This window comes from Podarcis bocagei, assembly GCF_964188305.1.
Source record: "Podarcis bocagei genome assembly, chromosome: 5".
Classification (NCBI taxonomy): Eukaryota; Metazoa; Chordata; class Lepidosauria; order Squamata; family Lacertidae; genus Podarcis; species Podarcis bocagei.
Window position 1 is genome coordinate 48,323,622 of NC_138129.1, and position 118,874 is coordinate 48,442,495.

At 42.6% G+C, this 118,874-nt stretch overlaps 6 protein-coding genes and 2 long non-coding RNA genes across 27 annotated transcripts; 4 read left to right on the top strand and 4 right to left on the bottom strand.

Moving 5' to 3' along the window:
* Positions 1 to 248: 248 nt before the first annotated feature.
* On the bottom strand, positions 249 to 11,091 carry LOC308587920 (uncharacterized protein). Its single transcript, XM_081195888.1, has 6 exons — positions 10,526 to 11,091; positions 8,971 to 9,083; positions 7,833 to 7,933; positions 4,062 to 4,171; positions 1,748 to 1,844; positions 249 to 569 (listed from the first exon to the last, which is right to left on the bottom strand). Exons 1-6 carry the CDS (start codon positions 10,999 to 11,001, stop codon positions 558 to 560), a joined length of 909 nt encoding a protein of 302 aa, XP_081052014.1. The 5' UTR covers positions 11,002 to 11,091; the 3' UTR covers positions 249 to 557.
* Positions 11,092 to 13,924: 2,833 nt separating this feature from the next.
* BAK1 (BCL2 antagonist/killer 1) lies at positions 13,925 to 53,544 on the top strand. 4 transcript variants are annotated; one of them, XR_014008563.1, is made up of 7 exons: positions 13,950 to 14,127; positions 30,528 to 30,642; positions 43,912 to 44,047; positions 44,145 to 44,288; positions 47,885 to 48,065; positions 48,441 to 51,456; positions 51,622 to 53,544. XR_014008563.1 is itself a non-coding variant. In XM_081195897.1 (6 exons), the coding sequence occupies exons 2-6, from the start codon at positions 30,561 to 30,563 to the stop codon at positions 48,546 to 48,548; spliced, it is 651 nt and encodes a 216-aa protein (XP_081052023.1). In that variant the 5' UTR covers positions 13,950 to 14,127; positions 30,528 to 30,560; the 3' UTR covers positions 48,549 to 53,544. The 4 variants fall into 4 exon arrangements, 3 of the variants coding, with proteins under 3 accessions (XP_081052025.1, XP_081052023.1, XP_081052024.1); XM_081195897.1 differs by having other exon boundaries at positions 48,441 to 53,544; XM_081195899.1 differs by lacking the exons at positions 47,885 to 48,065; positions 48,441 to 51,456; positions 51,622 to 53,544 and adding an exon at positions 45,378 to 46,517 and having other exon boundaries at positions 13,925 to 14,127.
* On the bottom strand, positions 22,397 to 33,834 carry LOC308587943. The gene is made up of 3 exons (XR_014008569.1): positions 33,190 to 33,834; positions 25,757 to 25,960; positions 22,397 to 24,235 (listed from the first exon to the last, which is right to left on the bottom strand). It is a non-coding gene; the product is annotated as an uncharacterized lncRNA (long non-coding RNA).
* LOC308587938 lies at positions 52,805 to 63,262 on the bottom strand. Its single transcript, XR_014008564.1, has 4 exons — positions 63,137 to 63,262; positions 56,035 to 56,131; positions 54,132 to 54,200; positions 52,805 to 52,899 (listed from the first exon to the last, which is right to left on the bottom strand). It is a non-coding gene; the product is annotated as an uncharacterized lncRNA (long non-coding RNA).
* Positions 63,197 to 68,563, top strand: LOC308587931 (translocator protein-like; the record flags this gene model as incomplete). Its single annotated transcript, XM_081195904.1, has 3 exons — positions 63,197 to 63,369; positions 65,030 to 65,168; positions 66,853 to 68,563. The coding sequence occupies 3 exons, from the start codon at positions 63,197 to 63,199 to the stop codon at positions 67,030 to 67,032; spliced, it is 492 nt and encodes a 163-aa protein (XP_081052030.1). The 3' UTR covers positions 67,033 to 68,563.
* OARD1 (O-acyl-ADP-ribose deacylase 1) lies at positions 63,930 to 97,842 on the bottom strand (the record flags this gene model as incomplete). Of its 9 annotated transcripts, none has more annotated exons than XM_081195918.1 (6): positions 63,930 to 64,004; positions 66,951 to 67,006; positions 92,721 to 92,833; positions 94,131 to 94,189; positions 94,535 to 94,679; positions 97,005 to 97,548. In XM_081195918.1, 5 exons carry the CDS (start codon positions 97,029 to 97,031, stop codon positions 66,967 to 66,969), a joined length of 384 nt encoding a protein of 127 aa, XP_081052044.1. In that variant the 3' UTR covers positions 63,930 to 64,004; positions 66,951 to 66,966. The 9 variants fall into 9 exon arrangements, with proteins under 9 accessions (XP_081052044.1, XP_081052040.1, XP_081052039.1 ...); XM_081195913.1 differs by lacking the exons at positions 63,930 to 64,004; positions 66,951 to 67,006 and adding exons at positions 90,891 to 91,427; positions 97,614 to 97,632 and having other exon boundaries at positions 97,005 to 97,065; XM_081195912.1 differs by lacking the exons at positions 63,930 to 64,004; positions 66,951 to 67,006 and adding an exon at positions 90,891 to 91,427 and having other exon boundaries at positions 97,005 to 97,065; positions 97,414 to 97,548.
* APOBEC2 (apolipoprotein B mRNA editing enzyme catalytic subunit 2) lies at positions 78,409 to 88,288 on the top strand. Its single transcript, XM_081195894.1, has 3 exons — positions 78,409 to 78,772; positions 85,849 to 86,396; positions 87,919 to 88,288. Exons 1-2 carry the CDS (start codon positions 78,627 to 78,629, stop codon positions 86,387 to 86,389), a joined length of 687 nt encoding a protein of 228 aa, XP_081052020.1. The 5' UTR covers positions 78,409 to 78,626; the 3' UTR covers positions 86,390 to 86,396; positions 87,919 to 88,288.
* NFYA (nuclear transcription factor Y subunit alpha) lies at positions 97,817 to 114,833 on the top strand. 9 transcript variants are annotated; one of them, XM_081195868.1, is made up of 10 exons: positions 97,817 to 97,936; positions 101,935 to 102,053; positions 103,021 to 103,107; positions 105,914 to 106,060; positions 107,366 to 107,497; positions 107,661 to 107,766; positions 108,940 to 109,106; positions 109,356 to 109,529; positions 110,378 to 110,479; positions 111,776 to 114,833. In XM_081195868.1, exons 2-10 carry the CDS (start codon positions 101,979 to 101,981, stop codon positions 111,827 to 111,829), a joined length of 1,044 nt encoding a protein of 347 aa, XP_081051994.1. In that variant the 5' UTR covers positions 97,817 to 97,936; positions 101,935 to 101,978; the 3' UTR covers positions 111,830 to 114,833. The 9 variants fall into 9 exon arrangements, with proteins under 9 accessions (XP_081051994.1, XP_081052001.1, XP_081052000.1 ...); XM_081195875.1 differs by having other exon boundaries at positions 113,092 to 114,833; XM_081195874.1 differs by having other exon boundaries at positions 108,958 to 109,106.
* Positions 114,834 to 118,874: the final 4,041 nt, after the last annotated feature.

The window sequence follows — 118,874 nt, forward strand, 5'->3', positions numbered from 1 at the left end:
TCCAATTGGTTTTCTGTTTGCCTCACTGATTTCCCTGGGAAAACCAGCTCTTTAACACTGTATCAGAGTAAACATCAGTCCACGGACAACCCGATTGACATTTGTTCTGATTCAGCAGTTAGTATTGGGTTTTCCAAGGGGAAAGTGGCGAGACAAGCAGAAGTCTGAATGAGCCTTCTGTGTTTCATGAAGCCTCAAGAGATGTCTTGCTTTGTCATGTGTGACATTAAAAGCACACAAAAAATATATGAATTCACAGGAAAACTTTAATGAGGTGGAAGAGCAGTTCATCAACCTGAAATATATACTACGAACACATCTGGTGGATTTGTAAGGGGAGCACAGGGGAAAGTGGGCAACAGCTATACAAAAGAAAGAAAGAAAGAAAGAAAGAAAGAAAGAAAGAAAGAAAGAAAGAAAGAAAGAAAGAAAGAAAGAAATTTTAAACAGTCCTGGTGGGTTACAAATAACAATCCTTAGTAGACCTTCTTCCTCCCAGCAAGCAAAGTGGAGAAGGGTGAAGTTGGCAGACTCAAAGCGACTCCGACAGTGTTTCCTCAGTTCACATTCTAACAAGGGTGGAAAGAAAGAAAAATGTTACAAAGGCATACCAGTGATCACTCTGAAGTTCCATTGTCACTGATATCCTACATTTGAATCCTGCGTTCTCCTTGTGAGCTCACAGTCATCCTGAAGAATATTTGAGAATACTTATCAAAAGCAGAGCCAGCTCTAAGCTTGAAAGACCCCTTGGTAAAGGGCTCCTTGGTGGTCCTTTCCTCTGTCAGTGGTAGGTCTCCTTCAATGTTGGTGAGCTCTGGAAACAACAGCCATGGTGGATAGCAGTAATAGCTTCAATCAGTGCTGTGCGGTTGGAAGCTGCCATTTTGATTTCCAAAATATACCCAATTGTTGTGGGGCATTGTGGGAAATATAAATGGTGGCTCTCAATCCCAGCCACCTGGTGTTGATCAGAGCATCAGACAAAAAGAGGGTGGGCATCAGTTGCTGGCCAGATGCCTGAGGATGCCATGTGCTAATGCCAGTCCATGTTCACCCAGACAGTTTTATAGCCTAGCAGTAATTTAAACTTGGGTTTTTTACACACTAGCCACTGCTCCACACTGGTCCTTTATCTTACCCTACCCTCTTCTCCCTGCTAATGCAGACATGTAAGATGATGCTCCATTAATTAATAGCCAAGAAAAAACTCAAGGAGCTCAGTCCATTGTCCTGACTGCTGATTGAAAGAAAACCCCAGTGAATTCAGCATCCATGAAGATCAAGGCATGACCCTTTCAGAGATTCAATTTACCATCTGCAAGTAAAGTTGTTGTCTACATTCACAGTTACAGTTGATGAGGTTGGGGTTGTGGACTTTCCCCCTCCCCGATAAAGTTTATTTGTCTGCAACAGCTGTATCGCATGCAGAAATTCAACAGGTGCCATCCTTGATGGCATGGCAATGAAGTAGTGCTCAGAAGCCGCAGCTGTTGAATTTCTGCCCATCATGTAGCAGTTAAAAGCTCAGAGCCTCTGTCAGGAGGGAAATGGAGGTGATTCCTGGTTCACCTGTGAGTACCATGATCCTGTCATTCTCACTAGAGAACTAGAAGAGGGGAGCCCTTTCTTTTGCTGGTTCAGCAAAAAAGACAATCCTATAGCACTTTAAAGACAAAAAGTTAGAAATGTTGGAAAGTGCTATGAGCCTCCATTCCCTCCCAGACTATATTAGCATCTACAACACCTTAGGCTGCTCCAGACTTCCAGCATCATTTCTTCCTGGACCTCTGAGTGCTGTCTCACAGTCACCAGCCCCTTCTCCATCTTCATTCTCAGGAAGCCTAGATTGCATTGGAGCAGGGAGAGACAAAGTTAGATTAGAAGCATTGCTAGCACTGATGGAACCTAGTAAAATCTTGACTGTTCTCATTTTAGCAGTTAGGCCTTAAGTAGAGAGAGCTGGGGAAACTCTACAAGCTACAGAATAGCCAATGGCAGTGGCCCCAAAATTGATATTGCAACCATCAGTTGCTTTAAATGTCTCATAAAGACATCTTCCTGCCTAGGTTTTCCTGGACCCTTAAAATTGGATCCTGTTTCTATTTGTAGAATCTCCAAAATTCCTGCTTTTACACATTTTGAATATCTGTTTTATTGGGTTTGTGTTGTATTTTTGTTTTCATGATATTGTTTATTGTTTTTATGTTGTACACCACTCAGGGATTTTTTAAAAAAATATTAAGTTGTTTATAAATGCTCTTATTTAAATAAACAAATGTGACTGCCCTAAGGTCATAGCTTGGGTCAATGTCAGAATCTGAATAGCCATTCTCATTCCTTTCTCTAAAATCTGAATGCTATAAATAAAATAGCTTCTACAAAGTATACCAAGCAAAAGTCAGTCTCAGGGCTCCAACTATCACTGGCTTTATTTTAAAAACAACAAGAAGTTTATAACAGATTAAACTTCATGTGCATCTTTCAAATTAATTTACTGCACTGCTCTCTAAAGGACAACTGTTATACTATTATGAATTGCCCTCAAAAGGATCCAGCACAGTACCTTATCAGTAGGCACTTCAATGCTCATTAAAACAGAGATGTAATGAGAGTTCAAGGTAATCATCTGTTCACCACATCTGTAGCACTTCTAGAGGCCAATTAAAGGCAGATTAAAGTTTATCTGGGTGATCAGTGATCAGTTGTTGTTCCTGTTCTTAAAGTTCTGTACCACTATTTATCCAACGATCACAGTGATCCAACCGTATTTTTTTAATTGCACAAAAGGTGGACCCCAAGTTTGTGAGAGGATCATCTGTTTGCTTTTTAACAGAAACAGAGCATTTATGAATTCTACTGTTGGTGTAGATCAATGTTATACTTAAAAGGAAATAGTTTTTAAAGATTTACAAAATGGTAAGTCATTGCTATGGGTAAGAGGAGAGTCGTGATGCCTTTAATTTCAATACACGTGGGATAGTTTTAATTTATATTATTGGGGGGGGGGAGCTGAATTCCCACAGCAGTGCTTTTGAATAGGTCAACTGGATCCTCAGCAATAACTGTGCATATTCTGTGTAAGAAAATAAATTTAGGAAGGCCTGAGGATGTCCTATTAAGTCCTTCACTTTTTCTGTAGTTCTATAATATATCATGGATAGCCAGCCTTTGGCACAAGTGTTATAGGCAGCACAAATAAGAGAGGCTTAGGGCTATAGCATATTAATTATGAGCCACATTTTTCCTCCCTGCCCCCTGCTACACAGCCAACTGCTCCCTGTTCCCCAGCTCAGCAGACTCACACAAAGGCACAGGATGATGAATATGGAATGTGTACATACTAGGGTGGCACTCTCTAAGACTTTGGACTTCACCTATGGCATATTTGTCAAAAAGATTTGCCACCACCACGGTTGGTTTTTACTAAGATTTCTTTCACGTTCATACACATTTACACTTATATATTCAACACCAACAAATTGCAGATTTAAAATGTACAATCGTATATATCTAATTATAATCCTTACAGCAGATTAAGAAAGAGAAAGTATTTTTAAATACTCCGTAAATTAAGGACTCTGTATCAGGGTGACTCACTATAAATTCTCCATTCCAAATTATTGCCCCTTAAACCAGGGTGTTTTCTTTTAATCCAAGTACTGTAATGCATTTTAATGCCTTTACAGCCACTATTGGATACAGTACACACTTTAGCCCGGTAAATTTGTTCTAAATTGGACAGTGACATCTAGTGGTCACATGTGGTACTATCCAAAGTTGTTCCCAGCACTCCACCTGACAATTCATTTTCATTTATCAACTCCAGTTGGCTTAGTGAAGAGCTGAAGAACCCTCTTTAGAATACAAATCTGGTGGTCCATCATTGTCCTAGCTGGAACCTCTGCTTAGGGGCCAGAGGCACCCCACAATCTTCTGTTGCTCATTCTCATTTGTTACATTCTACATTTCAACATCACATTGCACAAATTTTGGTATTTGGGGACCATCTACTCAATGTTTCAGAATTTGGGGGATGAAGAGCACCACAAAAAACTTACCCACAAGCACTGCAAACTGCAGAGGAATTTGATAGGGTGACATGAGGTCTGGGTGTTGCAATTCCATATACCATTAGATCATCTTCAACAACTGGTTGTACTGGAATATCCTGAAGATGGTGCATATATATTTATTTTTTTAAAAAAAAAACATATTCAGAAGATGTGGCCAGATGAAATGGAATTTAGTTTTAATATCCAATTATAGAAAGGTTTCTGAAATTGCATAAATACCTGTATTATATTATTTCACAAGTGGACCAAGAATGTAATTTTGATTTTGAACAATTATGGATGTTTGAAATCTGATTCTATTGGGACTGCATGAGTGCAGTTCAATTTTATTGATATTAGTCATGGACTGTTGCAAAAATGAAATGACCAAAAATTTACAAGATTAAAACGGAAAGAAACAAGCATCTGACAGAAAGACATGCCTGCATAAGAAGGAAATCCTTCTTGTGGGAAGAAGCTCCATCGAAATTGGTGAGAATTATTTCTGAATAAACATGCTTAGGACTGTTCTGCACGTTTCTGCGGAAGACCACTGTGTTTAGCATGTATGTTTAGGATTGCAGCCTAACACAGCAACCCTATGCACCTATTACAATGGTACCTCAGGTTAAGAACTTAATCTGGAGGTCCGTTCTCAACCTGAAACTGTTCTTAACCTGAGGTACCACTTTAGCTAATGGGGCCTCCCGCTGCCGCACGATTTCTGTTCTTATCTTAAAGCAAAGTTCTTAACCCAAGGTACTATTTCTGGGTTAGCAGAGTCTGTAACCTGAAGCGTCTGTAAACTGAAGTATCTGTAACCTAAGGTACCACTGTGTGCTAAGGAAGAAGATGTGCCACTGCTCTGCCAGAAGAATGGCCACCAATATATCCTACATGTGTTCAACCCAGAAGGGGAGGGGGAAGTAAACAGCCGGAAAATATAAAACAGGATAAAAAGAGCAGATAGACACCCTGTGTGGGTGCACTGGTGGGAGTACCAGATTGGCTCCACCAATGTGCTGGCATAACACAGCGCGCCCCCCCCCCCTTCACCTTGCCCCTCCCACTTCCAGTAAGTTTCAACAACTTCACTACCAGAAGGCCAGGTTTGTGGTGGGAATCTGAGGCAAGATACCCATGTACTGGAAGTTGTCCTCAGTTCCATTCACCCCACAGGGCCATGTTAAGATGCAAAAATAGTTTACTGCTCTAGAAGATTAGACTTCAGTAATACAGTCCTTGGTGGCGATACAGAGATACAGATACAGTGAACTTTGCTTCAGGATGAGAACAGAAACCGCGCAGTGGTGACGCAACTGCAGCAGGAGGCCCCATTAGCTAAAGTGGTGCTTCAAGTTAAGAACAGTTTCAGGTTAAGAACAGACCTCCAGAACGAATTACGGTAAGTTCGTAACCTGAGGTACCACTGTACAGATACAGAAACAGAAACAGATACAGATACAGATAAGGACAAAGTATCTCTGTTGCTCCAGCTTTAAGACATAACACAGACTCCAACTCACAGAAAGGCTCACTGACTGACTAATGAGCTGACTGCCTTGCTCACTTATATAGACAGCACTGGGTCACAGCCATAACAACCAGCTTTGCTGACCTTGCACCTGCTTGCAAGGTGCTTTGTGCCCATGAAGGAAATTAACCCTTTCCTCCATGCCCAGTTCCTCTGAGTAGACCTGGTTAGGCTTGTGCTAAGTCTTGTGGGCTGCTATATGAAACTTCCCCTTTCCCTCTGGTTGGAAAGCCAATGCACCAAGCAACAGAAGAATTAAAATTACAACTAATTATGGTAACTGACTACTACCTACTGTAATTCTGCTGCAATACCCAGCTATGTAAGCACTCCCAATCATTAGGCACTAACAGTGTTGAGGGCAATGTATATGGTGCAAAAAGATGCTTATGAAGCCATTTCCATGTGGCTGCAAAACATGTTACTAAAAATAGGCATGATTAAGCCCTTTCCACAAGCGCTTGCTTATCTGTGTGGTAAGGATTGAAAGAGAAACATGTGCAAAAGCCATTGCTTTGGCTGGAGCTACTTGCTGTTTTTATGGGCAGAGGCGTTGTGTTGGTACAGTGGTTAAGAAAACAGGCAGTTGGGAAATCCCCTGTCTTCACCTCAGCTCTGAGGTGGCCTTAGGCATGCTACTGTCTTTCAGATCTTGCCCTCCACACCCACAATATGAGGGCATAAAGGTTGCCCTACTTTTCAGCGTTATTGTAAGCTTACTGAGATAATGTATACAAAGCTATTTGAATGCTTAAAAGTGCTGTTTAGGTTTATTGTCATGTGATGCTGGCATGTAACAGCTGACTCACAGGCAGAAACTGACAGAACAGATTTTCCAAGCATGGTGATGGTAGCAATGAGAAATAGTTTCCACTCTTGATTTTTGCTTGCTTGGACTGAAACATGTCCAGGGCATTGTGGGAAAAGTAATATAAGGGATGTCACCAGTGACAGACTTTGGGCTTTCAAATTTCAGTGCCGCCCAGTGGAACACCAAAATTTGGCACATGCACCTCATTGCCTCTCACCTTCTGTTCTAAGTCATGGTTGTGGTGCCGCCTCCAGTGCCCTCTCAGTTCAGTGCCCAGTGTGGGCAAACCAGTTGTGCTCCTAAACCCGCCACTGATGGCAACCAAATTGCAGTTACCAGAGCAATGCTCTTGAGGGGGCCTAAGGAAGACAGACTTTAGCACGCAGCTACCCAAGGAAGTCAGATGCTGATGTTAAGTCTCTATCTTAGTTTTAGGACACTCAGCTGCTGATATGTCAACAACAACAACAACTTTAAAACGAGTCTCCAGTGTGAAACTAGAATTTAAATTAATGCGAAGCTAATCAGTGTATTTGATTGCATTTGTTTAGGACTCAGTCTGAATCAAGGTCTCCCTTCCAATATGGGTGTTAAATTAGCACTGCTAAAATGAGGTCGCTGGGATTACATCCATACATTTGAACTCTGCATAGAAATGTCACATGCTGTACATCTCTTGCATTTCATGGTCTTTTATTCCACTGTTAATCGGTTGTCATCCCCCCACACCCGGGTATATATCTGCCAACAAATAATAGCACTTAATGCAGCTGATGAAGTGGGCTATTGCTGAAGGGCTATGACTGCTGGCCCTGAATTATTTTGCCATACCCTATTTCAAGGGTTTCTTAAGTATCTCTAAGATGTCTGCTGTTATAATTTAACATTTATTGAGCACCACAAGATCACAGGCATGACAACTGTCCCTGTCTGGACACAGTTTCTTGATGGAGGAGCTACCACTTGTAATATCAAGATATATCCTTGATATTTTCCATTTGCAAGTCAAGTATTGTTGCTTGCCATTTTGCTGATTATTGTCTTGATTGCTACTAGATCTACTGATTCCTACTGCTGTGTTGTTCCTTTTTCATTCTTAACATTTTCACTGGATGATAATAGCTATTGTGAGCTAGCTTGTGGGCTGATAGATGAAAAGGTGGGGTGTTATATTTAAACAAATAATAAAAATAAATATGTGGCACTGGCAGCTAGCATAGATACTCTCAAATCCCATCTATCTTTTGATTTTTAAGCAAAGCAAATTCACATTGCGTTCTAGAGGGGATTCTAGAGGCCAGCTCACAATGCAATTTTGTTACCTTCACTCTTCTGATGGAAATCACATATTTATCCTTGCTTACGATATAAAAATGCCACTTTCAGAGAGGGAGGGGGAAACCCCCAAAACAACTCCCTGTCGCATATTTACCCCTTTAGAAGCAGGAAGCCACCGGCGCTGCTTGTACATATTGAGGAGTCTGTTCCATGGAGAGAGGTCTGCTTTTGGAGGTTCCCCTTCTTGTACATCTTCTGTTTAAAAGAAAAGCCACGTCACCAACTCATGAAGTCTCTCCATATAACCAGGGTGGGTTGTAATGCTCTCTAAATCCAGCAGCAACTCAGCCACAGAGTTTGAGGCTGCACAGGCACCAGCTAAGGAATCGGGTCAAGAAGCAGGGCTCTGAACTGGCTGCTGCAGATCAGGAGACCACTATGCTTGAGGCTGTGAGACAGGAGTCTCCAGAAGAATCTCTTAGTCTACTAAAGCCTGTAGGGTCAGGGCCCAAATCCTCACAGCCACCTTCCCCTGAGTCTGAGAAAACAAATGCCTCCCATAGTACCTCTCCAGATCAGTGGTGTAAGATAAGATACATTACACTGGGGTGGGGTTTTGTTATGCTTGTAGTTATTAACTTTTGATATGTTGTAAGCCACCTTGGGCATTGTTTTAACTTAGGAAAGGCGGCATACATATAGAATGATTGATTGATTGAATTTCCCCACAAGTGAGGAGAGCCTGGAGGAGGTAGTCTGGAAACATAAAACCAGGCATAGGCAAACTCAGACCGCCAGATATTTTGGGACTGCACTTCCCATCATCCCTGACCACTGGTCCTGTTAGCTAGGGTTCATGGGAGTCGTAGTCCCAAAACATCTGGAGGGCCGAGTTTGCCTATGCCTGCATAAAAGGCTTCAGCCTGCTCTCAACCTTTGTCAGTAAAATCTTCTCACTCAGAGCTATCTGGACACCTGCAATGTTTGACCCACTGGACCAGCATCTACTGGTGTGAATACAGTCTCTGCACAATATAATTCAATGGAATCACCTAATAAGAACTGCAGCTGTAGTTCTTACCCATCTTTAATGGGCCATCTGACATAATACTGGGTGTTCCTGATTGTAAGGTTGGCCTCCTGCTTGCTTGAAATACATGTCTCAAACCTCAGACATCTGGCATTGAATAGTATGAAAACAATCAAGTCATGACAGCTTGGGGGGTGGGGTAAAGGTACTGTTGGACAGCAGCTGCCATATGGGTGAGTGGGAATCTTCTTCCAGCCCTCACCTTTCAGTAGATGCTCTCTTTCCTCTTCAGCGCTACAGCCTTTAACATCAGTCATGGATCCAGCAGACATGGCAACTCCATCATCTGCACATAGGACCTGGGGAAATTCATCCCTAAAGTCAAACACAGAATTATTGCATAGAAGAAGGGGACATCCACATCGGTGCTTCATTCATCATTTTTTTTCTTCCCACCCTAATATCTACACCCAAACGCCACATCTTTATCAGCAATGATAATTGCTACATTGCCACAGACAGGTGGATTTACTGTAGTGAATAAAAGCAATGATGTTGAGGGGATTAAAATTTTAAGAGAGAATTTCCTGGGATGAGGCCTGTCTCTAAGTCAAGCCCTTTAGTTGACTGCATGAACAAAGCCTTCAGTCTGTATCTAAAAGACCCAGGTAGTTAGTCTCCATGATAATCTGTGGTTCGTAATAACAGATTATGGAAACCTCTTCACATGGAAATCTTACATTAAGAATTATTCATGGCAGCACTGCTTATGCAAATACCTCTACTTAAAATTGAATTATTAACCGTTAATGATTATTCATTATACACAGATGGGAGGTTTTAAGTGCAACTCTAGGATTGCAAATTTTGTTCTCAAAAATCCAGACACCTCCAGCCAAGCGCTTCTGAGCATGTCCAGATCTCCATTTTCCTCTTATGATGATGAAAGGGCTTTCCCCTCAAAAAACAACTTCAGAGTAAAATGTGTTGGAGGTGGAGCATGTGCAAAGTGGTTTGTTTTTTTGTAACAGAGATGTTCCTTTTTCTGTACAAAGGCCTTACTTTCAGCCTGTCTCCATAGGATTTGAACAACCTGGAAGAAGGTAGCAGACAATCGCTCAGCTGAGGGGAAGAGTATTGAGTTCATCTGCAAGGCAGCAAAAGCAGATCTCCATCTAACAACAGAGTTCACATGGATTCATATTATTGTGCCTGCAGACACACAGATGTGCTAAATCAAGCTCTGCTGCATTTTTTCTGACTTTGCATCCTCTGCTGTTGGCAGCCAGTCTAAATGATAACAAGTCAGGCTTGTGAAATTCTGGTTGGCTGCCAACTGTTGTAACCCTTCCTTTCACATGCATTTTTATGGTTAACATCTCATACAGTGAACTTCAGTTAGCAAGGCAAAGCCCCACGTATCTCAACTCAGTGTGTGATAATCAACCTCATGGAAAGTTTAGCACAAAATTAAGTGTTCGGCCTTTTGAAGCCAAGAACAGCCGGAACAGTCAATGAGCAATTCCATTCCTAATTAGTACCCATGTAATACAGCCAGAAGCCAATTAACACAAGTGGTTTTTGTGAAGGGCTTTGCAATATTTGCCCATATATTTTCACACATTCCTGTATGGGAAGCAATCTGAACGGATGTTAAATCCTATTAGAAATAACTGAGTTTTACTCGAAGAGGATTTTAGTCATGTTCATTAATTTCAATGGGTCTACTCCGAGAAAAACTTAGCTGAATGCCACCCTGAAAGTTTTAAACACTGTTCTGTGTGCTGAGACTTGGCCTCAACGTTGGTGACACTCACTTTCCCACCGTCTCCCTGTCATCAGATTCTTCTTCCTTCTCTCCCGTGACAGGAACTTTCTCACATGGGTCCTTGGCCAAGCCACTTATCATGGGGTTAGCAAAGCCATCTGAGTCTCCCATCTCCATCCTAGCCGAGTGAAATGAAGCGGGCAGTTTGTTCTCATTCGTAGGGGTAGTGTCTCCCAGACTTAATTCCTTCAGCAACGATAGCTCTTCAGGGCAGCTGCCCATCACCCCCCCACAGATCTCACTGGGAGAAGTCTTGGTGGCATCAGGCTCTTGGCCTGGCAAGGTTGCTTCAAGCCCATTTTCGGGCAGAGAAGAGTCCAGGAGTTCACTCTTGGCATTATCTTCGTCTTTTGCCTTGGGTCTTTGCCCCTCTTGAGTGCCATGCCTGCCGCTCCCAAAGAGGTTTCTGAAGAACTGGAGCACCCAGGGCCTGCTGGAAACAGAGGAAGCTGTGAGAGTATCCATCGGTTTTTGGTCTTCTGCAGGTTAACTCTGCTCTGGCACCCAAAGGTGGCTGCTCGTCTCAACAGACTGGAATCAGAGCTTCAAATTGAAAAGCCAACTGCTCAGAATCTTCTGAGGATTCTAGAATTCTTGGAAGGGGCGGAGCCACAAGAGAGATCACCCAGTGGTTTTGCAATCCAGAGTTCACCTTTTGCTCTCCTGGCTCAGCTAACAACAACAAATTAACAGATTAAAAGATGGCCAGGAATGGAATAAGAGCTCTTTGGGGATATCTGTGCAGGTCTACAGCTCCAAACATTTTTATTATCTGTAAAAAGTCTCAGGGCACTGGGCCCAAGTTATAACTCTCAGAGCAAACCAGTAACATTTGAACAATGCTACAATCAGGGAAAGGTGGTTCAATTAAAACAGAGGAACCTGCCTTATACCAGATGAGGCTCATCTAGCGCCAGGGGTCTGCAACCTTTAAGACAAAAAGAGCCACTTGGACCCGTTTCCGAAGGAAAAAAAACCTGGGAGCCACAAAACCATTGCGACATTTAAAACAAATATATCTCCGGAGCCGCGATCTGACAGCGGGCGGGAAGGTGACGTCGGGACGGTGCGTGACTAACGCACGCACCGCCCCCATGCGACGTCACAGCCAGTACAGCGCCCTCCACAGTGGGGAGTGTCGGGGCACACAATGCGCCTCCTCCCCTCGCTAGTATCCGCCCCGGAGCCGCGGCAAAGGTGTAAAAGAGCCACATGTGGCTCCGGAGCCGCGGGTTGCAGACCCCTGATCTAGCCTAATAGTGTCCGTTCTTACTGGCAGTGGCTCGCGCTAACTGCGAGTACAGATGCTATGCATGTTAAATTATGCTGAGCGTGTGCGTGTTTTGCAAAGATCAATGTGCTTCGATCCATTTCCAGCATTCAAACATGGTTAAAACAGAATTTCATTTTGTAGCCAAGACCAAACAGTGCTGGGTACAAAATATTTTGTCTCCTATGCAAAACAGTAACACGACTCACACTTTCAACTAGGACAGGAATAATTTATAATTGTGTTTTCTGGAAAACGTGCATTAGAACATAGAAAACTGCCCTATAACAAGTCAGACTATTGGTCCACCTGGATCAGTATTGTCTACACTGACTGACAGCAGTTCTCCAGAATTTCAGAGAGGAGTGTCTCCCAAACCTACTAGGAAATGTCAGGGATTGAACCCAGGACCTTCTGCTTACATCCTGCAGATGAAAAATGGCAGTTCTTTTTAACCTGTATATTTTGCTCTAGGAGGCTTAGTTTGGTCAGAACTTCCAGAGTTAATGCTACGCTAAATACATTACTACTGTTAAATTAGCCATCATAGCTGCTAGAGGGCTGTGAAAATTTGTGTCCCGGGCTTTTTAGATTCACCTATACAGTGGTACCTCATTTTTTGAACAGCTTAGTTCGCAAACAACATGGAATTTAAACGCTGCAAACCCGCAAGTAGGTGTTCCGGTTTGTGAACTTTGCCTCGGAAGTCGAACATGCTCCGTTTTGTGTCCTGAGCTTCCATTTTTACTGTTGTGCTGCTAATTTGCGTCCTCCCATTGTAATTGCAGTGTTCTGAGAAGAGCTCCGCAGCCTAGCTGGTTTGAGGAGAGAGCTGCTTGGGGGGGGGGGCAGAGAGAAAGGTCTGGCTTGGGGGGGGGGAGGAAAGAGAACTGTGCACCCGTCTGCCCTGCCCCCATCACTGCCCCCTCGGGGGAAGCAGCCTACTTGAAGTTGAACATGCCTGATCTACAATACTGTTTTATTTTATGGTACAGTGCAGTGGTACCTCTGGTTACGTACTTAATTCGTTCTGGAGATCCGTCCTTAACCTGAAACTGTTCTTAACCTGAAGCACCACTTTAGCTAATGGGGCCTCCTGCTGCCGCCACGCCACCAGAACACGATTTCTGTTCTTATCCTGAAGCAAAGTTCTTAACCCAAGGTAATATTTCTGGGTTAGCGGAGTCTGTAACCTGAAGCGTATGTAACCCGAGGTACCACTGTACATTGATTATTGCTTTCATTTTATCAGTCAGTGGTCTCATTAGGTAGTAAAATTCATGTTAAATTGCTGTTTTAGGGGTTTCAGGTGGTGAGTGTGCATAGGGTCCAAATCACAGGGTATCCATTTAGCTCACTGGGTGACCTTGGACCAGTCACTCCCTCTTAGCCTAACCTACCTCACAAGCTTGTTGTGAGGAGGGGGAGACTCACATGTGCAAGCTTCAGCTCTTTGAAGGAAAGGTAAAGGGACCCCTGACCATTAGGTCCAGTCATGGGGTTGCAGCGCTCATCTCGCTTTATTGGCCGAGGGAGCCGGCATACAGCTTCCAGATCATGTGGCCAGCATGACTAAGCCACTTCTGGCGAACCAGAGCAGCGCACAGAAACACCGTTTACCTTCCCTCCGGAGCGGTACCTATTTATCTACTTGCACTTTGACATGCTTTCAAACTGCTAGGTTGGCAGGAGCAGGGACCGAGCAACGGGAGCTCACCCCGTCACAGGGATTCGAACCGCCGACCTTCTGATCGGCAAGTCATAGGTTCTGTGGTTTAACCCACAGCGCCACCCGCATCCCTTTTTGAAGGAAAAGTGGACTATAAATGAAATGAATGAATGAATGCTAAACGGCATGATGAGGATGAGGATGTCAAGTACCAAATGTTGGAATCCTGTGTCAGATCACATTGCAACTCCCGTTGAGTAACATCTGACGCACCTATAACAAATATTTCACATCAACCTTCGCAGAGGTGGTTTTGCAGGAAATCTGGCGGAGGGGGTGGGTGGGAATAAACTCTTTCCGGACCTTTCTACCCCTCTCTCTTTTAATAATACTGTACAGTACATATTATATCTCGCGGCTACCAGGATGCAACCCTAGAGGGAGCTGCGTACCGGCCGCTTTGCCAGCTGCCTGCCGCCTTCCTTTCGCCTTCTCTCCTCTCGCCTCGCCCCTCCTCGCAGCGGAGGAAGCGGCCGAGAAGCAGCAGGAAGGCGGCCAGAGAAGGATGCGCTAGCAGCGGCGCCGCATCCCGAGCTCGCCGCGCAACCCCAGGAACAGCTCGCCGGAGGGAAGGGGCGCGGCGGGAAGGCGGGTGAGTGGAAGCAAGTCCGGGGCGGCGGGGGACATATCGGGGGCTGCAGGATGGACGGGGCGGCAAAAGGATCCGGCGGGTGCTGCTGGCGCTGGGCGTCTGCTCCTCCTCGGAGCCGGAGGCGTTTATTCGCCGCGCCTCAGCCCAGCGGAAGGACATAATTCTCCAAAGGTCCCCGAGAGGCGGGAGAGCGAGGGACGAGGCCGCCGCCGGGTCCCCTGGCTTGGCGGTGGAGGGGGGCCGCGAGGGGAAAGGGACCCCGCGCTCCCGGGCCAGGTCGCTTCTTGGGAGCCGCACTGCTGGGCGCGCCACGCCGACGCGAGGAAGCGACCGGCGGTCTCGGCTGCGGCCGGCTAGCGGGGCGCGCGTGCGCGCATGGAGCTGAGCGAAAAATGCGGAGTCAGCAGCGCCTCGGGGAGCTGCTGCTGCAACTGCAGGGAAATGGAGCTGGCTTCTCCGCCTGGCTTCCCCCCCCCCCTTTCCCCTAGACTGCCTTGAGATCTGGCAAGGTTTAAACATCCGGAATACGATCTCTCTCTCGCGCGCGCGGGTGTGTGTGGGTGTTCATCCACCGCATGCTTGTGGGCTATCATTATTACTAGTACTATTTGCAGTTAAACAAGCTGTAGCTTAGGGCCCCACTCTCTTGAGGGCCCCAAAAAATTTAAAGGGGGAAAAAACTGGATGTACATTTTATAAGATAAAAAACAAATAAAATAAAACCTACATACAGCAACAGTGTTTCGTGTTGTGTAGGCTCCTGTGATGTAAGTAATGGGCCCCCCAATCATTTTAAGTTAAGAGCTTCATAATTATTTCACTATTAATATACTTCTTAATTGTATTTCAGTTCAACAATTACTTTGATAAAATACATATTTTGTGATGTTCAAATGGCTTTAGATTAAGGTTACCAGATTTTTTTCCAATGAATCCGGGGACACTTTTCAACTTCAGTAGGAATGATAGGATTTTGTCAGGGTAAGGCAAAGGTAAAGGGACCCCTGACCTTTAGGTCCAGTCGTGACCGACTCTGTGGTTGCAGCGCTCATCCTGCTTTATTGGCCGAGGGAGCCGGCGTACAGCTTCCAGGTTATGTGGCCAGCATGACTAAGCCGCTTCTGGCAAACCAGAGTAGCGCACGGAAACGCCGTTTACCTTCCCGCCAGAGCGGTACCTATTTATCTACTTGCACTTTGACGTGCTTTCAAACTGCTAGGTTGGCCGGAGCTGGGACCGAGCAACGGGAGCTCACCCCGTCGTGGGGATTCAAACCGCTGACTTTCTGATCGGCAAGTCCTAGGCTCTGGGGTTTAACCCGCAGCGCCCCCCGCATCCCTTTTTTTGTCAGGGTACTGATTTGTAAATCCAGGGACTGTCCCCGGGAAATGGGGACGTCTGGTAACCTTACTTTAGATACCTATTAGATCCATAAATTACGATATAGCATATATTCAACACAAAAAAACAGTGACAATTTGTAGTTGACAAAGGACAGCTGAACATATAAAGGGCCCCATTACCTTCAGTAGCATAGGGCCTCATCAAACCTAAATCTGGCCCTGCTGGCAAACCACAGCACCTCAAGTTATTCCAGAGTAATGATCAAGTGGGGATTTGAGCCCTGGCCTTCCAGGTCTGACACTTGTAACCACTAAGTGCCCGGGTGTGATCCTGAGGATGCAGGATCTAGGAGAGGGTGCATCCTCCCCATTTTTCTAATGCATTATATTAATGTGCCTCCGTGGCAGCTACATGATTGCTTTGTGTAGCACTGTCAACGTGCAAGAGGAACAAATGCTTCTCTTGCTCCACAGCTACAACTGGAGAGTTTGAATTGTAAGGTGGATTAAGCTTTCTCTTGTGTTTCGCCCCCCCCCCAATTGATCTGCAGCTGGTGGGGCAGGACCCACAGCTCAGTCTGACCCTAACGCTTGTCTTAACAGTGGCACTTTTATTGTGTGGATATGTAATAATAAAGTGTGGGGGGAAAGGTCCCCAAGGTTGCTCTTTTCATGTTTTAAATGGCTGACTCCCTTGACCAAGAACTTGAAAAAGTTGCACATTCAGCCCCTTCTGCAACTGGCTCCTATGCATATTGATTACGGACAGTGCTTTTTTCTGGGGGGACACAGGGGTACGCATACCCCTAAACATTTTGTGAATCTTTGTACTTTTTTCCATTTTAATATTTTAATGTTCCATTATTTTAATGTTGTATTTTATTTTTGTTTTTAAGTTGTAATCACTCATCTTGTTTTTATTATTGCTTGTAAGCCGCTCTGAGCCCGGCCTTGGCTGGGGAGGGCGGGGTATAAATAAAAATTTATTATTATTATTATTATTATTATTATTCCATTTACTGTATTTATTTTCCCCGATTTGAACTATAAAATGGTGATTTCCTTGAGTCAAAATGAGAGTACCCCTAAATATTTTTTAAAGAAAAAAAAAAGCACTGATTACGGAACAGTTCATGAAGTGGTTCAATAGGTAATAATGTTTATAATTGGCCCTTTTGGTTTCAGTGGTACTTGCTGCCTAGAAGGTAACAAGGTGACTTCTTTTGAATGTGCATAGCTGCTACTGGATTTTTTAGGAACAACAAAACACAGCCTCCCAGAGTGGCTGGGGCAACCCAGTCACATGGGCGGGGTACAAATGATCACCACCACCACCACCACCTCCTCCTCCTCCTTCTTCTTCTTCTTCTTCTTCTTCTTCTTCTTCTTCTTCTTCTTCTTCTTCCAGTTTAACACACAATTTGCACTTGAGAAGGGCGTTCTGCTCTGGTAGGCATTTTGAGTGATAATGTCAGATAAATATTCTGTGTTAACTAACTATGGTATAAAGGTATAAACTATGGTATAAAGTTCTGTACCTTTCTGTACAGAAAAAGGTAGTGGGGGAAATCCTATTTGAATTGGGGGAACATTGAAGTTGTTGGAAAAACCAAAGAAGAAATTGACTATTCAAATGAGCAGAAATTCCAAGAGAAGTTGGGATATAGGGAAATGGGCTATATATATATATTCAAAATATAATATTAGTTCAAAACAAAAATGCAATTTTTTACATAGTGCCTTAAGGGTGCTTTTATATGACTCTTAATTGTATATAGAGGCTTTCATTTTTCTAAAGGGTTTTTTATGTTTATAGATACATTGTAATTGCATAGTGGCAAATAACACCCACACCCACCCACACACGACTTTACCAATGCCTTAGGCTGCATACACACCATCCATTTAAAGCATGCACACACTCCCCAGGTATCCTGGGAACTGTAGTTTATTAAAGGTGCTGGATATTGTGGGTCTGTGAAGGGGTAAATTGCAGTTCCCAGGATTCTTGTGTGGGGTAATGTGTTTTAAATGTATGGTATTTATGCAATCTTAATCTTCCCATGTGGTAACTGCGGTGTCCTCTAGGAGTTAGTGCACTGGTGGGATGGAGAGGATTGACATTCCTCAAATGTTCCTTAATGAACTTTGGTAAATTACATTTGTTCCCTAAACTTCAGCATGTATCTCTCACAGTGTGTATAGATGCCAAGCCAGTCATTTTTGATGGAAAAATAACACTTACAGTGGTACCTCGGGTTACATACACTTCAGGTTACAGACGCTTCAGATTACAGACTCCGCTAACCCAGAAATAGTACCTCGGGTTAAGAACTTTGCTTCAGGATGAGAACAGAAATCGTGCTCCGGCGGCGTGGCAGCAACAGGAGGCCCCATTAGCTAAAGTGGTACCTCAGGTTAAGAACAGTTTCAGGTTAAGAATGGACCTCTGGAACGAATTAAGTACTTAACCCAAGGTACCACTGTATTGTCATTTGATAGTGATCACGTCTGATGTTTTTTGTTTTCCTTGTTAATGTTATTTATAGTGAAATATTGGGAGGAATTTCCCAGGAACTCAATGGGGTTCACTTCTGAGTAGACCTATATAGGACTGAACCATTATAGGCCTCATCTCTGCAGTTTCTGTTTTGATTTTGCAAGAATCTCAGTCACGTGTATTTGCATAAAACAGAGACAAGATCTCACAGTACTACAGTGTATTATGGCAAAAACTTTCATGGGCTAGAGATGATGTTGTGAAAAGAATGTAAACAGTGAGATCAAATGGCAATGAAATGCAAACAGTACTATCTATGACAATTCCACTTCAGAGTAAATGTATGTCAAATAAGAGTAGTGATAATTCACATCAGCAGTAATAATGCAATCATTGATATTCATAGTGGGACAGAAAGCCCCAGTCCCTATTAAAGCAAAATATAATTGAATGGAAATTCTTGATAACTTGTAGTCAGTTTCATGCCGGAGTCTCTCTTTGTTTAAAAACAAGTTGAAATACAGTGGTGCCTTGGTTTACAAACTTAATCTGTTCTGAAAGTCCTTTCTTAAACCGAGGCGTGCTTTCCCTAATGATGCCTACCACCGCTGGTGCCCTTCTACTGTTGGGATTCCTTTTTTAGACCAAGGTAAAGTTCTCAAACCAGGACACTATTTCTGGTTTTGCGGAGTTTGTAAACCGCATCGTTCTTAAACAGGACTCTTCTTAAACCGAGGTACCATTGTATTCTACTTCTCGCTGAATGTAAGATTTGTGCCAGGGTACTCTTATTTGTAGAGACTGGTCCAGTTGTCCATGTAGAATGCCGAAGGGTGGGGATGACATTATAGCATATATCAAGTTGGAAGATGAGTGTGGTCAATGAATCCTTGATGTGTGCCTTTCATGTAACTTACATTTAAGCTTTAATATAATTGTCACATGCTTTTTTTTTTTTGCATTTCATTACCACTTGATCTCACTGTTTACTTTCTTCTTTGTATACCCAAGTACCTGCCAACTGAAGATAACAACTTTATGCATCTGATGAAGCAACAAGGCCTCATTGTTATGTTTGCTACAACAGACTGACATGTCTACCTCACTGGAAACTGTTACAATGAAATAATGCATTTTGCTATCAGGACTGGGTCGGGGTGGGCAAGTTATTGCAAGGTTCTGAAATAGTTAATCGATTTATTTATGAAAATATTTATATGCCAATGTAGCATAAAAATATATCACAGCCATTTACAACAATATAGAAACAGAAAACTAAGCCCTAAAAAGTTAAAAAGAAAAAGAAATTAAAAACAAACACGATTGTGAGGGATGTAGTCTTAATTGCCTGCATAGGCCTGGTGGAATAGAAAGGTTTTCAGCAGGTGTTTAAAAATTGGCACAGAAGGCGCCCACTGTTACATCACCTTCTAGGGTGCCAGTGTAATGTTTCTTCATAACCCTGAAGTTGGCATGTTTTAACAGTTTCCCAGCCCTCTTTTTAGTGGTGAATGGTTTTTCATAATTTAGTCAAAGGTAAGAGCACCTAGCAGGGACGCGGGTGGCGCTGTGGGTTAAACCACAGAGCCTAGGACTTGCCGATCAGAAGGTCAGCGGTTCGAATCCCCGCGACGGGGTGAGCTCCCGTTGCTCGGTCCCTGCTCCTGCCAACCTAGCAGTTTGAAAGCACGTCAAAGTGCAAGTAGATAAATAGGTACTGCTCTGGCGGGAAGGTAAACGGCGTTTCCGTGCGCTGCTCTGGTTCACCAGAAGTGGCTTGGTCATGCTGGCCACATGACCCAGCTGTACGCCGGCTCCCTCGGCCAATAAAGCGAGATGAGCGCCACAACCCCAGAGTCGGCCATGACTGGACCTAATGGTCAGGGGTCCCTTTACCTTCTAAGAGCACCTAGCAGAAGTGGCCATGAAAATCAGTGAGAGGGTACATGTTCTCTTCTATGTGTATCTCTACATATCACTGTAATTGAAATACATTATTATTACTAAATGTATTACTTGGCGTTCAACAGCAGGCTTCAGGGCAGATTGCAGCAATCTAAAATTCAGTATTGAAAGCAGTTGAAGCAAGTGACAGGAATAGGATGATTCCCCAAAATACATATCTCGGGTATCAAAGGCCAGGGCAAAGAGGTACATCTTTAGCATATCATCAAAGCTGTATAGTGAGGGTGCTAGAAGGGGTCAGCAACCGTTTTCAGCCATGGGCCAGTCCACCGTCCCTCAGACCACGTGGTGGGCCGGACTATATTTTGGAAAAAAACACGAACAAATTCCTATGCCCCACAAATAGAGATGCATTTTAAATAAAAGCACACATTCTACTCATGTAAAAACACGCTGATTCCCGGACCATCCGCAGGCCAGATTGAGAAGGCAATTGGGCCGCATCTGGCCCCCGGGCCCTAAGTTGCCTACCTCTGTGCTAGATGCACCTTTTTGGGAAGGAATTCCACAGCCTATGAGCTCCCACAGAGAACGCCCTCTTTCAGCTTCTGAGGGTGGTGGAACTGCCAAGAGGAGTCCTGCTGATCTTAACACCCAAGAGGGAAGGAGGTGGTCTTTGGGATATTGTGACATGACCTTATTGACGTCGTTTCATCTGTGTGTATGGTGTATGAAGACAATTTTCTGTCCCAAGGGGCTCATCCAAGTCGGGTGAATTAACAGAGAAAGGAAATGGAAGTGAAGGCAGGGCTAAACGGGTGAAAGCTGTGCACCCCTTTCAAGACTCTGTGAATGTAAATGTCCTCTGTGTACAGTTACCAAGGCTTGTAGCCCTAGGTAAACCAAGCTCACTCAGAAGTAAGCTTTGCTGAATTCAGTAGGGTCTATTCCCTAGTCCTGCAGTCTCTCATGGCCAACCTCCTAGGGGCCACATAGCAGTGATGGGCAGGGCTGGAGCTTGAGTATGTTTGAGTAGTATGTTTGTTGCTTGAATGGTTACAAGTCTATCTCTAGTCTAGCTATTATTCTAGTAAATTTGGTTTTATACTTATAAGCCAGTTTGCAGTGTTGTTTTGTTGCATGTTAACACTACAGACTAAAAGCCCTAACAGAGCAGAGGGGAAGGACCATGAGATGTGTTCCTCCTGCAGATGAACACACAAGAAAAGGAAACAGATAAAAAAGTACAGTAAACCCAATGCCCCAATGGTGGCGTAACTTTTGACTGCACAGCAGCTCCCAGCATGAGCCACCACTTTGCAAAACTAGACTGTCTGATGTGCCACTTTCCCAAACTCACATTTTGTTAGGTTTGCGGTGATCTGATAATGCATATGGCAAGCAGTTCAACATGGCAGAAGTTGGGACCCACCACGCAGTCGCATTTAACCTTTCCCTTGAAGAGATAATTTTCTGGTTATCTGCCTTACTACATTTCATCCACGAGAAATATTGCTCCTTTATAAAGGACTGTTTGGAATCGACAGTTCAGGCCCTTCCATGCAATATGTGCGTGGCCAAGACTTGGGACATTCCAAACACACACTTAACTTCTGAGATTGTCTGGCTAGCTGTATGGCCTGAGAAAACTGGAATCCTTTTTTTAAAAGCAGCATTAAATTTGAATTCCAAGCTCTTTTGAGAATCCTATTTGACTTGCTTGTCTTCTCCATATAATTTCCTTGCAATTTGTAGCAAACCATTGATAGAACCTGTGATATACTGTGATAAAGTAGAGGTGGGGGGCAGGATAATACAGAGGCGTAACCAGGATTTTTGTTGGGGTACCAGGCCTTTTGTTGGGGGGCAGAGCCTCAGTTAGCTATGTATTTTAATTGATTGGGGGTGGCCCAATGGCCTGCTTACTTGTTTTAAGGAAGCATATATGCATTTCTTAGAAAAGGATTACCCACCAGAGGTGATTTGTCATTCTCTGCAAACACAGACCCAACAGACTGAACTTATGCTTGCAGGAAATGAATTTGAATGTGGCTAACTTGAGGTATTGATGGGATGTCTCAGTGGCTGTCTCTTGTCAGGTCAGTAACCTGACAATTGTGAGCCTTCTGCATATTGGAAAAATGAATCACCCTGAGCTGCTGGAACTCACATCTGCTCAGGGTTATTATCAACATCACTTAGCAGCTTCATATATTACCACTATGACGCTATTGTCATGCATGTTGCTTCTCAGAGCACAGAAGGTTAGGTCCCTGCCCTGAGCAGCTTACAAGCTAAAATTTGACACAGATGAAATAACAGAGGACTGGAAGAGAAGTGTGGGCAAGGGTAAACAGAGAAGCAATATGCAGCTTTTTTCAGTTGTGTATGCTTTGCGCCTCATTTTAAAACAGCTGCACAGGTTGCCGGTTTGTTTCCAGGTCCAGTTTAAAGTGCTAACGCTGATTGATCTGTGTTAAATTATTTTAGAGATCTATTCTCTTTTTTAAAAAATACTGGTTATTACAAGGTTTGTTAGATTCCAAATGTGCTCCAAATTTGCTTCTTGTTTCCATATTGCTTTTTTTTTATGGATCACTTATGTAAGAGAGAGCTTACATATTTTGACAAAAGAAAATTTTGCCCAAGGGGTTTGGATGCAGAAGGAAGAGTTTGCAAAGTCGTGCCCGTGTGTGTGTGTGTGTGTGTGTGTGTGTGTGTGTGTGTGTGTGTGTGTGTGATAAATACACACTGTGGGAAATGGAAACATAGATAGGGCAAAGGTCTGTTTTATAGTTGGGACCGAGTAGGCAGAGTGCCTACATGGCACGCACTTTCTGATAAGATCAGAATGTCTACAATCTCCTGGCATTGCTGCTGCATCCACATCCATTCTGCCAGATTCTAGTTTCTGGCAATTGACTTGTTTCATTTCCTCTGTGGAAACAAATATCACTGGTGTTCCCTAGATTAACCCATTCCCAGCTGGTTAACATTAGAACTTGTGCTGTCTGAGTGCTTGAGTCCAGTTTGATTGTGAGTTCTTGATCATATGTAATGTGTTCTTTGGATTGTTTCAATTTGATACCAGCTGCCCAGAGTGTGGCTTTATGAGGGAGGGGCAGAATAGAAAATACTTTAAATGAATATACCTAAAATGAGAATGCCCTCAGTCCTCTATTTGCTCTTATGACTGGCCGCCTTCTGATTCCATACATATAGTTACAACCTTGTGGTCCATTTTAATTAATCTAAAATAACTACGAGGTCTTGCTTTCCAACACACAGTCGCTGAGACATGTTAGAATTCTGAAAAGAGTGGGGAAATCCCTCTCTGTGTTTGACAGCATGTTAAATCCATGCAAAGTGATCTGAAGTATTATGCAAATAAGGGTCTTATCTTAATTACACAAACCTGAAGAGTTCTTGGTGGGAACATTCTCTCTTCCTATTATTTTCATTTCTGTGTGCCCCTTATTTTATGTCTGTGAATAAGTTTCTGAGTCCTTGAAATGTGATATACAGGTGCTTATTCTAATTAGCATTATTCAAAATTATTTACAGAGGGGGCAGGGCCCTGTCCTTGTATACTGTCTAAAGTACAATGCATGGTGATGACGTTAGGCAAATAATCATCAGTCACAATTGAGATGGCAACAGTTATGAGTTTACTAATAAAGAAAATCTGTGTATGACCAGTTCTTGTACCGGAAAAGATATAGTCAGCCGATGAGAGCTAATTCAGCAGCACAGAATACTGTATTTGGCATATGAAAGATCCATTTGCTAACAAAAATTGCAACACCAAGTTAAAACTTGAATTAACTTCCAGTGATTAAGATTCTAATTAACAGCACAAGTTATAACTAGAATAGTGATGAATGTATTTTAACTACCAGTGTTTTGGAGTGCCAGGGGAAGGGAAGACACAAGTTACAGAAAATCTGTAGCACAAAACTCATGTAGAGGGTATTATTATTATTATTCCCTTTGTTTTTTCCCCTGTATTTCACTCTTAAGGTCCCAGGACGGGTTACAACATTTTTTACTATGTTAAATATTAAAGGCATTAAAAAAAATGCTGAAATGGTCAAAACATTAATAAGAAAATTCCACGGACATGTTTTCAAGTGTTGCATGGTTTTTTTGGGGGTTTTTTTTTTTTTAGGAAGATCAAACAGTACATTTTATGTCTGTCAAAGGAGGTGTTATGCAACATGTAGAATGATTCATTGCAGACACTATTCCTTGAACACTGTTGTGACACAGTTGTAGAAGTATTAGGAGGGCGACAAAGATAGCCAAGGGTCTGGAAACCAAGTCTTATGAGGAATGGCTGAGGCAGCTAGGTATGTTTAGCCTGCAAAAGAGGAGGCAGAGGAGATATAATGGCCACCTTCAAATATCTATCACATGGTGTCACATGGAGGGTGGGGCAAGCTTGTTTTCTCCTGCTCCAGAAAGTAGGACTCAAATCAATGGCTTCAACTTAAAAGGAAGGTGATTCTGACTAAACGCCAGGAAGAACTTTCTGACTGTAAGAACTGTTAGAAAGTGGAACGGTCTCCCTAGGGAGGTTATGAACTCTCTCCTTCATTGGAGTTATTTAAGCAGAGGTTGGCTGGCCATCTGTCGTGGATACTTTAGTTGAGATTCCTCAACTAAAGTTGGCGCAGGTTGGACTAGATGAACCTCAGGATCATCTACCTTATGAGGTAGCCTTTCTGATAACATCCCTCACTAGAATGAAATCTGAAAATTCAAACATACCCCAGGTGTTTCATTGAAATTGTAAGTCTTTAAATGGAAAATGTTGATGGTTTTCGATAGCTTCTCAGCCTTTTGCCTAACATCAAGTGTGAAAATCACTGCTTTTCATTTAGTCATAATACTACAGTAACATAATGTATATTACTCTGAATTGACATTTTTAGCACTAATAATGTGCATTATTTGCATTATTAAGCATGTTGGGAGTCAGAGGTGGGTCTGAACCAGTTATACAATATACAATATACGATATCTTTATTGTCATTGTCCCATGCAGAACAATGAAATTGAAAAACTACATAAAACTACATAAAACTACATAAAACCCCCTAAAAACTCTGAAACCCCATTTTAAAATATACTATACTATAGAGACCCCTTATGCTGCATTTAGAACCAGAATTGCATTTGCATAGAAACTGTTTCTCAGGCGGCTGGTCCTGGCCTTTATAACCCTATACCTTCTTCCAGAGGGCCAAAGCTGAAAGAGATCATTTCCAGGGTGCGTACTATCCTGCACTATCTCTGCTGCTTTCTTATGGCATCTGGCACCATAGATTTGATCTAAGGTGGGAAGAGTGCACCCAATTATTCTCTTTGCAGTCTTTACAACCCTGGATAGCATTGTTTTTTCCCAGGCCGTGCAGCTCCCAAACCACACACACAGACCATAGGTTAATATGCTCTCCACAGTGCAATGGTAAAATGCCATCAACAGGTGGAGCCCTCTGTCCTTTTTGTCATCCCCCTCCCCTCCATATCTGAAAGACTGCTTGTCCTCTTTCTTGGTCCTCTTGATAGCTCCCCTGCCTACAGAAGTTTGAAGGTGGTGGCCTAGGCTAGGACATTCTCTGTGGCTGTTCCTAGCTTGTGGAATTCCGTCAGCACAGAGATGCATTTTACACCTTCATTATAGTTTCTATGTATGCTGAAAACATACCTGTTTGCTCCAGCCTTTGACCCCTGAATTATGTATTTTCAGGAACTGTCCTTCTTCTGTGACTGTTATTAGTTTTGACTTTTAAACACTGATTTTAAAAAAATACTGTATCATGTCCTGGGACCTGCTGGTGAAGGGCAGGTGGGAATAATAATAACAAAAACAACAAACCTTTCAGAAGTTCGTTATGTCTTTTGCGCGTTGCAGCAGGAGTTTGGTGTGCCATCATTTAATCACATCCAAGTCCATTTTCCTCTGCAGACTGTTTGCTTGGTGATTCGTTTTACAGCTTCTCATGTTTTAAAATCAAGCTAAGAGGTCTATAATCCACCAGGTTGTTCTCTTTCCAGCTTAAAATATAGTTGCACAGAGATCCTGTCAGAATGAAAGTAACGGCGTTAGATTGTTGAGTGAAAATAAGGTATCACACTCTATTCTTTGACCTGCTTCTTTCATTACCTCCAGTGTTTCCCAGTCTCTCTCTTAATCATCTGGTTTATTTATTTAAGCTGCGGGAATGGGTGAAAGAGGAAGAGAGATTTTCCAGGAAATATCCACTCAGCAATTCCTTGTTCATTTCTCTCTGTTGTTACAACTGGGGAAGCTGAAGCTCTCTAGAAGTTGTTGGACTTCAGCTCCCATCAGCCCCAGCCAGAGTGACCAGTAGTCAAGGATGAAGGGAGTTGTAGGCCAGCAATGCTTGGAGGGTTACCGCTTCTCCACCCCTTCATTAAAAACTTAATGACAAGGAAATTCAGTGGGCGGCCAAAAAGTTTTTGCATGGAGTTGCAATCATAGGGAAATCTGCACATCTCTTTTAATTTCTCCCTGCTGCAGAGCTCTTAAAGACACAGCAGTCTTAATTCCATCATAGCCAAACACTGATTCTGTGCTTCGGTATTATTTGTTAGAAGCGGAATTAGTACTTTCCAATTGCATGTCAGGCATTACCCATCATTTCTCCTCTCCTCTGTTGATTTCTGCCTGCCATCCATGAAAACTCTGCCAGAAAGAGAAGGTAGCAGCCTCATGTACCAGGCAGATATAGCATGACCTTTCAGCAAAAACACATTTTGCAATAATTTTGCCCACAGTGCCTATCCCTGAAAAAAATGCTCATCCTTCTGGCAATCTGAACATTTCTTATACAAGAGATCATTTCCCTTATTTTATGGCTCCCACTGGCCATTGTGAGCTTTTCAAAACATACAATGGAAGTTAACTCTTTCCCCTTTATCGTGTAGATAGGCACAATTAGCCATTAAGTGTGTTTCCCCACCCCCACCCACAAAGTGGGTTTTAGTACTGCTGCTTCATGCCTCCACAGGAAAGATGATTCACTGTGGAGCTACTTGATCCCAGACTTGCGGGTAGGCTGGTCAAAGGTTGATCTCAGTTTGTCAAACCAAACTGAAGACAACCAGACATTGATGAACATCACCACTTTCATTTGGTTTATGGCTGCTTCACACAAACTGACATTTCCTATGTGGAAGTTGCATATTCATCATGTGTCTATTTTGCTGCCTGTGCACATGACAAGATTCAGTTGTCAACTGTAGCATTCAAAGAAGATGGACGCAGTTTCCTCAACCAAAATGGCTTCCATGAGGGGAGCGCATCTCATGAGAAGTGGACCTGTTTACAGCCAACTATTACATGTTCCCCAGTCCTAGTTCAACACTAAACCAGCAACAATGAGCCTTTAGCCCTCCTGATGTTGTTGAACTACAACTCCCATCACCCCTGCCCATTGGTCATGCTAACTGGGGAGCAAAATCTGGAGGGTTACATTTTTCCTCACCCCTGCTCCAGCCTTTGTGTCTTTAAAAGCAATCTGAGCCGCAAATGTCAGCAGGTGACAATGTTTCTCTCCAGTGCCTTGAAGGGCTGCCCTTGCTGAGTCATATGTATTAAATTTATGTAAAATTAGCAGGGAGCCTGCAGTTTGTTTGTTTTCTGGCAACCATAAAATGCCTTGCCAAGAGTAGGTGGCTACAGTTTAACCATACTATTCATTAGAGAGGTTTACTCTTGGTAACTGAGGAATGGAATGGCCTCTTTAATGCTAAATATAATGCAGAAATGTGGGTCTTTTGCCTTTCATTGATATTGACAACTTCTATCTATGTTCTAAGGTTCTTGCTGCATAGGAGCTAATGGAAGAAATTCTCATATCTTCTCCCTGCAACATGAGCTGCTGTATTTGAGGTCCTGAAAGCTCCTGGATATGGCAATATTTCTCTGTTTTGCTCCCAAGCGGGTTAGATTTCTCCTTTTCTGAATTTGGCTCACTGATGCTCTTTGGGTCCCCACAATGAACTTATTTTGAGTCAGACAAAGTGAACTCATTTTGAAGATGCTGTTTGCATTCCAAAAATGAACTTACTTTGAGTCAGACAAAACGAACTCATTTTGAGGATTTGGGCACCATCATCAATGAGCCAGCCATATGAGAAGCATTAGTTATGAGATATGTTCTGCTTCTATTTCTGCTGCAGGTAACTGAATTTTGAAATTATCCCTGAGTGCAATTTCAAGCGTTTTAGAGGATTTATTCAGGACACTAGCATCACAGAAAGGAATAGGCAGTCTTCAGTGTCACTTTGTTTTCTGATGTATTCAAAGGATAGTCTTAGAGCTAAACATGTAACATTGCATTAGCTGATGCATTTTCCTTACATATCTTGGGGGTGGACTTTTTGCATACGCATATATAGTCTCATATACAGTTGCCTTGGAGTACACCCAGGCATTGAAATCAGTGGGATTTACTTCTGACTAGATATGTATGGATCAGAAGGTCGGCAGTTTGAATCCGCCGACGGGGTGAGCTCCCGTTGCTTGGTCCCTGCTCCTGCCAACCTAGCAGTTCGAAAGCACATCAAAAGTGCAAGTAGATAAATAGGTACCGCTCCGGCGGGAAGGTAAATGGCATTTCCGTGTGCTGCTCTGGTTCGCCAGAAGCGGCTTAGTCATGCTGGCCACATGACCCCCCTAGGTTTCCCCCCTAAAAAATAATGTCAAAAATTAGGGGGCATCTTATACACAGATACATCTCCCCCATTTTCTTAAATCTGAGACCCCAAAAATAGGGGGCATCTTATAAACCGAAAAATACGGTATATGTGTAAAGCATGTTGTACTATCAAAATAATGATGACAATTAGCTATGTTGGTTGTTATGTACGCTTTCCTTGATACTACACCATCCTAGGGACACAGGTGGCGCTGTGGTATAAACCACTGAGCCTCTTGGGCTTGCGAATCAGAAGGATCGTAGTTCGAATCCCCACAACGGAGTGAGCTCCCATTGCTCTGTCCCAGCTCCTGCCAACCTAGCAGTTCAAAAGCATGCCAGTGCAAGTAGATAAATAGGTACTGCTGTGGCGAGAAGGTAAACGGTGTTTCTGTGCCCTCTGGTTTCTGTCACGGTGTTCCGTTGTGCCAGAAGCAGTTTAGTCATGCTGGCCACATGACCTGGAAAGCTGTCTGTGGACAAACGCCAGCTCCCTTGGCCTGAAAGCAAGATGAGCGCCCCAACCCCATAGCTGCCTTTGACTGGGGTCCTTTACCTTTACTACACCATCCTGTACTGATTTTTTTTAAGGTAATATAATGCAATTTTGAATAGTGGGCATGAAATAACATTCAGCCACTTCTGGTTTGCTCAAATGGCTTCAAATCCTTGTTTGGTTAAAATGGCATTGACTTAAATGAGACTATGGGCATGATGAGCAAGGCATAGATTTCAGCAGCATTCTCCAGTAGCTCTGTTATTACTTGACTAGAATCCTGCATCCGATACTTCAGCTCCTGGAGTTGAGGATACTGAAGTTCCTGATTGTTTTCAAGTCACTGAAGAATACCAGTGTGGCTGAAATGCATCTGACAGTTTGAAATTTTAATCCGCAATCATAGAATTGTAGAGTTGGAAGGGATCTCAAGGATCATCTAGTCCAATCCCCTGCAATGAAGGAATACACAGCTGTCCCATATGGTAATCAAACCTGCAACCTTGATGTTATCAGCACCACACCCTAACCAACTGAGCTATCTAGACACGATACTTGTGGACTTTATGGTAGTTTTCTCTGCATGAATGCTTGTTCCAAAATGTCGGCAGTTAGCCATCTGTTTTTAAATTCATGTATTGCAACCGTAGTTTTTGGCTTCGTTACATCCATTTAGATCTTCAGTTAAAGCATATTTTCTTCATGCTATTTCAACATAGAACTATTTTGTTGTTCTCCTTTGGACACCTGCATTAAAACGAAATCCAGCTTCCCTGCATTTTTGTGTTGCAGGTGTCCATAGGCATCTTGGGTTCCTGATCTGCTTTTCGAAAGCCTTGTTGAGGCACACTTTGAGTGCCTGTCTCAGAATTTATGAATAGTATGTGGAGGATTCTAATAGCTTACTTGAAGGCAAACAGCTATGATTGAAATAAGCCCAACATCCTCAATCTATTCACTATTGTCCCAGCAAATTCTCCCATCAGCAGCCAGGTGTTTAGCAATTAGAGTCTTATAAAGATGCTATTTCTGGCATGTGTAAAATCATCCTGAGTGTCTATGAAATGTTTTACAAGTACGTTAGTGGGACCTCAAGTTTTAATTGACAACAGACTTTCCACTGATAAGGGAGTATTGCCAGACAGTTAAGGTTAAGGAACAAGGCTTGGATAGTGACACAGAGAGAGACAGAATGTTTTCTAAGGAGTGGGAGAGGAGACTCGCAGGACTGAGGGGAGTTGGAGGTGAGTAAGAAAAGCAGAGAGTCAAATTACTGAGAGGTGGAGCTAAAAGGCTCTTCAGGGAAGAGGAAGCTGCTGCAATCACACAGTGAGTCACATTACCCAAGGATTCTTTCTAGCATCCAGGTCCAAACTTTTGACTCTCAACACTAACAAATCGGTTTCTCTGACCCTGAATTTTTGCAGATTAACGCTGTTCTCCCAAAGCTCCCCTCCAGTATGGCTTCGAGGAGGAATAGCAGTGACCCAGCAAACAGGAGGAGGACAGAGAGACGCAGATCATCCCTGGAAGTTGCCTCAGGTAAGAGATGTGACTATCTGGATCTTTTGCTTTGATTACTGTAAAAGGATGAGTGGAACTATATCCTCAACCATTGCTTTTCTTTGCTGATCTTAAGATCTGTTTTGACCTTATAAGAACATTAAACCTGTCTTGCTGGATTAGCCCAAAGAGTTATCTGAAGTCCAGCTTTCTGCTTCCCACAACAGCCAATCAGATGCCTCTGGAAAGCCCAAAAGCAGTACATGAAATGAGAGCCCTCTCCTGCTGTTGTTCCCAGGCAACCGGTTACCTCTCATCATGAAAGGTAGCTTTATGGCCATCCTGACTAGCTTTCCTTAGATTTGTCTAATTCGATTTCAAAACCACCTAAGATGTTGGCCATCAGCACGTCTTGTAGCAGCAAAGTCTATACAGTGGTATCTCATGTTACAAACACTTCAGGTTACAGACTCCACTAACCCAGAAGTAGTACCTCAGGTTAAGAACTTTACCTCAGGATGAGAACAGAAATTATTTCGGTGACAGCAGGAGGCCCCATTAGCTAAAGTAGTACCTCAGGTTAAGAACGGTTTCAGGTTAAGAACAGACCTCCGGAACGAATTCAGTTCGTAACCAGAGATACCACTGTACTTTAGCTCTGTACTTCTGGTTTTTGTCTGTCTTGAATCCCCCATAATTCAGCTTCATTGGATGTCTCCAGATTCTAATATTATGGGGGATAAAAGATTTTATTTCCCTTTGGTATGTGTGTGGAGTTCACAGGTAACCTTTCCTTAGATACTTACAAGAGAGGCCTGTTTCGTTTTAACTATGTAACAACAGTGCACAGGAAACCACTGATTTATCACAATTATCTAAATACTTAATGCTACACTCAAGTCAGTATGCGACTGTTTATTTATGACTACTGCAATGCGCTCTACGTGGGGCTACCTTTGAAGGTGACCCGGAAACTACAACTAATCCAGAATGCAGCAGCCAGACTGGTGACTGGGAACGGCCGCCGAGACCATATAACACCGGTCTTGAAAGATCTACATTGGCTCCCAGTACGTTTCCGAGCACAATTCAAAGTGTTGGTGCTGACCTTTAAAGCCCTAAACGGCCTCGGTCCAGTATACCTGAAGGAGCGTCTCCACCTCCATCGTTCTACCCGGACACTGAGGTCCAGCACCGAGGGCCTTCTGGCGGTTCCCTCACTGCGAGAAGCCAAGTTACAGGGAACCAGGCAGAGGGCCTTCTCGGTAGTGGCGCCCTCCCTGTGGAACGCCCTCCCACCAGATGTCAAAGAGAACAACAACTACCAGACTTTTAGAAGACATCTGAAGGCAGCCCTGTTTAGGGAAGCTTTTAATGTTTGATGTATCATAGTATTTTAATATTCTTTTGGAAGCCGCCCAGAGTGGCTGGGGAAACCCAGCCAGATGGGCGGGGTATAAATAATTTATTATTATTATTATTATTATTATTATTATTATTATTATTATTATTATTATTATTATTTGTATGCCATCCCGTAACATATAGTTAAGTAAACACAACTGAGATGCAAAGTAAAACATAAAGCTATTAAAAATAAAAATAATCCTAGCATTAAGTACAACAAAACAGAACTTGCTGCAGATTTTAAAAAGAGAGGGCTAGATTCCCTACATTATTTGAATGGACTGGGTGAAGGTGTGTAATACAGGCATGGGAACATGTGGTCCTCTGGATATTTCTGGACTACAACTCCCATCACCTCTGACCAATAGCTATGCTGGTAGTAACTGATGGGAGTTGGAGTCCAACTATGTCTAGAGGGCCGCAGGTTCCCCATCCCTGATTCAGTACATTCAGTGGAAGGTGCAGGCTGCAGCTGTCATCTATTTCCTCTCCAAAATTTCCAATGTGCCTGTTATAAAGGAATCAGTGCAATATAATTAAAAGTGCCAAGACTGAACTTAATTCAAAATGCTGAATGTGTTTTGAGCAGTCTTTCTTAGTGGCCGTTCTAAAAATCATTACATAGTCACTGTGTTGGGAAATAATCATAATTAAATAAAAATAAAACGAAAGAGAGAGATTGAAAAATGGAAAGTACATAACTGAAAAAATGTCCCTCCCAGTTCATGATGTAAATATTACCATTGCTTGTTTGTTTATTACATTTATATACTAACTTTTCCTCCAAGGAGTTTCAAAGTGGTGGTTTTCACGGTTCTCCCATATTTTGTTCTCACAACAACCCTCTTAGGTTAGGCTAAGAGACAGCGCCTGGTCCAAAATTACCCAGTGAGCTTCACAGCTGAGTGGGGATTCAAGTCCTGGTCTCCCAGTTCCTAGTCCAACACTCACTATTACACCAGGACAATTAACCCACACAGTTAAGACTAGGAGATAATCCTTATCTCCTCATTCAGAAGTGTGATCCTTCTCTGCAACATCAGTCTTTTCCTTAGAATAATTTCCAGAGCGGTAATTGTGGTATAGTACAATTTTGTTCACAGCATATGAAGGTAGCCTGGTAGACTCATTAAAAAAGAAAGCCATACTGTTACAAAATAGTGAGTAAGCATCTCCTACCTTCTCCCACATTCTGTCCATAGACTGCAATGTAAATACAGATTCTGTTGTTCAACATCAGCCAGCTTCTCTCCCCTGCCCTTTAAAATGTTGTTTATGGTCTCTGCCCTGATTAAGAGTGCTGGAGAACCTGAAAGCTTGCTCACTACTTGGTAATATTTGGGTTGGCCCAGGAAAGTTACTGCTTCCTATGAATTTGGGAAACTTGTGCACAGGATTTTGCTCAGTCTTGTCTACTCTGACTGGAAGGTTCTTTCCAGGATTTCAGGGTGGAGACTATCTCATCCCTAGCTGGAGATGCTGGGAATGAACCCGGTGCCTTCTGTGTGCAAAGCGGATCCTCTGTCACTGAGCTACGGCCCTTTCCTATGTTTACTTAGAAGTAAGCGCCAGTGCATTCAGTGGGGCTTACTGCCTAGTAAATGTGTCTAAGATAGGGGTCAACAGCACATTGTTTCATCATCCCATAGTTATCCTGCAGTCAATTGGAAGCCACGGAACCCGCGTCAGACGTTCGGGTTCCAAAGAACGTTTGCAAACCCGGAAAACTCACTTCTGGGTTTGTGGTGTTCTGGGAACCAAAACATTGGACTTGCAAGGCGTTCGGAATCCAAGGTACGACTGCATTTGAGTTGGGCACACTCCTGATGAGAAAAATACTTTACACAAGATCAGCGCTTGGAACCTCCCAAAGCTGTGGGGCAGGCAGGGGAAGGAATGTTCAATTGCAAAGACTTTCCTCAGTGGTGAGCCTTCATGCACATTTTAACCTGTTCTACTTGCGGACTTGCAAATGAGTCGTTGTAGCTTTGTCAATAGTATCCTATGTGTAATTCTATGTTGCTTTGCTTTGGTTTTTTTATCTTTTTAGACAGGATTACATTGTATAATTTGTATCACAGCAGTATCCACACTTTTTGTCTGCCCCGGATCTTCCAACATTCAGCATTGTTGAATGTCCCCGAGTTCTAATATTGTAAGAGAGTTTGTGACAGATTTAGTATAGTGGAAGTTAGAGAGAATGAAAGAAACAATCAGGTGGAAGCCAGGCAATTATTTCCTTGGATGGGGCTCCTGCTTCCCGCTAGCAGTTCAGATGTCAATATTTCTTTGCAAGATAGTTGGCACGTCTAATTAAAAATGAAAGCTGCTTTGTGTTAAGCTCAGTGGTTTGTTTTTCTACAAGTTGCATTGTGGCTGAGTTCAACAGTTTACTCCTAGGCAACTGTGCATAAGCCAAATTGCAGCATGCTAACCACTTCACCACCCTTGACAGGCTCTCTTTTCTATGGCTCTTGCATTATATACTGCTGCTCTTTGGGATGTGTTTGTGCACGGACTATTATCTGCAAATTCCTCTTTTAGCGTGTGCAAAATGCCATTTCTCCTTGTGTCTCAACACTGGAGTGAGCTTTAAGTGTGTGCAATGTGGGTCTAGAGAGAGATGTAGCCTCAGGACAGGTACTTTGCTTCCCGATCCAGAGTTTATAGAGTGATGCTGTTGTGATTGACTGCTCGAATTGCATCATATCTTCTGATGTGTTGTGGTGATGTGGGAGGAGTGGTCCTCAGTATGGGAATGGCTATAATTAATTTTTTTCTCTGTGGCCTCCATGTCATACATGTGCCATGTTCAGGGCTGGTATGAAGTCACACCACTGACCGGGGCATGGCTGAGAATTGTGAACTAGAAGAAATGCAATGATGCACTTTTAATTTTGTATTTGAAATTATGTTTGTAAGCAGCCTAGAGGTTCCAGTGGAGGCAGTGCACAAATCCAATTTGTAGAAATAAAAAGTACCCCACTAAAGCACAAGTTACTTGTACCTTTTAAAAGTAAAAGGATAGAACAGAATATGCAGATTTGATGCATGTTTTAAAAAGCATTCTATATGAATATATCAAAAGCGTAAACAAGGTTGACAAATACACAAGTTGGCCTTAATGCTCCTTACGTAAGGTTGCCAACTTACTCGAGTAATGTTTAGAGGTGCAAAATGCATTTTAATCATGACACTATTTCCCTGTGCCACACATGTTCTCCCCATGACTCTGCCCCTTTTCAGCCCTTTCATGGGTATATCTGTCTTGGCAGTAGCATGTCTGAAGTTCTGTTGGCATGGTGGTGGTGCTCTGCCAAATCCTGTAGCCCAACCTTTCCCATTCTGGTGCCCACTAAATATTCTGGACTAACTCTCCCATCAGCCTCGGCCAGCATGGTCAATAGCTGGGATGCTGGAAGCAGCAAAATTGGGTGGGAACCAGGTTGGAAAAGGCTGTTTGTTACAGTATATGGAACTTCAGTACAGGATTGTGTTCTGAAAGAGTGCAGTCTAACAGGAAAACAGTGACACTGCATAACAAGTGTGCTCATGGGCTGCTTTCATTCATTTCAGCATAGCATGTGGGCAGGAAAGCATCCTGAGGCATTGTGCCTTTCTATTTAAATCTTATTTTAAACAAAATGAAAATGGAGCAGCAAAACAGGAAAAGTTTGTGATGATTTGAAAATAGAAATATTTCCCGTTTCAAAGGTTTTGCTAACTTCGCATAATAGGTTGCCCCAAACCTTTTATATTTTGACCACGTCCTGTTTATAAAGCTGGTGTTTACAAAGCAAGATTTCTGCCTTCTTGTGTGAACCAGGCATGATTTCATCTACTCAGCCGAGCCCAAAGCACATTTGGTCGCTTCTGGTCACTCGAAGGCTGCCACCTCTTCCTTGAAATCCTTTGTTCCTAGGCGTTTTTCAGGTTATGTCCTCTGATGTTTGCTTTCCCCGTGTATGAAATTTGTTGCTGTTCGGTGCTCAGTTGACTCATCAGTGTTAGTGAGTCAACAGTTACAATTCAGCTAGATTTGTGCAAAGGGAAACAGCCTGGTTTCAACTGAAATACACCAGTAGATTAAATGAAAAAGCTTCTAGCAGATGCATGGAGCAGAAGAAGAGAGTGTATTTCTTAACATAAACCCAGCTCCTAACTCCTTACAGGAGTGTTATTGTGTATAGCAAAAAAAAAGAGAGGTGTTTCAGGCATCTACAAAGCACACCTGTGTTTTCTCTCCTCTTTATCTACCATTCATAGTAGGGGTGATGAACCTTTTTGAACTGCTTGGCCAGATCGTTATCTCTCCCTTCTTGGCAAGCTAACTTTATCTGACATCATATTGATCCCACCCACCCGTCAAAGTTGGCATTTTGGGAGGAAGGTATTCCATCAGCTGATGCAGAGGCAGAAAGGGGAGTTTAGTCCTGCTTTCTGTAGCCGTGACTCTGCCTGACATCACACGGTGGGTGTGGTTTGCAGGAAATGTGGTGGGCCACGTTTGGCCAGCGGAACAGAGGTTCCCTGTCCTTCATGCATAAGAGTTGCATCCTTCTTCTTCTTCTTTGGCAATCACTCATAGCCGAAGAAGATTGTTTCCCATAAACACAGTTTTAACAGTGGGTCTGTGACTGTGGAGGCCAGTTCTGGATCCCCACATCCTTCCACAGTGGGGACATAGGTTTCCATGCGGGAGTTGCTCACGGCGAGGGTTTGCCAAACATGCCTTCCTCTTAGCACATTTCTCTCTTTCATCCTGAGTTTGAACGTCTTCAAAGCCCATGACACCTTTGGTAAAGGCTGTTCTCCAATTGGAGCGCTTGCAGGCCAGTGTTTCCCAGTTGTTGGTGTTTATACTACATTTTTAAAGATTTGCCTTGAGAGTCTTTAAACCTCTTTTGTTGACCACCAGCTCCATGTTGGAGTTGTGTAACATTTGTAAGCAGCTTAATGTGTGGTTCAGCCTTACCTTGAGAGCAGTGTGTGCACCAGCCCCAGCAGCTGCCCGGAATATGGGGAGCTGGGCTGGAAACCACTGTTCACTTAAGGTGAGAGATCAACTCCTCTGTAGGTATACCTTTTGCAACAGTTAAATTTTGGTGTGTGGTCACATCCCACAATGTAATAGCTTGTCATCCTTTGTATAAACAGATCTCGCTCTGGGAACCTTAAAGGTTATCAGTGTTTTGTTTTGTTTTTTAAGTGACTCTAGTATTGGCAAGGTTTGACATCCCTAGAGAGCTTGGCTTGAAAAGGGGCATTATCAGGAACACCTGCAAGATAACTTGGCAGATAAGTTCTTCCTCTGGATTTTGCTTCACATAGGATATTGGGTGTTGCCAGAATCTCCCTTCTCTATAGCAAATATTCAGTGGCCGGTCCCTGTGAGAAGCTGCAGAGTTCAGGAGATTCAAATAGCAGTTCCCGGGGAGCAAAATTATTATTAGGACTGTGGCAAGGGGTGAAAGGGTTAAACTCTGTGGTCCGAGTGCTTCTTCCTCCCACACATACCCCCTACACTCAGCTGTTGCTTTCCTTTTGGCTGTGTTTGCCATGATGTACTGGATGCTTCTTTTTCCAGAAGAGGATGGAGACACAGGAATCCTTTTTTTAAAAAAAAAAGAACAATATTTGAAGACATGGGTGTTTTTCATTCTCGTTGTCTGCAACTTGTGGGTGGTTAGAATATTTGCAACCAAATTGTACCCTGAGATGAGTCAGCTGTATGGTTTCATTTTCACAAGACCCCACCCAGGACTGGTCTGGTGCAAGACTTTTATTGTTTGATTTATTGACAGTGCCCGTTTCTGCTTTCAAATGCAGCTTTAACGTTTGTATAACCAGATGTCTCTTTTAGGACGCCACAGTATCACTATTCCTTAAAAGGGACCCGGCTGTTTTAAGTGTTGGCATTGCCCTCTGCAAGGATCAGCATTGCCTTATCTAGTCTGGCCTGGTGAGCTGCTTGACCATTGTCCTGATGGGAGTGAGGTGACACCCATCATGGTTTGCTAGCCATGGGCAATCTTATCTTATTCACAGTAAAGGTAAAGGGACCCCTGACCATTAGGTCCAGTCGTGACCGACTCTGGGGTTGCAGCGCTCATCTCGCTTTATTGGCCGAGCATGACTAAGCCACTTCTCGCGAACCAGAGCAGCGCACGGAAACGCCGTTTACCTTCCTGTGGGAGTGGTACCTATTTATCTACTTGCACTTTGACATGCTTTCGAATTGCTAGGGTTGGCAGGAGCAGGGACCAAACAACGGGAGCTCACTCCATCGCAGGGATTCGAACCACCGACCTTCTGATCGGCAAGTCCTAGGCCCTGTGGTTTAACCCGCAGTGCCACCCGCGTCAGGGCTGGGCAATATATCAATACATCATCCAAAACCAGTTTCAAGTTCATATCATATTTTTGACCTTGCAATATATTGTGAATCATGATTTGTGTGTACTACAGAAAAATCACAATGTGGGGAAAACCTTGGAGCCAGCCATTGCCTCTACATAGCTCCATCCTTATTTCAGACATTGTGATTTATCAGTATATCACAAAGTTTAGCTGGTGATATAGCATGTTGTTGAAAACCAGATGTCGCCTAACCCTAATTCGCATAGATAATCTGGTGAAATCTGTGCCTTGGGTCATCAACATCATGGAAAGTGTAGAGCAAGATATACTATGGCTGCCTTTGCATGTTACTGTAAACCATAAGCTGTGGCACACCATAAAGGAATAAATTTCACTCAATTTCCCTCCTCCCCATTAATGTTGGAATGAATCAAGCCACAATCCTTGGCTTAGCATTAAGTCGAAAATGGGTCTTGCTTTGTTTCATTCCCCGCAAACCACTGTTGGTAAGCCAAGAGCAAACCTGGGCCACAGATCATTGTTAACCACAGTTCTTAGTTCCAGTATAATGCTAAGCCAGGGACCAGGGGTTGTTTCCTCACAATGCTAGCGGCATTGGATAAATTGGATACATTGCATGCACAGTAAGTCATAGTTTGTGGCTTATTATTATGGGCAAACACAGCTAATATCTTACTGAACGGACAGTTGCTTAGATGTTCACTTTAAACAGCCTAACCTACTGAATGTACTCTTTGATGCAGCATCTTCCACCCCACCCTGCTCCCTCCATCTCATGAAAGAGTTAGACCCCAAAAAGGCCAGGGGGAGGGGAAAGGGCTCTTTCAATGAAAGTTATGCTTAAGAATTCCATGGCACTTTGCATCTTCATACTATAATGCAGTTATTGATTAACTGATGCAAACAACTGTTTAACTTCTTGGAAACTTGAATGTGGTTTGCAGATAACGGTTCGGGAAATGTAGCATCCAGTCACATGACATTTCAGTTTCTACTTCATAGCTGCTTCCCTGAAGTTTGGAGATTTGGTGGTAAAAAATACATTTCTCACTCCTTGTTACAAATGACCAGGTTTCCTTTTGTGGTAGCATGTGCACCTCTGTAAAGTTTCCAAGTGGTAAATAAAATCATTTGCAGCCACCTAAAGAGCTTGTTGTGGTCATGTTTTAAGTTGTGCCGGGGAAAGATTTGATAACACTACATACAGCACGGAGTTAACTTTTCACCTGATTTGCAGCCTAATATAAACTTCCACTTGGCCACGCTGGAGCCAACAGCGCCAAAGTTTTCAGCAATGTGTGTAAGATTTCAGGAGCACTGTATAGTTTTACCTCCATTTAATAGATGGCGGATTTAGAAGGGCAATCTGTGCAGGAAACTTGCTTCTGGACCCAAATGGCTCTTGCCCCATCAGAGGGTCATGAGAGGAAGGCAAAGGAAGGCACAGCTCTTCTGTATTAAGAAGTCTTTTAGCAAGATCCGATGCATGCTTACTAGGAAGTAAGTCCCATATTCACCAAAGCTTACTCCCAAGGAAACATGCCTAGGATTGCAGCCTTCGATATACACGGGCTAAGTGGCCTATGAGGTTCACACACTTCAGTAAGGATGCTACATTTTTATGGTGCCCTTCCTGTGATGTCCTCAAGATGGAGCACATGGTCCCCTCTCCCCACATCCTCACAACAATCTTGTGAGGTAGGTGAGGCTGAGAGTGGCTGGCATAAGGTCATCTAGTGAACTTCATGGTTGAGCTGAGATTTCAACTGGGGTTTCCTCAGGTCAGTGCTGTATCTACTGTGCCAGGCATGTCCAACTCCCAAGAGACTACGATCTACTCCCACTATTAAAAAAATCTGGCAGTGATCTACCCATTGGATTGACTGGGGGAGGCTTCACCTAAGTCAGGGGTCAGCAAGGTTTACCTCGCCTGGTCCGGTTCACACCTGGGCCGCAATTTCCTGCATCTGCACAGACACGATTTCCGGCATCGGCGTAGACATGATTTCTGGAGTCTGAGCATGCACAGACGCGATTTCTGGCACCGTGGAAGCTAGTCCCCACGCTGCACCAGTTTAGCGCAGTGCACAGGGACTCCCCCAGTGGGTGGTTCATGGGGCAGTTCGTGGGCCGGTTAAAGGACCCCTGTGGGCCGCTTGTGGCCCATGGGCGCTAGGTTGCCTACCCCTGACCTAAGTTGTTGAGCTTTTTAAATATTTTTTTTTTAATTGTGAGATCGGTAAGTATCACACAATCACACAATCAACCAGGATCACAATCAACCAGTTGGACATGCCTGTACTATGCTACATGCTGGTTCTAACTTCATGGTAGAACAGTAGGATAGGTAGACCACCTATCCTACTGTTGGAACTGATAATCTTTAAAAATATCTTCACAAAGTACAAAAAAGTGGTTTGTTGTTGCTTATTTATTTTTTGCTTTGGGACCCAAAAATCCCTGCATATTAATACTACCTAATATAGAATATACTAGAAGGCAGCCCTGTTTAGGGATGTTTTTAATATTTAATGCTGTATTGTTTTTAACACTCGATTGGGAGCCACCCAGAGTGGCTGGGGAAACTCAGCCAGATGGGTGGGGTATAAATAATAAATTATTATTAATTATTATTATAGGTTCAATAAATCAATCATCAAGACTACAAAAGGGAGCAAAGTCACTAAATATATAATATTTGGGGGTTGACTGGCCTAAGACCATCTCACTCAACTCAGTCACCATCTTTAACCTTAGCTTTCAGCCCTGTATTCCCTTTCCCTCTCAGGACATCAGGCAAGCAAACAGGACCAACGGTGTCCCCTCCCCCGTTCACCACAGCCCAGGCACAAAGAGGGTAGCTCCCTGTCCTTGCCCCAGTGTAAAAGGAAATGCTTGCTCTTGCTGAAAGATGGGATGGAATCTTTTTCCTTTCTGAACGTCCTAGTTAAAGCTGGGAATTCTAATGTGACTAGTCTAAAAGCTGTCCATTTGGCTAAATGAACAGAGGTGTGCACACTTGTGTTTTCCGATACGGAAAGTCAAACTGAGTGGAGATGGTAAAATCCTTGCTGAGCAGACTCTGCACTTGACTGTACTTGTCCAAAATCCATGGAATGTGCCTTGTCTAATCTCGCTAGTTGTGTCTGCAGTCTGGGTGCATAGCCTAACCTAATCATTTGGCAGTAGACCCAGATCTCCATTGAACATCTGAAAAAAAATAGCTGGCAGAAGACTGAATTTCCAGCAGTGGGGAAGGGTTAAGCATCTCTCTTCCTGCCTTCCCACTTCATTTCACTCCCCTGCCAGCTGTTTGCGCCCCACAAGCTGGGATTCCAAGGCTCCTGTTTGCCTGCTAATAGGAGCTGGAGGATGAGGGTGAGTGCAGGGGAAAGAGTTGACTCCTTCCTCCCACCCCCACCTTCTCTCTGTCAAATTGTGGTCTTCCTTTCCCTTCTACTTTGAGGCATCAGAGGCCTGCATTAAACCCTGATTTCCAGTATGACATGTCCCTAGGGCCTTTCACAGGATTTTTGCAGCTTTAAAGAAAGCCCAACGCTGAGAGGAGAATTGAGTAACGACAGAGCTTTCCAGACTCGCCTCTCTGCTGAATGTCTAGCTTGGGCTCTGATGCAGAGCAAAGAGGGAGCTGTCGCAGGGATCTTCCTATAAATGTTGATGGACTCACAACTCACATCAAACTCAGCCAGCATGGCCAATGGGCAGGGTTGATGGGAGTTGTAGTTCACCAACATCTGAAGAGCTACAGGTTCCTCATTCCTTATAGAGCTTCATGGATGTGCCATCAGTAAATTGGCATTCTCTGTGTTTCTATTACAGTGGTACCTCTGGTTACATACTTAATTTGTTCCGGAGGTCCAAATTGTTCTTAACCTGAAGCACCACTTTAGCTAATGGGACCTCCTGCTGCTGCCACACCACCTCCACGCGATTTCTGTTCTCATCCTGAAGCAAGGTTCTTAACCCGAGGTGATATTTCTGGGTTAGCGGAGTCTGTAACCTGAAGCGTATGTAACCTGAAGTGTATGTAACCCGAGGTACCACTGTACTTAGTTGTTCAGTCCTCAGCCACTACGTTTTCAGCTTCGACCCTCTTCACAACTGTGACAATTAAGGCAGTAGACCTTAGAAAAGTTGGATTTTTCCAAGTCTGTACAGCCACACCTAGCTTTGAGATGGAGTGTCAGAGAACAGTTAGTCTTCCTTATTTTTTTTTAAAAAAACCACAACAGTATCTTCCCCACCTCCTTGCTCCATTTGTATCTGTAGACGGAATTCCAGAATGCCACACCTTGTCTGTTTCCCGTCTTTCCTTGTTACCTGTAACAAAAACAGAAGTGAATCTCTGCCAGGGGTGAATCTACACTGAGTCAGGCGGTGCTTAGCTGGAAACAGCCCAGTTCCATGAAACCGAAAGAGATTAGAGTAATTAAATCCAAGTGCAAATTTGCTAAACTGATACAAGCCTGAGATTTGGGATTCCTCAAAACGGATGTGAGTCAACCGCTGCCATTGTTCTCCAGTGAAATTTTGCTTTGGTATATGTGCAACAGTTAAGGGTGTCCCTGTGCCAGAGGACAAGGCTCCTGCACCTTTAAGTAGTTATACAGAGGAAGAAAATTCAGCAGGTGCAGCTGATCAGGAATCTGATGCCTCAAAGTAGTTCACCTTGGGGCCAACTAGATGCAACTTAGTGTGTAAGTTTTTTGTTATATAAATAAGCAGCCACAAGGAAGCCTGAGCACCTTGGACCCTTGGGGTTAAAGAGTGTTGCTGTTGTTCTAAACCTACAGTATTTCTCTTCCTACCAGCGCTGCAAAAATCACTTCTCCAAACCTGCTATTTGCATTCCAAGGGAAATTCTCATTGGGGCAATTGAATGTCATGTCTAGTTCAGTCCTTCACAGAATGGACAAACATGAAGACTAGCATATTACAATGCAGATGAAGCAATTATTAAATTGCAGAAATAATTTTTTTAAGGACCTTAAATACTGTTTATTAAAGTCATTAAAAGCACAAGAGAACAGGATGGGCTTGGGCTGGTACCTAAAAGATAGAAAATGAAGTGCTGGTGAATTTTAGGGAAGGAGCTTGGATGGATGCCACCACAGAAAAGGCCCTGTCTCCCACTGCTACTTGCTTAGCCTTCAAAGGGGGAAACCCCGGGAAGGGTCTCGAAAGCAGATCTCAGTTGGTGGCCAGGTTCATGTGGGAGAAGGCAGTTGAGTTCAGCTCCCATATATAGCAAGGATGGGGACTCCGTGACCCTCCAGACATTGTTGGACTCCATCTCCCATCAGCCCCAGCCAGTGTGGCCAGTGGTCAAGTAGGAGGGCCACAGGTTCTCTAACTTTGCCCTAATAAATGCAATCCGATCAGAGTAAATATGCAGAAGATCAGGCTGCATTTCCTGGGAGCTGGAGCATCTGGAATACCACATGTTCTGCTCTAGATGGAGGTGCCTGTTTTCTTATCCTCCTTGTTGCCCTTTTGCAGAAGACCAGGTGGCACAGCAGACAGAAGAGGTCTTCCAGAGCTATGTTTTCTATCGATACCAACAGGAGCAGGAGCAGACTGGGCAGGAAGCGCCAATAGATCCAGAAATAGCTGTGATGCAGCCGGAGCATGACAAGTAAGAGCACATATTTGAAACCTATACCCAAAATACAAGCCGTATGCCAGTCTGCCTCCACAGGCATGTCTAACACGGTCATTCGTCTCTTGGGCAGCATCAACAACCAAGTGGGCAGGCGCCTGGCCACCATAGGGGATGACATCAATGCACGGTATGACAGCGAGTTCTCTGAGATGCTGAAGTCACTGAAGCCCTCCAGGGACAATGCCTATGAGTACTTCATCAAAATAGCCTCCAGGTAGGTCTCCCAGACTCTACTTCTCCCTCCCCAAAAAGTGAGAGGCTGGCTCAGTTTTCTGATATGAAGAGTTCTCAGATGTTGCTCTGTTAGGTTCCCTCATAAGAAGAGGGAGAAGATTGAGACAAATTTTGGGCTTGTTGCTTTAATGTAGTTTGCTTTGATTTTATTGATGTTGTTTTGGTTTTAATTGAGATTGTTTTTTTTAAAAAAAATCTATTTAGTTAAATAAAAACATATACATCAATAACCTACAACAATAAAGAAATAAAGGACAACAGTATAACTGAACAAAAATTAAACATACACAAGACGTATAGAGAGAGATTTGGGTCATTGCATTCACATTCTCTGGAAAAAGAATAATGATAATGATGGCAACAATTGGTGTTGGAGGACAGCAACTTTAAAAACGTACTTGTTTCATTTATAAATATCAGGCTATTGTCCTCCGGGTCTTACGATGTTCGTGCAGCTGAAAAGTTACTAAGAATTGCAAATAGTAGCATATTTCACAAAAGTCATTACAGAAAAGTGGGTGATTAAAACAGGGGAGTAAGTGTGGACTCGATATGTAACTGCAGTTTTTAGGAAGGGACTTTGTACCCATTTTTGGTCCTTATTAAGGAAAAAATGCTGCCACTACAAGGATTCCATCTTGACTGTCATTTTCTGACCCACACAGCTTTAATTGCATGTTCACAGCAATTGTGTGATCAAGGTAGGAGGTTTTGCAGAAACTCTGCTCAAAGTAGTGAGCCAAACACCTGGACCCTCCCCATGCCATGTTGCAAAGTGAAGGGATCAACCCATTCCCTCTTGCCAAGTTCTTTCTAAACCAGCAGGCAGGTAGGGAAATTACCATAGGTGGTCTGGCAACAAGCAGCTTTGTTGCAGCCTAGAGCTTGTCCATGGTGGTCAGTTGCCAAAAGAAGGATTTGGGTCAGAGGTCTCCCTCATAATTCTCTTTCTGCTCCCTGACCCACAGCGCATACATGCCTATAGACGGGTGCACCCATACTCGTTCCCTGTGAATGTTGTTTAACTGTCTCTTGTGTCCTCTCTTCCTGCTCTCCCCTCCTTGGGAAGCCAAGCAGCGTTGCTCTCACCCCTTTGCCACCTTGAGGTGGTCAGTGTACTGCAACCAGGTAAATTAACCTACAGTGCTTTCTCTTCCCTCTCTTTCAGTGATGATGTGTGTGTGAACTCTCTCCATTCCATACTATGCCTGCTGAGATTTTTACAATGGCACACAAATCTTCAAGGTTATGCAACCTAATGAGACATGCTTCCATGTTTAAGTCTCATTTTGTCTTATAATTCTGGTTTTTTTAAAAAAAAAACCACAACAACCATCACAAAAATAATGATAATCCTGTTGTGATTTTTTTATTATTCTGCCAGTCAGCCAAAGGGGTTCTCTGAGCAGCTAACAATCAAGTTGAAATGCATGTAAAATTCAGTTAAATATTAGCCAAGTTGACTGGCAAACGTCTCTGAGCATCCTGCAAAAAGAGGTGGCATAGTTCTATAGATGGTGCCACCTCAGAAAAGGCCCTACTTCTTCCCCCTAAAGACTGTGGTACCTAGAGCAGAGCTATCCAGAAGATTTAAGTGCCAGAGCAGGCATCATATGGGATGTGTCTTGCTGTTTATGTGGATAGCAATTCTCAGCTTTCACAAGTCTTATTTTTCCCCTTTTCTTCTTGGATGCCAAAGGCATCCAAGTGTGCGCTGCTTTGCTTCTAGAGTGAACACTGTTTTCCTTCAACCATGTTGCTGGCCCTTGAACACAGGGTCAGATTTATTTGCTGGGTTGTTCAACTGTAGATTATGGACATCTCCAGTGTAAATGGTGCCATGGGTTGCAACTGAGGATAGGATTTGCCACAACCCATCACTTTTTGTGCTTTTCATTGCCACAGACCAGTGCTTGTACTTCGCAGTATGAACATAATGTGGTGTTGCAGCTGTACAAACAGAAGAAAATTTGTTTTCTGTTTAGATGAAATTACGTGACTGAGCCTTAACCCTGTTCCAATATGACTTTTGGAAGCAGATCTCCTTATATTCTTATTTTTATAATATTTATTACTTACCCTTTGCCAGCAGGTCCCAAGGCAGGTTACAACAATCTAAAATTCGGAATTAAAACAGCTAAGGCAGTACAGGCTTGGCCTGTGCATTCAAGCAGAATTTAGGGGAGAGAGGTACCATTTGAAGCCACAGGTGGGGAGTACTATATTTGCGTGTTTGTGCTTTTAAGTGTAAATTTATTACAAAGTTGTTTCTTCATTTTTATTTGTATGAATATTAGTATATTTGTATGAATATTATATATATTTAAAAAGTCATCATCACCTGCAGTCTGAAATGACAGTCCATTCTGCCGTCTTGGGATGCTTCTACCTCTTTTTATTGCATGTTATAGAAGGAGCAGGGACGCGGGTGGCGCTGTGGGTAAAACCTCAGTGCCTAGGACTTGTCGATCGAAAGGTCGGCGGTTCGAATCCCCACAGTGGGGTGAGCTCCCGTCGTTCGATCCCAGCTCCTTCCCACCTAGCAGTTCGAAAGCATCCCTAAGTGCAAGTAGATAAAATAGGTACCGCTTTATAGCGGGAAGGTAAACGGCATTTCCGTGCGCTGTGCTGGTGCTGGCTCACCAGAGCAGCTTCGTCACGCTGGCCACGTGACCCGGAAGTGTCTTCGGACAGCGCTGGCCCCCGGCCTCTTAAGCGAGATGAGCACGCAACCCCAGTCAGTCACGACTGGCCCGTACGGGCAGGGGTACCTTTACCTTTACCTTATAGAAGGAGCACCTCTCCCAGTATCTCCCACCTCAAGTCTTACAATCTGTGGAGGAGGCCCTACTCCTGGTCCCACCTAACATGGTGACTTGGGGTAGGGCCTTCTCTACTGTGGCCTCCCAGCTGTGGATTGGCCACACATTTTCGTAGTCAAGTAAACGACTTCTTTGTTCTGTTAGGCGTTTGGGGAGGAGTGAGCTGAGAATTGTTCTTCATCGTGATTCTTAACTGTAAGATAGATGTTTTCATGGTCTCTGGTCCCCCCCGCCCAAATATATATTTGCTGTGTTGCTGTATTTATCATTTGCTGTACACAGCCCAGGGATCCCTTTATGATGAAGGGTAGATTAGAAACAGAATGAATGATTGCAGCCTCACTTCCAGAGGAGTTGCAGCCCGTGAGAAGCCCATGTGGCTGGCCTTCCGGGACGCACACTTCTCAGCTGTAGAAAAGTACCTGAATAGAAAGTATCTACATTTTAGTAATCTGTGTACATTTGGATTCTTGGGAGGAACAGCTTGAACAAGATCCAAGTGACTGAAGGCATATACACAGCCTTTTCCCCCCTTGACGATATAATAGTCTTGTTAAATATGCCTTGTGCCTTAGCACTGCTCAAGGGAAGACGCTAGCATGCTGTTGAATGGTGAGGGGGCAGGTCAGAAAGTTGCTTTTAATGCTACAGCAGCAGACTGCGAACAAGCTGTGCCTCAGTAGAGGGTAGCAAAGGGCTGGCCATAAAACGTAGCCTGAATTTTCTAAGAATAATAATATGGTCTCTTCCGCAGTTTGTTTGAGAGTGGCATCAACTGGGGTCGTGTGATAGCACTGCTGGGCTTCGGCTACAGGATGGCAATCCATGTGTACCAGCAGGGGTTGACCGGCTTCCTAAGCAGGATCGCCCGCTACATGGCTGACTTTGTGCTTAGAAACCGCATTGCCCAGTGGATTGCCCAACAGGGAGGATGGGTAAGTGAACCGGAGAGCTGTCAAAGATGAGTGGGTTGGTTTTTTTAAAAACACACACACACATTTCTTTTACTATGAAAGTATGCTGGGACTGATCTGGGGTAGGCAGGAGTGGGCGCAGTAGGGCAGTGCCAGGCTGCTTCCCTCCCAACAGTGGAGTCATTGCTGTCTACTGAGAAGGTGTTGGGGGAGAGATCAGGGCTGTGCAGGGCCTTGGGGGTATGTGCCAGATCAACACTGCTGGTGCACCTTCCTGGCATCTAACTTTTCTTTCAGGGAGTGGGGAAATACATGCCAAGAAATTGCTGTGGTTACCCTGGAATGGGTCCTCCCAACATTTCTGCAGGTAACAGTATTTTTTCCCTCCTCCTCTAGGCGGCAGCACTGGACTTAAGCAACGTTTACTGGAAGTACGTGGTGACAGTGGCCGCCGTGATTTTGCTGGGCCACTTTGTGGTGCGGCGCTTCTTCAACAACCAGTGACCGGGAAGGAGAGTGTCACTGGCCGTTTGCATCCCAGCCACTGACTCGCTCCTGGGAGGTGACACTTGTCAAGGAGGAGTCAGGAAACAACCAAAGGAAGCCAGATGGTTCTTTATCACCTTCCAATATGACACCAGCTTATTAACCATCCACATGGAGATTTCAAACACAAGAAATCCACAGCATAGTATTTAAAAAGGTGGAACTGAGTATGGGAGAGGATTTATTACTTCAAGAGACCACTGGGGGGGGGGGGTTGAGAAAACAATAGGTTGGTTACATTCACAGTGTTGCCAGAGGAAAAGCCTCCCTGAAATCTCTTAAGGAGGACAAGTCCTTTTCCAGAACGTTCTCAGGGCCAGCATAATCTCAGCTTTTGCAATTCCATTGCTAAAGAAAGCAGAAGGTCAAGCAGCATGCACAGCACTGTTGTTTGCTCAGTACAGCTGTCAATTCTTCCACTGCCTTATGCTTTTCTAGTGCTGAAAGAATCATGTGGCTGATTGGGAGATCATGTAGATTTGCTCCTGGGTTATCAGCATGAGTAGCACCTTCTAAGATCTGTAGATGTACACCTAGACAAAGCCTATCCCAGAAGGAGCGGCCGAGTGAGACAATGTCTAAAATATTTCATTACAGTGGAACCTCGGTTTTCGAACATAATCCATTCCAGAAGACTGTTCGACTTCTGAAACGTTCAAAAACTGAGGAGCAATGGGCAGTCAGCAAAATCTACTAAGAAAATTGAAAAACACGCAGTGGAAGCCGTTCGACTTCTGAGGTGCATTTGAAAATGGAAGCAATTACTTCCGGGTTTTCGGCATTCGAAAACCAAAGCGTTCGGCTTCCGAGATGCTGAGGTTCCACTGTATATGCAGACCTATTTGTCATCCACCAGATTATTTCCTTGATCAGGCATAGAGCTCATTAGTTGATCACTCTCTTTTAACTTAGTTGCAGTGATTCTTCTCTGTCAGTGGAGAGCGCCAGCCATTGCAGAAGTTATGAATACGCTTCTTTTCATGCAGTAGAGATCTCTTGGTTCCTTGCGTGCCAGCATTATTGCTGTCCAGCTTGACCAGGTAGTCTGTGTATGCAGTTTGGGAGGGGGGCAAAAAGTTGTTGAAGGAATTGGGGAAGGCATTTTTTTTTGTTTGATTCCATTATAATTATTTACCCCTTTGACAATCACTAGCCCAAAGTTTCAATTCCCTTTGACGCAAATGGCGTCAAAAAGTCAGCACATGAATTGGTATCCCTAATGTAAGATAGGGATGGGGGACCTGTAGACCTCCAGATGTTATTGGACACAAACTCCCATCAGCCCCATACAGCATGGGCAGTAGTCAGGGATGATGGGAGCTGTAAGGAGGGCCACAGGTTCTCTAATTTTGCCCTAATAAATGCAATCCGATCAGAGTAAATATGCAGAAGATCAGGCTGCATTTCCTACAGGTTTTAGTGTGAAAGTTGAGCATGTGCTTATGTCTCCCACTGAAATTGATGGGATTTGGAAGTGCACGATTGGAGCTGTCCTTGACTCCAAGCAAATGTGCAGAGCTGGAACTTGCCATTTGAAGGAGTTCTGGTTTTCAAAGTCCTTAGCTGCAGAGTCCTGCTTAGCTACAAAAAAATTACAACACTCCACCAACCTGTCCACATTGCTTACTTAACTCTTGTTTTATAGCTTTTAAACTAGGATAAAACTGCATTGACTGCAGTGAAGCCAAGATTTTGAGCACAAAGGGTTCCTTTTCCTTGCTTTGCAGTTCCTCCCTTTACAAAGCTTACAAGGCAAAAGCTTACTTTGTAGCTTCTTTCATCTCTTTCTTGGTTTCCAAGAGCTCTTAAGACAAACACTTAGAAGCAATGTATGCATTTTCTGTACATTGTTTGTTTGCTTTTTTAAAAAAGTCACACCGCCTAGATTTCTTCTGAATGTGCATGCCAGCAATATTTGTTTTGTTTAAAATGTTTGATTTGGCTAACAATAATTTAACTTTGCCATGGCCTTAAGGTTTGTAATGGTTATGTCTTGATGCATGCTGAACTTCATCCCTGCCCAATGCAATCTTACTTTTCTGAAGTCCCATTTTGTTTCCAGTGAACCTATAGTCTGACGACGAGCTGCACATCTCATCATTCCTTACCGCTGGCTATGCTAAAACTGGGATTTGTCTGAGAACAGATCAGTAGGCTTCTGCTGTGTGTGTTTGTGTATCATACTAAAGTAGGAAAAGAATCTTTTTCAAAACAGCAGTTGTACAAAAAAAATCCATTGTACACTTATGTGGATCTAATCTACCAAGCCTATGGTAGCTTACTTCTAAGTAGATCTACAAAAGATTGCGAATCTAAGGTACTACTCATGGTGAAAATTGAAACGGGGGGTTTTATTTGTTTAGTTTATGCCAAACACTTTGATCTTTGGCACCACCCGCCATTGGCTCAGACTCTGCCCACTGCCAGTATATAGGCCCTGGGAGATTTCTCCCAAGGAAATGTGGCCCTTGGCAGGGAAGAAAGAAGAAGGTTGCTCATCCCTGCTGCATAGGTACACATCCTGCCACTCAGCTCAAGGGCTGGGTGGCAAACAATTTGAGTAAAAAAGCAAATCCAGGAGGCAGGGAGGCCCTGGTACTAGCTGATCCACACAGTGGCTGTCAACCACTGTGGATTTCACCAGCCAGAGTGTCCATGGAGATACAGAGATGGTAAAAGTTCTAGCAACGAGAACTCGCGTACAGAGATTTGTGGCAGCAATGCATTTTCAACAAATAGCCATTTCTGCCAAAGAAGAGCCAAGTAAAATTGCGGGAGAAAAGGAATCTGTTGGGAAAGGGAATTGCTCCAATAAATCTTTGTATCGCTTTAGGAATTTTTGTTTCTACTGATGGAGAAATTATGTGTAGATCAAAAGGTTGCACCATTCTGAGTTGCTTCAAATTTAAACATGTCATGTCATATCTTCTGTCATTTCGGACCAGGCTAGCAACTGCTGTATAAGTGACTCAAATATTATATATGAATACAGTGAATGCAGGTATGGCGTATGTAAACGACAAAGCTGCAGAAACACAGGCTAGGGTACTGGATGCAGAATTTAATTTCTTGAGAATCTCAGCATTGATTCTTCTACAAAGTAAGCAAGAAGAATCTAAGCTCTTTTGACTGTGAAGATACATCTGAAATGATGGGCAATGCTGCTGAAATCTCAGAGGTGGCTAACCAAAATATCTAAAGACTAACAGTGGGGCACCAGTGACCTCCATAGCTTTTTCACCCCATGATTAGGAAAACCAGACTAACAAGACAATCTTAATCATGCCTACTTTGAAGTAAATCCTATTGAATTCAGTGGGTCTCACTCCCCAGTAAATGGGATTAGGAGTGCGGTCTAAATTCTGCAAAATCAGCATTTGTGCAAGTTTGCCTGATTTATGCTGGATAAAGCATTTTAAATTTCAGAGCACGGAGTTCTGGGTAGAGGCAGAGGTCGGGCTTCACCAGCATCTTGGTTTGAGAAATGCTGCTTAAACGTTTGAAGAACGTGTGGCTTCAAAAGAGGATTAGACAAATTCATGAAGAATAAGGCTATCAATGGAGAAGTTCTACCTCCAGTTTCGGAGACAGTACACACCCAGGGAACCACAGGAGGGATGCGTGCTGTTGTAGCTTCCCATAGGCATCTGGTTGGACCACTGACTAAATGGGCCACTGCTCTGACACAGCAGGTGCCTCTTAGGTTCCAAATGAACACCGTTTCTGGGGGCTGGTCAGTAGCATTTGACTGTCTCCTACCTAGCAATGAATTTCCTCCCCCCCACACACACACACACATATATTAAAGGCTTTAGCTAATATTCTGTCCAACTCATTTCTTCAAGGGTTTCCATCTTATAGTCTCCATCTGTGCCATAGAATTGGTTGCCCCTCTAGAGCATAGGAAACACTCCTGGTGACACTTGTGGCAGCTCTGGGTTTATAGCCATGAAATAGGTAGAGGCAATGCTTCTCCAAGTAGACTGCTCAGCAGTCTAAACTACATGAGCCATTGAGGAAATCTTTGGGGATGACAGTTAAGTTTTTACATACATACTTGAAGCCATAATGTAGCTATGAATCTGCTCCCTTTGTTCTGTATTGTATTTAAGAAGCTGCTTATTATTTTCCGTGCATCACACCCAGCTTTAACAGCCCCCTTGCCCTCAGGGATTCAAAGGGAATGAAGCTAATAATCCAGAGGTACCCAGGATATCAGTGCATCCAGCAGAATTGCTTTTCATTATCTTGCCTCCTTACCTGCAAGGCGATCGCTCGAAAAGTGAATCACTGCTGGACGTGTGAATCGCTGGAGGAAGAAGAAAGAACGTCTTCCGGGGAAATAAATACAAACAGGGAAAGGGGCTGTCCTCTTCAAATCACATTGCTTAATGGCAATGTGGTGTGCATGGCAAGGAGTTTGGATAATTCCAGCTCTAAATGCAGATCCTGAATTGAGTGTTTATTGGAGGAAAAGAGTCTACAGCTCTCCTGCTGTACACACAGACTGCTTTGGGATTTGGAAAGATGCCCCTCTGTTTAATACAAGACAGACATCTAGCAGGGATTGTTGTTCTGGTCTCAAAAGGCCAAGAAAGACCTTCTATTGGATCTGGGTATATAAGGTTTCTTGCGTGTATCACATCATGCACCAAGCAAAAAACAATTGTGCCTTTCTACCTCCATCAAGATCTGACCCCTCCATGGGGGCATGGTGGTGCTACTACCTTTGGAGATACAGCGAAGGTGCGTCTTATAACACTCCCCAAATGAGCACTCCAGCATTCGTTGCGTGGGGTATTCATGGGGAATGCACTGGGTTGTTTTCCTGGAAAGCTATGCCTTCTATGTACTTCTGAATTGTGAAGTGCCTGGCACACTACTGGCACTAAGTAAATGTTAAATGGTAGTTTCTGTAATATATATGTCAAAATAAAAGTTATATGCAAATACAGATGGTTTTAAGTTTATGTTATTTAAGTGTATGAACATGAGCTCGAAATACAAGGTGTTTCCTTAATGTGTTTCTGTTTTTGTTTGTTGCTGTGGAGAGCTGTTTAGGAAGTGGCTTTGTTTTGATATTTTACGTTTTTTTAAAAGTGGATTTATGCTTCCAAAGCTGTGCCATCCCACTTACCGCATGAAGTTGTACAGTTTATAGAAGCCATCTTGGTTTTCCCTATAGCTTACAGCTTATGGTTTGTCTGGGAGAGGGTTTGGACAACATTCTAAGTCAAGTATGTCTTCGCTCCGTGTGGCACAGCAGCAAAAGGAGTGCAATCTCTTTTCCGAGACCCTGCCGTTCACACCAGGTTATGGCTTGGCTTATGCAATGGAAGTGGATTCTGCACTCTGCACAGCTCCTCACTCCCCCCTCCAAAATCAGGCTCCTTAGAGTATATAAAGTGACAGGAAAGTGCACTGGAATAAGTAAGATAACAATTGTTTGATGTGATATAATATGACCTCTCTGCAAACAAATCAGGATGAATGCAAAATAAATAGACTGTCAGGAAACAGCCTGGGTATTAAGAACATTACCTGCAGTGTAGGATGAAAGACGGAGGCACGGAGATTCATCTCACCTCCTGCATTTCCTACGCTGGCAATCTAATAAACACAGACAATAAAAGGAAAGTGGAAGCTAAAAGCAATTAATGAAGACTGGAAAAGGCAACCGTCTTAAATAGCCATAAAAGCAGCATTGCCTACTTGCTGACAAAATCCCAGGCAAAAAAGGTAGGTTTAGGTTACGATTAATTCTAAGCACATTTGCCTAGGAGTAAGCTTCATTGAAATTAATAGGACATACTTCTGAGTAGATATGCATAGGATTGCATTTGTAGGAGTTTTGACTGGAAGCTGCCATGGCCATCCTTGTGAACAGTCAACCCAAATGTGATAAAAACACAAGGGCTGGTCAATTTCAAACTAATATTTGTATGTTTTTGTTGCACACTGGACCAAAAGGTCCTGGCAAGACACTATTGTTCTGCCTTACCCAACTATTTTTGTGTGCGTGTGGAATCTGCTGCCATTCCAAGGTAGGTAAGTTATTGACACAAATTATATCCCACCTTCCAGTAAAATATCCAAAGTGGCTTATAGTCTGGATAAAAATACACAAGCTATAATAAAAACAAGCACAACAATATCAAATAACATCACCGAAATCGGTCACCTGATAAAAGTCACCTGATTTTCATGCCACAGATGCCAAGTCTGGATGCCAGCTTGTGCCAGTCATTCCCACTAATGCTCTTTGCCTCTAACAGCAGCTGCAGCTGCTCAAAGAGCTCATGGAGGATTCTGGAACCCCCCAAAAATGCATCTCCATGTCATTCCAGACATCAACTAGCCATCCAACTGGATGTAAAGACCTTCGTTGCCTCTCCCTCTGGAGTTGTAGGCATCTGTTGTTCTGCACCCTTGACACTTTTTCCTGCCTGCTCCATCCTCACCAGTAGTTTCCACTTGATTTCACCGCTAATCTTCCACAGGAAATCATTTCCCCAAATGCATACGTTTTGACCATTTTCAATCAGGCAATGGAGAAAATTTAGGCATACTCTTTAATGTAAGGATGGGGAATGTGTGGCCCTCCAGATATTGAGATTCAGCTTACATCAACCCCAGCCAACATGATCAATGGTCAATGGTGATGGAGTATTGTAATCCAGAAATATGGAGGGGGGCACAAATTCACCACCCTTGCTATAAAATGAAAGGGAAGTAGAGCTTTGTGGAAGGGCCACCACTCTGGGTTGAGCATCCGCTTTGCATGCAGATTCAATCCCCAGCATTTCTAAGGACGGCTAAGAGAGAATTAGTCTGAAACGCTGGATTGCCAGTTAGTGTAGACAACATTGAGCTAGATGCAAACATTGAGTTTGACTCAGTATAAGGCAAATTTCTATGTTCCAACATGACTTAAGAACTAGGCCCCGAGTTTAAAATTCCCAAATAAGTTTTCCATTTATGCATTTATAGAATTGTCATTACTGTTAATGCTCCTTATCTTAATATAAGGTAAAGGGTAAAGGGCCCCTGGACAGTTAAGTCCCGTCAAAGGCGACTATAGGGTGTGGTGTTCATCTCGCTTTCAGGCTGAGGGAGCCAGCATTTGTCCACAGACAGCTTTCCGGCTCATGGCCAGCATGACTGAACCGCTTCTGGTGCAACGGAACACCATATCAGAAACCAGAGCTCACAGAAACGCCATTTACCACTTGCACTAGTGTCCTTTGAACTGCTAGGTTGGCAGAAGCTGGGACAGAGCAATGGACAATCACCCTGTTGCAGGATTTGAACCGCTGACCTTCTGATCAGCAAGCCCAAGAGGCTCAGTGGTTTAGACCGCAGCGCAATACTGTATTTTAATATACCACCTGCCTTATCCGGAATGGCTGAGGATAGCTAGATGGCGTGGTCATATCTCACTGACCATATAAAGCAGGTTGTCGCTTTTCCGATTCTATGAAGGAAGAACTGAGGCTGAATGAAAGAGGTCCAAACACGGCAGTCCAGGGCAGAGCTGGAATCTGAACAGAGAGACATATAGGAGCATGTGAAACTGACTGCTGGCCTACTGGTTTCTGTAGGCCCACTAGGTCTCACATCATGTTGCTTCTGAGGGGTCAAAGGTAACAAAATGCATCCAAACAGAAAATTGTACATTCATTTAACCCCATATCTAGTCATCGTGGTTACCAGGTGCTGGCCAAACAGTCCTGGCACTGTTACCTCCCTTATTCTGATGCATTTGTTGTTTTAGCTGGCTTTGCCTTGAATCACCTGTGCCCCCCCCCATTCTGCTCCAGAGGGTCGCCCAGCCCTGTGGAGCAGGTTTTGTGCAGTTTTGGTGGGGTGAGGAAGTGCTGCTGCATGCGCAGGAGTCTGCTCACATCACATTGGATATTGCCCTTGACTATCTCTCCCTTCTAAGTGTTCCTGGCACCCTGGTATGCCAATGAGATGCAACTGCAGCCAAGCAGTGCCAGAGGAACAGCTGTCACTCGTGTCCCGGCCTTTTCATCGCATGAAAGCCCTTTCATTCTGTCTACAGACTTTATTTTATTTATTTATTCCCCTCCTTTCAAAACAATTCCAGTACAGAAGCAGACTAGGAAAGAGCTCAACTTATAAGGCTTGTTAAAAGAGGAACGTCTTTCGCAGGTGCTGGCAAGGGAGCAGAGATGGTACCTGTCTAACATTCAAGGGAAGGGAATGCCAAAGGGTAGATGCTACAACACCAAAGGCCTGATTCCTACACTGGGTGGAATGGACCTCCTGATAAGGTGGAGTCTGCAAGAGGCTCTCACAAGCATCCCAGAAAAATGGGACAATAATGGTTATTTCAACAATTCTAACGCTGTGGATACCAAGGATGCCTGCATCACTTGAGAAACCAGGTTAATCCACAGAGAAACAAGAGTGCACTGGTAACCCCCAGGTCCAACTTGCACTGGTAACCCCCAGGTCCAATTCTACTGAGTGTGCATTACATTGGCAGGTGGGGAGCAATGTGCTACTGTAACTTAAGCGGGATCATAGTCTATTCTTAACCTTCCTGTCTCATAGCAGGTTCAGCAGAGACCCATAAAAAGATACACACCAAGAATGCTACCAGCTGCACTTGCTCCTGCAGGATTCTCTCTCCCTCTTTGTTTAGTAGAAGGTTAAACATAACAAAAGATAAATGGCCCTCATAAAAAGGGCAGCTGCTGTCTAACAATCCCCCTCCCACAAAAAGAGAGAGCCTTATAATGGTAGTTAACCAAACTTCTCAATTGTAGTTATTAACTCCACAACAGCCAAGGTTAAGACCTAATTAAATTTTCACCGAAGGTAGCATTGGAGTGAAGGAATGTACTGTAAGTCCTGAAGCAGACTTCACTGCTGCCTAATAGCTCCATAATGGGCCTAACACCAAATTAACCTAAGCCTCCTTCACCTAATCCCACAGGACATTTTTTTTAAAGCAGCTGTCCTGGGGGAGAAAGAGGCCCAAGGGGAAGGCATGTACCGTAATTGACTCTCATAGCCATGAGATATTTTGTAATGTTCTATTGGCTGCTTTGAGATTTTAAAAAAATAGAAATTGGTACCGAAATGACCAATACATTCATAACCAAAACAAAAATAAAACAGGATGGGGGCAGCCAGTGAGCTCAGGACAGAAAAAATGTGCCTCAGACTTTTCTAATCCTATATGCCCCAGTGTCTCTGCATCAATGTGTCTGAGGGTATTTCTACACAGTGGCAGCCTCTGGTCTTAGTGTATATATGTTTTTGCCCTAAGATGACATAGTAACTAAGGGAGACCCTGCTTCCCCATCCAAAGTAGTCACATCCTGGGAAGCGGAATTACCTGCCTCAACCAGCCTGTTTCCTGGTCTCAGCACCCCTATGTCATCTTTTTGTTTCCCCTTCCTCATCTGCCCCAGCCTGCCCACCCCACTCTTCAGCATAGTGACGCTTTGGGACTCATGACACCTGCACTGGAGGAATTGGGAAGGTGTGGTCCTCCCAATGTTGTTGCACTCCTTCTTCCATTGTCCCTGACCACTGTCGATGCTGGCTTGAAGGGAGATGGAGTTCAACAATGTCTGGAGGGCCACAGGGTCTCCATCCTTGTTGTATATTCAAGGAAGGGGACACAGTGCTCTGGGTGCATGTGATTTTGCACAAGTAAGTTTACTGCTGTTTTTAATACATGCCCAGCATCATACTTAAATCAGCTCTAAGCAGTTACCCCTGAGATACGGATATATTTTATGACAGGCTGAAAGTCCAACTCCTGCTGTGCTTGCTACATGACCCATGGCACAAGGAGATCATTTTGTTCTGGAGGTCTTTGAAACCTTTGTCTTGCAAAGCCAAACTCAGATCCTGGAAATGTGTGCCCCACACTTTAGAATTGGAGATCAGCACAACTTGTACTATTGTAGATGCAGCTTGTTCCCTTTGGGTCTGGTCCAGTTTGCATAATGAGAATCAGATTTCTCTAATGTCCTGGGGACCAGGTTGCCATTATATATCCAAATAACACCAATGATGCACATATGTAGCAAACACTTATCTGACAACCGAGAAGGGAGCTAACAAAAGGGAGTGCATCCTTCCTTCATCACAACATTCTCCTATGGCCTTAGTAAATAAACTGGGTTTCTCATTAACTTCACAGTTTGCTCTTTCCAGTTTGCATTTAATACAGTAGCAACTGCTTCCCTAGATACCCAGGTGCACACTGTCTTAACAGTCAGGCAGAAAGAAGCATTAAGATTACAGCCCTACAGTGTGATTTCCATTACCAAAGCAATTCTACTATGAAAGTGTCTGCTGTGGACACTGCAATCTTGGCTCTGGAGTAAATTTGCGCGACTGGAGCATTGGGATCTGGTTGAGTCTGGTCTAGCCAAGCAGATAACTTCAGGTGGGTTCACAGAAGAATGTGCAAATACCAGGTCTCCCTGTTATTATTATTATTATTTTCATATTCATATTCATTATTATTATTTTCATATTTCATACTTGGGAGAACCATCTATACCAAACAATGGATCACATGTGCTCCTTCGTACGACATGAGAATAGCCATAACAAGTGCAGATTCCCACCAACACACTTGGGACACTGCACCTTGCAAGGAGAATCAGGACTGAACCAGCAATGTTGTCCTAAATTCCTTCTGTGTTGGTTCTATATGCCTTTTCTTTTCCCCCTCCCTGATCTCTTAGAGTAAATACATTCAATAAAAACACATGTAATTAATGTCTGGGTCAATAGCTGGTCTAAGAAGTACTTGGGGCTCCAGATTTCTCCTAGGCCAACACCGCAGACAAATTTTGGATGTAGCAGAACTGTTATTTGTCATCCAATCTTCACATCAGTTCTTCCTTGCTTATTGTCAAACAAGGAAGAATATTAAGTACTCCGTTGCAAAGATCTCAAGAGCCTTTGCTCTTCTGTCTCAAGAAGTTGAAAACACAAGTGAGCTATTCCCAAAGGCCCTATGAAGAAAATTGCTTTGGGATAAATAGTCCATAGTCAGTGACTATCTATGCTGAAGAACATAAAGTATCTCTGCTCCCTGTGTTGTTGAAGCAAATGCTCATTCACATCTAATTCCAGCTTCCCATACCTAAAACACTCAGCAGAACGGCTCACTATCTCTTACAGCAGGTGGCAATAATGACAGCAAGAAGATAAGACTAAAGGAGGAGGCTTGCTGAAGGTGTCCTGCCCAAAGCTGATCTCACAGACTGTAGTAATACTTCTTAGTTATAGTTTGCTTGCTCAAGCTCTTTGCTGCAACAGGCATTGTACTGACATCCAGATGCCCATTCTTGGATTAATGCATTTCATTTGCTACTTTGAAGGGACAGCTGCATGCAGAAAGTTAACGGCACTTACAGAAAGCTCTGCACAATCACACCAGCTCACATCTGCTCCTTAGCACAAATGTCTCCCACCAAATAATTTTCTTTAGCACCATTTGAGTGCAATAAAACATAACACTAATTATGTGCAACAGCAATAATATTAAATTCCATCTGGACACATCAGCCTTGTTTCAAGGCATAAAAAATTAGATAACTATCTATAGCCAAAGCGAATGAGTCTTTAATGCTCTCTGTGTTGCAGGCAAGCCGCTAATGGAAATGGATGTCTAGCTTTTATTTGCATTTAGCATGCATCTGTAATGTTGCTGTTATTTATTCAAGTGGCTTATGCTAACTTTGGCAGAGAGGTGCTCCCAAGTGCATATGGCTAATGAAGGTTGCACAGCAAAGAGCATCAGTAATTAAACAGCAAACACAACAGCTCAGATGCTTCTGCACCAAGGGTTTCAATACTCAAAAGGCCTGTTTCAAATGCATGGGAAGGGAACTGGGGAAGACCAGAGCATTCAAAGAGATTTGTAGACATCATCTTGGCTGGTAAGCTTTGCAATACGAATTTGGCCCTTTGAGGACCACCGGATGCCCAGCAGCTAACCCAGAGGGATGAGAGATGAGTGGAGGGAGTTGACAGTGGTACAAGGTTAGGCTAGCAGCTCTCTTTGGTGTACAGCAGGAGGGTGGGGAACCCGAGGGTCGCATTTCCTCCAGTGAAACCTTCCACACGCCATTGGTGGGAAGGGCCAGAGGCAAATGTGAGCAGAGCAACAATGTAAATGTTACTGTTGTACAGGACGCTAGGTTCTATCCTCCATCTAGATGAGCAATAAGCATTATCAGAGTTCAAGGACATATTCCAGCCAGTCAAAAACCGGGGGTGCAAAGAAGGGCTGGTAAGGAGTGTGGTGCAGAAGATGGCCTGGGGACAGGTTATAATGGGGCCTGAGGTTCACTATTCCTGGTGTGCAGCCTGGGAGCTGACTCACCACCTCATCCTCTTCTTAAGAATCTCCTTCACCAAGGTTTTACAACAACCCTGGAAGGTAGGACACTACTATCACCACCATATTCTGGGTGAGGACTGAGCAATGGCCTGCCCAAGGCCCTTCGACGAGTTGATTGTGGCAGATGGGATTTTTTTTAAAGGAGAAGCTTCCTGGTTCAGCTCTGAATCTCTTCTAGGAACTGCACCAGCTCGTCAGCCTGGCCTGGCTCCGCAAGCCGTTCAGCCCAACTCTGACGGGTGACTGGCCTCGGAGAAGGGTCGCTGCTGTACCCCGCCCTCTGCAGCCTGTTACACAAACGGTGCGCCGCCGGGGAGAGAGCGAGAGCGATCTCCTCCTCTCTCCTTATCGTATTTGCACGCTGCAGTCCCTGTTGTGTAACCCGACCCACACAGGCTCTTCGCAAAGGCGACGCCTCGCCCCGGCTCTCTCCCTCCCGCTTCTTGGGCACAGCGAGAGCTCGAGAGAGGCTGAAGCCCATTGGCTCGCTCCTCGCGTCCGCCCTGGCAAGACGGTGAAGTTCCGCTCCGGGAAGGTAAGGGAAACAAAAGGCGGCGCGTGGGGGGCGCCCGAGCCGCGCAACTTTGCCAGGGTGGTCGCGTTCTGTTGCAAAGCGGGACGTTCCATCCGCTCGGACAACGGAATGCCTCTCAAAGAAGCAACACGGGCGCAATGGCTCCCCACCCCCAGCACACACACAGCATGCAGCCAATTAAGCCACGCTGGGCTGCGTCGAGGCGGAAGGTCAAGCCAAGCCACCTCTCCGTCTTTCTAGAAACGTTAACAGCAAAGACCCCTGTGTCACCCTGAAGCGTGACCAACCGAACGGCCCTTGGATTGTGGCGGGAGAGCTTTCCTGCGCGACTCTAGTCCGCGAAAGCTTGTATCATATGCCGTCTGTGCAAAGCGTTTTCGCAGGCTGCAGCAGCAGGGCTCTCTTGCTGTTGCTGGGTTTTTTAAAAAAAATATTACTGTAATTCTAGAAATGTACAATGATCCTCCCTACAGTGTTACCTATTCTCCTCATCTGTTCATCATAGTGTAACAAATTGAGACTATGAATACGTATTAGAACTTCAGAATGGGAATCAAGATTCCTGTTGTCTGTGGAGCTGGAAGTAATTTTTTTACAAAACAAAACTGAAAACAGGAAATACTTCAGTCAAAAAACATCTTGCATATGGGGAATTCCCAATGGAATTAAATGAAGCGATCAAAAATAACTTGTTTATTCCACCTATCTTTAACAGAGCATTCAGGCTGCAGGGCGTGTGAAATAATTTTTTCCTGATCTCCAATAAAGGCAAACAGTATCAGAATTTTCTGTTTGATAAGAAATCTGATCCTCAGCAAACTCTAGTTTAACACCAGGCTCTCAATGGGACTAAAAAGTCTTTAGCTATAATCCTATAACTACTTGAAATGAATGGGACATACTTCAGGGGGTGGGGAAGCACACTAAATCTGTTTTCTGATCATTATCCCTGACTGCTTACTAGAGAATCTGCTGTCTGGTACACAGTTGTTAAGTGTAATTATGTAGGTAAGGGTTTGCCAAATGAAAAAATAAAGCATGAGAATTGCTTTGCCTTAAATAAAGCTTGAGTGGCTGTCTGGCAAGGATGCTGTAGTCACAATCTGCACTGCACATCCTGCATTGAACAGTGAGTTGAGACTTGATGGCCTCTAAGGTCCCTTCCAATTCTATGATCAAGGCCTATCTACTACAGCATCTTGTCCCCTACAGCAGATGATGAGCATCCCCTATTCTTTGTCTCCAACATCCCATAAGCAAGACATATATGCTAGTTCTGAACATGAAGCTTCTAATGGGTGATAAGTGGCCTACCTGAAGAACAGCAGCAGACTGCTAAGGGGAGATAAATTTGCCAAATTAGATTGCCATGGTCTTAACAGCATTCTTGATACAGTAAAATGGCTTACTTTAACTTTAAAATGCTAATAACAGCATCCTCGAAGGAAAGATCACTGGAAAAGGAGCATCTGCATCTGTCCCTCATTTTAACCAACACAAGAAAAAAGATCTTTGCTTTATTTCCTTTAACCTACAGAAGGAAACACATCTCAAGTTGAGAGTAAGTACCTCCCAATGTGAAAATAACTAATGGTGTACAATTACCAATTTTCAGTTTCAAAGGCACAGGCGCAATCCGTATTTGCTAGAACTGTCTGGCTGAGGATGTGGGTCCACGCTCTTGGCTTCACAGCCTTGCCCCATCTTGGTGGATTCCTGGGCTGGTTCTTCACTCGGAAGGAAGTGCCCACGTGGTTTGAAGATCTGAAGAAACCGTCATGGCGTCCACCCAATAAAATGTTCCCAGTTGCTTGGACGACACTGTATACAAGCATGGGGTAAGGCTTCCTGGGCAAGGCTCCAGTCCTAAGCACATGCTAGAAAGCAAGCCCAACTGAATTCAGTGGAACTCAGGTCCAAGAAAAAATACATGGGATCAGACTGACAGCAATTCCATTTGCCTCTGCTGCTTCTATTGTAGCCTTTGTAGCAACTAGTTGGCTGATTTCCTCTTCGCGATGGGTTTTTCCAGTTAGTCACACTCAACATAGATCCATGGAATAGACACAACTCACTCAGGTACCTTCATTTCAGTGGGTTTTAGTTGGGTGCTACCTGTTGCAATTACAGTGGTGCCCCGCAAGACGAATGCCTCGCAAGACGGAAAACTCGCTAGACGAAAGAGTTTTCCGTTTTTTGAGTTGTTCCGCAAAACGAATTTCCCTATGGGCTTGCTTCGCAAGATGAAACGTCTTGCGAGTTCTTGCAAGTTTGTTTCCTTTTTCTTAAAGCCGTTAATAGCCGCTAAGCCGCTAATAGCCGTGCTTCGCAAGACGAAAAAACCGCAAGACGAAGAGACTCGCGGAACGGATTAATTTCGTCTTGCGAGGCACCACTGTAATCCTGACCCAGTGGCTCCTTGCTTCCGTCTCACTTCTTGCATTTCATGTTGGGAATGGCTATCCTAGAGTCCCCCGCAATGGATTAAGTAGTGTCAGGATGCTGCCTTTAATGAGGATGTTCCAGTCTACTGTCTCCATCCAGGAGGACAGAAGTTGCGACTCTTAGGTTGCAATCCTAAACACACTTTCTTAAGAGTTAATTCCAAAGTACCATTGAAAGTGGGCCTTCCTTCTGAGTAGACAGGTGTAGAATTGCACTTAATATCTTAGACCCTTCTGCACTACTTGTTTAATGCAGATTCCTTGGGGGCTCAGAACTCCTGCTAGATTGGTAGTGATAACCGAAAATGATGCAACATTAAACTAGGGAAATAGAGAACATTAAAAGGGAAATAGAGTAAGCCACAACTTAGACACATTTATATTGTGCACATTTAGCTTTACACGTGTAGCAAAAAAATAAAAAGGGGTGGAAATGGGGCTGGGTTCCTGGGGAAATGATGTTGGCAATCCGACCCACCATTGAACCCAATGGGTTTTGGCTATACAGTGGTACCTTGGGTTAAGTACTTAATTCGTTCCGGAGGTCTGTTCTTAACCTGAAACTGTTCTTAACCTGAAGCACCACTTTAGCTAATAGGACCTCCTGCTGCTGCCACGCCACCGCAGCCCGATTTCTGTTCTTATCCTGAAGCAAAGTTCTTAACCTGAAACACTATTTCTGGGTTAGCGGAGTCTGTAACCTGAAGCGTATGTAACCTGAAGCGTATGTAACCCAAGGTACCACTGTACAGAATTTTGGCTTTAGGTGCGATCCCCAGAATGTAACCCCTATGTAAGTTGCAGGCTTTCTGTAGTGAAATTCTAGCTATATTGATAAACTAAGTGCTTGTGCAGCGGCACCATAGATTTGTTATGTCTTATCTTTGAGATTTCTACTGAAAAAGCTTCAAAGGTACTAAGCTATCATCTAAGCTGCATTTCACTGGTGTTAAGGCTTACACGGGAAGGGTTGCTCAGAGTAGTAATCCTACTGAAGCAAAGCTGATAATGGGGCATTCAAAAGCAAAGCATTGTCTGGTTTTATTTTCTGCAGGTATGCTTCATATTTGGTGTGGAAGGACCTTGATGGCTTCAACAGTCAAGCAGTTGTCCCACTGGGCCTCTATGGAGCTCAGCTTGCACTGAACTGGGCATGGACTCCTATATTCTTTGGAGCTCACAACCTAAAGCTGGTAATGTATCCCAAACATTTGCTGTACCATTATGTTGCCTGTATTGCAGTTACCTTTTTGGGACCTCCAATGAGGCTGACTAGGAAACTGCTGGGCTAAAATTGTTCAGTGGAATGTGCAGACTCTTTAAAAAAAATCCTCTAGCAGGCATGTTTATGTAAACGCACACAATATTTCTGGGCCTCAAAATATACTGAGTTTCTGCTAGAAATGTCAAAACTAGTCCAGAGTGAGGCTTTCAGTTGTTGAGCCAGTGGGACACAGTGCTTCAAATGTTAGACCAGAACTGTGGAGAAACCCACTCTGCCATGAAGCTCACTGAGTGAACTTGGGCCAGTCATAAGCTCTCATCTTAAGCTACCTCACAGGGTTGTTGTGGAGAGAAAATAGGGGCAAAGTTCCCTGTAAGAAAAACAGGATATAAATGTAACAAACAAACTAGAACTACTTCCTTTACGGTTTTGTTCTTTGCTCTCTCTGGCCCCAAGCCCTTGATTTTCTGTCCATGTTCCCAAAGGGTAAAGCAGAAAAAGAGGGCAAAACAACCTGCTACAGAACAAAGCAGGCAGATAGGTTAATGTGTTTTAGTGGCTATTAAAGTTCCCTGGGCACACAATACATGAGTCTTCAAGTGAGGTCTTCCATAATGTTTGTAGCTGGCATTTAGTTACAAGAGCAAGGAGAATTTGATGAACTGGGGCAAAAGGCTTGCATGGCTTGTATCCACTTTGTAGCTGGCTCCTGCCAGTGATATCAGCCCCTTGCAGTTCTCTTTACTGCCTTCAAAATTAAAGCAGCTGGCTGCCTCGAAAAGGGTGTGAAGCTAGCACCGTTATGATCGGGGTGATCCATATTTTTCAGTTGAGAATGGTGTGTCTTGAGATAAGCAGCTCTGAGCACCACACCTTGACCTAATCAGCAAGCAAAGGCCAGAGCTTCAGTGCGCTCATTATTCATATGTGCCTTATTAAACTGTAAAATGCCAAAGTGTTAATAAGAGAATATGTATGATAGGAGTTGTTTGGATTAGCACATTTAGACACTTAGCGCTGCATTAGAGATGAAGAAAAGGAGAGCCTGGAATGTTCAGATGGCTAAATTCCAGCCTCTAGGGAACTGAGAAAGAATGCCAACATTTATAAGCACAGATGGAAGTGACAATACAACTTGGAAAATTTGGTAATAAGGGTAATAACTCTTATCCTGCTCTGGTAAAGGGAATATGGCCCACCCAGCCCCATCCTATGCTCTGCTGTCTACTGGCACAATAGCATAATATCTGGTGAAAGGATTCTATAGTTGACACCTGGGAAAACCTTGCTCTAACACTATGAGCTGGATCCACCCTGTGCACTGAGCTAGCCGCCATCACTACCACTAGTGCCTGCTAACTAAAAGCTGCTGTCCCGATTCCTGCATTGTGCAAAGATCTTTGCAAGGGAGGCAGGGAAATGAGGGGACCAGCAACTTGTTCCAGTTGCCAATGGAGCAATGCTTCCACTGACAAAAAGCTCTGGCATGAAAAGCCTGATAGGTATATGGGAGCAGATGGGGCAGTCCTGGAGTGCTCAGCCACTTGCTTTGTGTAGGATCATTCTCAGCCTTGTGGTAAAAGAAGAGACTGCGTCTTTTGCATTCTGTCCAGTGTGTCAATCATTTAGACATTGCTATTTCTCTTTTCCAGGCCCTGATCGACATTGTGGCTCTTTATGGGTTAGTGCTGGGCACGATGTATTCCTGGTACCCTATTAACAAAACAGCAACACTGCTGATGCTGCCTTACCTTGCCTGGCTGACCTTAGCTTCTTCTCTTACCTACCGTATCTGGAAAGACAATCCTGAAAAGGGAAAGAAGAAAGAATAAGGAAGGAACTGGGGAAATGGACATATTTGGTGAAACCCTTTGACCCTGAGATCCAGTACTATGGAAGGAAGTTAATTTAACTGGCACAAAAGCATTTAGCATTTAAGGGTTGGGAGATAGGGAATCCTTTACGAAATGCAATGGCACATATTAAGAAGACTGTTATACATTCTGAGTTTGAAAAGCACAGTTCCCATCCTCATTCAAAGCACTATTTTATACATGTTTACTCAGAAAAGTCTCACTGAATTGATTGAAGCCTAATGAGACGATGTTGTCAGGTAACATATAGATAAGCCCTTCTTACAACTTTGGATTAGCTTTGTTTTGTTTCATTGAATTGTAGTTAGAAGACTACTTTAGAAAAATCTGGAGGTACACTAGACTCATTAAGAGTTGAACACCCATATATGTGTTGTACTAATGAGGGTTGCTTCACACATTCATGCTTTTTAGGTGCATACATTAACTTTTCCTCTCCCATTTCCTCCCCTCTTCATTCGTTTCCCCAAGTGCCATAATTTAGATTGTAACACATTGGGGCAAGGACCTATATTTTTTTGTTGGCTTCATTCCAAAGGCATATAAGCAGTGCAATCCTACATATGTCTATTTGCAAGTAAGCTATATTGAGTTCAGTAGGGCCTACTCCCAGGAAAGCGTGTATAGGACTGAGGTGCAAGTCTTTATACACCTAAACATGTAAAGTGTGGATGTTTAAGCACTGGTTTTTGGTTTTTTTTGTGGAGTTGGGAATAGCCTCAGGCACTCTGTTAGGTGGATACTCAGTGGCATAGCTGGGTGAATGTATGAAAAGGCTCAGATGCTGAGATTGGAACAGGAATTATTTTCACCCGACAGGAGGGTTTGCTCTGTTTTTACAAGTCAGTTATTACATGGGCAGATGGTTACACATGAATGCACCATGATGAGGAATTTCACAAGCCTTGTTTTCATTTGTTTAAAGTAAAGGAATTCAGTTTTAGTGCTGGCGACAGAACCGAGCAACTGCTGGAAATGGGTTTGAGTCCCTAAAAGTTATAGTATATTTGCTTTTGCTGCTTGAGATTAACATGGAAATAGATTTAATAAGTTGTGGGGTTTTTTAAAAAAGTGGGGGAGCTGCTATTATTGCTTCTTTCTCCCAGTAGCCCTTGGTGCAACCTGAAATCTGTTTAGCATCCAGCAGAGGCTTACTTAATGAAGTTTGCCCAATGCCCTCTTAACACTGCTACAAACTGCAGACTTTGGGGCTTTGACATCATATTCTGCTTTTTCTCCCCTTTGCATTGTTTTGTTGAACATCCAGCCTGACCAAGTGTTTCAGGCAATGTATTTTTCTAGAAGAGGTGCCAGAACTCACTATGAATGCCTCCTTTGTTCCCTTATAATGGCAATGACGCCCACCTGAGAGGTGCTGGAACTGAGTTCCGGCAAGTTCCGCCTGAAAAAAACCGTTTCTGGGGAACATAAGTTTGCTCATGACTTTGTGAATTTTGCTTTGTCCTAATAAAGGTATTGTCCTACTGTGGCTTTTGGATTTTTTTCCTAATGGGCAACACAGTCTTTAAGCAGAGCAGGCAGGCTGGTTTTCAGGACATCTGGAGGTCAATGCATAAACATCAACTCCTTCACCCACCCACATATACAGTTTAAAACACAAACTGGAAACTGCCTTGAAATTCCTTTTGAGGGCCACCATGTGGGTAGGAACATATGAATCTGTCTCATACCTAGTCAGACCATTGATCAATCTAGATCAGTACTCATAGATGTTGATTTAGCAGCTCTCCACAGTTTCAGACCTACCTGGAGATTCTGTGGATTGAACCATGGACCTTCTCATGTGCACAACCACAGAGCAACAGCTCTTCTCTGACACTGTTCACAAGTGATCACAGGAATTACATTGACTGGCAAGTCCAATGCATCTGCTCTGTGATGGAGACTCCTCCATGGGATCTTGAATGGTCCTCTGGAAAGCTTCTGGGGGAGACAGGATTCTGGAGTCCTAATTTTAAAAACCTGCCTTATTCCAGAATCTAGAAGTAAGTAGGTTTTCGTAATCAGTGCAATGATTTGTATTTTATACTACTATTAATATTGCTGTGAAGTCATGACTGATGGTCAAAGGCCAACTCCGTGTTTCCCTTCTTGACACTCAAGAACAGAGGGAATAGGGGGGTTGGTGAAACAGGACCCCGCCAGGGGTGCTGGCCTGCCCCCAATCACTTACTGGGCACGAGTCCTCCCATGATACCTCGAGAGCACACACACTCCAGCCCCTGCTTTGCCCACAGGAGGAATCTGCTGAGATCTCTAGCAGGAAAAGCTGCTGCTGCTGCTGGAGGAGGGAACAGAAAGGCGTCCTCAGAGCAGCTTCCTGGTAGAGAGCAGTGTGGGTGTCTCATCCAGCCCCAAGGAGGCACATCCCTCCTGATGTCCAGGCAACCTCTACTGCTTCTCAGATTTGGGGGGGGGGGCAGCAATACAGTTCCTTGCCAGGGGTTCAAGGGACACTAGGTATGTCTCTGACTGGGAACATTTCCAGCCCAGTTTGAACTGGATGCAAATTATGTAAACAGTTTTGTGCAGCAGGATACGTGCTTGGTGAAGTGAGCCTGTTTTCTTTAGCTTTTCAGTGGTGACTCATGGCCATCCATCCAAGTTTGTTTTTAAACAAAGGTGTGAGTCAACTAGAGAGCACGATGGCTCAGAGAATGGTAGAGCATTGTGAACTTTGCACTCATTCTTTAACAGAATCAAACAATCGACAAAGGTGTACGTGATTTAACTTTGTAAAAATAATAGAAACACATTGCTAAAGATCTGCCCAAATAGCAAGATCTCACCTTCCATGCATCGTATCTCAGAAACTCACATTGCAACACACTCTACCATAAGAATAAAAGCGTTGCCACTATTGGGTCAGACTAAAAGATCCAGCAAAGGTCCATCTTCAAGAGTGGCCACCCAGGTAACTCAGACAAATTCACAAGCTGAACCACCCCATCTGTTCTAAGCACTTGATAATTTGAATTTAGTCTGTATACTGCCTTGTGCAGGTCATAAATATTGTAAATTAAATAAAATATCTGGGTTTGAAATCTTTCCCAAGAATGACCGACAACACAGTGCTTACAATTATAGTTTGGCAAAGGTGACACAAATATGTGAATTTACATTTTACTTGGGAAGGGGAAAATAAGAAAGAGTGACTGATGTTACACTGAAACTGTCCCTTAAAAGATCAGCTGGTCTTATCCAAAGAACTTACTTCATGTAATCTGCCCAGTCCTGGTGCACAATGATTATTTAGAGAGCCAGAGCGCCACCTAGTGATTACTGTTCTGATACAAGATAAGGCACACAAATGCTATGTTGGTTCTGTTACAGAATCCTTATCAGGGCAATACCTTTATTAGGTTAGCCAAAGTATCACAAAACAGTAAAAGTTTTTAAGTTCTCCATAACCTTTCATCAGACTGGATGGTAAGCAGAGCAGCAGGGGAAGGGGAGGAAAACTATTTTGGCTGATGTTAAGGCCTGGGGTCTGCCTCTGGTCAGAGTTTTAAAGCAGAATGTAGGGGAGGTAGCAGACCTTCAAACGTGACTTTTTAGGTGCTATATAGCTATCGGGTTGTACCAAGACCAGTTTGGAACATGAAACCTAAAAGAAGCCTCATTCAACTCCCTGCTCCACCCTCTCCAATTCCATCTTAAGTGCTGGCCCAAGACATTTTGGCACCTGAGGAGAACCACAAAATGGCATCCAACCCCACCACCACGGAAGGATCAAGTGAGGAATAATGATCTGCATCGGGAACAAGGGTGAGAGGAGCTGACCAGTGCCTCCTATTTGCCAAGAGGCCACTGTAGAGGTAGGGGTGCATATAGTGGTGGCTGTCAGCAGATCCAGCCTCCAAGACGTGTGCTGCAGCTGTTGCTCCAGCAGCAGCAGCAGCAGGCAATGCATTCCTTGGAGGCTGGATCTGCTGCCCCTGTGGATCCTGCCGCCTGAGGCAGTCATCTCACCTTGCCTCATGAGTGGGCTGCCCCTGTATCAGAAGTCTCTGACCAGATGCAAACTCCATGGGTTTGGTGCCAGACAAGATGTGTTTCCCTCTCTGCCCACCCCACCCCCTTGCTCTGCTTACCATTTAGCCTACAAAAGAGTTCTGGAGAACATGCATGCTTGCACAACTATTTATGTTTCTGTTGACCTATGTAATAAGGTATTGCCCTAACACAGATTTTGGAGTTTTTCTTATCTGTTGGTAAGAGTTTAAGGGGTAAATTATACGAAACAAATTTAGTTTGCAACATCAGCATTCAAACACCACTCTGACCTGTATCATGAACAGATAGCTATAACCATAATCAAGTATCTCTCTCATTTTTACAGATTCTAGGGAGGGAATGGTAATCTTGAAGCAATGCTGAACGGCAGTAAGGTAATGGATATAGGGAATAAAGTGAAATTTAATCCAGATCACAGAAGTACTATTTACTGGTAGATCAGTTAGTCCAGGGCTTGAGGTACAGACTGTGCTGGATGGAGTTGAACGCTCCCTTATGCTGGAAGTTCACAGCTTCAGAGGGTTTCTTGATCCAACACTATTTCTAGATGGACTTGGCCATGGTTATTCATGCACCAAGAACATCCAAACTGAACTACTGCAATGAACTTTACACAGGGCTGCCTATGAAAAGTGTTCAGAAATGTAAATTGGTTCAAAATGCTGCTGGCCAAGCTAATGCCTGGGAATGGGATGGACAGAGCTTATAACTGCAGTCCCATTTGATCTGCCTTGATCACCTGTTCTGGCCTTAACTCACCTTGCTAGTTCTCACCTTTATAGCCCTAAACCAGGCATAGGCAAACAGCCCTCCAGATGTTTTGGGACTACAACTCCCATCATCCCTAGCTAACAGGACCAGTGGTCTGGGATTATGGGAGTTGTCCCAAAACATCTGGAGGGCCAAGTTTGCCTATGCCTGCCCTAAACCACTTGAGTCCTGTAGATCCTAAGCACCTGCCCTGCTACATACTCCACTCGATTTCCAAAATTCTGCTTCAGGTAACTCCAGTGACTGTCATTCAATACTACAGGCACAAGGATCAGAGTATTTTTGGTTACAGCACGGTTGCCTGTGGCTTCATGTCTACTTCAGGTCTTTTTAGGAGGCTGAAACAAGAATCTCTTGTTGCTTTTAATATTGTCTTGATGATTTTCTATGTTGTTAGCTGTTCTGAGTTACCACCATAGTTGGAGTGGGGAACAGGGGAGACATTTTAAAATAAACAACATTAAGAAGAGTCCTGCTGGATCAGACCAAAGTCTCATCTAGTCCAGCATCCTCTTTTCCAGAGTGGTCAACCAGGTGGTGCCTCTGGGAAGCCTAAAATCAGGAGATGTGCACACCATCTCCTGTTGTGGTTCCTCGGCAATTGGTATTCAGAGGCATTTCGAAACAGGTAAAATATTTGTATCATTTAACATTGTGTTACATGCAAGCTTATGAGCACTGTATTTATTTTGTTTCTGTCGAGCCCCGAAGCTAGACAAGTCATCTGATGCTGGCATACAACTGAGATATTCATACACCACTGGCGCCACCACAAACAAAGACACCTTTCCAATTCCCCCAGCCTTCAGGGAGATAATGTACTCCATGCCAAGTTAATGCTTTGGCTGATCTTATTGAAAGACCACATCCACATTTACTACCTGCCAAGATACTTTTACATGTAAACAGTCTCAACACCAGTGTCAACCCATGCAATTCCCGATCCAATCAATGTTTCAAATGTATATGAAACTGCATGCTTTCCTTATGTTAATGACCTGCATTTTATTTGCTGAAATCTGAAGAGTTCTAATAAGCTATCAAGCATACATGACTTTGTGACTGAACAAACCAATTGGCTCTGTTCCAAAATTAAAGGCAGTTTCATGCTATTTCAAGCTTACTCAGTTCTTCACTTGGGTTTCCTGCTTAAGAACCATGGAGTCTTGCACTGAATCAAATCATTAAGCCATATATGTAAAATAAATTGTTTCATTTACTTATTTTTAATCACTCTACACCCCTCCTTTTAATCAAGAAGGCTTCCAGAGAGCTTATGAAGATGGGTGGTTAGATAGCAGATATACTTATTTATAAATTTCTGTAAAACTATGCAAAAAGGGAAATTCCACTGCACCTTATTATTATTATTATTATTATTATTATTATTATTATTATTATTATTATTATTATTATTTAGAGAGAGAATGTCTTATGCTAAGCCATTGGTTCATCAAGCTTAATACTGTCTACACTTTCAGTAGCTCTCCAAGCTTTTCCAAGAAGGACCTTTCTCAGTCCTACTTGGAAATGTCAGGGATTGTACCTGGTGGAATATTTAGAATGCAAAGCATATGCTCTGCCATTAAGCTCCAATGATTCCTCACCTGTCACAAGGCCAAAAAAAATTGTTAAATAGAACTAGGAGGGTGAGGAGCATGGCTCTTACATCTGGAATAGAATTTGCTTGGAGTCGTAGCTTATCTCAAAGCCCTGATGCTCATACACAGTTGAAATCACATTTGTACACTTACCCAATACAGTTTTATATATAAATGGTTTAAAATTATTGTTGTTTATTAAATTTATATATCACTCTATACCCATAGATCTCAGGGTGGTTACATCTTAGATATACAACACCCCATGGGGCTCCTTTTATTTGCAATATTCAATGTCCTTTGGCTACAGTGGTCTAAGGTCAAGCAGAAATGGAAAGAATGATGAATGCCAGCATTCCTTAAACTGCTGTTTCCCAGTCTTATTTTTCATGGACTAGCATAAGCGAATGTCAATGTCACAGCTCTCTAAGCTCTTTGAAGGGCTAACAGGTTGTGTGTGCTTTTCCCTCTCTGTAAAATAATACCTAGTCATCAGGTTGTTGAAGAATATACATAGTGGTAGATTCCACTAGATTAACACTTTTGTTTGCCTTCTAAGTATTTAACAAGGGTGCTCATAAGCAGTAGCTTTGATGTGCCCCAGAAAAATTAACTGATACCTACTAATTAAGACAATCCAAGTCAGCCTGAGACAAGAGTGCCAGCATTGCTCTCCTGATTGCTTCTCCGTATTGTTGTAGTCCTGGGTATGGTTCTATAGAATGTAGCAAATCTGTACAGAGGTATAAAAGCATGCCAATCTGTCCCTGAAATCACTGGAAAATAAGCAGACTGGGTGGGTGGGCTGCTGCAAAGGAAGATACCCTCTGGTTGCTACTGCTACTAAGTGTGCTTGTTTATTGTTTATTTGTCTTGCAGTAGTTACAGGAGGGAAGCAGAGGAATCACTGCCCAACAACGTATCCAGGGATCCGTTTTGTTTTGATAACAAGCTGTCCTTTTTATTCTAAAGAGCACATCCCAACCCTGTCCAATACAGCCAGTGTCTTATTTCATCTTTGCTTCTGGCCAAATAAATATTTCCTGAGCCTGGATTGCAAGGCGCTGTCCTCTGTAGGCACCTTTATAATTAGAAAATATCCTAGGGGGTAGACCCAGATGAGCAGAGGATATAAACACACACATTGACAAAAGGGCAACTCTTATAAACAGACCATCGGAGAATATTAGACTTGTACTTGTGGTTTTTAGACACTCTGCCAGCAGGCAGAGCTGGGGAGAGTTTGGACTGCTGCAAGACACTAATAAGACAGTGATTTTTAAAGTAGCTTTATCTACAGCAGACACAGTTAAGATTAATTGCAAACTGCGACCAACAAGCCATGAAGTTGTACAGCAGGGGTTCCCAAATTGAGCTTCATTCAGGTGGTCTGCGGCATGTCTGCATTCAATATTCATATCAACCTCCAACTGTATCTGTATTGCTTTTTATTTCTCAAGTTGCATTTTACTCTGTTACAATCTGAATCCTGTGGAATGCAAATTGCAATACAATAAAATAAAATAAAATAAAATAAAGAAGCAATACAGTACAAACACAATTTTAAAACATACAGCATTTAGCACAGTGCATTACAATTGCTACACCAGCTCTACTTCAGTAATGTCAGATTCAGGGCTTTTTTTCTATAAAAAAAATGTTTAGGGGTACTCATATTGACAATCTGCCCCTCAATGAGGCCAAACGTAGACTCAAAAAATGTTTAGGGGTATGTTTATAGGGAAGTACAGGATACATGTGAACATGGATTACAAACCCAGCACTGGAAACACAGTGAGTGCACAGCAAATGGGAGTGCGAACACAACCTTTATATAATATGGTAAAGTAAAGCAGTATTTTGTCAGGATAAGCAATATTGCAACATAAAAACATAAGGCTTAAATTTATTTTGAAAATTGTTTCAGAAATGGATAACTTTTTTAAAAAAATAAATCTGTTCGTTTGTTTTCTATAACAGCTTACTGAAATGTAAATTAGTTGGATTCACAATGCAATGCCTCATTCATTAGAGGTTCCTGAGCAGAGGTTGCAGGGCAACATTTCAGGGATGCTGTAGTAGTGGATTCCCTGCATTCGTAGGGGGTTGAACTAGATAACTTTTGAGATTCCTCCAATGCTCTGATCTATAGTGTTGTTTGTGTTTATGACGTAAAATCTCCACGAGGAAGATTCTAGTTTGAAACATGTCTATAGCATAGCCTCCTGTTAACTACATGTCATATGCCCATCGCCTGGACTGCCTTCATGGAATGATAAAGGTTCTGCAGAGGCATCCTTCTGTTTTGCAGTTGTTGTTTTTTCAGTTCATCACTGATGCATACTCAAATAAATGAACCAAACACAACGAGGATTTCTACACCAAATCCAAAGCATACCACCACTGTGTGCTCTGCACACTGCACAATTTCGGTTGTCTTCCTGTGCAGTGTCTGCCTGCACAGAGGTAGAGTACTGCCCTAGAAGGAGTTCAGCAGCAGCTGGGAAAGAGATGGAGCCACAATCCCAGCACCACATTCCAAAGATTAGATTAAAGCTCAGCATTGATTCGTGCAGCTTGGCTGGCTCCAGTGAAAGTTAAAGCGGCAAGAATGATGGGACCCTGATTAATCCAGCAGTCAAGAGCTTCCAAAAATAAAGTGGGTCAGAGGGACACGAGAAGGGGTATGGAAGAGTTATCACTCATCAGCTCAGGATTCCCATCCCCACAATTCCTCCCTAAAATGTCAAAGGTGACAGTGATTGGTCTGGGGTGCATAGTAACCAGGGAGGGGAGAAAAACAATACGCTTCCTATGGAAAGTATTCCATACCATTGAAAAAGCTGATCATAGATTGCATTATAGCCCCTGTTGTCTCTGTCTCATTTTTATAATAAAACCCAGTCCAAGAGGCAGTTGTCAGGTGCACAACGTCCGCTTGCTACAGAGGCCCAATGAAATCACTGCTGCTTATGCCACAGACCAATTAGTGTGTAAGTTTCTATGTAAGTGGTCTTTTTAAAAACAGTTAAAAGGAATGGGCGGAAATCTCATATAGGTATGAATGGAATTTTGTTGTTCTTAAAGAAGCAGCACAACTTTTTAAAGCAGCAAAAATCTCTAAAGATGCTGGGTTCTATATCATATGTCCAATAATGCCTTTGGCTGCTTTGTGCAAGTAGAAAGCACTTCTGTGCATCCACCCATTTTTCACGAATCCTCCGATCTTCTGCAACACTCTGCATCATGATACATATTGTTCTGGAGGGCCCCCCCCCCCCACCTCTCAGGAGCAGCTTGGAGCAGGGAGAGAAGTGGCTGCAGTAGATAGGGACAGGTCAGTGAAAACAGAATGCCTAGCCTTGCAAGAGCAGAAATGCTTTCTGCTAGTGCAAAGCTGCTCCCTGTTGATAGCTCCACTTTTCATACTATGTTCATAAATTGTGAAGTGTGAATGTGAGGAATACATATTCTCAAATACTTATACTGTGCAGGAAAACTTGATTTGTTGAAGCACATTTGTCAAACACTGGAGAGTTGAAAAGGGTTTTGGACACTGGGGAGCTCCTGTGGGGTTCCCAACAAAACATACTGGGGGGTAGGGAGAAATAAAAATGTAAGAGAGCGAAACGTATAGTTAACTGTTAAATAAAATCCAGCATGAACTTATTTCAAATATTGTCTTGCATTATTAATGTGTTATTATAAAAATGTATGTTGGAATTTTTCAATCTTTATAGTCTAAATTCTACATGAAAGGTATTCAAGGCAATCTCCATCCTCAGGAAGTTTTGGATAGCTCAGGGCAGAGCAATGCAGACATCCCAAACTTTTGCAGGTCAAACTAGCTTGTAGGCAAGCTATATATTTTTTCAGAATGCATGTACAGCTTACTGACCTCCAATAGGCAAAATCTGCACATTTCACATCACTTCCTCCTGATCTGGACCCAAAACCACTGGGTTCAAAAAAATTAGCCATTTTTATACTTGTTCAAAACCAGCTGCGTATTCCCTGCCTCAAGCAGGCTCCTATTCTCAACTCATCATCATCAGTATCATTTCCCTTTGCCCCAATCTACATTCATTTTTTAAATATCAAATTGCACCAAGGCAGTATTGGTCCTAGTCCCCTCACTGCAATTCCACCTTAGCAAAACATCTCTAGATAGACTGACTGTGAAGAAGAAAAAGCAGCCACCTAAAAGACATAATACTTCTCCTATATATTCCTTATTAACTAATGCTATCATATTCCAGTGTATTGGAAACTTCATAGCTCCTCAACAAAAGGCAAACCCTGTACAATGGGTTTACTCTCAGGTTTGAGAACAACTTCAATCATTCAGATTATTTTGCGCTAGCAGAACATCTCCCCCAACATACTTTTGGTATGTGGTGCTGATTCCAAACAACTTTCAGTCTGTTTTTCAGTATATTCCCTAGGGCAGAGGTAGCTAACTTTAACAGCATCTGTAGGGTCACGTCTCCCTTCATTCCTTGCTACTGGCCATGCTGCCTTGGGCTAATGGGAGTTGCAGTCCAATAATGTATGGAAGGCATCCCTGCCCTATGAAAACAGGCATTTTAAGAGATACAATTTTCATATGTATGTAAAGGTTTCAACAAAAGGCCCCATCGATCTTTGGCTCAACAACCAGTCCATTTTTTAAAAAAGCTAACAATGGCATTGTGCCTTCCTCCTCCTGTCTAGTCTGGAACGGTGGTCCCTCAAGGGCAGGAGGAGGGCGTACTGTCCAGGGACACTGGTCAGTGACCAGCCTTGCTTGAAGCCAGTTTTCCGTCATGGCTGTGGATAAATAGGTTACTTCTGCATTCAGGATTTTCCATCCATCATCCGCCCACACTGAACTCGTCACTTCATACTTAAAATATAAAAGGGAGGCAAGGGAGAGGCCACAGCCAGAGTGAAAGTGAAGAGGTGACATCCGAGAGTGCTGGAGTCATCCTAGCCTGCACCCAACCCTGTCGTTGCTGCCATTCCATATATAGCTCCTGACAACTGTGTCTAGGGCTGGAACTTCCAGCTCTCCCCACCACCACCTCCTGTCACATTTCTGCATCTGAAGCCTAAGCACAGCTCTTGGCCCCGCTGTAGCCTTTGGACATCCACTGCAACAGGATGGCTGAGAAGCAGGAGCAGCCGCAAGCCTCCCAGAATGGCGAAAAGGCTGAAAATGCAGAGAACGCAGAAAACGCAGAGAATGCAGAGGAGGCCGAAAAGCCACAGGAGCTGGAGGAACTGCCACCCTTCGAAATTGTAACAGGGTAAGAGGTCTGTTTTATCTCATACTCAATGGCAGCAAAAAACACAGAAGACAAAAATATTTTTGCAGAAGTTGGCCGCCGCAATGTTTGCAGGGTTTTGTTTTTTTAAAAAAAGGGGTCTGCCCCAGGTTCAAGGTTTTACTGCTCTGAACGACCCATATTATTTCTAAGCTTCTAATACAGAGATTTAAATGTTATTCAAGCAGGATGAACTCACAGCAAGTATTTATTTTACGATTATCATTTATGGCACTGAAACTGTTATTGTCCCTCAGTGGGGGAAATGCTCACCTGTGGGCTTAATCATATTGCAAGAGGTTGCTGGCTGTGTGCCCTCCCACGAGACAGCAAGAATGTCATGCATTTGGTTAACCTTTTCCACATATGCAGCCTCATTAAAATGAAAAAAGAGGAAACTTTCTGAGTAGGACTAGAGGGACTTTGCATCTATTCCAACTCTGAAACGGAGAGTTATAGCTGCAATTTTTGGCTCGTATCTAGGCAGATAAAATCAAATTGTTTAAAAAGACCAACAGCAGAGGTGAACGCTAAGTCATCTGAGAGATCTAACGGGTTTTTATACAATACAGCAGGCATATAATGCAATCAGAAAATCTTTAATCATAGAGATTGATTCATCTAGAAAAACCTTTTGAGCCACTGTCTTTAAGCATTAATAATATTTATCACAGTACCATATAAGTGTGATACTTAAGACTTCAACTACAATATGTAGTGAGGAATTCATCAATATTACACACCTTTATCCTCTTACCATGATCTCTATGCCACGATAGTCAGTTCCCAAAACAAATCAAAAGTGGTCATAAACTGTAAAACAAGGATCTGAATTTGCAGTAATAATAGCTTAGCTAGCAATTTGAGTTTGAAATGCTGTTTTACGCTATGCTCTGTACTGGTGTTGCAGAGGAAAAGAATGAGGCCCACCCAACTAAATGCAGATGAATAGGGCAAGGTGCTAATCCCCAAGACAATGCTTTGTTACCATCCAGAGTCTAGGTGGCTCCTGGTTGCAAGTTTCATACACTTATGCTCTTTTGATGAGTATTACCATCTCATTCTATTATATGGAGTTAAGCCACTTCTGGGTGGAGCTATGGTTTAAGGACTAAATGTTATTCATTCCTTGGTCTCTACCAGAAATAGCAGCAAGAGAAACTGTAAATATAAACTTTTGACACCACTAATTGCTGAATTATTTGGGATTAGGTCCCAAGGCTGTAATCCTACTTTACACTCTTACCTGGCAGTCCCATTGGAGCTAACTTCTGAGCAGACATGCACTTGATTGTGCCATAAAGGATCATGGTGCATATATTAAAGACACAACTGTTTACAGAGGCATGTCTTTGATCTTTCAGTTATGGATGTTTTTATTTTAATGTTTCAATTATATCGTTTTATTGTGTATTTTAATTTTGAATGCTTATACATATTTTAATACTTGAACAACTGATTTTTATGCAAACTACTTAGAAGCCTATTTGGCATTAAATGGTATATAAATTTACTTATCAATAACAACAGCAGCTTCATGCTACCATATGTGTCTCATGTCTCTCAGCCTGGGTAGCTCAGCTGGTTAGAGCTTGGTGCTGATACCGCCAAGGTTGCAGGTTTGATCCCCGTATGGGACAGCTGCACACCCCTGCATTGCAGGGATTTGGACTAGATGATCCTCAGGATTCCTTCCAACTCTACAATTCTATTATTCCAATTGTTTATCAGTTGATTGTGACACAAAGCAAATAGTTCTGATAGCTTTACTAAAACGGCAATTGAACCATGGACCTCTGGGGAGTTGGGAACGGGCAGTGTTATTGTATTTCTGACATTTATACACAGTCTTTCTTCAAAGGAGCTCAAGGCGGTGTACATGACTGCTCATTTTATCTTCACATCAATTCCATGAGGTAGGTTAGGTTTACAATGACTAGCTCAGGCTCACACACAGTAAGCTTCATGGCAAAGTGGGGATTTAGATCTAGATCTTGACACTCCTAGTATGACACTGCACCACAGCACTATAGCTGTGTGCAAATACTGGATTATTAAAAATAATAATGCTGTTGAGATGGACATTATTATTGTTACTACTACTACTGCTGTACTACAAAAACCAGGATACACTATTTCAGCTCTAGCTATAACCTCAGTTTTGTAAGAATGAACACCAACAATTCCATCTAGTCCAAACCAAAGATGTTCTAACAGATCTGCACAGTAATCCCACTCCAGTGCAGAGAAGGGATAGTGTGTAATTCAGTGGCAGTCTAGAGGGCATTTGCATCCATAATGTCTTAGCTTCAATTCCTGGCATCTTCAATTAAAAGGATCAGGTAGTAGGTCTTGACTAAACAATGAGGAACTCTGGCAATTTACACATTAGCAGCTTAAAATGTAGCAAGGCTGCTTTGCCCTGCTGTGTTTCAAGTTGCACTTGCTCATTGATGTACATACCAGAGATGGGCAGGGATGTCTTCACCTGGTGCCCACTGCCTGCTTGGCTTCCCCATGCCTGCAACCCACCCAACCCTGGAACTCCTATTCATGAAGCTGCTCGTGTGCTGTCATCGGCACATGCATAATGGCTGTCTAAAATGTAAATATTTCAGTTTAACCAAGGGAATGTGGCTTACATTTCCAAACTGGACAGATGGAAGCTGGTTTGAATGAAGACATCAAACAGCAGCATTCCTCAGGAAGCTACAGGTTGGATGTGGATTGTGCCAACATCACATATACACGACTTCATACACTAGCAATAGAAATTCACTGGAGCAAGGTCACATATCCAAAGCTATAAAGCCGAATACTAAAACCTTCATATTCTGTTCTGAAGATGCTCATTGTTTGTAACTTATTGTAATGCTTTTGCTAGGTAGAATCATGCCTTTGCATGAGGTGAGGCATTCTGCCAGTATAATTTAAACTACTATCTTGTAGCATGCCCAGTCTTTCAGAGAGAGATCCGTGTTCACAGGCTCAGATAGCGATACTGCCACTTAGTATTACAATATTTAAGCATTCTTTCCAAAGAATTTATTGTTGCTGATTTTTAGGCTTTAGTAGGCTCAATTTCAACTTTTTTTAAGAAAATGAATATAGGTTTGAAACAAAACAGGCTTGCAGAGAAAATATACACTGGTGACATACAGTGGTGCCCCGGAAGACGAACGCCTCGCAAGATGAAAAACTCGCTAGACGAAAGGGGTTTTTGGTTTTGCGTTGCTTCGCTAGACGAATTTCCCTATGGGCTTGCTTTGCAAGACGAAAACGTCTTGCGCTTTTTTTTAAAAGCCGCTTGAAGAGGCGCAGTTGCGACGGACCGTGCTTTGCAAGACGAAAAACATCGCAAGACAAAAAGACTCGCGGAACGAATTCTTTTCGTCTTGCGAGGCACCACTGTATTCATATGAACTGCAATTGGTACCTCCAAAGTTCTTCTCATCTCTGTCAAATGAGAAGCAGAAGGTAAAAAAGTATTATTTGCCTAAGATCAAAGGAGTTCATAGTGAGCTGAAATTTGAAACCAGTTCTAAGTTCAATTAACTGCTTTCCATGGGTAAGGTTAGGCAATACAAGCAGGGCTGGATTAAAACCGTTAGAGACCCTATGCACTGAAAAAATTAGTGCCCCCATATGTATTTCAACATAAGGATACTAAACCACATCCCCCCACCCACATGTGTGTGTCTGTAAGGAAAAAATATAATCAAGTACCGGTACACAGAACTCAAAAAACATCAAAAATAAAACATAGATTTATTGCAACATATGATGGGATCTTATTTCCTTGCATTATTTTGATCTTTGTTATGCCCCCTGGTTTAGGTGGTGATAAGGAATAAAAAATAAAACAGAAAAATGGGGGAAGAATGTGGAGTGGATGCAAGAAAGTCTAATAAATGCCTGATTTTCCCCATGATGTCTACCTTTTTTTTAAAAAAAAATGTCATATGTCAAATTCTTTATTTTAAAAAATTCTGTTTTTGTGCCCCTTCTTTGATGGTACCCAAGCACATGCTTAGTCTGCATGCACCAAATATAAGAGGATACACTATGAATTCAGTGGTCTCATCAAAGCTTTGAATATCTGCAGCCAAACAAGCAGGGCATTTTCCTTCAGAATTTTTATTCTTTAAATATCTTGCGCTCTAAGACAACATAACCCCTGCAGCTGCAAAGAGAAATCTCAGATCAAATTTCCTATTTATTTATAAGCTTCAGTCTGATGAAGCCAGTCATCTAGCTAATGAGGGGATTAAAAACACCAAACATACCAGCATTTCTGCCTAATTATCCCATGGCAGTTCAAGCATTTCAATTGCCATTTGTAGATTAGAAAAGCTTCACAGTGTCTTGCCAAGTTTTTTTGATGCTGTTCCTTAACAGGTGCAGCAGCTGTGGAACCTGCACTGAGAATCTGACCAATCTTTATAATTAAGAATATCCTCTTATCCCTTTCTATAGTGTTCTAACTCTTCCTAAAGCTGCCATGTACATTTCATGAGACTCCTACAGATACATTAATTTGCACTGCATCCTTCTGCAATGGAAATTAAACCATCAGACAAATAGCTTCAGCCCAAAGGATGGAATAACACAAAGTGCAAATCCTGCTCTCTTCTCTTTGGCAGTGGCAGACTGCTGTCATGATCATGAGGATACCTGATACTGTGGCTCCAAAGTCCCTCAAGACAGCAAGCAGCACGTTGTTTGGCTCTTCACAGTGTTCAATCAGTTCCATACACACAGAGCTTTGTCCTTACAACAAGCCAGTGAAATAGGTTAAGCTAAGAAATTGTGCGCTTCACAGCTGAATAGTGATTTGAACCTAGATCTCCCCAAGTCATAATCTGACACTCTTACATCATACTGGCTCTTACATTACTAGTTTCTCAGACAATTTCACAAATGGAGTTAAGCTAGAAAATTATATAAACAAAATAATAGGGCCTATTACAGTGGGTTGCTGCACATCACCATAATCTAAGAGAGTGCTTCCAGACTCATCTTGTAGAAGTAATACACAGCATTTAAATATTAGAACCGCAGATCAATGAGATATTTTTTTAAGGAGATATCTTAAGGACAATAAATTCACCAGCACTACCTCATAAATCAACTTGGAATTTCAATTCCAATGTTTTCCACAAGTATTCCTTGCATGGGAATAACTTAAAAAGTACTTCTGTAAGGGGACAAGGTAACACAGAGAGGATTTAACTACGTTTACAACAGAGCTTTAAATATCCAAATGTTTAGTTTCTAGTTTCAAGGAGTCATCCAATGCAGTAAGATTTATATAGCTCATTTTCTTCACTGGTAAAACGTGGATATATGTATTTCCCAACACTCACATATATAATATGCTCAGTCCTCTTTAAATGAACAGAAATGTGCAATAAAGAAAGAAATAATTAACCTCACATAGCAAATTGGGGGAGTAAGTCAGTCAGCCAGCTATTATGTCCCTTCTAGCCTCAGAACTGCAATGAACTATGAATTTTAATGTGTTGTAGAAGTCCCTTGAGCATTCTGAATCACTATTAGATTAGAAGAGAACAGCTATTGTTAGGGGCAAGTTGAACAGCACACAAGATAGCTTGAAAGGCAACTATGTCACAGACGTGCGCGTATGTGCTGATTTATGGGACGTGTGGTTTCTTTTCCCCTTGCCCTTTCAGTGATGAATAACTAAGCGTTTCAGAGCTGCAGGGGGCACGAGCAATCTGCTACAATTTTTGATTGCTAAGGACAGAGGCTTCAAAGCCTTGAGGCAAGATATTTTCCAGCACCGAGTTTAGAATCCACACACACTGGAATATGCACTCTGCACTTATGTGCAATTAGGCAGAACATAGCAGACACTATAGAGATAAGCACTACATCAAACAGTGCAGCTATATTGGCATCCACAATGAGCAAACAGTTTTCATGGGTGTACCGGGCACTTAAAATCCAAGAAAATCTAGGTGGTAGCCAATCTAGCACTCTCCAAATACTGTGGACTACAACTTTAATCACTTCCAGCCACCTTGAGTAGTGATCAGAGATGATAGGAGTTGAAGCCCACCATATCAGCCTGCAACCCCTAGTATACCCTAATGCTACCTAAAAAATTGCCATTCATTTTGCATGTTAAATTATCCTTGCTTTGAAGCCAGTGAACCTGAGCAATTCCATAAAAGATGCTGTACTGTCTTTCCTGTGGTAAACTAACAAACCAAACAATGGCACCTTAAAGAGAAATTGATTGATTTACATTTTGAGCTGAATCCCACACAACAGAATAACTAGCTTCTACAAGGCAACTATCATGGAAGATTCCAAATCTTGACCCATCTATGAGTCAATCAGAGTCTGAACTTAAGCTTGCTGCATAAAAAGGTCAGAGAAGGTTCTTTCTTAGAGGTACAAATCTCACTATGGGGTGGAGGGAGAGAAGAAAATATGTACTGGGATTAAGTGCTAACTTGTGTGCATTACACCAAGAGTAATTCAAGATGAGGCATCTTGGATACAAGAAAGGAGCTAGAAAAGTAAAGGAAGAAGCGAAAAATCTTAATAACCAGTAGATTTAAATGAATATAGAAAAATGGAGCAGGCAAGTGAATAGCTCACTAATAGTTTGTAGATACTTACTTTCAAATCATTTTAAAACCACAAAAGGGAAAATTAGCTTGTGTATATCAGCAACAGATTACTTGAAAAACAGCTGATGCAAACACAACCTGCCCTCTAAGCTGGAAACATCTGACGACTTATTTCCTCCAACTTTTCCCCAATTCCAATAGCAACTCCCTTGTGGTTATACCAAAGTTTTTTCACCAACTTCTACCATAAACCTCCAAATTACTTGAACATGGAATTAAATACTGTATCTTCAGGAAATTTAGTCATTGCCCAATTCTTCTATGTCTCAGGCCTTAAAGGGAATAGCATGGTTACAAAATTACCTTAACACCACCAATAACTGAAATTAATGGATGAAGGAGGTTGTGTGTTATTAGGTGTGTAACACTGAGGCTTTCTTTCACTCTTTTATACAGGGAACGGCTTCCAGCCTTCTTTTTCAAGTTCCAGTTCAAGAATGTAGAATACAGTTCAGGCCGGAACAAGACCTTCCTGTGCTACATCATAGAGATTCAAGGCAAGGAGTCAAAAACCTTACGGGGCTATCTGGAGGATGAACATGCAGCAGCCCATGCAGAAGATGCCTTCTTCAATACCATCTTGCCTACGTGTGAATCTGGCCTACGCTACAATGTTACCTGGTATGTCTCTTCTAGCCCCTGCGTCGGCTGCGCTGAGCAGATAACTAAGGCACTGAAGAAGAACAAGAACCTGAAGCTCTCCATTGCAGTGGGCCGTCTCTTCATGTGGGAAGAGCCTGACATCCAAGCTGCTCTGAAGAAATTGAAGGCAGCTGGCTGTAAAATGAGAATCATGAAGCCTCAAGACTTTGAGTATGTATGGAAGAATTTTGTAGAGCAGGAGGAAGGTGAGGAACCTAAGGCATTTACACCCTGGGAGGACATTCAAGAGAACTTCCTATATTATGAAGAAAAGCTTGCTGAAGTTTTGCACTGAGGTTCAAGTAAGTACAGTACCGTAATGAATTCTGAAAACTAATTTCAAAAAGCTTTCTCCTTTTTAGAGTAGTTTCTCCGACCATCTAACTCATGAAAAAGATACATTTTGTTCTATCCAATGTTAATAAGATAAAGCAAAGAGCTGGAGACATTTTTTTAATTTTCCCCTTTTCAGAAGAGCCATACTGAAGTCTATTTCATAAGCTCCATGAGAGGTCTAGATGCCTATCAAAACTATTTCTGTATGGCAGATAAACTACACAGCTCCTGTGCATAGGTGGAAGACCAACTGCCTTGCCACATGGCAGAAGTTTTTGCAGGTGCCCTGAGTGTAGCATCTGAACAGGAAGTTGGCTTCAAAACATCTCAACCTGTGACTCTTCAGATGTTGTTGCACTCCCAACACCACCAGCCAGCATAGCCAACAGCCAGAGATTATGGGAACTGGAATCTAACAACATATGGTGGGCCAGAGGACCTTGGCCTACAATGACTTGCAGTGGCTCCCCAAGATTTCAAATAAGAGCCTTTCCCAGCTCTACCTAGAGATGCCAGGGATTATAACTGGGCATGCCTCCAGACCATCACTATTTTGCAGAAGGGATTCAAGCACATACTGAAAATTTAGGCTTGTGCAATTAAAGTGGATTAATACACTGTGTCACCCAAATGTGACAAATCCACATAAAAAACACTTTTTGCAGTTGGAAACGCACTGAAAAATCTTGGATGAATGAATGAGAAACAGGAAGATATATAAACACCTATAAGCAGTTCAGGATGAATACTCACAATCGTATAACCAACCCAGAAGCAAAGCAGAACTAATGTTCAAAAGAGAACAAACATAGCCTAAGCTCCATGTTAGCTTTGTGCCATCAAATCAGAATGAATGCTCAATAAATAGGTTTTCTAGAGGAGCCCTGGGACCTGCTGCATGCAAAATATGTGCTCTACCAATAAGTTATGGCCCCATCCCCTGGGCTGTATCTGCTGCTCTGTCGGAACAGGTAATCTTATTATATTATACATCACAATATACAACAAACAAGTTCTAGAGGCATACTTCAAAAGACATTATTTTTCCTGCAGTTCAGATTCATTACTTTGAATCCCATCTATTTAAAACAGGCATTGAAGAAAACAGATTAAAATATTATGGAAAACAAATGCTAATAAAGCAGGCACATGACATTACAGCAAACCTCATCTGGAACCTCATCAGTATACAATCAAAGTCCTATACCAGCTTCCATATAAAATGTCAACAGGAATCTTAGGCACCCCATTCTAAGACAAAACCTTATTCTAAAACGCAAGATGTGCCACATGGAATTTATGCTAGGAACTTGGCAAGGGGTGAAGAAAAACATCTGGAAAACACCCCACCCCAAGCTAAAGGAGAGCTATTTTATATCATTTTGTCTATTATTCAAGAAGAACAAACTGGTGAGGCATTGGTTATTTTGAGCAATAAAGCCCCGTACATTTGAGAAAAGCAACTCAAGTCTCCCTTTCTCTCCCCAGGGCCAGTGTGTGTGAAGTTTGCCAACCCTATGGAGAGACAAACATGATATACTCTGACATCTGGGACTCCCCCTTCAGTCCTCCAGAGCTGCTTTGAAAAAGAAAAACAACACCACAAGTCTCTGGCTGACATGTCGCCTTGCTGACTAAAAATACATTTATTATGCTGCATGTAGGCATTTGGTTGTTTGAAATATATAAACCTGCAGTGCTGCTGGTCACATGGGAGGAAAAAGCATTATGATATGGAATGAAGTTAACAATCTGCAGTGCAAAGCTTTTCATCACTGAAAACTTTAAGCAAAGAAGTCAAACCACACCAAAGAGCTCCTTACCAAAACAATAATGCAAATTAAATAAGTTTAGCAAATGTGGTACTCTTTTATCATTTCAGATCTCCTTTAAGAGAGCATAAAATAAGTATACGTAAGTCCTGCTATTCAGCCACTTGCTATCTGACAATTCACTTAGAATTCACTTAGAATTATGCCCAAATCTTGCTATACACTCTGCAGATTCACTTGTTTGAACAGTCGGCTTCCTTACATGTCTACCCAGCAGGAAATCCCATTACATTCAATGGAATTTACTTTCAAGTAAAGTGGTATAGGATTGCTGCCCCAAAGGTAAAAAACAATGGTCCTAATCCAGAAACATGTGGCAGCTTGAGTCCTTCTTTTCAGCATGGCCATTCTTCCATACCAGCTCCAATTTGGGGAAACATCTGATGTACCTCTGAAGCAAAGCAAGGAACAGCTCATAGGAGAGAGGGGTGCCAAAATTCTGGTAGACCTACATAAACCTTTGCATCTGCCTAAAGGGGTTCGCTAGATCACAGAATGTATTACAATATGATGAGAAATGTGTAATAGCATAAACCAGGGGTTCTCAAACTGTGGAACCAGTGTTCTGCAAGCTTCATTCAGATGGCCCATGATGTATCTGTAAAAATACGATTAAAATGCATACTGCATCTAGCACAGTGTGCTACAACAGGCAAAAAAAATATTACCGCAAGTGGTTCACCAAGACCCTCTGAGATTTTCACGTGGTCCATGAGAAAATTAGTTCGGGAACCACTGGCATAGACCTCTTAGTTAATAAAGCAATTAATAAAGATTTACAAGTTCCCTTCCAAGATCACTGTACTGAAAATGCTCTGTGATACAAATATGTGAAGATCACATAAAAGGGATATTGATGATTTCAACAAAAGGACCACAGTAGTGACAGATTCTCCACATTAAACATATGGGGAAATGAAAAATTTGCTCCCAGAGCGTTTCTTTATTTTTGCACAATTTCTGTCTTCTGGTACCTACTGTATTTTTCGCCCCATAGGGCGCACCGGCCCATAGGACGCACCTAGTTAGGGGGGGAATAAAGAAAAAAAATTATTTCCCCCCCCCCAGGCGCGGGGCTGGGGCGGGGGAAGCCCCAGCTTCCCCCGACCCCAGCCGCCAGAACAGGCAGCTCTCTGCAAGCCTTGGGAGACCGGCGCGACTTCCTGCCGGGCTCCCACGCCTTGCAGATATCTGCCTGAAGCCCAAACCAGGTCGGGGAACAGCGGGAAGGCGCAGCGCCGCCATCCCACTGTCCTCCCGCCAGCCTCCAAACCAGGTCGGGGGACAGCGGGAAGGTGCGCTGTGCCTCCCTGCTGTCCCCCGAGCTTGTGGGGCTGGCGGCAGGGAGAAGCGCGCTTCTCTCTGCCGCCAGCCACCAAACCAGGTCGGGGGACAGTGGAATGGCAGCGTTCCGCCTCCCCGCTGTCCCCTGAGCTTGGTGGGCTGGCGGCGGGGAGAAGCGCGCTTCTCCCCACCGCCAGCCTCCAAACCAGGTCGGGGAACGGAAGCCCGGGGCGCGCTGTGCAGCGCGCCCCAGGCTTCGAGATGCAGGCTGATATCCGCAAGCCTAGGGAGCCCGACGGGAACTCCCTCGGGCTCCCAAGGCTTGCGGAGAGCTTCCTGAAGCCTGGAGAGCGAGAGGGGTCGGTGCGCACTGACCCCTCTCGCTCTTCAGGCTTCAGCGAAAGCCTGCATTCGCCCCATAGGACGCACACACATTTCCCCTTCATTTTTGGAGGGGAAAATGTGCATCCTATAGGGCGAAAAATACGGTATATCCTTTCAGAGACACACTATTCAGTTAATTTAATGAAATATGCTAATTGGATAATACCTATCTTCTTATATTTATTGCACATACAGATCTAAGGGAAACAGCATTTATTTTAATATATGCTATAGGAGCTTTTATTTTTCTGCAAGAAGCAACCTTGAAGCTCTGACCATATATGGCAAGAACAAGAGCTGCAGAAGTAGAGTTTTGGGCAAGACTTAGAAAAATCCCATGTCAGATAGCTAAGAGGTATTTTTTTACAGTTGCTTAATCATGTTATTTAATATTGATATGTTCCTTTGCTGCTCAGCAATATCTGGTTTATGAAACAAATGGACTAAATGGAACTGATCCAGAATTCCACATGTATGCCAATATGCACAGAGCTCTTAAATATGCAGGATACCCCAATAATTTCAATAGAAGTAGATCAGTGCTAGATTTACGTATAAGCTAAACAAACTATAGCTTAGGGCCCAACTCTCTTGGGCCATCCAAAAAAATGTAAAGAAAAAACAAAACCCATGGGTGTACATTTTCAAACTATAAGATAAACTTCTTCTTAATTGTATTTCAGTTCAACAATTACTTTGATAAAATTCATATTTTGTTATGTGCAAATGGCTTTAGATACGTATTAGGTCCATAAATTACCATATAGTATATATTCAACACAAAAAAACAGCGACAATTTGTTGTTGACAAAGAACAGCTGGACATATAAAGGGCCCCATTACCTTCAGTAGCTTAGGGCCTCATCAAACCTAAATCCAGCCCTGAAGTAGATGTACATATCAGACCTTGTATGTGCACAAAGAGATACAACTCTAGTTCAAAATTAAACAGTTCACTCATTCTTGGAAAAGGTATTTTATTTACACAGAATAGGAAAATCTAATTACAGAACAGTACTTTAAACAGAGCATATAAGACCTGCAACAGTTAACCACTGAGGTCCCATAGTTTTCACATTATTCTGAAACACAGGATTGTATAGTAGAAAGTGCTACACTAACCAAAACAGATCTATGCAAAGCCTTTATGTCTGTTTGTTTTTAATTTGTAAGTTTGTCTGCTGAGTAAAGCACACTCATCTGCTGGCTAGATAAACATCCCTGAAAGATCCAATTGTAAATTTCTACAAAACACTGTCCATACTTGGACACTAATAATGGTGAGAAATGTCTGGAAGAGTAAAGAAAACTGAAACAAGATCATACCATCATCTTCTTCCAAATCAGTCACAAACACAGATTACAACAGTATAACAGAGCAACTGCCCTAATAATTACAGGGAATAAACTGTAATGCTAACATCTGTATCCTCAAATACTTCTTCAAGCACTGTTGAAACTTTATTCCAATCCAGGCGGTCAAGTCCACACCCAATCCTGGAAGATAAAGAATGCCCAAGTATTCCCACACATTCATTCTTGCCAATTCACCCTTGAGAAATATCCTAAAAATTGCTATTCTGTAGAATCATCATAACGTTTAATCAAAATACTCATAATTGCTCCCAAGCAAAGCCAGTTAGAATTATTACTAGTCTCACATACAAATAGCATCACAAAATGAATACACCAGATCTGTCAGTCATGAATTGGTGCCCAGTTCTGAGGTCATGGAGAAATCATGGTCAGGACATCATGAATGGGCTATGCTATGTGCAGCTGCATTTCCTCCTCTTTCTGCATGCTTTGACTTCCTCTTGCTTCCTGCTTTACAGTAACGATAGTATGCCATAACATCCATATAAGGCAAACTATGATTACTGCAAACCATATTATGTCTCCAAATCTGAACTGGAAGTACTTACACCCAGTTTAGAGGTCACCATAAACTAAAAAGAGAGGGAGGGAACAGGCATGCAAAGAGAACACAAAGTCCGCTGAACAATAACCAAATCAAGATTTGAATGAAACATCAGAACAAGATGTACATCCATTTACACATGCAACAAAAAATAAAATCAATAACTAGTTGCCCTCAAAACTGCAGCAGAGTATGTACTCAAATGCAAGAAAGTTAGCAAGCTAAAACAGACATATTATTGGATCATCTAAATATTACTAATGTCTAGATTTCTCAGCATATCATCTATATAATACTCCAGGCTTTGGTTCTGACAATTGCTATTGTTTTCCACAATATTTTTATCAACTCAGAGGTGGTCAGAGCAGTTTTCTCAAAAAGCATAAATCTGCTCCAAAACACAGTGTTATCCGTTGGCCTCAAATATATTCATTTTCTCCTCCATAATTTCTAGATTGTAAACTTAAACGAAGTAGAAAAAGTCATTTCTTTCACACCTATGTCATCTGTAAATATATATAGAATACAGTGATACCTCTGGTTACGTACTTAATTTGTTCTGGAGGTCCGTTCTTAACCTGAAACTGTTCTTAACCTGAGGTACCACTTTAGCTAATGGGGCCTCCCTCTGCCACCGCACCGCCATGCAATTTCTGTTCTCATCCTGAAGCAAAGTTCTTAACCTGAGGTACTATTTCTGGGTTAATGGAGTCTGTAACCTGAAGTGTCTGTAACCTGAGGTACCACTGTACATTTTAAAGCATTTGAAATTTTCCAAAGAATAATAAAATTTTACTATATAAGATATATGTATCATATGAATATTCCAAAATATGTGGCAGTAATTTTCCAGTATCAAATTTGCTTACTTGGGCATAGAAATGCAAGTTACGCCATTATCCACGCAGTGGAGTTTCATAGCTTCCAGACTCTTCTGTAAATTGCCATAGGTAGGTTTATGAAAGTATTTGTTCTTTGTAATCTGAAAGCAAGTGCAAGGTTAAGTGCAGATTAGCCATACTTTTGATTAGGCATCTTTACATCCCATGTGACACGTGCCTTCTCAGAATAAGTTGCACTGAATTCAATAGGACCCACTGTCTAGTAAGCTTATTTAGGATTGCAGTCTTAGGCTGAAATCTTGTACAAAATTACCTGAGACTAGTGATCTCAGTGGGATATAATTCTGAGTAGACACTTAAAGGATTGTGTTGCCTCATTCATTTATTAGGTACTTTTAACCAAAACTGTTGATACTAACCAATACTGTTGATACTAACCATAGATCACATGAATCTAGATCATTAATTTGGCTGCTTGGACTAGCAAACTGAGACATGTTAAAATTTGCTAAAATCTGGGCCTTTGGGTTGCAGTCTCAAAATTAAGTACTTGCAATTTGCATCAGTGTCAGTGGGACGTGTAAATGGCATTATAGCTGCCACACACACATTAAAACCTGGTCCGTGCGATGTTAAAAACACTGAGATTCTGCAGGTAAATATTCAGATTTATGTTTGTTTTATTTATTTTTAAAGGCTCCTGCAAAGTTATATTTTGAAAAGACTTTTTTTTGTTACAAAATTTTAGCCACTGCTGCTGATACCTATTTGTAAATAGCTGTTTTGAAAGAATGTGACAGAATAATCCAGCCATACTTCGTATTACAAATGCAATTTACAAACAAGGAAGCAAATATTTCAACTCCTGAGTGTTTTTGGAGAATATGATTCAACTGAATAAACAAACAAATTTCACACCGCCAGGAACCTCTTAATGAAGCATAGTATAACAGCAAAAAGAGAAGACAGCTAATTGTCTATGTAATATATAAAGAGATATTTTTAAAGGGAAGAAATATATCATGCTAAATTGCATTTAACACAGTTGCCAACTTAGCTCCAGACAGATATAACACAAATGTGAATACATCCACTTCTTGAATCACTGTGTGTTTTCAAATAAGATTTCAAGCAAAGGTATTGTTTGTGATCATCTGAATACTGGATGGTACAGACTACTCCGAAATTTACTAAATAACACACCACTCAAACAGCAACTTCAATTTCTGCAACAGTTTGCACTTGAACTCTTAATGAAAGGCCTATGTAAGTGAAAGCTGTTGATGAAGTTGCATTGCAGCAAGATTAGGTCATTAAGATAAGGGTGTTTTTATCTTTCACTGACAAATGAAGAAGCAGAAATACTAATACAGACAGATATCTCCCTGCTAAAATCAGTTCATGTACCCAAACCTTTATCATGTGCCCTGCTCTTACCAGATAGTACACATATCGATTGTCTCTCTGCAGAACAGCCACATCTCCAGTCTTCTTTTCTAAAACAAATTAGAACATCTTTAACAGAGCCAAAACTAGGTTTTTTGTCACCTGGGTCAAAGACCCAGTTTGACACCCTACTCCCCAATGTGTGCTTGCGTACATATACATACAAACAAAAACACATCTCAACACATTTATTCATAAAGGGCATAAAAAGTAGGCAATATATCATTTGATTTGGCTTCCCACAGCCAATTAGAAGCTGCACTTTGGTTTCCGAACATTTTGGAGGTTGAAAGGACTTCCAGAATGGATTCCATTCGACTTCCAAGGTACAACTGTATTAAGAACCTAGGTTCTTTTTTTTATACATTAGGCATTATTTTTCCTTAACTACTTACTCTGGTTCAAGAGCTCCTGAACACCACCAAACTTCTTCTTGAAAATGGCAGCTATGCCAGCACTCATGTGACAATCCTCACTGATGCAGTGAGCAAGGGAATCTGTTCCAGGACACGTAAAAAGATCCCCTTTTATGTACATGATCTGAGGATCAAAAGAAAGAAAGAAAGAAAGAAAGAAAGAAAGAAAGAAAGAAAGAAAGAAAGAAGCATTCGAGTCAGAACACCAGGCAAAATTCAGTATCACAAAGAGTGCCACCATCTAAGTCACTGACACCTTCCTTTGATCCTGTGCATTTTTACTCCAAGTAAATCCCAACACAATAATTAAGGCTTGTTCTTATCAGTGCAAAATATTACAGTCTCAGAACTATGCACACTCACCTAGGAGTAAATCCCCCTTAAGGCAGTGGAACTTACTTCCAAGTAAACATGCACTGCGTTGTGCTGCCAGTATCCACATCAATGCATTCCTGTCCCATTTATAGTTAGGTATGTGCTAAAACTAAAGAATTCTGAAATCTGTTTGCAGCACAATCTTTTCCATATCTTGGAACTTTATGGTAAAGTGTTGATAAGAAATCTAATAACATCTACTATATTTACTCCGAAGTAACTCTCAATGAGTTCAGTATTATTTACTTATACTCACCTGAAGGCTTCATTGAAACAAATGGGAGTTGCTTACAAGAAACCTTGGTTAGAACTAGAATAACTGCTTAGGACTTTATCTTCATAATTAAGTTCTATTACTGTTGAGTTCTAAGTTATTTGTGAGCCATATAAATGTTACACATAAATACCGTGGAGATAGCTAATCAATTTATCCATCTCTTTCTATAGATTTAACTTACTTGGAGTATTCTCATATCATTTACCAGTTAATAGTACAGTACTTGGTATTTAAAGTTAGAACACATTCCAGTCATAAAATTGCAAACCTTCATTTTAATGGGGAGGGCATTCCCTGATTCATCTGAAACCCAGAAGTCTTTATACAGCTACACAATAAATGCAGTAGCCACTAATTAAGTTTTAACTATGTGATTTCATTTAGAAGCAGTACTACCTAACATAAAATCAGTACAAGAACTTCAAGACTAGCAATAGCCAGCCTTCCTCTGGCTGCCCGATGTCAGCAATATAGCCAATGTCAACAGTATGAAAGCTCTCCAAAACCACCACACAGTATTTCCTGCTGGGAGTCGCAGACAATTTCCAACTAATGACCTACTGCACACAGGGAGCTACAAGAATGACAAAGCTAAACTCACAACAAAAGAAGCATGAGCTTCTGTTCATACTAAGATGCATCTCTATCAGCCGGACCCTCATTATGTTTACACAGAAGCCACTCTGTTCTCAATGGGATTTGCTTCAAACTGCAGCCTCAATCTGCAGAAAATAACATGAATTGGACAGCTTTCTTTTGAGTCCCTGACAATCAGGGAGAATTAATTTCTTATAAGGGCCAAAATGGAAAACGCCCAAAGCACAGTTGGAAGCTAGGATCACACTGATTCAAAACTCAAATACCTATTCCAAGGAGTCTGAATCTTCTAAATTTACATTATAAAATGTGGATTATGAAAACCTGGCAGATATATTTGCAGCAAGGCCAAATGAAAAATTTCAGCCAAATGGCTGAAAACAAACATAGCTATCAGGCAGGTTTTTTGTTTTGCTTTGTTTTTTAAGAGGAGTGAGCTAGAGGGAAGCATAATGAGAATTAGTAGCATTTTTAATCTAACTTGCAAAAATGCCAGCCATTTTATACTTGGTGTTTTATTCTATTAAAGACATTTGGTGTAGGATCAACAAGGATAGAACAGGTGAACATGACTGACAGAGAACCATTTCCAAAATAGTAATCAATGGTCAGATTGTGAATAGTTGTGTGTGTCGATCTGAACTTATTCTATCATTTACTGTACTGTAACCTAAAGCTTACAAGAAAATGAATAGAATACTTTTGATCACCACCTATGAAAGACAACTGTAATGACTACGAGAGGATTTGTTCAACACATGGGGAAGTGCCTATTTATATTAGATTTAAGACTGCCAATTGAGTGAACAGTTTCCTGACGAGCCCATTAGGTGGCAGTCACTGTCAGGCAGGATCCAAAACGGTACGGCTCCAAAATTGCACCAGTGAACCGGAGAACCTTTTCTCGGCGCTTTCGAGGCAAAGCTGTGTTAAGGGAAACAACCGAGTCCAGTACTGTATTCATTATCAGGTGTAGCGTACCAAGCAAATTGTAAGTCTTGAGAATACATTTGCTTAATATACCATCAAAACCAAATACCTAAACTTTCGCCTCCTTACATCACAACTATAGGATTGCACATAATTACAATAAAGATACCCCGCTTTCCTGCTACGAGAACTAAAACAGCAGGCACCAACACCAGCAAAACAGAATTGCTGAATTATAACAAATGGAGGGAAAAAGACTCCACTACGCACTCGCTCTCCTTTTGCAGCCATAAGCATCGAGGGCTTTCCAGGATTTCTTCAGGTGTAAAGACTGGAAATAAATGGAAAATTCCTATGGGAAAAACGAACTGGAATGACAGGCAACAGCAGCCCCAAAACAATAAATACGAATCGAGGTACCGGAGACCCTGGGGGGGGGGTGTTATCAAATAAGGGCTCTCCCCCCGGCTTTACTTTAGGGGGCTTTTTTAAACACAGATAGCCTCCCAAGAGTTTCGGTATAATTATTCTGCCTACAGCCTTCTGAGGTAAATGCGAAATAAAAGCGGGAAGTGTCCCCCTGACCCGTTCCCACTACCTGCCCTAACGGATGCTGAGCTATTAGACGTCTCCACAACGGAAGACGCCTTCCCCTGTTTCAAAAGCGGTAGCTACTAACACCCTCCGGGGAAAAGCGGCGCTGTCCGCCACCGAGAACGTGCAAGGGCAAACGTGTAACGTCGCTCTCCAGCCTTGTTTTGGCCGGCGGAGGGGAGGCACTCCAGTTTCCTATAAACGCAAGATACAAAATGGCAGCTACCCACACGTATGCCTTTCTAGGCAGAAAACTCTATGGTGTCGCCTCAGAGCACAAATTACCATAGGAAACAGACACAGCAATTATCCTGCCCTGCACATGCGTAGAGAAGCTATCTAAAAGTAGAAGGCAACGAGGCGACTTAACGAGGGAGCGCACGACTGTTCCAACAGCGCGTGCGCGCAGAGTTTCAAACCAGCGCAAGCTTCGGCGGGAGGAGCTCTTCTTGCGGCGCCTGCGCGGAGGCCACCCTCGTCTTCTCTTTGTTGGGCGTCGGGGGTTGGGCGCCATTTTGCGCGGCGGCTGAGTGGAGGCGCTGATTGGGTTTCGGGGACCGGTGGCGGAGCCAATCAGAGCGGGACCCGAACCGGGGGAGCAAGGCACGGTGAGTGCGAGCAGCCAATATGGAGCCCCCGAGCGCCGGCCCAAGAGCCGGGATTGGCGGGGCCGAGTGGCCAGTCAGAAGGCCGCGCGCGGGCTAGGGCTGGGCGAGCGCTGGGGCAGCGAGTGGACGTGGCCCGTTGGGCGCCCGGATCGTGCGCTGAGGCGGGATGGGGTAGCCGGGAGGGTCACCCCAATGGGGAGAGGACGAGGAGGGATAGTCGGTGCCGTTCCGTCCTTGGCGCGGTGCTCCCGGAGCCGCCGGAGAAACCTCTGGGATGCCCTTTTGTGGCCCTCGCTGGGTTGGGGGTGAAGTTGCTGAGGAGGAAAGTGTGGGGAGCCCAGGGGAAGTCGCGTTATGGGGGGTGGCTTTCCTGGAAGGGGGAAAGCGGCCTCCGGTTCTCCCTCCAAGCTGACACGGCTGTGCCCAGTGCGGGACTCGTCACCCTGCGTGTGGCTGCCTACCACTGCCCAACGAGGTCAGTTTTGCTCGGACGCTGATCACGGGAACCAAAGGGCTCAGGGTCCCCTGTGAACCCTTCCTGCCTATTTCTGGGCCCAGCTCTGGCCTTTATCATAAAAAAGTACTCTTCGCTGAGACCCAGTACTGCAAGTGATACACAAAGGCAGGCATCTCTCCCTTATTTGTCATGCTAGATTTCAGTATCTGTTAATAGCATGTTTTCTCCTCTCATATTAGAAATTTGGCCTCATTTTTTGTGTGAATTTGATGAGGTGAGGTGGCTTTGTGATGTCCTTCCTACAGCAAAAAACTAAACTTCTGCATTAAACTTCATTTTAGCTGACATGTTTGCATTACAAAGGAGTGATCTGTCGTCTGCCTGAATTACATGTTTGCAGTTCAATTATTTTTCCATTGGGTTTTGTGATAATGATTTCATTATCCTATGAATGATGTAAGAATGAAATCTAGTAGAAATCAATGGAGTTTCCTATACCTATAGGGAACAAAATGCATTATATGATTTCGGGTTGAACTGTAAGTGATGGGAGCTATATGTATTCTCTGATATGTATATAATTTCAGAATTCTAGTTAAACTTGGAGAAGACTTCTTTTAAAAAGCTGCTCATGAGGAAAGCTATTAACCATAGCTGTAGGCAATTGATAGACATTGCCAACGTGATATTCAGGCAATGTTTTTCTTGCTTTTTTGCCATCTAGATGTAGTGCAGTAATGTTATCAAGTGTTTCTTGGTGGCCATGTTTATTGATCTTTGTGTTGATCTTAGAGAATGTAAGAATTGAAATTTAAAATGTAATCCACCCTAAATTGTGGCACTAGGTGGTTGCCAGGTACCCGATCTATCTTCATAAGGTGAGAAATCTGCAACATTATTCTGCGGGAAACAAAGAAAGAGGTGAAGACTTGGCAGTAATAGGAAGCGTCACATTCATCCAACATCTCAGCTGATGTTGGCATATATTTTGTATCAACTTAGTTATATGGTTTAATACAATATATGCGCTTTCTGAACCTGCCATCTTTTGGGGTCCTGCTCTCCAAATTTTGTCCAAATGAATGCATGTGCAGGGCACCCTTGCTCATCATCAGCTATTCTGGAGATCATCTGGATGAGGCAGAAGTGTCCCTCCAGGGAGCTTAGTTACCAGCGAGGGAGTACCTCAGTGCACCCACCCAAACAGTTGACAGGCCAAAGCTGCTGCTGGAAATAGTGGAAATACAAGCAGGGGCAGGGCTGAACTAACATAGGATTCATTGGATTAACTCAGTCTAGCAGGTGGCTCAACAACCTTCTCTCCCTTACCAGCATGAGCAGTAGGGTTGTGGATGCAGCAGAGGCTAGGCTGCTGCCTTAAGCCTGCTATGCAGGTGTTTGGATTGCTTCCTTAGCCAACTCCAAGATTAATCCTGAGGTGATGTGAACACTTCAGAAAAACTGAAGTGCCACCCAAATAATATTATCACACCTTTCTGATCCTGCTGTTGCTTGTTCACAGTTTACTTTGCAGCTTGGCTCTGCTGGAGGTTGCTCTAGTATCTGCTGTCAATTGGTGAGTGTGAGTTTAAGCTTAGAGTAAATTTATGTCTTCTTATCTCCAGCTTTCAGTTTCCAGTAGGTTAACAGCTGGGTTTGATTGCCTGCCTTTGACAGTGGGTTTCTGCTAGCCCTGCTTGGGTTCCAGACAGCAGTAATGCTGAGGGAGAAAGAAGTAGTAGGTAGATCAGCAAGTAGGTAGTCAGGGAAGAAGGTTCAGGAGACTCCATAGTTGGAGTTGCTTCCAGGTTACCATAGAAGCAGAAGCAGTAAGTCCATTCTGACATTAGTTGTGCAGTATGGAACCCCCTGAAAGGTGACTCTTTACCCACTGCTAATGTATCATCAGAAGACCCACAACACATAAGCAGAATATACAGTGGACTCCTTCCCAGATCAGTATTGCCCCAATTTTGGGAAGAGCTGCAGCATAGATTTCTGCTATGTAGTCTTGTGCTTGTGTTACCTGTAGGACAGAAAAGCCCTGCTGCTGGTGCAGCTTCCACAGTTGAGTAGCACTGGAACACGGCTAGGAGAGCATACATTCCATTCCCACCCCAATCCCTATTGCTTGAAACATCGCTTCTGGCAATCCTTGCTTCAAATTCTCTGTCGTATCATCTTGGGTGCAATTCTTGTTGAAAGCATTATAAATAATTGCAACAGGGCATTTTGGAGAGAAAATTACAGAGCTTGTTATAAACTTTATTACTTTGAACTACTTTAGAATGCAGTCTGTCACCTGGTGTGGTGGTGGCTGTATCTGAATTTTCAGATAGGAAATTGTTGGATAGGAGGTTGTTGGGTTAAGGCCATGGAAATAAGTTTTGTGTTTTAAACTGTAAATGTTGCTTAATACTGCAGTTTCTACACAGTGTACCATAAGATCAGAAAACTCAAATTGCCTACGGAAAACGTATTAACCAAACACCAGATGTTATATAGGGAGGGGTCCTGCCTGATCTCATCTGGGAGGAAGCACCACAGAATTGGTTACAGCTCCTGGTGGATAAGATGTGTATCTGAATCATTAGTGGGAAAGGCATTAACAGTGAATCTCTCAAAGACCTCCGTGACTGGTCAGGAATATAACATATTGGGGTTCTTAAGGTATCCTTGTTCCAAGTTGTAAAGAGCCTTGTAAATAAATAAAATTTGTTTGTTTGTTTGTTTAATTATGCCACACTTCATCAGAAGACCACAGGATAGTTTGCAACATACAACACAAATGTAGCATAATATCTGCAGAGCATAAACATCAAATTAATTATATAACTACAATCCTAATAATTAGAGATACACAGTACAGTCATACTTCGAGTTGAATGTGCTTCAGGTTGAGCGCCTTCGGGTTGCGCTCCGTGGCAACCTGGAAGTAACAGAGCACGTTACTTTCGGGTTTCACCGCATGCGCAAACGCTCAAAATGACGTCGCGCGCATGCACGGAAGCAGCAAAACACGACCCATGCCATCGCGTCTTGCGTTCCATTCGGGATGCAAACGGGGCTCCGGGACAGATTGCATTCGCATCCCGAGATACCACTGTAAATACAGATTATCTCAACAGCAGCATAAAAGAAGAACAGAGTGTCTAATATACAAAAACAGCACAAAAATATATAATGACAGGCTCTTGTAGTATGCAGATTATATGAAATGTCCAGACAACAACCTGGATATGCAGAATCCAAAATCTTTTATGCCAAAATCTTTTACAACCAAACTGTATAGAAAACAAAAATGAAACTTAACCATTTAAGAAAGATGACAGCTTGTCTTTCTGAAATGCCCTTTGATAGCCACATTCACTATTTGTATTGGCTGCACAAGAGTTACCTCAAATGTATCGTGCTAAAGTTTATTTAACACTGGGATTATTTGAAGGAAAGGAGGACTCTGCTCAGGTATCCTAACACATTTGTAGTTATCATAAGTGAATTCAGATCTTGATCATTGTTTGAAATCTTCTCTGCTTTTTAGGTTTCCAGTTGAAGACTGAATAGAGGATTGACACTACAAAAACAATGGAGCAGTACACAGCAAACAGCAATAGTTCAACAGAACAGATTGTGGTGCAGGCTGGACAAATTCAGCAACAGGTGTGGAAAATTACTTGGGATGGCTAACTCATGCATTTGGTTCTTAAATTCTGCTTTAGAGGCCAACAATAATAGATTCTTCATTGCTAATTATTACTTTATTCAGAGATATGTGTGTGTTTTCAAAAACTCCATACCTGTTTTAAATATTAAGTATATGCAGCGCAATAAATAATTGCAGGACGTTTTGTCTTTCAAACTTGTATTTTTCCAGATTGTTCCCACCCAGTACCCAAAGTGGTTCTAGTTTTCTCCAACAGTGTGTAAGCTGTTACTTTTATGAAATTTTATTATAGTCTATGGAAAAATGAATAGTTAGTGACTTATGCAGTCTTAAGTGACATCAGCATCACTCAATGAAATCTTTGTTGACTTTTATTTTTTTGTATTAGGTAGGTGTTTTGGTCATTTTTGTAAAGGTGTTATTTGTGTAGTGCTGTATTAAGATGTCCTTCAACCCAACTCTAAGCTTTAAAACACAATGTAGCAATATGTAGGTAAGGGAATAGGTGCTGTTTTAGTATGAAATGGAAAATATAATAGACTTTTACTTCCCTTTGTCTTACCTTGCTACCATTTTCTTATGTGTATGTGCTTTTTTCTGAGAAATCCTGACACCACAATGCTAAGGCTGCACTAATTTAGGCTCCATGCAGTGAGAAAGTATTCAGAATTATTCTTGAGAGTATAAAGACCTTCAGTGGGCTATTTATTGATTTTGTGCTCCTCATGAAACCTGCAGCTCATTATAAGGAACTTTGAAGAGCTTTTATATTTATCCTGGGGGCAGCAGCAGTACAGTGTTGTTCTTTTTTCAGCCTGTGTCTCGGTCCAAACACTGGAGGTGAACCAGATAGCTCCCCTTCACAGGACTCCTTGTCCTTCTCCCTGCAGTAAGGCTATTTCTTGTCTTGAACTCTTCCTTTCCTCCTGCAAAGTTTTAAGCTCTTCCTGTTCCTGTTCCCAGCAGCAGGGCGGTGTCACTGCTGTCCAGTTGCAGACTGAGGCCCAGGTGGCATCTGCCTCAGGCCAGCAAGTCCAGACCCTCCAGGTAGTGGTGTCCTATCTGTTGTGTTTATGTGAGCACTGCATGAATCACCCCATCACCTCATGTTTGATGCTGTGTTTGCACTGGGGCTTGAAATAGGAACAGAAAAATAGTGGCAGTTTACTTGCTCTGTAACCAGTTATGGCTTATGCTAACAGTAGAGAACATTAGAGTTAACATGGTTGGAACTGACCTTGCAGATAAAAATGCATGCAGCAAGTCCAGATCCATGAAACTTCTACTTCGCAAATACAAAGATGAGTAACCCTTTCTTATAGCCTTTCTTTGGGAAGGAAAATCTAGATGAAATTACCGTATTTTTCGCCCTATAGGACGCACTTTTCCCCCTCCAAAAATGAAGGGGAAATCTGTGTGCGTCCTGTGGGGCGAATGCAGGCTTTCGCTGAAGCGTGGAGAGCGAGAGGGGTCGGTGCGCACCGACCCCTCTCGCTCTCCAGGCTTCAGGAAGCTATCAGCAAGCCTGGGGAGCCCGCGGATAGCAGCCTGCTGCACGGAGCGCGGGGCGTGCCAAAGCAGAGCACCCCGCGCTTCGGGCAGATATCCACAGCCTAGGGAGCCCTGCGGGAGTTCCCACAAGGCTCCCTAGGCTGCGGATAGCAGCCTGCTGCCTGGAGCGCGGGACGTGCTGAAGCAGAGCGCCTCGCACTTCGGGCAGATATCCGCGGCTGGGAGGGGGGAATATTTTTCCCCCTTTATCCCCCCCCCAAAAAAACCCCTAGGTGCGTCCTATGGGCCAGTGCGTCCAATAGGACGAAAAATATGGTATGCATGTTGAGAGAGTGACAGATTCCCCTCACCCAGTCCGTTGTTTGAAGAAGACACACTTTTTTAAAGAAAATAAAAAAAAATCTTGCCTGACCAGTATAGATAATGGATTATTTCTGTTCTAATCAGAAAATCTGTAAACTAGATTTTTTTTAAAAAAATGAAACAAATGTCATCCATTGGAGGTATTATTTCAAACCCTGGTTTGTGCTCTGTGAAACTATTAATGTCATTGTGAACATCATCTCATTTGGTTAAATATGCCAGGATTGCTGTGGATGTTTTTATTTCTTTTCTTGAATGGTGTTGTTTGTTTCTAATTTGGCTTGAATTGACTTGGGGTGTTTTGTTTTTTTTGCTTGTTGGAGCATTTGAATTAGTATTCAGTAATTTATTATTCTGAGTGGTGAACTAATTAAAACGGCTTGTTTGCATTTGCTTGACTTCGCCTGGATTATATATTTTGTTCCTCTTCTGCTCTCCAATCTGTCATTCTAAGACTGCGGAAAACTTTATTGTAGAATTTGAGAAAGGTAGAGTTGACTTTTGTTGATTTCTACAGCAGATATATTTGTCAATACACATCTCACTTTAGCTTTCTTTCCTTCTGTTTTCGACTACTCTTTCATTTCCTAAATGAAATGTAACTCTACATGAACTAGTCCAAAGCCCATTCATTCATAAGAACATTTCTTGTGTCAGGATAATGGTCCATAAAACTCTGGCTTTTCCCTCACAGCACAAGCTAACAATTTAGGTTTCAAGGTAGCTCACATAGTAATCAAAGCTCCTAAAGGCAAATTAGAGTACTATATGTGTCATACTCCATTCTCATAATTTCAAGGGACTACTTGGAACTGTTTGCCTATTCACTACTGAGTTCATGTATTGCTGTTGGCATATACAACCTCAAACAACCTTGGACTCGGATGCCTAGCAGATCTCCTCCCCCTATACATACCCATGATCAGTTTGTTAAGAGTTTCCTGGTTATAACACAATCAGTGGAATGCCACCTTTTGACATCTAAAAGGCTGGCCTTCAGGTTGAGACATTTTCCCACCTGCAGTCCATGAGCTGGAAAGTAGTTATATTTAAATACTTATTGAAAACCACTTTTATGCAGGCTTCCCCTGGATTCTAAAGTTTACTGCCCTGTCCTGTTGATAGGTGTATTAAGCGATCTAGTTATTTATTTTTATGGTAAGTAGTAATATTTTGCTCTGGATATTTTATTTAAACCTCTTGGGGTTCATTTATATTAAATGATATAAAATATTTCTTAGAAATCATATATCTAGTTTATTAACTTATTTACTATGTGAGTTGCCTGGAGACCTCAGTGATTAGGTAGTGTTTGTCTCTCCCCTGAGCTTCGGTTGCTTCATGTTGCAAACTGCTACATAAGATGGGCAGAGGTGAAAACACTCTTGGTCTTCCTCTTTTTCCAACATGGCTGAGGGCAGAGCTACATGTTACAGACCATGTGGAGCTACTGCCAAAAACAGTGAAGTGAGATCTGGCCTGTGAAAGCTAATGTCAGCTTTCATAAATGTGGTGCCTTCAAGTTGTTTTCATCTACAACTCGCATCATTGGGCTGGTGGGAGTTGTAGTCTACAGCATCCGTTGAACACTAGGTTGACAAAGGCTGCCTTGTGCTACATTTGATGTGCTGAGGGATATATTGTTTAATGAGTTAGTGAGATATGCAAACTTGAGTTCCTTGCAGAGTTTCAGGTCTCTGGCTATATAGGCCATTTGCTTTATCTTTTATCAGCACAGGCATTGGTGGTGAATTATTTCTTTCTCTTAGATTTGATGTAATTGTGCATTTAAGAAATTCCCTGAACCAAACATTTTAAAGTCATCAGTGCTGGAAGTTGGAGCCTGAGGTGATGCATGAACAAAACTTCATTACTGCTGTATTTGGGGCCTTCTGCACAATGCTTGAACGGTAGATCATAATGCAAGAGGCTTATTGGACTTTTATTTCATTGTGGTTCTCCCTTTTGTCCATTTCTTTAGGTCCAGGGCCAGCCGCTGATGGTACAAGTGAGTGGAGGCCAGCTGATCACATCAACTGGTCAGCCAATCATGGTACAGGCTGTACCTGGGAGTCAAGGTCAGACCATTATGCAAGTTCCAGTTTCAGGATCACAAGGACTTCAGCAGGTCAGTATGCCCAAATCTATGAGCTGTAATAAAAGCCAGCAGTGGCTTGCTGGATACCACAAGGAAGCTCACTAAGCGCATTAACAAAGGCAGCCATCACTTGCTGTTTGACCTCATCATCTGGTGATCAGATATATGATGCTGCTGCTCACACAGGCCTATTCTTCATTGTCTTAGCTAGCAGCTATTGGTATTCTTGATGTATTAGTTTAATTCCTTTTAAGAACCATCTGTGCTGCTGGGGGCAAATACAGTATAGGAATTATGTGTCGTGTGAAGAAATACTTCCTACAAAAATATGATATATAATAGAAATTACAGGAAATTGGCTTTAGAAGAGACCTTCACTTCTTAACATAATTTTAGCTGTGTTTCATACAGTAGTATTTGTGTAAAGTCACAGCAATTTTTACCAGGTTTTGCATTGTGAACATTGCTCCTGAATTGCACCTCTTCATAGTAACATCTCCAATGTGCCTTGCTTTGCAGAAATTAATGGATTTCATAAATTTTAGTTTCTTGCCATATAGAGGTGCATTCAGAAGAAATATTTGTCTTGCTGTGCTGAAATGATGGGAAGGGCCTTTACTGGTAGAAGCTTCCTATGTTAAAAATGAATGTGAAAACTGAATTATAGAGAAGAAAAACTTTTCAAGTATACGTAAAAGATTTTCCACCTGCCTGGAAACTAAATAACCCAGTTTATGGTCTAACAGCAAAGACAGCAATAGCTTAAGAAAGTATTAGTAGAGAGAACCGCTGCCACTTGCCCTTGTAGTGTTTCACTCCTGGGAGAATGAAAAGTTTTTTGTTTTGTTTTTTAGGCCTTCCTCTGATCCAGCTGTAGATTTTCTCTGTGTTGTTCCCACCACTAGGGTCCCAGTTTTTCAGTTCTATATTAAAGGAAGACAAAGAAGTTGCCACTTTTCTTTCAAGCTGGTTGCTTTATCTACAATACTGTCTTGTATCATATGCATGGTCGTGTTTGCTTAGGACTGAAAGGGAGAGATTTTGTTGCTGAAATGTGATAACTGGCTCCTAGGATTTTAAAGTATTGTTCTAGCCCTGCTATTTAATAGTCCCATTGTTACAGTCCTGATGGGATATAGTAAGTGGCACAGACGAATCTCCCATCTTTGCTTTATCATTGAGCGGAAGTAATTTCTGCCTCCATTTTAAAGGTATTAGTACCGGATTTGGTTTTACATGTTTTGATTGTCTTAGCCTAATATATACTGTCAATGTTAAGTTTAGCTTTATTAGATTTATCTGATTATTCTCTCCTGCTGATTCTTCCTTTCACAGATTCAGTTGGTCCAGCCTGGTCAGATTCAGATTCAGGGTGGTCAAGCAGTGCAAGTTCAGGGTCAGCAGGGCCAGACTCAGCAAATCATCATCCAGCAGCCACAGACAGCAGTTACTGCTGGCCAGACACAGGTAACATAAAAGAGGAAGATTGCAGGGGGCACTGAGGGAAATGAAACGAACAAAAATGTTGATCTTGGCACATCTGAATTGCAATGTGAAGTTAGGAAGTCCCAAGGCATTGTAGTTTTGCATTGCTTAGTGTTTCATCTCATGGGATGTTTTTAATTTGCAGACACAGCCACAAATTGCAGTTCAGGGACAACAAGTAGCCCAGACGGCAGAGGGACAGACAATTGTCTATCAACCCGTTAATGCTGATGGAACAATTCTTCAACAAGGTAGGAATTCTACATGCCACAGTATACTATTTCACTATCTTTTTTAAAAAAAATTGACGGTTACCAGAGCAAGATACATACTGTTTGCTTTTTTAATAGCCTTTAGGCACCAAAGTGATGCCATTAAAATTGATGAACGTTTTTAACCCTGTTTTGTAAGGATCATTGTACCAAGAACCTAAAATTCTATGTTCATAGTTACAACATTTGTATACTCAGGAAGGAGTGTGCAATTATGAAAGAGTGGGATGTTTACCCCATGGTGTCTGTTGTGTGGTTTCTGAAGTGAAACTCAAAAGTCCCAGTCTCCTGAAATACCAAAATAGGTTTTTTCCCCCTGAATGCATTTTAAATAAAAGGACACATTCTACTCATGTAAAAACATGCTGATTCCTGGACCGTCCGCAAGCCAGATTGAGAAGGTGATTGGGCCGCATCCGGGCCTTAGGTTGCCTACTCCTGGGCTAGGGCTTGCCGATCAGAAGGTTCGAATACCCGGCACAGGGTGAGCTCCCATTGCCCGGTCCCAGTTCCTGCCAACTTAGCAGTTTGAAAGTACGTCCCAAAGTGCAAGTAGTACCGCTCCCACGGGAAGGTAAACAGCGTTTCCATGCGCTGCTCTGGTTTCGCCAGAAGCGGCTTAGTCATGCTGGCCACATGACCCGGACAAACTGTCTGCGGACAAATGCTGGCTCCCTCGGCCTGTAAAGCGAGAGGAGTGCCGCAACCCCAGAGTCGTCTGCGATTGGACTTAACTGTCAGGGGTCCTTTACCTTTTAGATAAGTCCCATTTCTCAGTTATGGCTGATAGTCCTTCAGATGCCTATCCTTCATGAATGAACATGCAATTCCCTTTTAAAGCCATCCAATCTAGACGCTGCTGCCTCTTGCAGTGATGGTGTTAGTTCAGTTATTTACCAAGGGGAAGTTAAAATCTTCATACTCCGTCTCTTGCATTCTTATCTGGGGGTGGGAAGGCAGAAGTCTTTATTTTTGTGTTGTTTGAGGAGCACATGGATGTGGATTAATCTATTAATATATCTGGGGGGAAAATCTCATTTTTTTCAAATCCACAGGCAAATTTCAGGGCAGAGTGAATAAAATCCGAAGTGGGACTAATTATGTTCCCTTCATCTTTGTGTTTGTGTATGTTTTTGTTTTTGTTCCTTAAAGTTACAGTCCCTGTTACAGGCATGATCACCATCCCAGCAGCCAGTTTGGCTGGAGCACAAATAGTTCAGACTGGCGCCAACACCAACACAACCAGCAGTGGACAAGGAACTGTAACTGTGACGCTGCCTGTTGCTGGAAATGTGGTTAATTCAGGTGGAATGGTCATGGTGCGTATTGCCTTTTTCTAATTACCCCATTTCTTTGCTGAATCTAATGCACTGAATCTGTAGAATAAATGATTTATTCCACTTGGCAGCCTTTTGCTTTGCTCATAATGGGAGCAGGGGTTTATAGATTTTAGGAAGTTATATTTGATCTTTGGCTTTCTGTAAGGTATATTCAGGACTACATTGAATTGAATATGGTGTGGAGAGATGTATTCATTTTAACTAATCTCTTCCCTTCCCTTGATGCAGATGGTACCTGGTGCTGGATCAGTGCCAGCCATCCAGAGAATACCTTTGCCTGGAGCTGAGATGCTTGAAGAGGAGCCGTTGTATGTGAATGCGAAACAGTACCATAGGATTTTGAAGAGGAGGCAAGCAAGAGCTAAGCTGGAAGCCGAAGGGAAAATTCCAAAAGAGAGGAGGGTAAGGCTATGATCTAACGTTCATGAGAAGCAGAGAAACAGTAACATTTGTGTGTCCTTAAAATTGCCTATGTTCCTATTATAGAAATTCCTCTCATTTTCCTCTGCTTAGTTACAGTAGACTTCAAATATTTTAACCATACTGGGTTCAAAGAACATGCTTTCTGGACTTGGCCACCAGAAGCTTTCTTCCTTATATCACTGAAGCAGAATTAGTCCTGGGTTCATTTAGACATAGTATAAATTATTGATTTGGAAAATGTTGGTTGGCAGCTCACTGTTTAAAGGGCTATTCTCCTAAAAATTAAGGAGAACTACATCTAGTCAATGTGGAGAACAACTTTACACTTGCTGCAGCTGATGGTTCCCTGATAGCCCCATCAACTTGAGGCATGGGGACATGGCACAGGCTGCCACAGCCATGACTATTTTAAAACTGAGATATATTATTTTATTTATATTTACCATAATTTCAATTAGATTGAAAGTTTTAATACATGTTCTTAGAAGTTTGAGCAGGGGACTGGAGTGTTCTTTCCCCTCTTGGTTTCATTTGGAGGCAAAGAATAGGCGGGGGGTGTTTGCTCTTTGACCTCAAGTCATCAAATCTTTGTTGTGGCAAAGTCCAGCTGAAACTAACAGAACAGGTTAGCTACAACTAAAGTTCCATTGCTTTCAACGAGCTGGAGTGGGGCTTTTGTGTCTCGCTGCATTTCCATGTTGTAGATTTGGAAGAGTTCTTTTGCATTTTGCGCCTGCTTTCTGCTTGTAGTACAGAGTGGATGATCTAGTCACACACTTGTATATGGGATCACTTACATCCTTACAACTTTGTGATTTTCTGTGCAGAAATACCTGCATGAGTCCCGACACCGTCATGCCATGGCAAGGAAGCGGGGGGAAGGTGGACGGTTTTTTTCACCGAAAGAAAAGGATAGCCCCCACATGCAGGTGAGCAAAACTTTCCTCTTTGTTTTAATCAGAGTTTGCATACATATGCTTCCAATTTATTTGCAGCCAGTTCCAAGAAAACCTCTGTGCAACATCTCTAATAACTTTGCTAAGATTGCAGACCTAGTTTCAAAGTACTTGTGATTCTTCCTGGTTCCCACTGAGGCTTTCAGAGAGATCTCCCAACCCTGTTAAGTTACAAGTAACTTTGGGTGGTATTCAATGCTGTCCATGCAAAAGCAGAACAGACTTCTGTTCCTGCAGTAAGCAGGGCTTCGCTACTCTCTCATCCCCTCTGCACACCTTCACAGTCTGCTCTGGAGATCTGTGGGACCATCAAACAGATTTTGTAAGGAGAAGAGAGGGTGGTGAAGGCCTGCTGAACAAGTGGAAATCAGTTCATGCAGTGTTGGATTTTGCCCTCTGTGGAGATGTGATCCACTTTAGAAAATACTCCTCTTATGGTAAAGACTAGAATTGATCTGGGATGGTTCAGCATTTCAAGTTTTGGGGGCTATACTTTCTGGGACATATAGCTGTGGGCACTGGTACAATACCACTTAATAATCTGGCACACACAAAATACTCTTAATTTCTAATATACTCTTTTAAAAAATAACATAATAATGCTCTTGTACAATACTAGTTGCATCATTATACAGACAAGCTTGTGACCAACAAAACATTGGTTTGAAGCTGTCGCTGATAAGATTCAACCCCAGTTTTAAAAATGACAAGCTAATCTGGTTTGTTTTATAGAATTGCTTTTACTTTTCACGGTAGGTGGGGAAGCAGTCTGACTGCTGCTTATTAGCTACATGGGCTGCATCATGGTTGATCTGAAATATTCTGATTCCTTTTGCTCCGGATAGGCCAAAATCTATTAGGAGCTGTATGACTGACATGTTTCAAAATGTAAACTGTAGCACAAAACTCTTACTAGGTACTTCTTCTTTCAGAGAGACTCCTTTGGTAGTTCTGACACCCTCAGAAATGCAGAGAATGATGATTCGAGGGAGAGCTTTTAACCTAACCTGTGCTGCGTTTGTCTAGAACTGTTTTACTTATTTGAATTGTATGATTAAACCTACCTTCAGTCCTTATGGTGAAGAGCGGGTAAAAAATAATACAAACAAACCCACACTTTCCTCCACATCTAGTTCAGTGCTATAGCCACAGCACTAAACAGTTGGGTGTCTACCTTAAAGGGCAGGCTGTTGTTTTTTGTATTTAAATGCTATTATGAAGAGGCTGCAGGTTACAAAACTGTTCTTTCCCCCCTCCTCATCTGTATAGGATCCTAGCCAGGCAAACGAAGAAGCAATGACACAGATGATTAGAGTATCCTAACAGCCAGCTAAAGAACAGAGCGTCTGGACTAATATCTTGTGTCTCTGGAACTGTTCCCTATCCTACCTATCAAACTTCTGAATGGGAAAATTTGCCATATGCACAGCCTGTTCTCGTTTTAAGAACAAATGCCACACTCTCAGTGAGTGGTTTGTCTTAGACTTTTAACTGCAGTGGACTCAGCACATGGAAACACCTATGAACCCACCCAGTTCAGACCAGGGAGTTGAAAAGTCAGACTCAACAGAGCTTTAACATCCTTGACAATAAGTGTGGCACAGCTTGAAACTGCCACTGCCTCAGCAATAACTAGCAGGTTGAAATAGGGCTAGTTACACCATTTGGAAGCCAAGGCTCTTGAACCACACAGGAATGCTAATATTTGAAGCAGCCAGAGCTCAATGTAGCCGCCTTGGTCCCCGCTGCTCCCCACAACCTCAGATTTTATATTTTCTGGTAATGCATCTTTCCACTGCAGAAGCATCTTCTGTAATAGAACTCTTGACACGACACAGAAAGTTTTTCTCAGCGTACTGTCCTACATAAACTGTCTCCAACTATTTGTGACGGAATTAATCCATTATCACAAAGTATTGGGAAGTTAGAAGACTTGGGGTAATGCATGCATGTTCCAATGGATAGCAGAGAAATTGTATAGTGGCCCAGGGGACAGTCATGGGTCGTTGGGGGAAGGGGGTGGGGATAGATCTTGGTGTCAGAGCTAGTAATGTGTGTCGGTTAAAGTTCACTGACATGCTGTTCCTGCAGGCTGAGAAATGCACATCTTCTGAAATGCACATACTGCCGCTGTCTTTGGTGCAGTTGTTTCTCCAATATCAGAGCATTAGATACGGTGTTGTGAGCATTAGTCAGGATGTGACACATACTTTGCCCTAACCAAACCCTATGTTGTTAACATCCTCCTGTAGCTCAGATTGCATTGTCCATGAGAATTAACGTGAACAGTCCTCTCAAGCTTTTTATTTAATCATCTCTGTAAAATGGCACTTAATTCTGTAACCTTCGTTTTCTGTTCTGAGGGACTTTTTCCTCATTTTGATTGTTTATCATTATGTTTATCATTATTGGATTGTTAATCATTACGAGAAGTGACAAAAAAAGAAATGGAGTTTCTTTCTGCCAAGCATCACTTGCTACCTTTTCCACTTCTCCCAAGATTTTCTTTCTTCCCTTATTGCTACTTGCTTGGGCAATGTCATGAGGTCCAGCTAGCACTATGTTATGTTCTTTTATATTCACAGGCTTATGTTTAAGCCTGCATTGCTTACCGAGATTGAGAGTGAAGGAGGATTGGAGGAGGCTCGTCTCTGAAAGATGGGAGACGAACTACAGTAGCAAGACTGAGGGGCTGCATAAAAAAGAAGGTGCCTGGAAGTTGACTGTTAAGTTTTTAAGAGGGATCTCATGGCATCAGAACAGGTGTCATGAGGTGGCCCTCCCTAGTTAAAAAAAGTAGAACTCATTCGTCACTTGATTTGAAATAGCTTGTATATGGGCACCTTCACAAGGCCCCCTTTTCATGACATAAAAAGATAATAATTCAGGAGAGTGGATTTGAGAGAAAATAATTGGTACTAGTATATCAGCAGAGATTGCTTATCCAGTGGACTAGAACAGTGCAGCTTTCAGATTGGCTAACTTAATTCCAACCAATGAAATGTTAAGACAACCAATACGCAAGTGTGATGTCAAACTCTAGAATGCGTTTGGAGAAAACAATGTAAAGTGGGATGTGGAGCAGAGTTTAAGCTATTTATCACCATGCTGTACATGGTGTTCCAGTGCTCTAACATAAGTTATTGTAAGCAAAGGTGTGCACTTTTTTTGTATCAACTGCACTTATCCTTTTAAGCCTTTGTGCAGGTTGCATGTTTCTAAACCTTTTTGTTTTTAATCCCCACTAGCCTTTCTGTTTGCTTCTTTGCATTTGCCAGCATCCTGGGTGCCTTTGATTACCATTGTAGGTTTCTTCAGCAGGCTATTTCCATGTCATCTAGTGTTTCTTTTCACTGGTTTTACAATAAAATATCCAGTCTTAGTGAAGGAACAGTGAATACTTTTTTTTAATACTGTTTTTCAGTTGTAAATATCTAAACCATTGGTACGTTCTGAGATACTGATAGACATGGTGAGGAGGAAATACTGTATAGTCTAAATTAAAGATGTTTCTCCATGTGTTTCCCTTTTCAGTTATCAGTTTTATCACTGCAGACTGGGATGGTAAGGGAATCAAGGTTCTCCTAATTCTTTGTGTTGTAAAATCATAATATGACATTTGCATCTTTAAAAAGACCAAGCCATCGCTACCTTTTTCAACCTAAAAACAAAAACAAAAAACGCTCTTTGATACCTATATGTAGATGGTGCAGACACCTTTTTAATTTTTGGTCTATAGTTAGGTTTTTCTGTAATGGTGTAAAATGTCCTGATAGGATCTATTATACCAATGTCTTAGACTTAATGTGTGTAGGTCAAACTTATTTCAAAATATTTGTTAATATTAGGAGTCTCAAACTGCAACATGTTGCATAATGTTCTGTTCCTGGATAAAAAACTAAAAGCAGAAGTAATGCCAAGTGCAAGCTCTTAATTGGAAATTAAAAATCAGGCTATGAAATATTTAATTGGGGATAGACTTAAGGGATAAAGCTGGAGTGGGTTTGAAGAAAATGTAAATTCTTCTATTGACCTATAAAACACTGGAACATTGAGCCCATTTAAAGCGGTTTGATACTTAAGGGTTGGCGTAGAAACCTCCAAGGCTAAACCTCTACAAATATTTTGCATGTAAAAAAAAAAATCAGTTTCTTGGGTTGTGAATGGGGATTGGAGTATTGATATTTGTGAAACCGTAAGGCAAAGTTTGTACATAGTTCAAAAGTTTATAATTTTTTATGCTGCATTTTGAAGTGTATTTTGTCTTTAATAGATACAACTGTAAGTACTGTGTACACTATTCAGCCAATAAAATGTTTATAAAATATGTTGTTGACTTCGAGTCTGATTACTATTTATCATTATTTGTAATCACTTATAGTATAATCACTCATGCATCATTTGGAACTGCACTCCTGCTTAGCAATTGAGAAGAAATAAATAACTAAATACCAGAGCCAGCGGGTGGGGTATCATTCCTCCTGAGAAGGTGAAATGCTTGCCCTGATGATGAAACAATTGCCTTAGCATGATGAATTCCTCCTGCAATCTAGGAGTATAGTAAGAATTTGGACATGCATTGTTTTTAATATGCTATAGTTTGCATTGAGCATAAGACTTTGACTGCAGCTAATAGATTCCAGCGAAGGTATAGGAGCAGCTGGATTGCATTGTGGGCGTGCACCATCTGATTGCTGCCCCATTTTTTTCAAAATAGTGTGCTGGGAAACTGAAGTTTGTTTCCACATGAGCAAGGGGATTTGGGGTGTAGAGAGAGGAAGCATTCAAATTTTAAAGCCCACACCTGTAGCCTGGAGTGGGACAATTCAGAAAGAGCTGCATCACATCAGTCACAGACATGAGGTGTCAGCTTGAGGCACAAGTTGAATCAGGGTGACAAATTCCTGCTGCTCTTGTTTTATTTTCTGACCCATCAGTAGCTACTCTGATACCTATCCTTCCAAGTTTATAACACACAAATATATTAAAGCCTAGCATTGATGGATAGGATATATAAAACAGGTATGGATAACTAATACAAGAGCCTAGTAGATGAATTTGTCATCTAATCGTGTACTTAAACCACTGTGAAGTATAACAACTTAGGGTCTGATATATGGGTGTAAATCCATTTTATAAAATATCGCTGCATGACCTCTCGTTCATGGGGTTTGCAATTTCACAAACTATAATGGAATATAGATTATGTAATAAAAAAGGTTTACAAGAGACATTTTTGGAATTCGGAGTTTGAAAGATTGTGTCCAAGAGCTTGCCTCTCTTGCAGCTTGGTGCCACACAAACTTTGTGGCTTTGCTCTGTTGGACTTCTATTTCCTTATCTCCCCCCCCCCCCCGTTAACTGTTCCTGAGGGAATAATTGGCAGAAGAAATAAATGTCTGAGAAGTCATGATTACATCAGTTAAAATGAAAATGCAACGTAGTATCTTTTAATTGGATCAACTTATGTTTCTGAAGAGTCCACACACATTTCTGTATTATAGTGTGTGTAGCTGTGTACAATGCCTCTAAGCTGTGGAAACAGGTCATCCGTTTTAAGGAAAACAGGTCATCTGTTTTAAGGAAAATGTGATGTGCAAGTTGGCACATGCAGAAGAATTCAATGTTGACAAGGTTTACCCCTCTGGTTTCCTGTGTGTTCCCCATTGTCATGTGGACAGAAGGTTTCACTACTTAGCAGCAGCTTCAGGTGCTTTGCTGCATAATATTAGTAAATAATAGTACTTCTATAGCACCAAGTGCAGTTTGGTATAGTGTTTGTACAACACTGATTATGAAAGTGTATAAAGCAATGTATTTTTTTATTTGCTGTTAACTCTACTTCATTGTTGAGCAAGCTAGTGTAGTCCACTGAATAGTGAGCCAATCTTGGGACTCTGGAGTTTTTGCTCATTAGCTCTCATAAGTCCTTGCCTTTCAGATTCCCATGTGTAAAACGGGAATGTTGCGACAACAAAATTCCCTTATTTTTGAATGGTGAATCAGCTTGCATGCCTAAAATGTGTTATTCACAAACTCAACAAATCCTTTGTTTCATGCTTCCTGTTCGTTTTATAGTGCCATCTATTTTGAAAAACAAAGTCCATATCCTCATTAGGTATCAGTGCAACAATCTTCTTTCTGCTGCAACAGAGCAAGGCTGTATTTAATTCAGATAAGAATCACTAGAATTCAAATGCAAAATGAGCTTTCATCCCTAAACCCAGCCCTGCACTTTTCAAATCCATCCAGATTCTGGTTCCCTTTTAAGTTTCATTCCCACATTCTCCTCCACCCTCTATTTAACATACCATGCAATTCTGCTTAATAGGTATACAGAGATCCTGCTGCAGCATGTGAGGTTCAGTGGTCTGAGGTATTAATCCCAAAACAAACATTAGAAGAATAGTAGCACTGGATCTGTGGCATCTTCCTAAAGTCATACACAGGGCAGTAACATCATAAGAAATCAGCAGCTCTTTCTGGGCTCCCTTCTTCCCCAGCAATAATAATAACTTATTATTTCTACACTGCCCATCTGACTAGGTTGCCCCAACCACTGTGTCACATTTCATTTATTTTGCACTGGACACAAGCCACTAATGTAACTAACAAGGGTACAGTCACCACCACATAACCAGCGTGGTGTAGTTAGCCTTATCAGGATCCTACTGCTCCCTAGAACTTCACATAGACTTTGGTTCCGTCCTCCCCTCCGCCCAGTGTGGCTTGCACTGTAGTTTGGGGTGCCACTCCCTTCACCTGAATAAATCAAAGAGAGAAGCAAGATTACATGCGTGAAAGTAATGTACATTCAGATCAGTTCCTTTGGGGTGTATGTTCAGGACCCAGCTGGGCAGAATGAGCAGGAAAGCCACCCAAAGGCAACCCAAGGGAGGGTGCCTTACCAGAATTTGAATAAAATGAAGCAACATACACTACCATCCAAGAGGAGGAGGCGCTGCATGACCAATTGGTCCAGAGTCCAAAATTAACTAATGCCATCACTGCTTCAGATGAGCCTCTGCATCCACACTGCAGAGCTCATCTAGACCTTACTGAACTGGCTGCATGCATCTTTCAATGCAGCCATGAATGTGCATTCTCATCCAGGGCCACTAATTGTTTTGCAGGAATAGAAGCATGCAACCTAAGCCAGATCAGAGTTCAGTATAGTTATTATCAGCAACTGAAATGAAAACGACCTAGTTTGGAAATTAAATATTTGATAGTGATAAGGGAAAAGCAGTTTTCTTTGTCTCGTTCTTTCTTTCAAAAAGAAAGCTCTTCACAGAAAAAGATTTGCAAGCAAAAGGCTCAGAGTTTGCTATTAAGACTGACTTGATTCTTCCTACCATAGCACAGTAATGGAAGGATGGTGTTCTACATTTGTGCAGCTGGGAGGAAAGTTGTGCTTATGCTAAAAGAGTACCTTTATTTTATCTCTTGGACTCCACTTCCCATTTGTAAAAAAGCAAACAAAATTAGAATAGCAATGTCAAAGCTAAAGAAGAAAACAATTTGTGAAATAATACCGTATTTTTCGCCCTATAGGACGCACTTTTTCCCCTCCAAAAATAATAATAATAATAATAATAATTTATTATTTATACCCCGCCCATCTGGCTGGGCCTCCCCAGCCACTCTGGGCGGCTTCCATAAAAACCAAAAATACAGTAAAATGTCATATGTTAAAAACTTCCCTGAACAGGGCTGCCTTAAGATGTCTCCTGAATGTCAGGTAGTTGTTTATCGCTTTGACATCTGCTGGAAGGGCGTTCCACAGGGCGGGCGCCACTACCGAGAAGGCCCTCTGCCTGGTTCCCTGTAGCTTTGCTTCTCGCAGTGAGGGAACCGCCAGAAGGCCCTCGGCGCTGGACCTCAGTGTCCGGGCAGACTGATGGGGGTGGAGACGCTCCTTCAGGTATACTGGACCGAGGCCGTTTAGGGCTTTAAAGGTCAGCACCAACACTTTGAATTGTGCTCGGAAACGTACTGGGAGCCAATGCAGGTCTTTCAAGACCGGTGTTATATGGTCTCGGCGGCCGCTCCCAGTCACCAGTCTAGCTGCCGCATTCTGGATTAGTTGTAGTTTCCGCGTCACCTTCAAAGGTAGCCCCACGTAGAGCGCATTGCAGTAGTCCAAGCGGGGAATGAAGGGGAAATGTGTGTGCGTCCTATGGGGCGAATGCAGGCTTTCGCTGAAGCCTGGTGAGAGCGAGAGGGGTCGGTGCGCACCGACCCCTCTCGCTCTTCAGGCTTCGCGGACCTCTCCGCAAGCAGCGGGAGCGCTCCCACTACTTGCGGAGAGTTGCCGGCATGCCGAAGCCTGCGCGCGCTGAGATCAGCACGTCCAGGCTTCGCGGAC

Coding starts and splice junctions, on each gene's coding strand:
- LOC308587920 (XM_081195888.1), bottom strand. CDS start 11,001: ATGGATACTCTCACAGCTTCCTCTGTTTCCAGCAGGCCCTGGGTGCTC. Junction 7,934..8,970: donor AAGAGAGCATCTACTGAAAG/GTGAGGGCTGGA, acceptor TCTTTTAAACAG/AAGATGTACAAGAAGGGGAA. Junction 4,172..7,832: donor GGCTTCCTGCTTCTAAAGGG/GTAAATATGCGA, acceptor CACCATCTTCAG/GATATTCCAGTACAACCAGT.
- BAK1 (XM_081195897.1), top strand. CDS start 30,561: ATGGCTTCGAGGAGGAATAGCAGTGACCCAGCAAACAGGAGGAGGACA. Junction 30,643..43,911: donor ATCCCTGGAAGTTGCCTCAG/GTAAGAGATGTG, acceptor GCCCTTTTGCAG/AAGACCAGGTGGCACAGCAG. Junction 48,066..48,440: donor TTGCCCAACAGGGAGGATGG/GTAAGTGAACCG, acceptor CTCCTCCTCTAG/GCGGCAGCACTGGACTTAAG.
- APOBEC2 (XM_081195894.1), top strand. CDS start 78,627: ATGGCTGAGAAGCAGGAGCAGCCGCAAGCCTCCCAGAATGGCGAAAAG. Junction 78,773..85,848: donor CCCTTCGAAATTGTAACAGG/GTAAGAGGTCTG, acceptor TCTTTTATACAG/GGAACGGCTTCCAGCCTTCT.
- NFYA (XM_081195868.1), top strand. CDS start 101,979: ATGGAGCAGTACACAGCAAACAGCAATAGTTCAACAGAACAGATTGTG. Junction 102,054..103,020: donor CTGGACAAATTCAGCAACAG/GTGTGGAAAATT, acceptor TCCTGTTCCCAG/CAGCAGGGCGGTGTCACTGC. Junction 109,107..109,355: donor ATTCAGGTGGAATGGTCATG/GTGCGTATTGCC, acceptor CCCTTGATGCAG/ATGGTACCTGGTGCTGGATC.